At 45.7% G+C, this 143,723-nt stretch overlaps 1 protein-coding gene and 1 pseudogene across 9 annotated transcripts; one reads left to right on the forward strand and one right to left on the reverse strand.

Annotated features, from left to right (window-relative positions):
* The first annotated feature begins 14,535 nt into the window (after positions 1 to 14,535).
* Positions 14,536 to 115,575, forward strand: Nrf1 (nuclear respiratory factor 1). Of its 9 annotated transcripts, none has more exons than XM_075953852.1 (13): positions 14,536 to 14,647; positions 53,818 to 53,974; positions 56,351 to 56,585; positions 56,695 to 56,730; positions 64,865 to 64,979; positions 68,350 to 68,476; positions 73,437 to 73,577; positions 85,264 to 85,422; positions 85,898 to 86,095; positions 86,824 to 86,925; positions 88,782 to 88,939; positions 96,046 to 96,170; positions 113,929 to 115,575. In XM_075953852.1, exons 3-13 carry the CDS (start codon positions 56,363 to 56,365, stop codon positions 114,090 to 114,092), a joined length of 1,548 nt encoding a protein of 515 aa, XP_075809967.1. In that variant the 5' UTR covers positions 14,536 to 14,647; positions 53,818 to 53,974; positions 56,351 to 56,362; the 3' UTR covers positions 114,093 to 115,575. The 9 variants fall into 9 exon arrangements, with proteins under 9 accessions (XP_075809967.1, XP_075809971.1, XP_075809962.1 ...); XM_075953856.1 differs by lacking the exon at positions 56,695 to 56,730 and adding an exon at positions 102,737 to 102,796; XM_075953847.1 differs by lacking the exon at positions 113,929 to 115,575 and adding an exon at positions 107,088 to 107,381.
* Positions 50,979 to 51,385, reverse strand: LOC142838313 (small ribosomal subunit protein uS15-like; annotated as a pseudogene).
* Positions 115,576 to 143,723: the final 28,148 nt, after the last annotated feature.

A 143,723-nucleotide genomic window follows, 5' to 3' on the forward strand; every position in this document is an offset into this window, starting at 1 on the left:
AGGCCAGCCTGATCTACAGAGTGAGTTCCAGGACATACATCCAGGGCTACAGAGGGACCAAGTCTCAAAAAAAAAAAAAAAAAATGTGCCACTACACCTGAATTTAATGAAAAGCCACAGATTTTTTTGAAACTCAATTTTATGTTAATGGGTGTTTTACCTGCCTGTATATGCATACTATTGTGTGTCTGGCACCCTTGAAGGTCAGAAGGGACTGGATTCTCTAGATCTGGAGTTACAAATGGTTGTGTTATAACTAGAGGTTTCTCTCACGCCTGCCAGTTCCTGTATAACCATTCTGATGTTTAATATTAATTACAAACAGTTTGGTCGATGGCTTAGGCTTCTTACTGGCTAGCTCTACATATTTAAATTAGCCCATATCGAATAATCTGTGTATTTCCATATGCCCTGTGGCTTACCCATAATGCTCTGGCATCTCTCCTCCAGTGGCTGCTGCCATCTCTCTCAGCTCCATCTTCTTTCTCCCTGTGCTCAGTTTGTCTTTCCTACCTAGCTATATTCTGCCCTACCATAGGCCGAAGCAGCTTTATTCATCAGCCAATAAAAGCAACACATATTCTCAGCATACAGAAAGACGTTCCACATCAGTTGTGAGCTACCCTGTGGGTGCTGGAAATCCTGAGTCCACTTGAATAGCAGATAGTATTCTTTTTTTTCTACTTTTTTTTGGTTTTTCGAGACAGGGTTTCTCTGTGGTTTTGGAGCCTGTCCTGGAACTAGCTCTTGTAGACCAGGCTGGTCTCGAACTCACAGAGATCCACCTGCCTCTGCCTCCCGAGTGTTGGGATTAAAGGCGTGCACCACCACTGCCTGGCTGCAGGTAGCATTCTTAACAACTGAAAGTTCTCTCTAGCCTTATTTTAATTTTATTTATTTGTTCATTTGTTTGTTTTGAGGCAGGGTCTCACTACGCGCAGCCCTGACTAGACTGGAATGTATTATGTAAACCAGAGGTTGACCTTGAAACTCTTTGAGATCTGTTTGTGTCTGCCTCCCAAGTATTAGGATTAAAGATGTGTGTAACCACGTATGTTAGTCAGGGTTCTCTAGAATTACAGAACTTATGGAATGAATCTCTCTCTCTCATATATATGTAATATATATATAGGTTACATATACATTACACATATATATGACCTATTTTTATTAGAATGTCTTACAGACTGTAGTCCAGCTAATCCAACAATAGCTGTGAACAGAAAGCCCAAGAATCTAGTAGTTGCTCAGTCCCATGAGACTGGATGTCTCAGTCAGTCTTCAAGTGACGTGGGCTTCAATACCAGTAAAGGAATAAATGGAAGTGCTGGCAAGGTGAGTACAAGCTGGCAAAGAACAAAAGTTTTCTTCTTCTTTGTCCTTATATAGCCTTCCAACAGAGGTGTGGCCCATATTAAAGGTGTATCTTCCTGCCTCAAGATCCAAATTAAAGGCCTGTGTCTTCACAGCCTTAACCGGATCAAAGACATGTATGTATGTTTGTCTTCACACCTCAAGATCTGGATCGAAGGTGGGTGTCTTACTACCTCAAAGGTCTGGACAAGAAGTGGATTCACCCACTTCAAGCATAAACGGGACAGTGGAGGCGCACACCTTTAACCCCAGCACTCGGGAGGCAGAGGCAGGAGGATCTCTGTGTGTTTGAGGTCATCCTGGTCGACAGAGTTAGTTCCAGGGCTACAGAGAGAAACCCTGTCTTGAAAAAACAAAAGAAACAAACAAAAAATCCAATACTACCTTAGGTGTTTGACTGCCCCAAGTTGCTCCATCTCTGACCAGTGGGAGCTCTTTCAGTTGGATTTCACAGTTGAGTTATTATCGTGGGCCATAATCTTTTTAAGAAGAAATAATATAGAGGTGGAGGAGGAAATTCAGTTAGTAGGCTTGTCTAGTATGCTTGAAAACCTCAGCATAGAACCCGGTGTGTTGGAACAAGCCTGTAAACCCAGCACTCAGGAGGTGGAGCCAAGAGGACGAGAGTTCAAGGTCATTTCCTGCTAACTGTCAAGGGCTCCGCCGTGGCACACACCTTTAATCCTAGCACTAGGGGGTGGACAGAGGCAGGTGGATCTCTGTGAGTTTGAGGACAGTCAGGGCTGTTATACAGAGAAATAGTGTGGAAAGAGAAAAACTACGTGTTCACTCACACAAAGACCACGGAAGAACCCAAACCTGATAAAACCTTGTTTTCTACTTCCAACCTCTAGAGTCTAGAGAAACCACCATGGACAGTAGCACTAACTATAGTGTACCAATTTAGGCCTTTCACCACAATTTAAAGAAAATTTTAGACCGTGCTTGGGATGTATTGTATGAAAGAAGAATCTCTTTTCAATAAAAAAATAAAATAAAGTTTTAGAAGAAAGGCTTTTACTGGTGTGTGTGTGTGTGTGTGTGTGTGTGTGTGTGTGTGTGTGTGTGGTGGGGGGTGGTATTCATGGGCCATGACACGCATGTGGAGGTCAAAGAACAACATTGGGAATTTTGTTTTGGTTGTTTGTTTCAGATTTACTTATTTATTTCAGGTGCATTGGTGTTTTGCCTGTGTGTATGTCTGTGAGGATGTCAGATCCCCTGGAACTGGAGTTACAGACGGTTGTGAGCTGCCATGTGGGTGTTGGGAATTGAACCAGCTGGAAGAGCAGCCAGAGCTCTTAACTGCTGAGCCATTGCTCCAGCCCCCAATATTGGGGTTTTTATTGTTCACTTTTTGCAGCTGTGCCTGGTCTGGAGCGCACTATGTTGACCAGGCTGGTTTTGAACTTAGAGAGATCCATCTGCTTTTGCCTCCCGAATGCTGGAATAAGGCTTGTGCCACCACACTGACCTGAGGACAATATTATAAAGTCATTTCTTTACAAGGATTCCAGAGATTGGGGGTGCACTGGGGGGCTGGGTCAGCAGGTTCACACAGTAAGTTCTGATGCCTCATAAAATAACGAAACATTATTTTAAGATGTGTTACATTCTTTTATGCTGTGGAACATTTGTTTAATGATGCAAAAAATTAAACAAATGTGTTGCATTTTTTTATGTTGCATTTGTTTAACTCTGTGAAGCTGTGATTCTTTGCCTGCCTGAAACACCTTATGGGTCTAATAAAGAGCTGAATGGCCAAGAGCGAAGCAGGAGGAAGGATAGGCAGGACTGACAGGCTAAGGGAATGAGTAGAAGGAGAAATCTCGGAGGAGAAGGGGGATCAAGAGAGAACAAGGAGAGGAGTACAGGAGGGGCCAGCCACTCACACAGCCCCCAGCCAGCCAGTCAGCCACCCAGCCAGTCACGAAGTAAAAGTGAAAGTAAGATATACAGAAGTAAGAAAAGGAAAAAGTCCAGAGCCAAAAGGTAGATGGAATAATTTTAGATGAGAAAAGCTGGCTAGAATCAAGTCAAGCTAAGGTCGGACATTTAGAATTACAAATAAGCTTCCATGTATGGTTTATTTGGGAGCTGGGTGGCGGGCCCCTAAAAAGTAAAAAACAACCAACAACATGTGAGCCTTTTCAAAGGCCCTTCTCACTACAATTTAAAAGACAGACTGACAACCCAAACACCCCCAAATTGACTACTGGAAAACTACAGTCCCAGACAAGCAGAACCAGGCATGGTGACACAGGCCTGAAATCCCATCTACTCAGGAGGTCAAGGTGGTTAGGGTAGGGGTATCCCAGAGTTTGAGGCCAGTCTAAACTACAAAGGGAAAGTAAAACACATAAATAAATAAGCAAGCAAGCGAATAAATATTTTTTGTTGTTGTTGTTGCTTTTGCATGCCTTTAATCCCAGCACTCAAGAGGCAGAGGAAGGAAGATCTCTGTGAGTTCAAGGCCAGCCTGGGCTAGTGTATATAGTGAGTTCCAGGACAGCCAGGGCTAAATGAGAGACCCTTTCTCAAAAAAAAATAATAAAGTAAAATAAAAATAACCCAAAACAAATAACGTCCATAAAACCACTTACTGCCAGATTGAAAATGTAGCTCGTGTTAGAGCTAGCACCATGAGGCCCTGGGTTCGATCCCCAGTACCACCCAAGCGAAGCTCCGCTGCCTACACAGATGTGTGTGGGCTGTACGGCACATGGCCCTAATCACAGCTGAGCTCCCAGCATGGAAGGCCTGGGTGGTCTGGGTGGCCTGGTGGTCTCCCCTCTTCCCTTCCCTACACAAAGCCTGCTCTGACCTCCTCTGTGGCTCCTGAGAAATCTCTGGGCTACTGTCCCCACCCCCACCCCCAGTCAATAAAGTAAAGGCTCAATCAACACTTCCATAGCCTCCTCTCCTCTTCCTTTCAGCTTCTCCTCTCCCCAACTTTTCTCTTTCTACTGGCTCTCTCCCAGAAGCCTACAGACTTTAGTATGTGTTTGGTCTACTATGACCATAAGCTTTCTCCATCACAACTTCGTTAGTAATTTAATCTACCATTCCTAAAGAAATCTACTAGCCGGGCAGCCAAATATTCAATGACAAACTGAAAAAAACCCTCTCCCAATTAATGGCCTCTAGATACCAATTTTCTATCTTTTTTTTAAAAAGTGACTGATTTTTATTTTATGTGCATTGATGTTTCGTCTACAAATGTCTGTGTGAGAGTGTTGGATCCCTGGAACTAAAGTTACAGACAGTTGTGAGCTGCCATGTGGCTGCTGGGAATTAAACCAGGGTCCTCTGGAAGGGCAGCCAGTACTCTTAACCACCGAGCCATCTCTCCAACCCCTCAATATTCTATCTTAATAGGCCGTTATTGTCATCACTTCTGTGGACATGTCTTTGGGGACACATAGTCACTTTTGATAATGGACCTGTTTTAAGATAGGTGTGATTGGGCATGGCTGTAATCCCGGGGAGAAGCAAAGGCAGGAAGATCTCTGTGAGATCCAGGACACTTGTCTCACAAAACAAAACCCAACTAACCAACCAAAGACAAATATGAAGTCTAAGTGATCACACACAGTACACACAGACCTCTGACCCCCATCCTGACCTTTGTCAGTTCAGCGCCTTACACAGAGCACTGCATCCAGCAGACTGAAGCAATTAGAACTTTGCACTGAAAGTGCCTGCCCACTGGGCAGTGGTGGTGCACATTTGTAATCCCAGCTCTGACAAAACTCTGTGAGTTCAAGGCCACACTGGTCTACAGAGGAAGTTCTAGGACAGGCTCTGAAGCTACAGAGAAACCAAGTCTCAAAGAAAGAAAGAAAGAAAGAAAGAAAGAAAGAAAGAAAGAAAGAAAGAAAGAAAGAAAGAAAGAAAGAAAGAAAGAAACCATTAGAAAGCTTGTCCACTTAAAGAGCTTTTCCTAAGAAATCCTATACACCCCTTATAATTTTCATATATATATATATATACATGATTTATTTTCTTGGTTGTAGCTTATTGTACTTAACTGTACTTTTAATTATTTTCTACTTTCTTGTCCCTCCAATCAACTGCCAAATTATATTAATCGTATATTGTTTTTCTTACAATGTTTCTATTCTCAGTGCTAATTAGTTTAGACTTCCAGCCATCTGCCTGGATTGGCACAATGGCCTCCTGTATGCCCTGACCTTAGCAGCTTCTTAGATTTACGCTGCTCTGTTTGGTTCATTCCATGTTCTGTTCGGATTGCATCATTTCCTAGCTTAGTAATCACTGCTTTTGCCAGACGCCATGGCTCACGCCTTTAATCCTAGCAGCACTCGGGAGGCAGAGGCAGGAGAATTTCTGTGAGTCTGAGGCCAGTCTGGGCTACATAGTGAGTTCCAGGACAGCCAGAGCCATATAGCAAGACCCTGTCTCAAAACCTCCATTCCCAACCCAAGTCATCATCATCATCACATTTTTCTGATTGCCTCATGCATGACTGTCCTCCAAGCCATGCAACTACCATCTTGAGGTCAGCTGCGCCCTCCCTTGCAAACAGATTGTTCCAACTGAGCTTGTTGACTGTTTGCATCCCCTCAGGGAGGGTTGGGGAGAGTGCAAGACCCTCATCTTAGTGTCCATTTGCTCACTAACACCTGTGTAGGCAACTCTGCCTTAGTTTTACGTGGCCTTAGGGAAAGGCCCGGGCTGACTGGGAGGTGGGGCTCCATTTACAAGCTATGGGAAAGTCCTCATTCCGGCTGGCTAAAGACTTCCTGGCCAACCAGGTGGTGGTGGTGGTGGTGGTGGTGGTGGTGGTGGTGGTGGTGCAAGCCTTTAATCCCAGCACTCGGGAGGCAGAGGCAGGTGGATCTTTGTGAGTTCGAGGCCAGCCTGGTCTACAAGAGCTAGTTCCAGGACAGGCTCCAAAGCTACAAAGAAACCCTGTCTCGAAAAACTAGAAAAAAAAAAGACTTCCTGGCCTTTAGGGGAGGGATACTCACACCCCACACCCTTATAGGTTGCCTCTCACCTGTGCTCTGTAAGAAAGCCCAATGAACTCACCAAAGCTATGGTGGAATTGTGCTTGTGTTTGTTGCTAGGCTCTTGGGAGGAGGAGTAGACTCTGCTTCTATCTTTGCCCTGGGAAGGAATTTAGCAACATGCCTGCCTACAGAATCTCTGTTCTTTCTTCTCGCTCTTCCTTCCTGCCTTGGGTACTTAGAGAACACTGGAGTCTGATGATCTTGGGAGATCCTTGCCTGAGAGATGGAACTTCACTACTTTACTTTGAGGCACTCAACACTGCCCCAAGTCCAAGTGTTTTTCCTCCCAGGTTCATTTCAGATTGCTTTCTTTTGGGGGTGGGAGTGTGGACCGGTTTAGAGACAGAGTTTCTCTGTGTATAGGCCTGGCTGTCCTGGCACTCCCTTTGTAGACCAAGCTCAACTCCAACTCACTGAGATCGGCACGCCTCTGCCTCCTGAGTGCTGGGATTTGAGGTGTGTGTCGCCGCCGCCCAGTTGATTGCTGACTGATGTGGGATGTCCTTGTCCTTCTGTACATGCGTTGCTTTTATTGGTTGATGAATAAAGCTGTTTGGGCCAATGGCTTAGCAGAATAAAGCCAGGCAGGAAATCAGAACAGAGACAAAGAAGGGGGGCACGGGGGGGGGGGCAGAGTCAAGGGGATGCCAGGTAGCTGCTGAAGGAGGACACAGTGAAACCTTACCCGGTAGGCCACAGCCTCGTGGCAACACAGCATAACAGAAACGGGTTAATTTAAGATATAAGAGTTAGCCAGGGGCTGGAGAGATGGCTCAGTGGTTAAGAGCATTGTCTGCTCTTTCTAAAGGTCCTGAGTTCGATTCCCAGCAACCACATGGTGGCTCACAACCATCTGTAATGGGGTCTGGTGCCCTCTTCTGGTCTGCAGGCATACACACAGATGGAATATTGTATATATAATAAATAAATATTTAAAAAAAAAAGAGTTAGCCAGAAATATGTCCAAGCTATTGGTCAAATAGTGTTGTAATTAATATAGTTGCTATGTGTTTATTTGTGTCTTGGCTTCCGGGAATGAACAAGGAGTCTCCTCCTACAGCTAACTTTCTTAGGAAGTCTTCCCAAACACCACTGTGAGGAGCTCAGTGAGCCTCACAAGCCGCCCAGTGTACAAGACGGTGGAAGATGCTTCCCTAAGACTCGGCCCTGCGCTCACGACTCCTGAAAGCAGGTGGCTCCTTAAGTTTGTGCCAACTGGAAGGACGAGATGGCACGGTGCTGGTGCTTAGAGCGCTTACTGCTCTTCTAGACCACCCAAGTTTGGTTCCCAGCACCTACATCAGATGGTTCACAACCATCTAGAACTCCAGCTGCAGAGGAGCTGACACCTCTGGCCTCCTCACGTACTTGTGCTTACTTGCACAAACCCACGTACAAACACACATTTACACATGATTAAAGATAATACAAATAAATCTTTCAAATGATTTGGTGCCATCCATGCCTTGCTTGTGTCTCCCCAGTCCGAGCCTTGCCCCAGGCCTCCTCTAAACCCCGAGAGTTTAGTTGGCACTCCAATGTGTGTGCTGATCATATCTCGGCTGTGACTGTTGGAAGACAAAGTAGGTCTGTTGCCCTCTGCTAAGCTCCTCTATGGAGGCACCCCTGGTTCTTGCTGGCTCCTTGGCACCTCACCGGGTATATCAGCTAGCAGATATGAGTATAAACTGCACTGGAAGTGCCTGTCCATTAGAAACCCGGTGGGAACGCTTTCAGCAAAAGGGTAATTATGAGGGGTCACTCGGGAAGCCCATAGGCAGGGGTCCTGCAGCTGAGGAAGGGGACAGCGGGAGCCTTGAGTGCCTGTTGCTCTGCTGTTCATCGTGACCAATACTTAAGGTGCAAAGGTTGACTTTGGGGTGTGACCTGATAGGCCAGGCTCGTCACATCACACCCACAGTCAGGAAACACACAGCAAAATGCTGGTGTTCATCTGGTTTTCTCCATTTTATTTGCTCCAGGTACCTACCTAACCCATGGGATGGTGCTGTCAACCTCCAGGCTGGGTCAGTCTTCCCCAGTTAACCTCTCTGGAGACACCCCCACAAGCATGCCCAGAAAGGTATCTCCCACAGATTCTATTCAGGGCCAGAAGAGGGCACCAGACCCCATTACAGATGGTTGTGAGCCACCATGTGGTTGCTGGGAATTGAACTCAGGACCTTTGGAAGAGCAGGCAGTGCTATTAACCTCTGAGCCATCTCTCCAGCCCCGTCCTACACATTCTAAAGTCCAGTCAAGGGGACAACGAAGATGAACCAACGCACCAGGGAACCCCCTTTCCCCGTCCCTCCCCCCCCCGTATTTGTCTCCCTCTTGATACTGATAGACTTCCTGTTTCTCAGTTATTTTGGTAGAAAATGGCCTCTGGCTGCAGCTCCCAGGCCAGCTACGATGTAACTGAAGTATAGAAATAGAGAAAGGGACGGAGAAAGGAGGGAGAAGGGAGAGGGAAGAAGGGGGAAGTTGGAGAGAGACTGCTTGAACTTTTTCAATTCCGGTTTCAAAATCTCCATGGAAGGATCTGATTGGCTACTTTGAACAAGGAACCTATTTTTGGACCAGTCGTCTGTGATCAGACGGCAATGAAGGAAGGAAGAGGACAATCCTGGGTACCCTGGTAGTGTTTATGACTTTCTCTCCATAGCTTCATCATGAATGTGATCCAACTCTCAGTTCCTAGTCTCTGCGTCTTAGCCAATCACTCGAAAGTCCTGGGACAGAAAACACATTCTGACACAGTTCTGGTCAAGGGACCATGGGAATGGGAACCAGGGAGAGGGAGGCGTTATAGTATAGGAAAGATAATCGGGGTGTTCCCTGCATGAGGACAGTTTCCCAAGCCGGCAGACAGCTGGCGAGTCATGCCTAAAGGTGACTGTTACTGAGTAGTTGTTGGATAAATTGATGGAATGATCTATTTTTTTTTTCTAGACAAGGTTTCTTTTGTGTAGCCCTGGCTGTCCTGGAACTCACTATGTAGATCAGGCTGGCTTCAAATTCACAGAGATCCACCTGCCTCAGCCTCCCCAGTGCTGGGATTAAAGGCCTGCGCCACCACTGCCGACTATGATCTCCTTTTAAAGGGGGCAATTGTTCAACACTATTAGCTAAGTATTAGGGAGTGATTGGAAAACACACTCCACTATAGCGATATAGGAAACTTCTCAGCCTCTCTCAAATTCTTCCTTCTGCCCTTTGCTTGATTATCTTCCCGATTATCTTCCCAATTCTACTCCAAGCTGCCAGGGTAATTTCCCAAAGCAGCAGGCTTCCCTTTTTTATTGCCAGCCATCCTTCAATCTGTTTGAAACCTGACAGATCCTCTCCCTTCACAGGCTCCTGTCAGGCGAGGGTCAAGGACACTTTCAGGCCCAACTCTGACCTCCAGTCCTGAATATCTTGACTCACCTCTGCCCTCTGCCCTCATAGCCTTTCAGGAGTCTCATCCCTCACCGAGTGGCACTGGATTTTCTTTTGTTTACACTGGCCCTTTCCATTTTGTTTCAGTTAGCTGTCTCCACCCTAATCCCCACCAGTGAGGAATTTCAGGGCATCTTTCAGTGGCTGAGAGGAAGACAGGATGGAAAAGATATTCTTGGACACCTAGGAATACTGCTGTTCTGTGTTTACCAGGCGTCTCTACTCAGGGAAGTCCTGGGAACAATGATACACTCAAACAAAGAGAAACTTAATAATTAACTGAACATCCTCCCCCCCACACACACCCGATGCAGAATAGGCTAGACGCTGGTCATTTCTGTCTGTTCCCCACCCCCACCCCATCAATGCCCAACAGGAGTCTTTATGTTTTGTTTTTTTAAGTTTTATTTATTATGTATACAGTGTTCTGTTCGCGTGTATGCGTGTAGGCCAGAAGAGGGCACCAGATTTCATTACTGTGCGTCACCACGTGGTTGGTGGGAATTGAACTCAGGACCTTTGGAAAGGCAGTCAGTGCTCTTAACCTCAAAGCCATCTCTCTAGCCCTGACTTGGTTTTCTTTTTTTTTTTTTTTTTTTGGTTTTTCGAGGCAGGGCTTCTCTGTGGCTTTGGAGCCTGTCCTGGAACTAGCTCTGTAGACCAGGCTGGTCTCGAACTCACAGAGATCCGCCTGCCTCTGCCTCCAGAGTGCTGGGATTAAAGGCGTGCGCCACCACCGCCCGGCCCTGACTTGGTTTTCAATACAGCATTTCTCAGTGTAGCCCTCTATGTAGACCGTGCTGGCCTCAAACTCACTGATCCATGTTTCGGTGCTGCTGGGATTAAAGTGAGTGCTTTTTAAAAGATAACTTTTATTTATTTACCTTCTTGTGTGCATTGATGTTTTGCCTGCAGGTATGTCTGTGTGAGCGTATTGGGTCCCCTGGAACTGGAGCTACTGACCGTTGCAAGATGCCATATGGGTGCTGGGAATTGAAGCCAGGTCCTTTGGAAGAACAGTCAGTGTTTTTAATTGCTGAGCCGCCTCTCCAGATCCCTCAAACAGCAGTCTAAGAAGTTTACTTCTTAGCAAGACAGAGTCACCCCAAACCGAGAAACTGGTTTAGACAGGATTGTAATTGGTAGCCTCTGTCCAAGGCTGGAGTTGTCCAAGCCTGTGTTGCCCTAGGATTTGGTGACCATGTGTGTGCGCATGTGCCGCATGACCTGGCTGGACTGCCTCTTCCAAGGCCAGAGGTAGCCCTCGTCACCTCTCAGGCTGTGCGAAATAATAGGACGGCTAACTCTTAATCTTGAAAATGTTCTACCCAGGAAAATGGAACTTGCTTCATAGTCTCCCAATGAGCAAGATTTTCTTTCTGTTTGGGGGACAGGTTGGGGAGGGCGGATAACATTTGCTCACAGTCTTCCTGAGTCATGAGAAGTAGAGAGACTTGAGAGTCCTGCTGAACTATGTTTGATGCCCAGCGAAGCCGCACTGTTACCATCTTAGCCCTTGCTCAGCATTGACAAAAGCTGTCTCTGATGCTAAGTTAAGCATTAGTGCTCCAAGAGGCCATTAGGATCACCCGCCTTAACAGAAACGATTGTGTTTGTGTGAAGGTGTGCGCAGCATGGCAGGCACACAGAGGTCAGAGGACAACTTTCGGGTGGAGGTTCTCTCCTTCCACAGCGAGACTAGAAAAGAACGCAGAACGCAGAACGTAGTCATCGATGAGGTCAGTCAGACCTAACCAGGTGGGTAAGGTATCTGGGTGGAGGCTTCCAGAATTTCATTGATAACCCAATCAATAAGCTCAGGAGACAGGCGAGAGGAACCAGAACTGAATGTGTAGGGCGGTCTGAGAACCTGTTGACACAGGATTTGCATACAAAGGACTTGGTGTGTTCACTGCACTGACAGAATACTCTGACATATCTGAGCCAAATATCTGGCTAACAGGCAGCCTTGGCCTGCCAAGACACGAATCCCCATTCTCTTGCAAAGGTCAGCCAGGTTGGTTTGGGGGCAGTCATTTCAATTTGTTTGGGATGCTGAATGTCATTAAATCTTTTTATTTGTTTGTTTGTTTTTGTTTTTCCGAGACAGGGTTTCTCTGTAGCTTTGGAGCCTGTCCTGAAACTAGCTCTTGTAGACCAGGCATTAAATCTTAAGGATGTACAGAATTAATATAAGGATGATGAAGAAGTTAAAGCCATATATAACAGTCATCCCATTATACAAACCTTGGTAATAAATAGCGTCTAATTGCTATTTTAATATTTGTAAAATTAGAAAATTTATAGTAGAAAAATCTGTGAAAATTTCACAAAAGGCTAAGTTAATGCCCTCTGATATTATCTTTCTTTTATGGAAAGTTGGCCATGGCCCGCTAAATTTCTCTTGTGCCTTGTGAGAGGCTCTGAGTTGCCCTCTACAAGCTCTGGTCACGGTAAGAGTGCAGCTCTGAGGTCAGGCTCAGAACTGGTTCCATCTCTTACCGTCTGATTTGGGCAACTTACATCTACATATTCTGGTTTCTTTATCTGTCAAATGTACTTATGTGGGCTGCATCTGAGAAGGAAATGAGAAGGGGAATAAAGTGTGGGCTGGCGATGTTGCTCAGCTGTTAAGACTGCTATTCTCACATGCAAAAAGTCCTGGGTTTGGTCCCCAGCACACATTAACCAGGCATGGTAGCACAGGCCTGGAATCCCAGCAACCGCTGGGGGCAGAAGGCTTAGAGGTTGAACAGCATTCTCAGCTGTACAATGGAGGCTAGCCTGGGCTACGTGAGGCCCAGGATAAATAAACGGAGAAGGGGGGAAGTCCTGGGTCTAGTGAGGAAAGGACAAAGCACCCCATCTTGGGGAACGAGGGATGAAGGAAATGTTGAGACTAAAAGACTAACAGATATTTTGATGAATTTTTCTAGCAGGTTGAGAAGACGGAAGTTCTTTTTTTTTTTTTTTTTTTTTTTTGGTTTTTCGAGACAGGGTTTCTCTGTGGTTTTGGAGCCTGTCCTGGAACTAGCTCTTGTAGACCAGGCTGGTCTCGAACTCACAGAGATCCGCCTGCCTCTGCCTCCCAAGTGCTGGGATTAAAGGCGTGTGCCACCACCGCCCGGCGAGAAAAAAAAGTTCTGAGCAAGAGGAACAGTGTTTGCAAAAACTGCAAAATGTCAGAATTCCTAGGCTGATATGACCCAAGGCTTCCCAGGTCTTCTACAGTCTGAGAGAGACGTGGCAGATGAGGTCATCAAAGTCCTTAAACCCACCTTTAAAAATTTTAGACATTAGCCTAGGAGTAATGGGATCTAATTAAACATCTCAAGCAGGGAACTTGATTTGAATGATTTGCTTTAAAAAAAAAAAGGTCGTTCAAGTTGAAGTGTGCAGAATGGACTAGAGAGGGCCAGTCTAGTGACAGGGGGACCATGAGGTGTCTAAGTGCAGCCTGAACCGAAGTAAGAAATGACAGGCAGCAACAGTTTGAAGGATTTCACTGGAATGTCTGGGCACAGGGGCACGTTTTTAATTACAGTACCTGGATGGCAAGCACAGGCAAAATCTCCGAGCTGGAGACCAGCCTGGCCTTTATATCGAGTTTCAGGCCATCCAGGGCTACATAGTTGAGACCCTGTCTCAAAAATAAAGAAATAGAAAAGATTGCACAGAGTATGTAAAGTTGAGGTAAAGGAGTAGGAATTGTTCCCACAGCGATGGGTGGTATCTTCGACGCTGTTTTAGGAGGCATCAAGGGAAAAAAAAGACATTCAATTTTTGAAGAAAACGTTAGTAAAAACGGATGCTTCCTTATTTGTTAAGCTGTTTTCTGACACCCTCCGGGACATTTTAAAATTATCTAGGGTGCATAAAAATTTCCAGGAAGTGTTAAAAATGCAGGCTCTCGGGGTAACAGCTGAGATTCTAGGTGATTCTGATGGTGACTCCCGATGACACAAAAACCAACCCAAACCCTCATGGCTCCAACCTCATTTGTTAGGCATGCAACTGAAGTCCTTAAGGCTTCAAGTAAAGCTCAAAAAAAACAAAAAAACAAAAAACACACACACACAAGGGCAAGAACTGAATTTTTAATTTTTTCTTAAAATGGGCCTTGATTTGCTAACAGGTGCACTCCGGAGCCCCCCCCCCCCAACAGCATCCAGTACAGAAGGGGTTCCTTAGAAATGTTCATCTAATAACGAGAGATTAAATTACCATATTGCTTTGTACTAAACTTTTTCGCTGAAAGGTCTGGTTAGGGCTTTGAAAGAGAGAAGGAAGTCTCCTTTCAGAGAGGAGGTCGAGGCTGCGACCCAGGCCGCGCGGAGGAAAATGTGGGGGAGCCCCTTTGGAGCGGAGGTCCCAGTTCCCCGCGCCGGGGACTGAGCGGAGTCCCCTTCGGATTAGCAACCATTTTGGGCCGCATGAGACTCTCGGCTGCCGCGGCCCCGGTTCGTTCATCCAGACGCCTCCCGGCTCCAGCTAAGGCTGCACAGCGGCAAGAGAGGCCGACGAGGCGGCCGGGGGTTGCGAGAGCACCGCCGAGAGCCCCCTCCCCGGGGTCGCCAGAGCCGCGCCGGCCTCGCCATCATGGCGGTCTCCGGGCGGGGAAGCTGAGCCGTGCGTCGCGTGCGTGCCTCCTCCCTCCCCTCCCCCTCCTCGGCGGCGGCGGCGGCGGCAGAGGCGGCAGCGCTCGCCATTGCCGCTGGTGGCAGGAGGCTGCGAGGAGCCGGCGCGGTCGCAGTCTCCACGGCGCAGGCCCACGGTAGCGCAGCCGCTCTGAGGTGAGTGCCCTACCGCGCAATCTCCAGCTATTTCAGCCCCGGCGCAGCCGCAACACGCCGCCCGCCCGCCGGCCGGCCGGCCCGCCCCGCAGCCGGCACCCTGCCGCCCCCGGCTCGGGGCCTGGGCCCCTGCCGGATTCGGCCTGCCTGGGGCGGGGGACCCGGGCCCGGCCCAGCCAAACCGCCACCCCGAGGATGCGCAGGCCGCACTAGGCCCCAGGCGTCCTGGCGGGCTCGAGAGGGAGGCGGCTGCCCTCCCGAGAGCCCCAGGGTTCCGGCCTCCCCTGCCGCCTCGGGTTCTCCGGGCCGCGGCCTTCTCCGCGCCGTGGAACCCCGGGGCCTGGCCTTCCCCCACGGGCTCGGGAGCGGGCGGCCCGGGAGAGCGCGCCGGGCCCGGGAGCGGGAGGTGGGTGGGCTGCGCGGGACCGGAGCGGCGGCTCGGCTCTCGCCCCCTCGGCTCTTCCCGGGTCTCGTCCGCCGGCGGCGCGGCCGGCCGGGCGGGGCGCGGGAGTGGCTGTCTCTGGCGGGAGAAGGAGGCTGGTGACTCGGCCGGGCGACCTCCGAAGCTTCCCTCCCGCCGGGGTGGCGTGGGCTGCTTCCCCAGGTGGACTGGGGGGCGCTGAATATGGCGCGCTGCCCACCTTCCTGCAAGTTGGGATGAGGCGCCTAGGCGGCAGTTCGAGGAGGAGGGCGCAAAGTCCTTTTGTACGCAGAAATAAGGAGCGACATTGTGTTTTCCTCCACGGAGGAGATGCTCACCGAGGGGTCTGGGTTCTTCCCGGGCCTGGCGTGGTGGTTCCCGGGGTAGGAGAGCGGGGAGGCGGCGCACCCCTCGGAAAGAACGGACCTTTGCCTCGGTTAAAACTGGGTTTGAGATGGGGATTCCAGTCTTGTGCTTGATCCTGTCCCGTATCCCAGGTTTCGTGGATTCAGGGGTTTGCCATTGCATGTTTTGTAGTGATGATGTCCACTGCGGTTCTCACCTGTTGTGTCATTGCTGCTGGTCCCAAACTTGGTACGGTGCAGCTGACTGCCCACCAGAACTTGGGATTGTTAAATTATCTTAATGTTGTTAGGGCTTCAAAGGCTATCCGCTCTGACCAGTTGGAGGAGCTGTTAACAGTTCATCCCATCTTCCCAGCCATTAAAATATCGTGTACTAATTGTTTACGTTAGAGTTGGTATCGGTTGGGCTGAATTCTTTTCCCTAGGCAGAGCAAAAATTCACATTTTACTGAGTGTTTAAACGGTGTCTTTGGGTGAAAGTTAGTGGGAGTGAACCTGTCAGTTGGGACAGTGCTCTGGAGGAGAGTGGGAACGCTTTTGTCCTTCTGGGAGGAGTGGTCCTTTTCCTAGTCTTCAGCCATTCCTCTTACATTCTTTTCTCTTTGGTCTTGAACACTAAGTTATTGGATTGTTCCTCACTCAAGGGAAGAGAAGAGGGGAACATCGGAGAAACTTTTTTTTATAGGTGTGTTGGTTTTGCTTTTTTTTTTATTTATTCAGTTGTGTCCTAACTTCTTAACATTGTTTGAAAGTTCTTGACCAGTTACCCTTCCTATAAGGTAGTAAAAATATGGTTAGTTATGAGCACGAAAGGAAATATATAGTCATACTGTGTATTTACTTTTAATTTGGGTGCTGAATTGTGTGCAGATTTTTGGGGGGGGCCTTTTTTTTTTTTTTTTTCTCTTCCTCTATTTTTTGTTCTGTGCTTGGGAATCTAACCCAGGGCATTGGGCATGCAAAGAACCAGTTGCTGCTAACCTACACTGGCAGTCTTGTTTTGTTTTGTTTTTCTTTTTCCTGATAGGAGTTAGACTGTTTCTTTCAGTTGGGTACTTGATCCAAACAAAAATAAAACAATAATAAGATTATGAGTCTTTTAGCCCACCTTATTTAAAGTCTCTTGACTTCATTATAATCTCAAACTCAACATGCAGAAGGGAAAATGACTTTCTGCCTAGTAGTAAGTGGTTCATATTCTCTTTAGCCAAGACTAGCCAACTGAAGCTAGGTGTTTTCCCAAAAAATACTGTTAAAAGAACCTACAGAATTATAGAAGAAATTTTATATTTCCCTCGATATTCATATATATGTCAGTGGAATCCAAGGTTGTGTGGCTTTTTTTTTTAATTAAGGCATAATTACACACCCGTTGCTAATTTACTTAGGGAGGTGAAGGCCACTTAAGTAAATGCATGAATTGTTATTGCTGGTATACTGCAGGTTTAACCAGACCCCTGGGTTGTCTGTTCAAAGCATTTTATGTGAAACAACCACAAGCAGGTGACTTTTAAGGGAAAATTAAGGTTCTTGTGGCTTAGAATTACATTTTTATATCTTGGTTATATAGCATAGTCTTGGTCATCCTGGAACTTGTAGAGACCAGGCTGGCCTCTAAGGATCTGCCTGTCTCTACCTCAGGAGTGGATTAAAGGTGTGCACCACCATGCCCAGCTGACAGTTCTTTATTTTTGCAATAAGACATTTCAGTAAATGTTTGTTGGAATAATAGTGATGATGAACAACAATTATTGAAGTTGGATTTTGTTTCAGGACAAAAAAACCAGCATAAAAGGGCCTGTTGATTTATTTTTGTTTGGGTGGGGAAGATAATCTGTCAGTTTTAGGACACTCTCCAGGAAGTTAACCTGTCAGCCACTGTCAGGTTCTTGGACAAGTGCAGTGCACCATGCTGAAACACACTTGCTCATCCTCTCAAAGTTGGAGGCTGAGGGGGACTCTGTACTGCTGAGATGTCCTGTCTCTCCAGAAAATGAGATCTTTTACTCATTTACTCTGGGACTGTGTATAATGTTCTTCGACACACATACATACTTGCATACACGCACTTGTGTGTATACGTATATATTTTGAAAATCAGTCTCCCAAACACCAGGCTGTAGTCTTGTGAAAGGCATTTAAGGAAATGCTCTGTTACAGAATGTTAGTTATTTGTACTTTTTTGAGTTCATTAGAACATGGGAGCATTTTTTAAGCCCAAGCTTCCCAGACAATTTTCCACTATCCCTTAGTAAACTAGCAGCAGCTAAAAAGGCACGTTTTTAAGTTTCGTTCAGAGATACACTGGGGCCTGGTGGTATAGATCAATGATAGGAGTGCTTAACTTGAGCAGGGCATTGGGTTCAATCTCTAGCACAAGAAGAGTTGCTTAAACTAAGTCTAGTGGGTTGTGTGTGTGTATTATGTGTCATAGTTTCTTATTAAATTTATATATATATATATATATATGGACGTTGAGTGTGTATATGTCTGTGCATGCCTAGTGCTGGGGAAGCCAGAAGAGGGCATCACATCCCCTGGAGCTGGATTTGCGGCAGTTATGAGCCATCATGCTGATACTGGGAACCAAACTTGGGTCCTTGGGAATAGCAGTACATACTCTTTAACCCTTGAGTTACCTCTTCAGACCCCTGCTTTTATTTTTTGATTATGTGTCTGTGTGCTTAATGTATCTGTGTTTATATATGGGAATGTACATGTGAGTACAATTGCCTGTGGAGTCTAAAAGGGCGTCATCTCCTGGAGCTGTAGTTACAGGTGGTAGTGACCTACCCAGCAAGAGCGCTGTGGTCCTCTGGAAGAGCAGGCAGTGAGTGCTCTTAACCACTGAGCCATCTCCAGCCTGTTGTTTTGTTTTGTTTTAAAGATAAGAATTTGTGTATCCTTGGCTGGCCTAGAACTTGTTGTGTAGCTAAAATTGACATTGAATTTTTAATCCTTCTGCTACCACCTTCCAAATGCTGGGATTAAAGATGTGTGCTTTTCTGTGTGGTAGGCAAGCACTTTAAACATTTGAGGTACATCCTAGCCATTGGTTAATACTTGTCCATCATTATTCTAAGGTGAACAGGCTGAAGAGAAATAGGAATTGAAACAAATTACAGGCATTTTCAGATCACAGCTACACTAAACTGTTGGAAACTTAATCTTGGAACAACAGAAATGTTTTGAAGTTACTTTAATGTTATGTGGTGAAAATTTGGAAAGTGACTTTGTTTTTTGACTGCTCAAGGAAAGTAAGTTATTTGTGTGTGTGTATATATATCTTGGATTATTACCCTCCCCCGTACAGTTGAGAATTAGGTTAATGTGTTTCAACCTCTTCCTAATTTACTTGTTATCAAGACATCAAAGGCTTCATTATGTGGTCCTTGTGCCCAAGCTGTATGCATATATGTTAAGACCATTTTTTAAAGCGCCTGGTTTTACTGTTGGCAGTTGGAAGCTTTTTGGAACTTAAGAGAGTGCTGCTGCTGCTCTTGAATGTTAATGTCAGGCTGGCAGCTAAGCTACAAAGAACAAGAGGAAGTGAAGAAATGTCTCTGTGAAACATTGCTGAAAGCTGTTAAGCAGTGGACTAGAAATGGGGAGCAGGAAACACAGAGATGCATTCTTGTTTTATGTTTAAAAGAGAGTGAAGCATACCCCCCATTGAGAATTAAACTCAAGTGTGGCCTCACTTGAGAGTTTTGCTATTGTCAAACTAAATTAAAGACAGTCTGTATTTTAGACCCATTCGAGGTACAGAGTCACAAACCTTGGGCCTTATCCAGGACGGGAAAGATGAGTTCAAGTCTTCTACAACTTGTAGAAACTAAAATAGGGTAAAGAAAGTGGTGTGGGAATAGGAAGGAGTTTGTTTGGAGGAGGGACCATGACACAGGGACAACAGAAATTAGGTAAGATTTTATGTGTATTAAATAGAGTTTGAGAAGGAATGAGAGGCTAGAGGGAGGCTACAACATCAGTTGACCTGAGAAATAGCGAGTGGAATTTACTTGTACTTGAAGAATATAGAAAACGAAATTTCCACTTGGAAATTTGAGTGGGGAAGTTTGGGAAGTTGGTAATTGGCACTCATGAATAGAGATGGATTTCTGTAGGCACTCCGGGGTCATAAGGGGGTTTCAGCAGAGCGGACATTCTGGTTTTAACTTTGTGTTGCTGGTGCTGAGAGTGCCCTGCATCTCTTCAGACACAAATATATCTTGAGCTTTGAAGATTTATGATATTAGTATGCTAAATATATTCTATAAAGTTTTTAGTTCTGAAGTCCAGGGATGTATTGTAACTGTGTAACTCTGAGTCTTGAAATGACATGCAAAATTTTGTGTGTCTAATCCCTATTTCTGAGAAGGACCCAGTCTTACTTTTAGAAGATTCTTGGGGACTCTTGACACAAAAAAGTCAAGGGCCTTTTCAGTAATGTTAATGATGAAATCCAGTGATGGTTGTGTTGGCCAGTTGGCTGAAGTAAGTTCCAGGGAGGGACTTTGAGTGGGCCTCTTAAGTGAGGAGATCTGCTCTGAGGTACTTCTTAGAGATGGAGTGGGGACACTTGATGAGGGCGGGAGGAGAACCAGAGCAAAGCTAAGGGAGTTGCAGAGATTTGCCAGCTCCTTGCAGGTTTTGTTTGTTTTGTTTTGTTTTTTTTTCTAGACAGGGTTTCTCTATAGCTTTTAAACCTGTATTAGAACTGGCTTTGTGGACCAGGCTGGCCTCAAACTCAGAGATCTGCTTGCCTTTGCCTCCCAAGTGCTGGGGTTAAAGGTGTAAGCTACCACCACCTAGTTTAGCTGACATTGTTTATAGGCTGTCCTGCAGAAATATTGGTAAATATAGGAATGATGGATAGATAAATTTTGGGTAATCTTAAACAGAGAAAGCTTGTGTTGATTACTTTTGACACATAATTATACTTATTTGGGGCTGTAGTTGTATTGACTTAAATGTAAACAGTATACAATATTCTAGTCAGAGTAGTTAGCTCATTCAACATCGAAAACATTTCTTTTTTTTTAATATTTATTTATTTATTATGGATACAATATTCTGTTTGCATATATATGCCTGCTAGAAGAGGACACTAGACCTCATTACAGATGGTTGTGAGCCACCATGTGGTTGCTGGGAATCGAACTCGGGTCCTTTGGAAGAGCACACAGTGCTCTTAACCGCTGAGCCATCTCTCCAGCCCCGAAAACATTTCTTTATGTTGTAAATACTCAAAATCCTCTTTCCTATCTATTATGGTTGCTGTACTATGCAGTAGAACATAGGAACTTCAGCCTAGTTGTATTTTTGTGCCTGTTAGCCAACCTTTGTGTATCCTTTTTGCTATTGCCTTCCTTCCCTCTGGCAACCACTCTGCTTCTTACCTCTTCACATGTGGTATTTATCTTCCTGTGCCTGGCTTTTTTCACTTGTTATAACAGGTCATGCATGCTGCTCTAAAGTAGATTATTGTATGCGCTAATCTACGAGGATCCAAACTGAAGAAAGTATTTTGTAGGTTTCTTGGGGCCCCTTCCTTTTTTCTTTTGTTCTTTGTCTTTAAGTAGATGGGAAATAAAAGTCTTAGTGATCAACTTCCTATATAAAAAAGCCCACGTATCACAGAATCAACCAGGGTTTGCTAAGTAGGTGAACCATCACTGACCCAGCATCTCGGCCTACAGTGGACTTCAGTTACTAAATAGAAGGAAGAAGTGGTCCTAGTCTATCGCAAATTGTGTGACTGTTGAAAATTTACCTTTCTTTAATTCTTGGCTTTATAAAATTCTTGTAAATAAAAGTTACTTCTAAAATAAACTGAGTCTGGCATGTTAATAACTATACTTATTAGATATAAACATACATGTAATATGAATTCACTATAGAAAAGTAAAAGAAACATAACCCTACCATGTAAAGAACACTTTAATATATTTGATTTTAATTTTTTAAATTATATTTGTGTGTGGGGGGGTTAACTCAAGTCCTCAGACTTGGTGATAGGGCCTTTACCCACTGAGCCATTGCCAGCTCAGTAGATAGATTCCAGATCATTCCTAAGCATGCGTGTACACACAGTACTCGTATCACTGTATTTGACAGAGAATAATATTGTGTATACTGACCTAGATCATCTTCAGTGTATTTGACATCACCAATTTATTTTTGTTCTGAAACTTCTATTTTCTTTTTGAGACAGGATCTCTCTATGTAGTCCTGGATGTCTTAGAACTCGGAGATCCTTTGAGTTGCTGCCTCCCTCCAGTGTGCTGGGATTAAAGGCACCACTATACCAGACTTCCTGAAATATTCCTTCTCTCCCTCCCTCCCTTTCTACCTTCTATTTTTTTCCCTCTTTTTTAAGACAGGGTTTTCCTGTGTAATAGCCCTGAGTATCCTGGATCCCAATTTGAAAACTAGGCTGGCCTTGAACTCCCAGAGATCACCTGCCTTTGCCTTTCCCTCTGCTGGGTTAAAGATGTGCACCAGCACACCTAGTTCTCAGATACTCTTAATGGGACAGTAGCAAATGCTTTTGTTTAGTGGGAAATGTGTATTTGTTCTTTTCAGTACTGTTTGTCTGCTCTCTGGCCGAGGTAAGGGTGACTTGGAGTCAGGGTCAAGGTCTCTCCAGGAGGGCTCAGTAAAACTGTGCCTCCACTAACCTCAGTTTCTCTTCTGCATTGTCTTATATTGTCTACTGCCATCAAACCTGTTATCATACTAGCATACAAGACACAAGCAGTTCAGCAGCACGTCTAACAAGAGGTAAAATACAGCTTAAAGGGTTTTTGTCATGCATTGTAAAGACTTAAAGGTGGGACTGGAGAAGAGTTGCTCTTGCTTAGTAGGTGCTAAGTGCTGCACCTTAGTGGACACTGTTGAATAAATGATGTGCACTTAGACTAGGCTAAATTTATGAAAAGAATTTCTTCAATAAGTTATTTATTGCCACTTTCTAAACTTTTTTACTCTTGGAACACTAAGCATAAAACATGCATAAGCTGGATGTAGTGTGCATGCTTAAATCCCAGCACTCAGGCAGACACTGTCCACAGCACTGCCCATACATTGAACATATAGTATTGTAGATCTTTTTTGAGGGGGTGGTGGTTCAAGACAGGGTTTCACTGTGTAGTCCTGGATGCCCTGGAACTCAGTTTGTAGTCTGTGGTGGCCTTGAACTCAGATCTGCCTGCCTTCCTCTGCCTCCCAACTGCTGGAATTTAAGGTGTAAGCCACCACTGCTTGGCTAGTGCGTTATATCTGCTCTATATCTTTATTCCATTCATCTATTTTCAAATTTTAAAAATGTTTTAAGAGTTTTTGTTTAAAACCCACGTAAGCTGGGCATGGTGGCATAATCTTGTCTATATTCTGTAGTAACTTTAGTAGGATTGGAAGTTCAAGGTTAACCTGAGCTACACAGGGAGTCCAAGACCAATGTGGGCTATATGAGATTCTGCCTAAATAAATTTCATTCGGCGTATTTTAGTCTAGACCTACACAGTGTTGGGGTAATATCACTATCATCTACCTCTGCCTTCTGTCCCACTTAAAGTCCAGGGATTGTTATCTTGTAATGACAGTGCTACAGAGCTGCCTTCTGGATCTTTCCTGAAGGACCTCACAGGCACTGAGATCTATTCCCTCAGAAAACGTACATAGTGGCTTATTTACCTTTTTATTTTATTCATTCATTCATTCATTCATTCATTCATTCATTCATTTATTTTTTGCTGTTGGTAAGCAGAAAATACACCATGAACATTTACTCAAGTATTAAAAATCTTTTGACTTTAGGATTACAAGACATATAATCGTAAAATTACATACATGGATACACGTGGTTAAGAAAAGTCTGGAAAATGAAGGCGTTTGGGTAAAACCCCTGGGGAAATGAGAGAGCCTAGAGCTGAGGGTAGAAGAAACAGTAGTCAGGTTCAAGGAAACATGACTGCTACAGCGTGAGTTTTGTCTTCATCCTCAGTTTGTTGGGAATATGATTAGGTCTGTGAAGTTAGAGAAGATCCAGAGCTAGACTTGGAGGCACATGCCTGTAATTCCAGCATACATGGAGGCAAGATCGAGTGAGTGTCTTCTCAAAGTGAGAGTGTGAGATGGTCACACTTTCTATACCAGCACTTGGGAGGCACAGGCTGACAGATCTCTTCAGAGTTCAAGGCCAGCCTGGTCTGCAAAGCAAGTTCCAGGATAACATGGGCTACACAGAGAAACCCTGCCTTGAAAAACAAAACAAAAAGTTTTCCATTTCTTTTTGAGCATATTCAGTGACAGTCTAACTATTGCCTGCCAGAAGTTCAGCTACTCTTTGAGACCTTGAGGTGGCTAGAAATTTAAATTCAGGCTTGGGATGGTAAAACCACTTGACAGGCAAGCCCAATGATCCATGTTTAATTCCCAGGGCCCACATAAGAAAGTTGTATGCTACGGTGTGCATCTGTAATCTTGGTACTTCTACCAAGCATATTCCTGCCCAGACGCTCACACAAAAATACTTCTTAAAAAAGATGTATTTATGGGTGCTTTACTTGAATGTATGTTTGCGTTCCAGAAGAGGACATCAATCCCATTATAGACAGTTATGAGCCACTGTGTGGTTGTTGGGTATTGAATTTGGGACCTCTGGAAGAACAGCCAGTGCCTTTAGCTGCTGAGCCATCTCTCCACCCCCATATACAAATATATTAATGTACACATGCATGTGTGTATGTGTATGTTTTTCAAGATGGTACAAAGGTATTTTTTAATCTTTTTTTAAAATGATATATTTTTTGCTTTATGTGTATTGCTATTTTGCCTTCATGTATATCTGTGTGAGGGCATTGGATCCCCTGGAGGTAGAGTTACAGGCAGTTGTAAGATGCCATGTGGGTGCTGGAAATTGAACCCAAGTCCTCTGGAAGAATAGCCAGTGCTCTTAACTGCTGAGGCATCTCTCCAGCTCCAAAAATATTTTTAAAGAAAATATAATTCCAACTGAAATTGTACCTTGGAACTTTTTTCTGTGGATCTTTTGTTCTCTAGGGTTTCCAAAAACAACTCTAACTTACATTTTTTGGGGGGGGGTGTTTCGAGACAGGGTTTCTCTGTAGCTACGGAGCCTGTCCTGGAACTAGCTCTTGTAGACCAGGCTGGTCTTGAACTCACAAAGATCCGCCTCTCTCTGCCTCCCGAGTGCTGGGATTAAAGGCGTGCGCCACCACCGCCAGGCTTCTAACTTACATTTTGTTACAATAGTGTCTCCATTCTAGTTCAGATATCCTATGTCTTGTAACCTTCCTGGGAAGAAAAGCAGTTAGTTAGAAAGTAAAGTTGTTAAGGAAGGGCTGTAGTACTCCGTGAGGACTGTCATCAAATTGATAAAAGCTTAGTGCTTTCAAAGAAATGTATCTCTTAGCTCCAGAGAGATGAGTGAGTGGGTAAACTGACCGTGGCATTAGCTTAGGAGCAAAAGTTGGGGTACTCTGCTCATATAGCAGCTGGGCAGGGGGCAGAAGTGGATTCCTAGGGTAAACTGGCTGGTGAGACTAGTTGGAACTGACCAGCTCTGGGTGTGGCAAGAGACCCTGTGTCAGTGAAGTGGAGCTCCATTGAGGAAGACACCTGGCATCGGCTGGACTGTCATGCATGTACCCATCATGCATGCATATCTGGACACTTGCAACTACATACATACCACACACAGACAAATCATTGAGCATTGTAAAAAGCTTTTGTTTAATGTGGGTTGTATTTTTGATATTCGCCAATGTTAAATACTAAAATGGGTATTTTAAAAATGTTAATTTAAAACTACAAATAGCATACAGCATGTTGAAATATTTTTTTATTTCTTTGGTTTAAAGTATAAGGATATATCTCCATCAGATCACACATACACACACACCACAAATTGGGTATTTAAGAGCCTTTTTAGGTGCTTGTGGATATTATTTTCTTAGATATTAAACCCAAACTGCGTAACATTAGCTTCTTGAACATGAGGTATAAAGTAGAATACAAACTCATTTAAAATCTATGGATTGTCAGACACTTTGGATGCATGTTTGCTGTGACAGCCTGACTTGTCTCGCTGCCTACATTTCCTAGGCTCATGTGATGCCTCTGTGTCCCTCTGGCTGGACCTGTCACCACGCCTAGCCAGAATGAGTCTTTCAACTCAAGAATGATCTTGTGGTATCTGACAAGAGAAATTTGGAAAATAGTTTGCTGAGTTATGCAGATCTTGTGAGTATTGACACAAGCATTTATTAATAACTCCATTATTTAATTAGAAAAGACTTTTAAGTAATGAAAAGTTATCAGGCTTACTGGAGCAGATAGAAAATTTTCCAAAATTCTGACTATCACTTGTATATCTGATACTTCAAGTGATACAGATATCTCAACAACTTTAAGTTGTTGAGAAAAATCCTGTGCAGGACTTAATGTCATATAGTTTGTTGGCCATTTTATCAATGAAAAGTGATAATTGGGAGAAAAATGTTACTAATTTAGTTTGCAACTCAAACCATGCCTCACCATGCTTTGGTGACCTGTGACTGCTGTCAAAAGGTCAGAAATACTTGGTGCATACTTTCCATTTGTGGAGCGGAAGCTTGGAACTTAGAGTATTTGGAACCGAGTAGAGTGGTTCACCCCTGTTGTGTGTGTTAACCCAGTACTCAGGAGGCTAAGACAGTAGGATTATCATGAGTTCAAGGCCTACATAGTGGGGACTACATACATCAGGGACTGTCTCAAAAACCCAAAGAAAGATGGTGTGTTGACATTTAATCCCAGCACTCAGGAGGCAATGGCAGATTATCTGTGAGTTCAAGGCCAGCCTTGTTTGCATTTGAAGTTCCAGATCTGCCAGGGCTACATAGTGGAACCCTATCCCTCCAAAGCAAAAAAATTTTGCTCTTTCATCAAGTGCATGCTTAAGTTAAATAAACCTCTTCTTACTGTGAGCAGATGAAAATGAAGATTATAATGGCTACTGTGGCACTGTTGCATTGAATTGTTCTGTTGGTACTTTTACCCCACCATTGCTCCTACATCTTGAATGTTAATTCAAACAGTGGTGGGGGGGGGGGTGTTGAGCATCTTAGTTGCCATGCAAGGTTTTTTTTTTTAATTATTTATTTACTATGTATAGTGTTCTGCCTGCATGCCAGAAGAGGGCACCAGATTTCATTTAGATAGTTGTGGGTGCTGAGAAGTGATCTCAGATCCTCTGGAAGAGCAGCCAGTGCTCTTAACCCCTGAGCCATCTCTCCAGCCCCATGGAAGTAGTTTTAACACCATTGATTCCTTGAAAGAGTCTCCGGTTCCATGGTCACTTACAGACTGATCCTGAACTTTATGCACAGAAAATATGGTATGGACATTAATGAACTCGATATGCTAGCATTTAAACAGGACAAAGCTCACTGAGTACAGTTTTGTGGGCAGCCTTATATCCATCCAGGCAGCCTGATTGGAGAGCGGAGTTTCTGCTGCTGCTATGACAGCAGAGTGAGCAAACAGAGTGTAGATTGTATGTCTCCATGCCTCCGACCATGACAGATACAGTTTGAAAATTTTTCACTGCCAACATTTCAAGCCTTGTTAAGGTTCTATTAATGGTTCTATTTTTTGTCTAGTTTGGTAAGGTGGGGTGCCCCTTGTAAATGGAGGCTACTCTTTTGTTTTCCAGTGCCAGATGTAGCTATAAATATTCTCCATCCTGCTGGTCCCCCCTGGATTCTGCAGCCGTTTATGAAATAAACATTTTGAGGATTAACATTAATTACATATTCTTTGGCCTACTTATAGGCTCAGGTACATTCCTAGCTAGCTCTTACATCTAAAATTAACCCATTTCTGTTATTTTATATTTTACCACAAGGCTTGTGGTTTGTTGCCTCTTGCTTCTTAGACGGCTACATGGCTTCTGCCTGACTTTGCCTTCTTCTTCCTGCATTCAATTTAGTTTTCCCACCTACATATATTCTGCCCTGCCATAGGCCAAACCTGTTTCTTTATTAACCAATGGTAATCAAGCATTCATAGCATACAGAGGGGAATCCCATGACAGCTCATCAAGTAGGATGGAGCTGATCAAAAAAGCAAACACCAGTTTGAAGTTCACAATAAAGGTCATTATTGTGTTGATTTGTTAAAGTCTGTTGATAAGGGACCACAGAAGGTGAAATGTGAGCGTTAGTACACAGTGCTGCTGCTTTCTGGTTTTCTAAACAATCCCTCCTTTCATTGTTGTTGGGGGAGTTAGTTTTAGGGAACATTGTTTACTATAAATCTTTATGTTCTTTGGATTTAAGCTATTTCTGAAGAGGGGCTATAATTTAGTGATGGAGTGCTTACCTAGTGTTTGCAGGCCCTGGCAGTCCTCACTCAGAAAAAAGCACTTGGAAGGAGGGAATTAGAACAAAGTATAGTATGTGTCAAGATGCCTCCATGGAGCTCATTACTCTGTGTTTACCTACAAAATTAATTATAAGGTGCCGGGCGGTAGTGGTGCATGTCTTTAATCCCAGCACTCAGGAGGCAGAGGCAGGCTGATCAGGCCAGCCTGGTCAACAAGAGATAGTTCTAGGACAGCTAGGACTGTTACATAGAGAAAAACTTGTCTCATAAAAAAAAATTATTTTAAGAAAGAATCTGGGAGGGGGCTGGAGAGATGGCTCAGAGGTTAAGAGCATTGCCTGCTCTTCCAAAGGTCCTGAGTTCAATTCCCAGCAACCACATGGTGGCTCACAACCATCTGTAATGGGGTCTGGTGCCCTCTTCTGGCCAGCAGGCATACACACAGACAGAATATTGTATACAAAAACACCTAAAAAAAGGGGAGGGGGGGCGGGCGGTGGTGGCGCATGCCTTTAATCTCAGCACTCCGGAGGCAGAGGCAGGTGGATCTCTGGGAGTTTGAGGCCAGCCTGGTCTACAACAGCTAGTTCCAGGACAGGCACCGAAGCTACAGAGAAACCCTGTCTCGAAAAACCAACCCCCCCCCCCCAAAAAAAAGAAAGAAAGAAAGAATGAATCTGGGAGACTGGAGAGATGACTCAGCATTTAAGAACATTGGCTGTTCTTCTAGAGTACCTGGTTCAATTCCCAGCACCCACATGGTAGCTCACAATTGTCTGTGACTCCAGTTCCAGGGGATCTGACATGCTCACATAGACATACATGTAAGTAAAATATCAGTGAACAAAAAGGAAGAAAGATTACATAGGATAAATTTTATTTCATCCTCATAAAAATTGAGTAAAGACATTGCTTCAAAACAGGGACTGTTGATTTATTCTCTTAATAGAAATTAATGAAGGGATTGGCTATTGCAAATATTTCTTAAAGTAAGATTTACTTATTTTATATATAGGGAGGCCTTATCTTCATATACATCTGTCTGCACATCAGAAGAGGTCATCTGTTCCCATAAGACTACAGTTACACATGGTTGTGCTGCTGGGAATTGAACTCAGGACCTCTGAAAGAGCAGCCAGTGCTGTGCTCTTACTGCTGAGCCATCTCTTCAGCCCCCTGAGTAAGAGTTTTATATTACAAAATAGTAGTGCCAATAAGATGACTCAGCGGGTGAAAGCACGTGGAAGGAGAGAACTGACTTCTAAAGTTGTCCTCTGACCTCCACGTGTGTGCTGAGGCACATTCTGAACTTAGAACACATCACACACATATACACTGTAATAAAAATAAAATTGTGCACACTTGTGTGTGTGCATGTGTGCGGTAAGAGACAGAGCGACTGAGCGCTGGGCATGGTGGCTTACCTGTAATCTCTGCACTTGGGAGGTGGAGGCAATAGGACCAGGAATTCAAGATCATCCTTAGCTTAAGTCCAAACCTCTCCTGGGGTACATGAGGCCCTGTCTTACCCAAGGGGAGGAAAATCAGTTTAAAAGTATATATCATAACTTGATGAAACTGATACAGTATTTGAGCTGGTTTATGAGAGGCATTTTTATGTGCTATTGTAATTTTGCTTAATCCTTATTCAGAAAGTTAAGGGAGATTATAGCAGGAAACCTGGAAAGATCTTTGAATATTTCTGAGTTTTCCTCAGAACTTGAGTTTTAGAGGAAAACCTATTTATTATTTTCTTGGTTTCTACCTGGTTTCTGTAGAATATATAAGATAAACTAAAACCACCTAGTAACCAGGAACACAATACTGATTCTACTTTAATAGAATTAGCTTAACTACAAAAGTAAAATGAATAATCCCAAGAAATCCCTGATGTCATTTGTGTGAGCACTTCTTATTAGATAGTGAATAAAAATCTTACATCCATATAAACTACCAGATCTGTATAGTATTAAATAATTTACCCGTTCACTGTGGGATACCTTTGTGCTCAAGAGACTATTCCTTTTTTCTTATCGTTGGTGTTTTCCGCAAAGGACAGAGTGATAAGAAGACATCCTGTCCACTTTTAGTATGAGAGCCTTCATCCACCTGCCTGCATTTTTATCATCTCCGTCACTTAAATAACGCATTCCTCTGTTTTGGTTTTAGGTGGCTGTTGTGGTCTTTATTTCTGTAGGGATGAGTGTTAAAATCAAAGGTGGAAATAATGGTAAATCTAAAACATCCTGTTTTCCCTCCCCCACCCTTACCTTTAGTACTGTTTATGTGTGTCTGAGCATATGCACACTTGGCCAGTGCTTTTACTGCTGGCCTATCTTTAGCCTCCATCCCCCATTTTATTATTACTACTATTACCAAGGGGGAGTCATGTGTGCTACAGTGTCTGTGTGAAGGTCAGAGGACAACTTCGTGGGTTCTGGGATTGACTCTGGTTGCATGGCTTGCTGGACAACTGCCTTTACCCACTGTGCCATATTGCTTGCCATCTGTTCCCCACTTTTACCCCGTCTCAAGACAAAGGAAAATCATAAAGGATAGTAAGTTGATTTTCTTCCTTGCTGCACTCTCCCCCTCCACCCACCCCCAAGGTCTGACTAACATGGAATTCACTATATTGATCCTCCTCCTTCAGCCTGCAAGAGCAAAGATTACAGGCAGAAACCAAGACGCCCAGCTAAAAATCCTAAGGGTGTGTATAGTTTTTTTTGTTTGTTTGTTTTAAAGCATGCTGGGACCTTAAACACTAGTTCAAAAGATAAAGATTTGTAAATCTACCGTCCTAATGTATTGGTATTTTCCTTTGTTTACCCACTTTGTGTGTGTGTTCTTTTGTGCCTTTTAATGCCAAAGGGGTCTGATTTTTTGGGATTACATAAAATTGGAAAGTAGTCACATAAAGTTGTAATCTAATTTTAGTTGAAAAGAGACAGAAAATGAAGGAGTATTCCATATGAGACATGCCTAGGAAATTTATTGTACCAAATATTTACAGTGTATTACTATAGAGAGACATCATTTAATAACATCTACGGAATCTTATATTGTGTAGCATATTTTAAAAATCCTGTTGGGGTGCTGGGAGGTGACTAAATGGGTAAAGCTATTCGCCACACCAGCCTGACCTGAGTTCAGTTCCCAGAACCCACATAAAAACCAGATATGGTGATACATACACATCCATCGTCCCAGCACTTGTCTGGGAGGTAGAGATAGGAGAAACCCCTGGAATCTTGCTGGCCAACCAGCCTAAAACATATATCAGTATGGGCTCAAACAATGAGATCCCTTGACCCAGGGAAAAGGAGAGAACCAGCTCCCTTAAAGTTGTTTTCTGTGGGGGGGCTGGAGAAATGGCTCAGCGGTTAAGAGCACTGACTGCTCTTCTAGAGGACCCGGGTTCAATTCCCAGCACCCACATGGCAGCTCACAACTGTCTGAAAATCCAGTTCCAGGGGATCTGACACCTTCACACCAATGCACATAAAATAAAGATAAATAAATCATAAAAAATTTAAAAAAAAAGTTGTTTTCTGTGCTAGGGTGTGCATGCCTACATTTATACACACACTTCAAATAAGCCACACATTTCTAAAACTTTACAAGATTTTTCTAGTAAACATATTTACCAGATTGATGATACTTAACCTTTTAAATATTAAGTGCTATTTTAGTTTTATATTGATTGATTCATTTTTTGAGACAGGGTTTTCTGTATAACAGTTCTAGCTGTACTGGAACTAGCTCTTGTAGCCCAGGCAGGTCTCAAAGTCACAGAAGTCTGCCTGCCTCTGTCTCCTGAGTGCTGAACTCAGAGGTGTGGCCCATATGTCTGGCTGTCTTAAGGGTTTTTGTTTTATTTTTTTGCTTGTTTTTTGGGAAACCCCAAAAATGAAACATTAGAGAATTTTCTTAACCAGAGGACTATAAATTGCTTATAATTTTGGCCGCTTGAGGTCACTGTGGAAAGCAAAATACTGCTCTGTATTGGGATTTTCTTCAGCTGGGTGCCTTTGTGCTATTTGTCTTGTGCACCTTTAGTTAGATTTGTATCAGAGAGGAGGAGGAACACAGTGCAGAGCCTGCAGAGCCTCTCCCTGACGGCTGTGGTGGGAAAGCTGCCAGCAGCCATGCATATTTATTTATTTATTTATTTTGGTTTTTCAAGACAGGGTTTCTCTAGCTTTGGAGCCTGTCCTGGCACTCGCTCTGTAGACCAGACTGGCCTCGAACTCACAGAGATCCGCCTGCCCCTGCCTCCCAAGTGCTGGGATTTTTTTAGGCGTGCGCCACCACCGCCTGGCCCCCTTGCCTCTTTAATGGAGAAATGGGATCCACTATCTCCTGTCAGTCAGTCTATACATTCACATAGATTCAGCACTAGGAATACATTTATAGTGTTTTGTTGTAACATACTGTGGACATTATTTATGAATAAAGCTACTTTTCCTTCAGGACTTGTGTGGTATTCCTGTGTGCCGGCAGAGCTGTATCCTGCCTCACACGAGGCATGGCGATGACTGTACACTGCCGTACCCACTGTTTCTGCACTATTCCTCTCTTGTAGAGTGGTAGCTTGGCAGCCAGGCTTGTGCTCAACACTTTTATTCTGGATATTTCTTGTTTTTTGTTTTTTTTTTTTTTCGAGACAGGGTTTCTCTGTAGCTTTGGAGCCTGTCCTGGAACTAGCCCTGTAGACCAGGCTGGTCTCGAACTCACAGAGATCCGCCTGCCTCTGCCTCCCGAGTGCTGGGATTAAAGGCGTGCGCCACCACCGCCCGGCAATTCTGGATATTTCTACAGTGAGAAAGGGAGCTGCCTTGTTTTGACCCAGATGAGCTTGGTTCTAAGAGACGAGGAAAGTTGGACGAGCAGCTTTGGTGGGTTGATAGCCAGCTGCCTGGCCCTCTGTGACCGGGACCAAGAGATTAATGACACCTGGTGCCTCTCCCTCCTGTGGTAAAGTGTATCAGAGATCACATCAGGAAATAGCAGTGAGGGCTGGAGAGACGGCTCTGTGGTTAGAAGCACTGTCTGCTCTTCCAAAGGTCCTGAGTTCAATTCCCAGCAACCACATGGTGGCTCACAACCATCTATAATGAGATCTGGTGCCCTCTTCTGGCCTGCAGACATACACACAGACAGAATACTGTATACATAATAAATAAATAAATATTTAAAAAAAAGAAATAGCAGTGAGAAGAGTATTTCATTCTTCTAATTTTCACCTTCTCTTGTCTAAGGCAGATTAAAATGCTTAATCTGAATGGCTGCATACTTTTACTTATGAGGATTTTTTTTAATTGATTCTGTGTAAACAGTGTGTAGGCAGTTTAGGTTTCTTTAAAATCTGGGGTAACATTTTAGAAATTTATACCCTTTTAGATTTACGGATCTCTCTTACAGGTTAAACCAAGCCCACAATGGCGATGTTAATTTTAATTTTAGGTGGAGTTGTTTTAGTTTTTTCTTTCTTTTTTTTCTTTCTTTTTTTGTTGTTGTTTTGAGACAGGCTTTCTCTGTGTAGCTCTGGGCTGTCCTAGAACTTGTAGACCAGACTGGCCTTAAACTCACAGAGATCTGCCTGTCTCTGCCTCCCAAGTGCTGAGATTAAAGGCGTGCGCCACCACCGCCCGTGTTTTAGTTTTATAATCAGCCACTTTCTAAATTTCATTGCCCTTACTCTTGAAGCCTGCTGTTTTATTTTCTTTATCTTTCAGAAATCTAATGTGAGTTTTTCTTTATACTGCTGTTTTTTGTCTTGATTTTTATGGTATACTAAATTTATTTTTTAAGTAATTCTAGATAGATTAGTGAATTACAAAGTAAAGATGAAAACTCAATATGTTGACCTGCTGGTCCTTGAAATCAAATAGTTCTACCTGCTTCTATTCTCCTGGTGCTGGGATTAAAGGGGTTGTCTACAAGACCCTGCAGAAATTTCTCTCTTTTTTTTTTTAAAATGAATTCTCTGTCTGCACATACACACATATGCCAGTAGAGGGCATCTGTTCCCATTATAGACTGTGAGCCACCATGTAGTTGCTGGGAATTGAACTCAGGACCTTTGGAAGAGCAGACAGTGCTCCTAACCACAGAGCCATCTCTCCAGCTGAAATTTTAACTTTTGATCAACCAGAAAAGTTCATATTTACATTTCTGATACTGTTTGGAGTTCTTGAAAACATTTTTGTTTTATGTCATTCGGAAAGGTTTGTTTTATTATTAAGTAACAAAATCGGTACTGTTTATCTGCCTTAACTTCTATGTGTTTTCTTCAAGTAATTTAGGTAGTTCTATTTCATATCCATGTAACAAATGAGTTTGAGGGATTGACGGTTTTCTATACTTAATTGTGTGTTTTCTTTCATACTTTTCACAATTGCGTTTTTCATTTATTACTGCATAAATTGATACCTTCCTCTGGACATGGTGGCTCACATCTGTAATTCCAGCAATCATGGTGCAGAGATGGAGAATCTACACACGCTTGAGGCCAACCTGGTATACACTGGCAAGTTCCAGCCCAACCCAGGGCTACACAGTGAGACTGCATAAGGAGAGCAGCAGAGAAGTAATGTTTCCAGTGTGATTTACAGCGAACCTTCTCGGGCGTCTTTCTTTCCCTAAAGTGTAGCATGGCAGCAATGCTCCCTGTGCTGTCCTGGGTGTGAGGCAGCTGTGCTGGGGTACACCAGTAGTGCCTGTACTTGGAAGGTGGACATGAGAAGACCCTGAGCTTGAGGTCAGCCCATAGTATAATAGCAAGATTTCATCTCAAAAAATCAAAAAGATCACTTAAGAAAGAAATTATTGATATTTAGACATCCGAACTCAATTTCATATTGTTTAGTGTAATTAAAATATGAAACTGTCTTATAAACCTCAAAGAGTTTTACACATATTGCCAAGATACAGATTGTTTCTGGCATTTTCTGTTTGCCCCAGAGCAGTTAGTTTGCCTCATTTGTCTTTTGGGGGTGTGTAGTTTTTGAGACAGGGTCTCATGATACCCAAGTTGGCCTTGTCTCCCTATGTATCTGAGGATAACTTTAAATTTATGATTCTCCTGCCTCCACCTGCTGAGCACTGGGATCGCAAGTGTATGCTACTATGATAGATTTGTGCGGTTTTAGGGAATGTTGAGCCCAGGACTTTTTGCTGCTAGGCAAGTATGGCCAACTGAGCCCCACCTCCAGCCTGGACTGTCCTATTAGCATTCATCAAGAAGAATATTTAAGTCAGGAATCCCAGCATTCCAGAAATGGAGGCAGGAGGGCTACATAGCAAAACCTTCTTTGAAAAAGAAAATTTGACAAAAATCATAAACAGATCCAAAACGTTTATAAACTATCATTGTGATGCTGCTGCCTTTGAAAAAGTTAACAAGTGGTTTTTCTGTAATCAATTTGCCAAGAAATTAATGGTCTTGGGTAATAAATGTTGGTAATACTTTGAAAAATATACGTGCAATTCTCTCTCTCATCTAAAAATTTTCTTAATTTTTTATGTACGAAGATAATGATTTCTTTCACTGGTAGATAGTCTTGAATAAGCCATACAAGGAAGGTCACTCAGTCCCATGTAATGAATGACACCAACGTCTTTCCGGCATATGTTCAACCCTCTCCCACATCAGAGCATGTCAAGTGAAACTTCCACCTGGTGACTCAGTACAGCTGTGGGTGACCCTCTTGCCTTCAGCTGGCCAATGAGGGAAAAAGACAACTCTTAATTATAGTGTTCAAAATGGGAACAGAAGTAAATTTTTTCTCAGTGTTGTTTATAAAAGGGCCAACAACTGACATTCTGCTCAATGTTTCCCTTTAGAAGTTGGCATCTCAGCTGATAAAAAAATGACTATTGAGTTCTTCCAATTACCAAACCAAACCTTGGGATTTTGGGGACTGCAGGTGTGCTTGACTCTGTGGTAGAAAACTTACTTAGCATGGACAGGACTCCTGGTTTCAATTCCCATCACTGAAGAAACAAAAAGTATTTCAAAAATAGAAACAGCATGGAAATAAATTTAAAAAAAAAAAACCACTTTTGATTGCTCTTCCACTCTTTCATCAGATCATCAGGAAATCTTGGCGGCTCTGCCCTCAAAGCGTGTGACATCTGATACTTCTCCCCACCCGCTGCTGCTCCCTTACACGTCACCACAGCGCTCATCTAGAAACACAAATTTCAAAATTAGATCTTGCTACCTAGTTTTATGTCAACATAATAAAACTAAAGTTATCTGAGAGGAGGGACCCTCAATTGAGAAAGCGCCTCCATAAGGTTGGGCTGTAGGCAAGCCCGTAGCACATTTTCTTAATTAGTGATCAATGTGGGGAGGGTCCAGCCCATTGTGGGAGGATCCAACCCTGGGCTGGCAGGCCTGGGTTCTATAAGAAAGTGTGCTGAACAAGCCATTCACATCAAGCCAGTAGGCAGTTTCCCTCTATGACCTCTGCATCAGGTTCCTGCCCTGATGTCCTTCACTAATGAAGAGCCATGTGAAGTGTAGGCAGAATAAGCACTTTCCTCTCCAGCTTGCTTTTTGGTCATCGTGTTTTGTTGCAGCAATAGAAACCCTAGCTAAGACATAGATCATAACCCACCTGATCAAAATTTTCCAAAGACTTTCCTTCTTGCTCTGAGTAAAAGCTAAGGATCTTACCTAGCCCACAAGGCCATGCATTTGTTGTTGTTGTCTTGTTTTGTTTTGTTTTTCAAGACAGGGTTTCTCAATAGCAATAGGACAGAATTTGGGTCCTCTGCAAGAGCAGTATGCACTCTTGACTGTTGAGCCATGTGTCCAGCCCCTCTTCTCATCTTATTTTATATTCATAAAATTCATATTTTATATTCTTATTTTATAGTCATAATAAGTGCTATTATATTATAAATTGAAAATAGTCTTGAAACCTCGTAATAGAAATTTCTCTTTACTTTCTTTAGAACAGAAAGAAATTTTTTTTTAAAGTACCACTGAGTAGTCAGAATACCTACGGGTTAGTTTGCACAGTGAAATAGACTCCCAGTCTTCAGCCCCCCCCAGCTGAATCCATTGATTGTACTCCAAAGGGTATGCATACCATTTCTTCCGCTCAGAGGCTACCATTCTGGGTCCCACTGCTTCCCCCAAAACATCTCTTCCATATCCATTTCAGAGCGCTTTCCTGCCAGTGTGAAATCTAAACTCCTTTGCAAGGCCTATGATTCTGTCTATCTTTCTTTTCTTCTCCCCCCGCCCAAATTTTCACTGTGCTGCAGTCACGTAGATCTCCTTTTGCTAAGCCCATGTGAGAAGACAAGTTTTTCAAGTATTCAGTATGCATATTTTTTCCTTTTCGTTTGTTTGTTTGTTTATTTATTATGTATACAATATTCTGTCTGTGTTTATGCCTTCAGGCCAGAAGAGGGCACCAGACCCCATTACAGATGGTTGTGAGCCACCATGTGGTTGCTGGGAATTGAACTCAGGACCTTTGGAAGAGCAGGCAATGCTCTTAACCTCTGAGCCATCTCTCCACCCTCAGTATACATATTTTAAGTCGGTGGTTTGTAACTGTTTTTATGTTAGTTTTTGTTCATTGTTCTTAAATTTATAAAAAATAATAACTTCAGTGGCATTTATACTTTCAGAATACCATTTAAGATCTAGGCAAAGTGGTACAACACTGTAATCCCATCCTACCGCCCCGAAGACTGAGAAAGTAGAGTTAGGAATTTGAAATCAGCCTGGGCTATTTAGCAAGACATGTCTCAAAAAAAAAAAATCAGTTTAGGTGACTGGAGAGATGACTCAGTGGTTAGAGGTAACTGAGTGACTGCTCTTCCAAGTGCTGGGGTTAAAAGTGTGTGCCACAACCGCCTGGCTCAGTTTAAATATTTTACTTATTGGTGTGACTACAAATGTAAAAATTGTGAGCCACATTTTCCATTAGAAAAAGTTAGCCTCATGTCTTTTGTCAGTAGTCGTCCCCCCATGCCTCCCCCTCGCCCCCTACAGGGTTTCTCTGTGTAGTCCTGGCTGTCCTGGAACTCACTCTGTAGACCAGGCTGGCCTCACAGAGATCCATTTGCCTCTCCCTTCCGAGTCCTGGGATTAAAAGTGTTTGCTACCACCTTTGTTCTCTCTTTTTTAAAAGGTGTTATTTTTATTTTATTTTTAAAGATTTATCAGCTGGGTGGTGGTGGTGCACACCTTTAACCACAGCACTTGGGAGGCAGTGGCAGGCAGATCTTTGAGTTCGAGGCCACCTGGTCATCAGAGCAAGTTCCAGGACAAGCTACAGAGAAACCCGGTCTTTAAAAAAGAAGAATAGAGTTTGGGGTTTTTATTTTTCTTTTATGTGCCTGGGTGTTTTGCCTGAGACATGTCTGTGAACTACACAGACCCGTCCAAGGAGACCAAAAGAGAGCATCAGATCCCCTGAAACTGGATTTACAGATGGTGGTGAGCCACCATTGGGGACCTGGGAGCCAAAGAGCAGCAAATGCTCGTAACTCGTGAGATGTTTCTAGCCGTGCATTCTCTACAGGAGAATCTGCTCAACAGTGACCTTGACCTGCCTTTATCTCTCAGAAGCTTGGTGTACCACAGAGCTAGACTTCATTAAAAGTTTTAGAATGATATGAAACATTTTAATAGAGTGATTAATTTTTTCTCTTTTTAATTTGTATCAAATGCAAAAAGCACTTATAAGTACATAGGGATGGAGTTTGGTTCCTATCATACACTTCAGTAGCTTATAGCTGCCCATAACTAGCTGCAGGGGACTGAGTCTTTTTCTTCCGGCCTTCCAGGGAACCATGAGCGCTGCACACACACACACACACACACACACACACACACACACACACACAGCACACATTCACATAAAAATAGACACACACATAAATAGAAAATAAGAAAAATGTAAAAAAGACAGTCTATAGTATAGGCTAGTTTTTGTTCAAAACAACACATAGAAGACGCTAGTAGGGGTTAGGGGTTACAGAGATGGCTTAGCAGTTAAGAGCACTACAGAGGACCCAGGTTCATTTCCTAGCACCACATGGCAGCTCACAACCATTGGTTTGTAACCCCAGTTCCAGGGGGTCTGATGCTCTCTTCTGCCCTTTGCAGGCATCACATAGTCACATGGTAGAATACATAGCTGCAGGCCAAACCAGACACATCGAAAAAGAAAAAAATTTAAATGTTAGAGAAGAGACGATAGAGATCAGGATACACAATGGACCTGGCAAAGGTGTTCTGGGGTAGTGATTTAAAGATGCCTCTAGGTTTTTGTTTTGTTTCCTTTTGGGATGTATGTAGGGGTCTGAGGATTGGACCAGGATCAGGCTTTTTGGTCTGTCATCCCTTCCTCCCGCACTCTCTGCCCACAAGACAGGATTCTCTGTAGCTTTGGAGCCTGTCCTGGAACTTGCTCCGTAGACCAGGGTGGCCTCGAACTCATAGAGATCTGTCTGTTTCTGTCTCTGGAGTGCTGGGATTAAGGAAGGGTGTGTGCCACCACTGCTCTGCTTTTTGGTTTTCAATGCCTCTATTTTCTCAGTTACCCCCAAAGGATATGTGTCGTTACTTTACTATGAGAATACATTAAAATGGTTAAATGTGAGAGTTGAGGGCCACAGTTTTTCTCAGAATTGTATGCTAAAATGATATAATGCCTGACAAGAATTCAGCACATATTTGTTAAATGAATACGTGATTGAATTGTAGATATTCCTAGATGAATGCCGTTGACATTATAATACTCCCATGGCTTTTGTGTGGTTTACCTACTTGCATATTTGCACATGCTTGTAGGTACATAGGTATTTACATATGCATGTATGTGTGTGCTCATGGGTATGTGAATGTGAGTGTGTGGGTACCCAAGGTTCACTTTGGGTGTCTTCCTCCATTGCTCTCCACCTTGTTTTTAGACAGAGCCTCTCACTGAACCTGAGCTCATCCTTTTGCTGGGCTGACTGGCCAGTGAGCCATCTTCAGAACCCACTCCTCTAAGCCCCTACCTTCCTCTTCCTTGGTGCTGGGGTTAAAGACACAGGTGCCACCGTGCCCTGCTTGCATGTGGGTCCTGCGATTCTGAACTCTGATCTTCAGATCCTACAGCAGGCACTGCTACACCAATTAGCCATCTCTCCTAATTGTATGCAAGAAAAAAATCCTTGGCTCAGTTATCTCAAAATTTAAAGCCCTGCCAGTATCGTTGAGCCTCTCCCTATAATCCCAGCGCTGGGTGCTGAGTCTGCAAGGTCTGGAGCTCAAGGCTAGCCTGGTGAGTTCAAGGCTAGCTTGTTTTGTTTTATGTTGTGAGACTCTGCTTTAAAAAAGAGCCTGGTGTAGTAGCTCACCTCCTTAATCCTAGCACTCAGGAGGCAGAAACAGGTGGATCTCTGTGTGGTATAGGGCAATCTGGTCTACAGAGTGAGTTCCAGGACAGCCAAGACAACATATATAGTGAGACCTCGTTAGTAAAAACCCAAAACAAAGAGGAAAAGGAAAATTCATGCATTGAACTGTTCTTCAGAAATTAGGAAACAGCTTTCACTGAGTGTCGATTGTGTGGTGACAGATCCAGCAGAATTGAGGCCTGCCACAGAAGCAGCTAGGCCCAGTGCTATTTCACAGTATGCAGAGTTTGAATAAAGTGCTCTTTGTGCTGGTCTCAGACTGAGGGGCGGTGCTTGTGGCCATTTATGCTATTTCTGCTTAATGGAAATTGAGGCAGCCTCTAATCTGCTATCACATGACAGCTACTTATTTGATTTTTGGTAATTTGGGAGCAGCTGCAGACAAACAATTATTCTACAGAAAGAGCCAAGCAGCTGTATTCAGACCCAGTCACCAAGTGGTGGCTTGAAACAGCAAACTTCCTTCCACAGCCTTCCCAAGCAGGTATCGTTTCAGCAGCTCACCTGCTTTCTAAGCGCCCATGGGTTTGAAAATACATTTTCTTTTCCTCTTCTCTGCCCCCCTCTCCCACTCTCCCCGCACCCTCCTTGGAGACAGGGTTTTACTATGTTTCCCTGGTTGGCCTGGATCTCAGTGTGTGTGCAGACCAGGGTGGAAGAGCCAAGCAGCCACATTCAGACCCAGTCACCAAGTGGTTGGTTATACCAAACTTTCCTTCTATTGCTTTTTTAAAACTAGGATCTTATAAATAACTTTGGCAACTTTCCTGCTTAAGCACCTACGGGTTTCTTTTCCTCACCTGCCTCTTTTCTTTCTTTTGAGACAGTCTTTCTGTGTAGCTTTAGCTGGCTGGAACTCATAGAGATAAACCTGTTTTTGCCTCCCAAGTGCCAGGATTAAAGGCCTGTGCTACCATACTTGGCAAGGAGGCATTTTTCTAGTTCTCTTTATCACCGTCACCGACATTTATTAGGCACCTGTTTCATTGAAGGTGCTGTGTCTGACCCTGGCTGTAATTGTAATGTGGTGTTGAGTGTGGACGCTCACTTTCCTCTCTGACAGGTGGGTCGGCGTTAGGTTTATTTTTACACAGTAAGTTGCTAAAGAGTCTGGCATGAAAGGCGTCAGAGGGCTGTTTTCCTTTGGTCACAGACTTCCCCCATGTCTGCTGTCGGGTATTCATTGACCTCTGTACCATGCTGTGTACTTTCCCAAGCTGTTGCCTCTGCCTGCAGCACCCTTTCATTCTGGAGCCCAAAGACTGTCTCCTTCAAGATGCTGCTCATGTCCCCGCAACCCTGTCCTCACAGTGTTCCTTAGCCCTTGGCAGCTCTTGCTAGCATGGGATTTGTTCCTTTTTTTAAAAATGGCAATGCCTACTTTCTTGTTGGTTTAGTCTTTTAATATACACTTTAATAAAAGTTGTTCTAGGGGCTGGAGAAATGGTTTTGAGAGTGCTCTTCCAGAAGACTGGAATTGAGTTCTCACTAGCCACAACAGACAACTCACAGCAGCCTCTGTCTAATTGTAGCTTCAGGGGTTCTAACAAACCCTCTGATCTGTCTGTGGACACCAGCACACACATGCATATACAGATGCACATACACATAATTTAAAAGCTATTATGACCTAGGAGTTTAAGCATTTGTGTAATAAAGTAGCAAAAGGAACTGGGTAGGTAAAGTCTTCTATAGGAAGTAAAAGAAAGCGTTGCTTTTGAATTTGTGTCCGCAGATTGCAAGAGGCTTTGGCAATCTTCAGATCTCTAAAATGTTAAATCACCACATCAGATTGGCCTGAGTTATTGTATGAATTTCTCTATTACAAATTTCTTTAACAATGATGCAACGTGGCCTATAATTAGAAGCAAGTCTTTTTCAACATAAAAATACAATGTAGAACTGTCCCATTTGTTATGGAAGCTAGAACCACATTAACCTGAAGATTAATGAAAATTAAATTGAATTGACAACTTTAATTGCTAAGTAACAGTCACATTTTCAATATGGTCAGTTGCCACAGGAGTGTAGTGGCTGTTTCCTTGTACATGGCAGATCAAAAATGTCATGCTAACAGTTCTGTTAAATGGCATAATCTAGAGCCTATAGAAGAGTAGGCATGTCTTTTTTTTTATTTTATTTTTTAGCCTGTATGTATTATCTATGTGAGGTTGCTGTATCCTGGAGTTACAGACAGTTATAAGCTGTCAATGTGGGTGCTGGGAATTAAACCCGGGTCCTCTAGAAGAGCAGTCAGTGCTCTTAACCACTGAGCTATCTCTCCAGCCCCGAGTAGGTATGTCTTTAAAGCATTTGGTAAAGTGAATTAGCTTAACTGTGCTTTAAAAAGAAAAAAAAAAGATTTGGCTGGGCAGTGGTGGCACACACTTTTAATCCTAGCACTCGGGAGACTGTGAGTTCAAGGCCAGCCTGGTCTACAGAGTGAGTTCCAGGACAGACTCCAAAGCTACAGAGAAACCTGTCTCGAAAAACAAAGAAAGAAGATTTGTGTTTACTTTGTGTGTGTGTGTGTGTGTGTGTGTGTGTGTGTGTGTGTGTGTGTGTGTTTAGCCTGCGTGTATGTACATGCACCACGGGTTTTCCCCCTGGATCTCTTGAAACAGGGCTTACTCATGTGAGCCACTATGAGGCTGTTAGGAATCTAACCTGAGTTCTCTGCAAGAACAGTTAAGTATTCTTACCCAGTGAGCCTTCTCTCCAGCCCTAGCTCTTTAAAGCTTGTTCTAGTGGAAACATTTAAGGACTTGGAAGTTCCTTTTGCAGGCTTTACATTCCTTTTCCCTTTGGCTGTGGCGCCCTCTAGTGCTTCAACTTTGTAGCAATACCATCTTGAAATGTTCTGTTTGATTGCAGTCAAAGAAACTTAAAACATTTTGGAAATCTCTTTCCTTTCTCCCCAACATCTCCTTCCCTCTCTTGTCTCTTCCCTTCCTTGGGGAAGTGTCTGTACCTTTTACCCATCCTCCAAAGGACCTGAGATTCTGAGATTTAAAAAAAAAAAAAAAAGACTAAGACTTGCTCTTTGATACAAGTCCTTGTGTGGTCAGAACTCTTGTAGTGTCTTTTAAAAAGGAGAGTGTAATGTAACCTGAAGGTTTATACCTGCCCTTATATGTGAACTTCTGGGTCACACTCAACGCGTGCCGCATCCCATACTGGGTATTTACAAAGAGCAATTCATTTTGTCCTCACAGTGAGCCCATCTGTTCTTCTGCACTTAGATGATGAAACTACAGCATACACACCAAATGAAACTCGTCTAAGGTGTCAGGAAGTGGTAGAGCCACTATTGTGGCACCAGTGAGGTTATGCCCTGAAGTGGGTCTGGTGGCTGGAGAGGAGACTGCAGCCCCTGGGGCCAGTGTTGTAGCAGTAACAAAAACACTAATAATAATAATGGAACTCTTAAGTTACTGCTGACCATGCATGAAATTGTAGTCACTATCCACTACTGATTTTTAGTAGATAAGTGTGTAGCAGCCCCGCCCCCATCTTGTTTCCTTTGGTTTTAATTGCCCCTAGTCTAAAAGTATGAAATGGAAAATTCCAGAAGTGAGTGATTCACAACTTTTAACTTGAATAATGTTCTGAGCAGAGAGAATACTACACCATCCCTTTCTGTCTCACCAGGTATGTTAGCATCCTTTGTCCAGCTTGGCCGTGCCATGTAATCTGTCTTCCCATTTGTTGCTTACTAACTGCCTTAAATTCCAGCTCAGCTGTAGAGGCACCACGCTGCTTTCTTTCAAGTAATTGTCATTTACTTAATAAAAGCCCCACATTATAAGAGTAGCGATATGGGCAGATGGGTCAGAGAAAATCTTCAAGAGCTTCCTACTAGTGGGAGTAAAGTTCACCAGTGTTATACAGAATAGACGGATTATATAGGGTTTGGCACTGCCTACAGTTTCGGGGATCCTCTGTGGCCTTGGAATGCGACACTCACAGACATGTGCAGGCTATTGTAGTCCACCAAGAACTAGAATTGCAGATGCCAGTGAGCCGCTATATGGGTGAAGGGAATTGAACCTGGGTCCTCTGCAAAAGCAGCAAGTGCTCTTAAACTGCTGATCCCTTAAACTCTGCAACCCTATACCACTTTTCTTGATTTATCAGTCTTGAGCACTATGGACTTCTTCCTCAGAGGTGTGAGGGTTAATCACACCATCCCCTTTTTTGATAATGATATTGTAATATTCTTTTTCATTTGCAGTCTTCATCTTGAAAAATAGGCTATTAATGCTCCTATCTTTTTTTACCTCTCCACCCCTCTCTGCCCTTTTGTATCAGCTTTATTTCACTTGTACAGTGTCCTAACTTTTATGTTATGTTTGGTATCATTAGTTTTTTTAATTAAAATATACATGCACATGCCATAATGCAATGTGGAGGTCAAAGGACAGCTTGCAGGAGATGGTTCTCTCCACCACGTGGGTTCTGGGGATTGAATTCAGGTTGTCAGATTTGGGGCCAAGTGCCTTGCTGAGCCATCTTAATTTTTTTTGCATTTTGTTCATTCTATAATTGAAGTCTGGAAACAGAAAGCAAATCCAGACTACATGAACATGACTTTTTTTTTTTTAAACCAGAGCCCAGGTTAGTTTTGTGGGAGGCTAATTGCTTTTCTCTGTAACTTTGATGTCAGTCTTGACAGACACGTTCTTCTGTTCTTAGATTCTACTTGCACCAAGTTTTAAGACACATTTTGCCTTGCTTCTAGTTACACTCTGGCTTTGGGGAGGGGGTGATGGGTAATTTTTCTGCTGTGGTACAAACTTGATCTATTACTTTGTTTCCCATGAAGCAAATCCTGTTGTTAACATTAGTGTTTATTGACTTTTGAGTATTATTTCTATTCTAGTGATAAATTTTGGGTTCCAGATGTGTCCAGGGATGTAACTTGAGCCTCTTTTCCCATGGACACAGTCTTGGATTGAGATTTTTAGACTGATCTTACTGATTTCTTTTTCTTTTGAAATGATAATGCTATTGATTAGACTAATGCTCTCTCTTATACTTTGTTATGCTTTGATTAGATTTCCTGGCTTGATCTTTCCTTTTGATTTTTAAATGCTCTTTGCTTAATCTCATCCATTATGTGTGGATTAGACTGAATTTAAGCCCCTTGATTGGCTCCTCCAAATTCCAGTATCATCCCCCCCCCCCCCCGTACTGTATAGAGATCACGTCACCAGGGCCTGTGTACCAGCAGTCCCGCTGTGTTCTCTGCTACTATCCTTTGGCTTTACCTTAGATGGTCTGTCTGCGAGAAGAAAACAGAAACCACACCTCTTACAGTTTGAACTTTTTTTTCCTTTTTTTTCTTTTCTTTTTAAAGACAGTCTCATTATATAGCTCAATGGTTAATACCATTCCTTATGTTGTGACCCCCAGCCATAAAGTTGTTTTGTCGCTACTTCATAACTGTAATTTTTGCTGCTGTTATGCATTATAATGTAAATATCTGATAGTCTTAGGCAACCCCTGTAGTAAGGTTGTTCAACCCTGGGGTCGTGACCCAAAGGCTGAGAACCACTGATGTAGATCACACTGGCCTTAAACTTACTATGTAGCCTAGGCCTTAGCCTGCCCAGTGTAGGGTTATAGTCGTGGCTACCGTGTCTAGCAAAGATCCCCCTCTAAAAATAATAACGTATGTATGGGTATATGTGTGTGAATATGGGTACCCAAAGAAGCCAGAAGCATCGGATACCCGTGAGCTGGATTTACAGATGCCACCTGATGTGAGTCCTGGAAGCCAAACTCTGTCCTCTGCTGGAGTAGGATATAACTCTTAACCCAGGAATACTTTTAAATTCTTTTGAGAAGTTTGCTGAATACCACTGTCTGTAGTGGGATAGACAGATGCACCATTTTTCTTTTCTGGTTCAGAAGGTTCTAGCCCCCCCCCCTTGCTTCCCCTCTCTTCTCCATTTTGTGCACTGTCTTAAGTTTTATTGGGTGTGTTGACGTTCTCACTTTATGTCTAAACCAGTGTTAACTGCTCAGATTGATACAATATGTGCATCATAACACAAACCTCAGGAACAGGAATCTAGTTTCGAAGAAATTGAGGCACAGTGCATGGTGCACGTGAGACTGTTTGGGAAATGAGCTAAGAAAGATAGACTCTAAAGCCTGAGAGTTTTGGCATTGTCATAATTAATATTAAACACTTAGGTGCTGGGTTCTGTCTTCTAGACTTTGCTGGGATCTCTTTATTTGATTCTCACATCATCCTTTGGAGAATATCTACTATGTACTTCTTACCTTAGAAACAGTGACAGGATTGTGGCTTAGTGGTCATTAAGTAACTTGTCCAGGGTATCTTGGTAAGAGTCCGTTCTCTCTTCAAATGCACATTATTTCATATCTTTCCCCCATTAGCAAGTTCCATTACTTTTGTTAGCCAGAGACCCTGCCCTTGAAGATAAAAGCTGAAGTGCTTTACTAAGATTGACAAGGGGATTGGAGAGATGGCTCAGTGGTTAAGAGCACTTGCTGCTCTTGCAGATGACCTGGGCTCAATTCCCAGCAACCGTATGGTGGCCCACACTGCCCATAATTCCATTTTTTAAGGGATCCGACACCCTCTTCTGGCTTTCATGGGCACCAGACAGACATATGATACACACACATGCAAGCAAAATATTCATACACATGATATAAAATAAATAAATCTTTTTTTTAGTGTTTTGTTTGTTTTGTTTTGTTTGAGGCAGGAGTACATTATGTAGTCTTGATTGAGTTGGACCTCACTATTAGATCAGGCTGTCTTCAGAGATCTGTCTGCCTCTTCTTGCCTCTGCCACCAGAGTGCTGAGATTAAAGGTGTGTACCATGCCTGGACCAGAACAAATCTTAGAATAAAATTGACTTAGGGGAGTGGTGGGATCTTTTCTTCTTCATTTTTTTTCTCTGTTAACTATGGAAGTGGAAATCTAATAATCTCCAGCGTCATGTGTATGTTACTCATAACTGACTTAGACAACCTTTACTTATTTATGGTTTGTGAAAGCAGTATTTACAAGTACTTCATTCTGGTTCAGAAAAGCCTCCACCTTTGCTTTTTTAGAGTGTCCAGAATATAAGCGGCTAGAGAAGCTGGCGGATGAGGGGGAGGGTGGAAAGAGAAGAGGCAGGCACCAGGCAGAAGTGACAAGCCTGTGAAGCAGACAGCCCTATTGATTTATGCTGCAAGCTGCATTCTGGAGCAAAGAATTGAAATCCATTATGCCAAGCACATAGCTTTCAAATCCCTTTGAAAAGCAGTTTAGATGCCATCTAATCCCAAATCATTTAAAAATAGTTTTGAAGTACCCAGAATTCTAAAACGCCCCAAGCAATTTGTCTCCGACTAGAACCGTGAAATAATGGGAAATTAACTCTTTATTGGTATCTTCCTCTTATATGCTGTTCGTGTGACCTGGTGTATTAATTTGTGCTTTAGAGAAGTCCCAACAAGGGGGCTAAGATATATCCTTGTATACTTTTGAAAAACAACAAAGATAATATAGGAAAGAAACCCTGCCAGGCACTTCAATTTTTTTCTTTGAAAATATATTGCACGTTCAAACCCTGTCACAGCAAATAAGTATAAACGCATGGTGCACGTAATTTCAGACTTTTTGAAAAGTTACAAAGATCTTCAAATACTCTTTACTCAGAGTTCCCGAGTGTTAATACTTTGTTTTCTTCTTCATTTTCTCTTTGTTTAGTGCTTTACCAGGTGCCCTGCACACGGCGGCACACGCCTTTAATCTCAACAGAGGCAGGCTACTCCACATAGCAAATTCTAGGCCAGCCAAGGTTCCATAGTGAGATCCTGTTTCAGAAAACAAACGAGGTGGGGGTGGGGGGAGCAGCTAATTAGAGGAACAAAAGTTTTTAGACATTCTCAGAGACTTGTACAGTAGAGCAGTGAAGGCGTAAGTTGCAAACAATGCCACACCAGTTTGGAATTATGATTAATAGGGTGATATTTATTTAAAGGGGAAAAAACTTACAGATAACCGTCCCAGACAACAGCCCTCTGCGCAATCAGAGGAGTCTAATCCCCGGAAACGGAGCAGGAAGCAAAGAGAGCGAGAAGGGAAGTAGCTGCTTTTTTAAAGGGAGAGAGACCACGCCCCAATGGGCTGGTATCTCAGCGGCTATAGGCTGGAGGAGCGGAAGGACCTCTCACAACAGAGCAGTATAAAAGAAGACTTATATATGAATAATCATATTCTTTCCACATATGGCAATAAAGGTCATATTTCTGTACATATGGTTGCCATTTCTTTTGGTACATTCTAGAATGCTGTGCTATATTATTACTCTAACAGTCACGATTGACAGTACACTTGCATCGGTCTGTATGAGGAGAGGTGATGTTAGCACACAAGCGAACAACTATGGGTCATAACTTCAAATACATGTCAGATCTCTGTGCATGTTCATATGTTCAGTCCAACAAGTTCACCTTTAGTTTTCTTCTTTTTTTCTGTCAAGAATCCTTTTTTGATGTTGTTGTGGTGGTTTTCTTGTTTGTTTGTTTGTTTGTCTGGTTTTTCAATTTGTTTGATTGATTGGTTCTCTGTGTATGTAGCTCTGGCTGTTCAGGAACTTGCTCGGTAGACCAGGCTAAACTTGAACTCAGAGACCCACCTACTTCTGCCTCTGCTAGGATAAAAGGCATGTGCCGCCACACCTAGCTAAGAACCTTTTTTCTTTAACTACTAAATTTGAGTTAAACCAAAACAGAGATCATAAACACTTGGATCACAACATCTGACTCACAGAGCATGGCCACAGCGTCAGACTTGTGTGAAACACCCTTCTTATGCCTAGCTCACGCAGCTGAAAGGCTCCGGAGCCAGCTTGTGATAGATCCAGCGCTATGCCCACCACCATCCTCCCCACTTCAGAGCCAGCCCTCTTCCTTCTACACTGCCACAGCTGCCAGAAATGTCAAGAATTTATTTTTAATAGTTATCAAATAATGTACAAATTTTTATAAAGATAAGAACTTATTTTGCTGGGAGATTGCTCATATATTCTTTATGCAGAAGTTACTGAGGGATGATGAGTGAAGGATGATTGTGTTTTAATTTTCACATGTGGCAAAGTATATATAACAATAAATTTTAGGTGCACAGTTCAGTAACGTTAAGCATGTTTCTGTTAATTGTGTATCCAGTCTGCAGAGTTTGTGCATCTAAGACAACTCCTACCTGCTTGCACTTGGCCCCTGCCAGCCACTTCTCTATAGACTGTTCTAATTACTTTGCAAAGATAGACTAGAGGGCCAGGGCTCAGCAGGTGAAAGCCCTTGCCATGTAAATTCATCTAAATTCAATCTCCAGAACTCAGGGGCTGGAGAGATGGCTCAGTGGTTAAGAGCATTGCCTGCTCTTCCAAAGGTCCTGAGTTCAATTCTCAGCAACTACATGGTGGCTCTGTAATGAGGTCTGGTGCCCTCTTCTGGCTAGCTGTATACATACTAAATAAATAAATAAATATTTTTAAAAAAATTTCCAGAACTCAGGGTAGTAGGACAGACGTGACCTCTACAGCAGGCTGTATCACCCTTCCCCACCATGCGCATATAAGCATAAATAAAGCCCAATGGAGACATACAGTATTTGTCTTTGTGGGGAGCTTGTTTGACTGAGTAAAGAATCTTCATGTTTCACATAGTGTAGTGTGTGTTCATGTTTCAATAAACCAAAACAATATAGTTTCAAATAGAGTACAACAAAATACAGTAGATGGTTCAGAGGTTTCCTACATGTCTCCTATGCTTAATACATTGCCTACCCCCTCTGTCAGCATCCTATAGGATGGCAGTACTCATGAATATGTGTTGACATGTCGTTATCACCCAGAGTCTATATTATCTTATGGTTCGTTCTATGAATTTGAACAGATGCATAGTGACATGCATCAGTTTAGTGAAAATCAACTCTGCTCTGCCTGTTTATCCCCCCCCCCCCCGCTACCCCTACCCCCAGTACTCCTTTTACTGACTACATAATCTTGCCTTTTCTAGAAGGTCCTATAGTTGTACTCATACAGTGTATAACCTTTTAGACTGACTTTCGCCTAGTGATATCTGTGTAAGGGTTTTTTTTTCATATCTTGGGAACTCACCCCCACCACTGCCTCTTGACAGGTTTCTTCTGTATAGCTCTGGCTCATCTGGAATTTGATATGTAGACCAGGTTGGCCTGTCTTGTGACACTTCTATCTCTGTCTCCTGAGTGCCAAGATTATAGATGTGTGCCACCATGCCTAGCTCAATGGCCCATTTCTTTCTAGTGCTGAACAATATTTCATTGTCCAGATGAACTAAACTTTTGTATCCAGTCACTTACTGAAGGACATCTGGTGGTATTCAAATTCTAGCTGCTGCAGACAAAGCTGGGGTAAACATTGTGTGTGAATTGCTGTGTAGATGTAGGTTGTCAGCTCCTTTGACTAAATACCAAGGAGTTAATTATGGGGTCATATGGGAGGAGTGTGTTTGCTCAGTTTTGGGATAAACTGCTAGACTGTCTTTAAAAGTGCCTACCAGCAATGAGTGAGAGTCCCTGTAGCATTGGCAGTTCACTGTTGCTTTGTGGAGGGTTTTTTTCCTTTTTCTTTTTTTAAAAGTGATTTTATTGCTCGTGCACACAGAGAATTTGTGCCTCTAGAGCAGACTGTGGACAACTCATTTCCAATTGGGTGGGAGGACCCGCTTAGTCTTAGAGTAATGAGGCAACTAGCAAATTCTTCTCTCTATTTCAGTCTGGCTGAATTTAACATCTTTATCCTTCCTGTTCCTCTCAGGATGCTTTCAGACAGTGACCACTTTCTTAATCAAATGCTAGCGATCCTTAGGGAGATCAGGGGCAAGGCCTTTGGACTTTTAAGTTTCTCAAGATCTTATTATCAGTCACAAAACGGACCTATGCCACTCCATGTGAGTCCCTCAGGATCATGTCTATTTAGGAGGAAGTCAGGCCTTTCTTGGCCAGTTTGTCAATCTGTTCCTTCAGATGTCAGCTTCAGCCGGGTGGGGACGCTAAGGCTGTAGGGCAGAGCCGACTGGGACAATCTCTTCCTGGCAGCATGCATGCAACCATGATTGCAGAGGTCTGGCAGTGAAGAGAACGAGGGAGCTGTTGCGGAGTTTTACCCATGCAATAGGTATATAGTAGTGTATTAGTCAACACTTTTATATATGCTTGTTCACCGTACCCTCCTGGTGAGGCAGCGTTTTGTCCATTTTAAAAATGAGTTAGTTATATTCTTAATGTTGAGTTTTAGTTATTTTTAAAATTTTGAATAACAACCCTTTATCTTTTGGTAAATGCTTTTCCCTGTTTGGGACTTAGTTTCTTGACAGTGTGTTACTATTATGTGACCTTTTGTGGGGAGATGTAAACAAATGTCTATTGACTTCAGGTAGGGCAACAGCAACAAACCAGAGACATGATTCTACCCAAGCAAGTCTAGCTTGGTGAACCAGTGAGTTTCTTGGGGTCACTGCAGGAGTCTGGGTGAGGATTTGCACACAACAGGCACCTAGAAGGTCACTGCAGCACTGAAGCCCACGCGGTGTGGATGATGGGTCATGGAAGCTGCACCTCTGGAAGCCCTAGCTCACCTTGCAGTGGTTCCATTGAAGAAATCCCTCTTCCTCAGCAATTGTGACTACTCAGTTGACCTCAGAGGGGGGGCTTGTGGGTCCTATAACTTTCTGAGCCTCCTTGACTCTTGTAAGTTTCCTGAACTTAAGCTGCTGCATTTTGGTTAGCCTAGGAGTATCCCTGCTCCTTCAGGAGGGAAAGTTTTGATCCAGAAGAAATAGCTACTCAATACTTAATATGTTCAAAGAGCAAAAGATTTGTTGTTTGTTTGTTTTGTTTTGTTTTTTTAAGACAGGGTTTCTCTGAAGCTTTTGGAGCTTGTCCTGGAACTAGCTCTTGTAGAGTAGGCTAGCCTCGAATTCACAGAGATCCGCCTGCCTCTGCCTCCCAAGTGCTGGGATTAAAGGCGCCACCACCACCCAGTTTTATTTGTTTTTTAATTGTGTGTGTGTGTGTTGGGGGGTTGTCTGCCTGTGTGTTGTGTAGTATCTTCAGAGGCCACAAGAGGGATTCAGATCCCCTGTAACTAATAACTACAGACAATTAGCCTGTAACTAGTTGTGGGTACCTGAAGCTGAAACTGAATCCTCTGGAAGAGTCTCTAGTGCCCTTAACCACTGAGCCATTTTTTCAACCCTGAATAAAAGTTTTTATCTGGATAAAGTATGAATTGGAGGCCAGCCTGGTCTACATAGTAAATCAGGGCTCCAGAGTGAGACCATGTCTCAAAAAAAAAAAAAATGTTGAATTTAGAGACCAGGTTTTTTTGTTTTTGTTTTTTTTGTTTTTGTTTGTTTTTGAGATAGAATCTCTCACTGTAGTCCTTACTGTTCTAGAAATAGCTATGTAGACCAGGCTGACCTCGAACTCACAGAGAGAGGCCTGCCTCTGCCTCCCAAGCACTGGGATTAAAGGCGTGCACCACCAAGCCTAGCTGTATTATATCTTTCTATCAATGGGCATGCAGTAGCTCTTTATGTATTCAGTCCTTTGGTTTCTTCACGAGAGTTGTGTAATTTTCCTCATACAGATTTTTTAAAGGATGGAAGTAAGTTCAGGAGATTTATTGTATAACATGGTGACTAGAGTTTATGACTGAAGTTAAATGCTTTCATTTCCAAAATGATACTGTATGAGGTAATGCATATTTTAGTTGACTAGATTTTACCATTCTGCAATGTGTATGTACTTTCAAATATCATGCTGTGCATGATAAATATATACAGTTTTATATGTCTATTTGAAATAAAAATAAAAATTTGAAAAGAATTTGCAATGTCTCCTGTTTATTGCAGGGGATATGTTCCCTGACCCCCAGCAGGCAGCTGAAACTGGATAGTGCTAAACCTGAAACTAAGTAGTAACATTTTTAGTTCCCTCCCTCTGCCTTTGTGTAGCTCCTATACATATTTTGTTGTATTTATACCTTGATATTTCACTTTTAGGGGGCATTTGTAGAAATGAAATTATGTGTACTTCCGAGTTCTTCTTGTTCATTGTCGATGTGTAAAAAAACATTGGTTTCTGTGTCCACCCTTATCTCAGAACCCACTCACTGTTAGTCCAGGAGTCTGTGGTTGATGACCTCACATAGATAGATGGTCCTGCCATGCAGAGATAGTAGTTTTTCCTTCCCAGAGATCCCGTCCTGCCTTTTCTTCCTCTTTGCTCCTTCCTCTCTCTCCCCTTCCCTTCCCTCTTTTATTTTTTTCCTTATTTCTTTTATCTTTTCTGTCTTTCTTGTCATAATGTTGAAAAGATGTAGTGAGAGGAGACATCCTTGTCTTCTGATTTTTATGGGAAAGCTTCCGGTTTTTCCTCTCTTTAAGTATAATGGGCATAGACATTCTTAGATGTTTTTTATCAAGTCCAGAAATTCCCTTTATTCCTAATTTGCATTTTTTTTTCCTTTTTAAGGTGGAATGCTATGTGATTTGAGTGTACCACGCTTTGTTTCCCATCCACCCACTGATGGATACTTGGGTAGCTCCCATCTTTCGGCTGTTGTGAATGATGCTCCTATGAACATGGGTGTGCACATAGCTCTGTGAGACCCTGCTTTCAGTTTTTCTGGGTAAGTACCAAAAATTGGGTTACCCAATTACATAATAGTTCTAATTAAAAAACATTTTAGAAACCAGTACATAGAATTTCATATATAAGCATGTTCACTGCACTAATGTTTATATCAGCAAAACTTTGAAAGCAATCTTGCTTCATCAGCATAGCTATAGAATAAAGTATTCTGTAGCTATTTTAAACGAGCAGGATAGGTTTGTGTGTTTCAATATGTCAAAATGGCTAGGCATATTAAAATGAGAAAAACGTTATGTCATTGTAAACCTGTTTTAAATCTGTACACGTTTGCTTCATTTTTTTTGAACGAATTATGTGCTTGTGGAGAAAGGGAGGAGAGAGACTGATAGGAGAGTCAGCTTTTACCATAAGGCACTGTACCATTTCAGGGCTTACAAGGAACACAGTTTTGTAATTATACAACAAAATTGAATTATTGTATGGGGGAGGCTGTTCCCATTTGTCTTTGAAATACAAAGATAATTCTGTTTTGCTTATTAAGTATTTTTATATCACAATAGCAAATGCTGGTTACTGGCTATTAAATGTTTTTATTGTTAGACACATATCAAAGACTTTTAATGTTTTGTGACTTGACTCATGTATGTATGTTTCTATATAATAGTGAATTTCTGTCAAAATGATTTCATATAGTATGTAGTTTCTGTCCTTACTCAGTGAGACATTCTCATCTTGCTTCTTCTGTGTCTGGCTGGAGACTGCAGACTGAGCCTTTCCTCTTCCCAGAATTCTCTGAGTCTGGTCACTCTGTTTATACTTACTGCCTGGCCAATCAGCATTTTATTAAACCAATACAAGTGTCAAATTTTTACAGGGTACAAGGACATTATCCCACAGTACCCTCCCCCTTTTTTCTTTTCACAAGAACTCTGAATCTAATCTCCTTTGTTTAGCTTTTTTCCTGACCATTGTCCATAATAACTTGTAACCAACACTCTAAACTAAGACAAACGTCCATAATCCATTTTTTGGGAATGTGGACGTAGTTTTCTAGACTGTTTCCTGCTGATTGGGGATGCTGATAATCTTATGGCGAACCAAAGAAAATTTAGGATTGTGGTCAAATCCTGACTGGAATATTCTTTGAGGCTGGATCCATCTCAGCTAAGACAAATAATAACACAGTATCCAGACTCTGTGTGTATTTTCCATCATTATGTGGCTTTTTAATATTTTTTTACTATTTCTTTTATTTTTAATTTTTGTTTTTGTTTTTTGAGACAGGGTTTCTCTGTAGTTTTTTAGCCTGTACTAGAACTCACTCTGTAGACCAGGCTGACCTCAAACTTACAAAGACCCACCTGCCTCTCTCTGACTCCCCCAGTGCTGGGATTAAAGGTGTGTGCTACCAAACAAACACCTGGTTTATATTTCTTCCCTTTTTTTAAAAGGACGTTCTTTATCCTTTTCTTTTCTCTCCCAAGCCTACGTATATTTTTTAAGCACACTGTAACTGTTTAGAGGTTTTCTTCTCTTTTTTTCCCTCTGAATCTGTCTTTACTGTGTATCTCTATCTTTTCTGACCGCATGAGTCTTTAGTCTGCTAAGCAACATTACTAGGATTAAAGCTGCTTTCAGGGCTGGATCTGCTCCACCTTGGCTTCCTGGGAAGCTCATGGCGGAGGTGCTGGTGGGGAGCCATTTTTATTTTTATTTTTTTTAAACCACAGCTCTGTGCAGTTTCTAGGCCCATGCTACCACCAAGAAGCATGCCACCAGCTCTCATGGATGGCATTTAAGTGTTTGGTGGCAGGGCCTCTTAAAAGAGCTACATGGTTTTTGCTGCTAACGCTGAGTCAGGAAACCTGTCTTAAAGGAACTGTGCCTCTGCTCACCTCTAGCAAGCAGCCCACCTGAGGCAGTGCTGCTACCGAGAAGCGGCTTGACTTTGTTCTTTTGTCTGTCTCAAATCCTTTCTCAGGCTCTATGTGGAAATTCTTGCCAAATGTTTGGGTGCCATTTGTAGACGGAAGTTTCTGTCCTTATTCAATGAGACATTCTCATCTTGCTTCTTCTGTGTCTGGCTGGAGACTGCAGACTTTCCTCTTCCCAGAATTCTCTTAGTCTGGTCGCTCTACCTATACTTCCTATCTGGCTATTGGCCATTCAGCATTTTATTAAACCACTATGAGTGACAAATCTTCACAGGGTCTAGAGCATTGTCACACAGCAATAGTATTCTGCTATTTTATGCCATTTGAATTTCCCACACCTTGCTGTGGTCAAGGAAGGAATAAAATTAGAGGTTTGTAAAAGAGTTTCTGCTCCTAAAAAGACTTAGTTTAAGCATTCTGTTACATTGTACACTGAATCGCCTCCTCTTCTTCCTCCTCCTCCTCCTCTTCTTTTCTAGCAGTAGATCTTCATGGAGGACCACGGAGTGACCCAAACTGAACACATGGCTACCATAGAAGCCCATGCAGTGGCTCAGCAAGTCCAGCAGGTCCATGTAGCCACATACACCGAGCACAGCATGCTCAGTGCTGATGAAGACTCTCCGTCCTCCCCTGAGGACACTTCTTATGATGACTCGGATATCCTCAACTCCACGGCAGCGGATGAGGTAACTGCACACCTGGCCGCCGCAGGTAATGTTTGCCCTGGAAGCTCCTCTTTCCCGACTTGTGGCCATGCCTGTCTGAAGGGCCTGGGATTCAAGCACGCTCACATTTCTTTTCATCATTTTTTTTTTTTCAGTGCTGGGGATCAAACCCAGGGCCTCGCATATACTAGGCAAGTACTCTACCACTGAGCTACATCCCAAGCCCTTCACCATACATTTTAAACCTGCATCTCCAACTTTAGCCTGTTCCGGGAGAGTTGAGTTCTGGGGTCACTTCTTACTAGTGTGGTAGCGTTGGTTGTCTATTCTCATCCATCTGACAGTCTTCTGGGTTTTTAGCTGAAGTATTTATTCACATTAAATGCAAGGACTGGCATATTTAGATTTTAATATTCTTAAGGTTAAGAAAAAAATTTTCTAGTATTGCCTTTCTAGTATTGTCCCTTTGGGCTGGGGATAAACCCCAAGCTTTTGCGTACTAGACAAAAGTCCTATCTTGAGCAGTGTATCTCAGTCCTAGACTTTCTAATGAAACTCAGACATGTACTTGAGTTTCCAGTTTGTGTGAAAATTTATTACTATTGTGTTTAGGTTTCCACAATAATCTGATTTTACAGTTCATGTGGGAATTCTTTCTAAGGGATCTGTTGCTGGCTGTTCTTAGTGATAGGTCTTGTTTATGCTGGCTCCTTGCTTCATATGCTACTTATATGTGAATGAATGTTATGTGATGTGTTTTGAAATGGTGGGGGGGGGGGTTGAGACAGGATTTCTCTGTAGCTATGGCACCTGTTCTGGAACTCTCACTGTAGACTATGCTGGGCTTGAACTCACAGGGATTCGCCTGCCTCTGTCTCCCGATAGCTGGGATTAAAGGTGTATGCCTCCACCACGCGACATTTTGAAATCATTTTAAAAAATAATTTGAGGTCTAAAATACTGTGCTGGACATGGTTTCTGTTTGATTCTGCTAGATAGGACCAAGACCACTAGTGACCTTGTCACCGTCCAGCTTGTGGATTGAAGTTTTCCAGAATACCAAGTGATTTAAAACTAGCTGTGTCTTGTATAGTTCTGTGTACAGTGTGTGTATTACGGTGAAGACACTCATATCAATCATACGTGGGTTTTCTTTAGGAAAAGCAGGACAGGGAACCAATTACCAGGAATGGCCAATATAGCTGTATTTAATTAAAGTGAGGAAGAAAAGTATAATAATCTCATACTATAATTTATTATGCACTGTGTTATTTCTGGAAAGGTGAATTTTTTTCCCCTGAGGCGGGGCTTCTCTGTAGCTTTAGAACCTGTCCTGTAGACCAGGCTGGTCTCACACTCACAGAGATCCACCTGCCTTTGCCTCCTGAGTGCTGGGATTAAAGGTATGTGCCACCCCCACCCAGCAAAAGGTGAACTTAAAAAGGGGCTAGGGTACAGCTCAGTGGTAGAACACTTGCCTAGCTAGCATGTGCAAGGCACTGGGTTTAAGTGTTTATAACATATATTTTGTGAAATGTTTAGACTTCCCAGAAGAGGGCATCCTAATACAATGAACCGAGCCCAACTTGGTTCCTGTGAGGGCAGATGCTTTTGATAAAAGGCTTTGCTGTGCCATCCTGCACTGTCATAGTGTGGGAATGATGCAAGGGTGGCAGAGACTGGTTCAGGGCTTGAGCACTCGCCTAGCGTGTGTGACACCCTGCGTTCAGCTTCCAGCATGACTAAAGAAAAGATTAGAAGTGACTAGGTATAATTGCCTGTGTCTGGAGTCCTTACTACTCAGGAGGTTGAGGCAGGAGGAACACTTGAGCTCAGGTGTTCAAGACCAACCTAGATAATCACAATGAGACCTTGTTTTAAAAACAAACAACACACAAAACAAAAGAACAGGAAAGGACTAAAGTTTTTCATCTGTCTAGTGTGTAAGCAGAGGCCCTTCAAATTTCTAATGAGTAGCTACTAAGGAATTGTGATTATATAGACTACAAGGTATAGATTCTTTGACTGAGACCTTACTTCTGAAGATACTGTCAGACCACTAGCGGCAGGTTATTGGTGTAGGGAAGTGCCAAGAAGAGGGCACTTCAGACCGAGGAAGTTTCAGATGAAAAATGGGAAGGAGGCCATTGTGGGCAGGAAGAGAAACTAATCAAGAGGGCTGGCATGAGTCAAACCATGCGGGGCTTCTGCAGTGTGGAGTTTGCACAAGCAGCGGGGTGTAGAGGCACACACACCTGTAATCACAGTAAGCAAAGGAGAATTTGCAGAGGTGACAGAGTGCCTTATTAACTGCCCAGGTTTATGATCGATCCTAACTTGTCGCACACTAGAGAATTCTTTGAGGGCTGGACTGTAGCATCATCATATCTAAAAGGCAACTCAGAAAAGTCGAATGGCCATTTGTGTCATGTTGCCTGTCAGAAACTGTTTCTGATTCTCTTCAACCCAGAACAAGAGCTCTTGATCATGTTGCTTTTCAGGAAATAAAAAAAAAGTTAAGAAGGGTCTAGGGAGATGGCTCCGTCAGCAAAGTGCTTGCCATGCAAGCACGAGAAGCTGAGTTTGACCTCCAGGACCCAGTTAAGAAGCTGGTGTGGTGGCCTGCATTTATAATCCCAGTACAGAAAGGCCCCTGGGGCCTGCTGGCCAGGTAGCCTAGTCCAGTTGCTACTCTTCCACATATGAGGAACACACATGTGTACACTGTGATTGGACATATACATGCACAGTTTCCAGTATCAGTTTCAGAGGACTTCATATTCTGTTTTTTTAGATTTATGCATGTTTTGCCGCATGTATGTATGTGTACCATATGTGCCTGGAGCCTACAAAAGTTAGAAGATGCTGTTGGAGCCTCTGGACCTAGGGTTAGAGATGGTTGTGAGCCGCCATGAGGTACTGGAGACAATGGTAGACCCTCTGGAAGAGTAATAAGTGCTCTTAACTGCTGAGCCATCTCTCTCACCCACCCCCAGGGAACTTCATTTTAATCAAAATTGAATTATTGCCGGGCAGTGGTAGCGCAAGCCTTTAATCCCAGCACTCGGAGGCAGAGGCAGGCGGATCTCTGTGAGTTCGAGACCAGCCTGATCTACAAGAGCTAGTTCCAGGACAGGCTCCAAAACCACAGAGAAACAAACCCTGTCTCGAAAAAACAAAACAAAACAAAACAAAAAAAATTGGTTTTCTCTAAGGCAGTTGGTATGGATAGAAGCAGAAAGAGTCACATGATCTGTAGATATAATTGCTACCTTAAGAATAGAGTTTGAGGGGGCTGGAGAGATGGCTCAGCGGTTAAGAGCATTGCCTGCTCTTCCAAAGGTCCTGAGTTCAATTCCCAGCAACCACATGGTGGCTCACAACCATCTGAAATGAGGTCTGGTGCCCTCTTCTGGCCTTCAGGCATACACACAGACAGAATATTGTATACATAATAAATAAATAAATAAATATTTAAAAAAAAAGAATAGAGTTTGATAATTGTCTGTAGAATATAAAATCTCAAATCTTGGACAATAACCCGACACTGGAATATAGGAAAGAATCATGGTAAAAGCAAACATGCTGTTGCCCACCTTTGTCAGGCATTGCTACAGTTTTAACGTGTTCACTTCGGGCTTTTTTGGCTTTTTGAGATAGGGTTTCTCTGTGTGGCAGTCCTAGCTGTACTCTCTGTATACCAGGCTGGCCTCAAACACACAGAGATCTGCCCATCTCTGCCTTCCAAGTGCTGGGATTAAAGGCATACACCACCACCACCCAGCTCACTTCTGGCTTTTAAAAGACTATGTCGGTGTGTGTTATGCATGCCACAGTGCATGTGTAGAGAACTGTTGGAATCAAATCTCCTTCTATCTGAGTCCTAAAGATGGAATTCTGTTTGTTGAACTTGGCAGTAATCATCTTTACCCACTCAGCCCTCTTACTGGGTCCTCAGATTGGTGTTTTGTTTTGTTTTGTTGTTGATGTTGTTTGGTTTTGTTTTTTCCAGACAGAGTTTCTTTGTAGCCCTGGTGTCCTGGAATTCAGAGAGCTGCCTCTCTGTTTCCCCCAGATACTAGGATTAAAGGCGTGCGCCACCATGCCCGGATAGCTTATTTAGGAGTAAGCATTATGGATGCAGTTGAAACTTCTGGCGCCCTCCCAACCCATTTGTTTGAGACAGTGTTTTGCCATAACCCGGGATGGTCCCCTTGCCTCAGCTTCTAAATATTGGGGTTAGAGGTGTGCAGAATCCTGTCCTGCTAGTGTGCCTCCTCTCAACCTTGTTCTCCTTCCTTCTGCCAAGGTCACAGCTGTCCTGCATTTCATCTTTATTCTCTTGACTTTACACTTTTGCTATATGTGCATGTATCATTAAATAATAGTTGGCATTGTTTTGCCTGCTTTAAATTTTATATTCATAAAAAAATAAAATAAATTTTATATTCATGATACTACTTTGAACTTTTGTTTCTGTTTAGCATTTTATGTTTAACATTAATTTTCTATAAAATTTTTTTAAAAACTTTTTAAAGCTAGGAATGGTGAAAGGCAGAGGCAGGCAGATCTCTGAGTTCCAGGTCAGCCTGATCTACATAGTGAGTTCCAAGCCATCCAGGACTACATGATGAGATCCTTTCTCAAAATTGTATAAACACACAAAAAGTTCATTGTTGCATATGTGTAGTGGCTTCTACATGGGCTCCAGGGAGCCAAACCCACATCATGCTTGTAGGGCACGTGACTTCACTTGCTGAGCCAAATCCCTAGCACTCCTTTTAAGAGAGAGAGATACTGTGTATGTGTGTGTAGGCCAGAGGTGCAGGAGTTGGTGAAAACGTGACCGCCATGACATACACGGAGTTCAGAGAACAAACCGGAACTGGTGCTTTCCTTCTACCTTTACATGGGCTCCAGAGATGAGCACCTCTACCCACCCTACCCACTGAGCCTTCTGGCTGTCCTAGACCAGACTGGCCTCGACCTGCCTGTTTCTGCCTCCCAAATGCTGGGATTAAAGATCTGCACTACTACTGCCCGCTGGGCTCTTTCTTTTTTTAAGTATTAACATATATATCCATTGTACAAGTTGATGAGTTTCATAATGACATTTAGTATTTTTATGAGATTTGGTTATATTGATAATGTGTCTGTTGGATTTATTATCAGATGTTTCACCATTTGTAGATATTTGTCTCAGACCTGGAATTACATAGTTAAAATTTAATTCTCCTTGTCTTTGATAGCCTACCCTTTTCACCCTTGTCTTCTGACATAGAGTCTTTGCCGTTCAGTTATGTGCGCTTGTCTATCCAGGAGTTGTCCCTCACTTTAATAACTCAAGCTTTATAGTAATATGTGATAGAATCAGTACCTGTTTAGTATCTTCTAAATTGTTTTGTCTACTCTTAGCAGAGTGCACACCCACACTGCTCGTTCTCGCACACCTCAGAATAAGAGCAGACCGTGGGGGCACACATCTTTAATTTCAGCATTCAGGAAGCAGAGGCAGCTGGATCTCTGAGTTCAAGTCCAGCCTGGTCAGCAGAGCTAGTTCTGGGACTGCTAGGGCTACACAGAGAAGCCCTTTTTCAAAACAAACAAACAAACAAACAATAATTAATTAATTTTAAAAAAAAGAGTTCCAAACAGATGTTGGTGAATCTAGCTAATGACAAACCTGCTGAAGTATTTATGGTGTGTGTGTGTGTGTGTGTGTGTGTGTGTGTGTGTGTGTGTGTGTAATTTTGCTTGTTGTTTATTTGGTTTAGCTTGATGTAATTTTGTTTTTTTTTGAGATAGGGGTTCTCTGTGTAGCCCTGGCTGTCCTGGAACTCACAAAGATCTGCCTACTTCTGCCTCCTAAATGGTGGGATTAAAGATATGTGTCACCACTGCCTGACTTTAAGGATATTAATATTGACATTTGCAATTTACTTTGAAATGCAAAAAAAACATGGATTTACATAGAGAATAGATATGTATGGTAAAATGTTAAAAATTCTTTAAGCTTTCTTAATACATTAACATTTTTTATAATAGCCGGGCGATGGTGGCGCACGCCTTTAATCCCAGCACTCGAGAGGCAGAGGCAGGTGGATCTCTGTGAGTTCGAGACCAGCCTGGTCTACAGAGCTAGTTCCAGGACAAGCTCCAAAGCCACAGAGAAACCCTGTCTTGAAAAACCAAAAAAAAAAAAAAATTTTTTTTATGATAAAATAGCAATACAGTGAGAAAACCAACCTAATATTTTAAAGTGGTCAAAGGATTTGAAGAGAAATTTCTCATGAAAAGGTGTTCAGTGTCATAGAAAACACAATGAGATGATACCACATGCCTAAGAGGGTAGCTGTTAACCAAAGTTACAAGAGATAACTATAATATATTGGCAAGACTGTGGAACAGTTGGGTCCTTTGTACATCACATGATAATAAAAATAAAGCCCCTATAGAAGAAATTTGGAGTTTCCTCCACGAAGTTAAAAGATAGAAGTAGGCCTCTGGCTCATATGGCAGTTGTAAGTAAGCAAATGAACTGGATCCCAAAGAGATATTGATCGCTATACACAGTGGCCAGTATGGGAAGACGACCTAGATGTCTTTCTGTGGATGAAAGGCCCGAGGAGATAAACACATCTAGTCATACCCTCAGCCTTCACAATGGGAAATCTCGCCATACGTGACAACATAGGTCAACCTTAAAGAAGTACTAGCTAACAGAAGTAGGTAACTCACAGAAGGACAGAATTGTATAATTCCACTTATGTGAGGGATTGAAATAGGCAAATTCATAAAAACAATACAATAGAATGGTTGCCAGGGCTGAGAGAAAGGAGGTGTGAGAAGTTGCTCTTTGGGAGATGTTTCTGGGCTGGAGATGGAGCTCAGTGTTAAAGCCACAAGTAGTAGAGCCAGAACGCTTGACTAGCCTGCACCAGAGCAGGAGTCAGGGGAAAGGAAGTGAGGAAGGAGGGAGAGAAGGCGGGCCTGAAGGCAGACTAGGTGGGAAGAGAGCGGGAACCAGGCCAGGAGAGCAGGAGTTCAAGGTCATCCTCAGTCTGCAAGGACTCTAAGGTCACCTGTCCTACAGGAAATTGTCTCTAAAATCTGAAAGGATGAGAGGGAGGGATGATTTCAGTATGTAAGATGACAAACTCTAGAAATCTATACATTGTGAGTGTAGTTAATAATACTGTTTTGCACACAGTTTTATTCAATGATAGATCTATTAAAGTATTGCCATGGTTTTACAATAAAATGGGGGGTGGGCACAATTTCCCCCTTACAGTTAGCTGGGTACAGTGGTAATGGAATGCCTGCAATTCCAGCACTTAGGGAGCTGAGGAGGGTCACTTGGGGTTCCAGACTAGTCTGGGTTACATAGTAAGACCCGGAAAAAGAAAGAAAATTCCCTACCATATGTTTATAATAGAAAGTGAGCGGTCATTTGGCTTGCTCTGGGGTTGTTTAGAGAGTGCCATTTCATCAAGACTATGCTAGTACTGAGTAGCCTGCAGACAGAAGCCTGTCTAGATTTACAGAAAGGCTTACTGCAGTTCGCCCATTTAGAATACACATGCAAATTTAATTGTTAGCAGTTGAATTTTCATCTTTTATAGGGCGGACAAGAAAGGATAAAGGTGAAATTTTGTCTTTGATATGTTGAAACTCCTAGGTGTCTAGACTGCAATAGTGGTTCCTTAGAATTGCCCTTGGTTTATCCCGCACCCTCACCCTCACCCCAAGGCCTTTGTGCAGCAGGTGCAGGGCAGCTAGCCCAGCCTTTATTAACATTCTCTTGTTGGAGTAAAGAAGTGTTGTCTCCTTGGCCAGGATCCTTTGATCATCTGGACCTTATGGCTGCTGTCTTCATTCCCTGGCCCATTTTCCAGCTTAGTTAGTATTCTTTCAGATGGCCTGTGTAGGTGGGAGTGTGCCTGTTCACTCGCAACTCTCCCAGTTCCATAACTTGACAGAGTCTTGGAGCAGTCGGAGGGAGCTAGAGATGCAGTTTCAGTGTAGATAGGCCTTTCTCTCAATGCTGCAGTATTTCCTGGTGCCTTTGAGAACACTGTCCTAATAGTGTGGGCATGCTGGCAAAATAAAGCAACAGCATTGTATAAAATTCAAGATGGTGTGTGGCAGGAAGGTATAAACCATTTTGCTTCTTAAAAGACTTATTGTAAATTTAAATGGTTCGTGAGACAATATATTGAAGAACATTGATAATACAGAAACATTCTGTTTTCACCGAGTGTGTTGTTTTCTGTCTTGTGCCCTTGCAGGCTGCTGTCTAATCTCAGCACATACTTATTATTTCAGGTCCTGTGGGAATGGCTGCTGCTGCTGCTGTGGCAACCGGGAAGAAACGGAAACGTCCTCATGTGTTTGAGTCTAATCCGTCTATCCGGAAGAGACAGCAGACACGTTTGCTTCGGTGAGGGTTGTGCTACCTCATCTTGCTGTTCCTCACAGTCTTCCTGTGTGGATGGCAGGACAAGAACATTTTTTACTAGGTTCCTCGTTAGACTTAGAATCATTCCCATTAAATTAAATGGATGAAAATCTAGAAAATATGACATAATGGATGTATAACATTGGCTAGCTATGGTGGCATATGCCTTTAATCCCAGCGTTTGGGAGATAAAGGCAGTTGGATTTCTGTGAGTTCGAGGCCAGCCTGGTCTACATAGTAAGTTTCAGGTCAGGCAGAGCTACATAGTGAGACCTGTCTCAAAATAAGGAAGGAAAGAAGATGTCTAATGTCACATTAATCCATCCAGAGGAAGTTTGTGTGTCTGCTGCGTGCCAGGTAGAGAGTAACACTGAGCAACAAAGCCCCTTAAAGAATTTATATGAGGGAGAAAGAAAACAAACATACACTGTATTAAATCAGAGAGAGTGCTGTGGGGAGAAAAGAGCAAGTGTATCAGGAAGTCAAAGAACATAGTTGTTTCTCTATTCTGAGAATGCTCTGGGAAATCCTTTGGATGAGGCAACCTTTGCACAGAGCTGGGAGGAACTAACAGAGTGACTATGTTTAAGTCCTAGGAAGAGCATTGCAGGCAGAGGGAGTATTAAGAGCCAATGTAATTATTTTATTGTTTGTTTTTGGAGACAGGGTCTCACTAAGTAGCTCTGGCTATCCTGAAACTCACTCTGTAGACCAAGGCTGTCCTTAAACTCAGAGATCCACCTGCCTCTGCCTTCGGGTATTAAATCCCTGCACTACCACACCCTGTCAAGGCAGTTATTTTTTAAAAGCTGCCAGGGAAAGTATGGGAGGAGTGATTAGAAGAATAAAGGAAAGCCCAGCCCATCAAGAGGCTGGCCAGCCTCTGTGGCTGTTCAAGCTTACAGGTCCGAGGGCTGAGGTTGGAGGATTGCCACGGATTCAAGGCATGGTTAGCACACACCTATAATCCTTGCACTCAAGAGACTGAGGTAGGCAGGTCATGATCTTTGAGCTAGCTACACTCCAAGTTCTTACCTCAAGAGAAAGTAGAGAAAGAACTGGAGGCAGTGACTATCAATCATTCATTTAAGTAGAAATGATGCCTGAGTTTCTGTTTGGTATTGTGAAATGTAGGATCCTGAGTCACTGGATAATCCCTGTAAGAGATAGTGGAGAAGTGTGGTATTCTGTTCATTTTTTGCTCCTACCCTGAATTCTCACTGTGTCAGGGATTGTTTCTGTGACTGTAGTTATCTCAGATGGTCAACTGTAGTCCAGAAATATTAAATGGAAGGTTCTAAAATAAATAATAAGTTTTAAATAATTTTACTAAACATTGTTATAATTTGAATATTTTTTAAGATTTTAGTTTAGTTATTTTATGTGTAAGAGTGTTTGCCTGTGTGTATGTTTGCCCAGTATAAGTGGCTGGTACCCACAGAGATCAGAAGAGGGGTCTGTGTGCCTGCATCGGTTTATGTGTGCTTTAGGAGGCCAGAGGCATTGAGTTCCCTGAAGCTGAAGTTACACATAGTTGTGAGGTACCTAACAGGTGTACTAGGATTCAAACTCAGGTCCTCTGAAAAAGCAGTAAGTACTGTTAACCACTGAGCCATCTCTTTAGCTTCTGTTACAGCTGTTTCTATGATTAGTTATTATTCATCTTTTACTGTTCTTAGCTTATAAATTAAACTTTATCATTGGTCTGTATGTACAGGATAAAAACACAATATGCAAAGGGTTTGATTCTATCTCAACTTACAGGTAGGTATCCAGTGGTATCTGCTTTGGAGCAGACCCCACAAATAGTGGGTAACTGCAGGGATTTTCATTTCATCCTCATGTGGAAAGCACTGTGGGTTTGTGTTCTAGTTTCTTTTCTGTAGCGGTGGTAAGTACTCTGATGACAAACAATGGAGGGTCACAGTTCATCAGTGAGGGAAGTCAGAGCAGGAACTTGTAGTAGAAACCAGAAATACTGCCAGCTTGCTCCCTTACAGGCTTTATAGGCTTTGTTTTGTATTGTTGGTATTTGTTTTTATTTTTATTATTCTTTGCTATGTGGGAAGCCACCATGTAGACCAGTTTGGCCTTGAATTCACGAGGATGCCTGCCTTGGTTTCCCTTGTGCTGGGATTAAAAGTGTGCACCACCACACCACTTGTACTTTAAGTGCTTTCTTTTTTTCTTTTTCTTTCTTTCTTTTTTTCTTTTTTTTTTTTTTTTTTTGTTGTTTTTTCGAGACAGGGTTTCTCTGTAGCTTTGGAGCCTGTCCTGGAACTAGCTCTTGTAGACCAGGCTGGCCTCGAACTCACAAAGATCCTCCTGCCTCTGCCTCTGCCTCTGCCTCTGCCTCTGCCTGGAGTGCTGGGATTAAAGGCGTGGACCACCACTGCCCGGCTTTAAGTGCTTTTTAACGCAGTCCAGGACCACCTGTCCAGGGAATAGTGCTGCCATAAGAACTGGGTCCTCAGTTAACAGACTTGCCCATAAGCCAGTCTGAACTCAATGAGACTCCCTTCTAGGTGACTCTAGGCTGTGTCACGTTGACAGTAAAGCTAACTAGGACAGTGTGTCTATGTCATAATAAAATATAAAGCTGTGGCTAGGCATTGTGGTGCCCACCTACAAACCTGACCTGGAGGATGGAGGCAGAGGATCAGGAGTTTCTTTGGATAAAATATATCAGTGTGAAATAGATAATGACTGTATCAATAAAAAATTGTCATTTGGACCACCTTTATTAATTATAGAGATAACAAAATAAGTCTGTGAGTGACATCTCAGCAGTCATACTTAAAATGGTAAATAAATTGGTGTTGAAGCTTAGCTGGGTGTATTGGTTATACCTTTGATTGGGGTACTTGGTAGGCAGAGGCAGGCCAGCCTGGTCTGCATATTGAGTTCTAGGATAACCAGAGCTATGTGGAGACCTTGCCTCAAGAAAAAAAGATGGGCCAGGTGGTGGTGGTGCAGGCCTTTAATCCCAGCAGAGGCAGGCAGATCTCTGTGAGTTTGAGACCAACCTGTTCTGCAGAGGGAGTTCCAAGATAGGCACCAAAGCTATAGAGAAATCCTGTCTTAAAAAAAGAAAAGAAAAGAAAAAAGATGTAACTTACTGCAATAAAAGTTGTTATGTCTGTGTCCTGAGGCATAAACCCAGTACATCCGTATGTGGTAGGTTAAGAGAGTATGTACAGTTTCTCTGACAGAATTCTGTACTTCACTATCCTTGCCTTTCTCAAATTTCATAACATATTTGATCAGAATTGTCTCAAATCATAGCAAGTTTAGTCTGTTCCATCACGGTATTCTCTATCATCCTGTAACCTTTTATTTGTATTCTCTTCAGGAAGCTGAGAGCCACGTTAGATGAATATACTACTCGCGTGGGACAGCAAGCTATCGTTCTCTGTATCTCACCCTCCAAACCCAACCCCGTCTTTAAGGTGTTTGGAGCAGCACCTCTGGAGAACGTGGTAAGTCAGATCTCAGCTGTGTTCCCAGAAGCCCTTTGCTTGGTGTAGATTTTTCTCTTTTTATTCCTCTTTCCAGTTCAGTGCTCAATATTTTCTTCCACCTCTCTAGGGATGGAAAGTGGCGACTGGTTTTCAAACTACTTTATGTAGTAATATGATATTGTGCTCTTTGGACTGATTTGGGAGCCCACCATCCAGCGCCCAAATGAATCACACCCGGAATCTTATTCTTATTTATAAACATCCGGCCTTAGCTTGCCTTGTTTCTTGTCTCTTTGCTTTTTTCTTTCTTTGTTGGTTTTTCGAGACAGGGTTTCTCTGTAGCTTTGGAGCCTGTCCTGGAACTAGCTCTTGTAGACCAGACTGGTCTCGAACTCACAAAGATTCGCCTATCTCTGCCTCCGGAGTGCTGGGATTAAAGGCGTTCGTCACCACTGCCCGGCCTCCCGTTTTCTTACTACCGTAACTCTTACTCTGTGGATTGCTGGGTAGCTGGCCCCTGATATCCTCCTTGGGCCACTACTCAGAGTCCCTTTCCAGTTTTCTTCTATATATTCTTTCTGCCTGCCAACCCCGTCTGTCCTTTCTCCTGCCTCACTATTGGCCACTCAGACCGTCAGTTGTTCAAGACAGGCAAAGTACCACAGCTTCCCAGAGTTAAACAAATATAAATAAAATAATATTTCCCACAACTTTGTGCAGGTTGAAACCAAAAAGATCAGCACCTTGGCGATAGTTGGAAAGATACCTTGCATTCATTTGTCAATCAAGAACAGAGCAGATGGTAGAACCTTGAACCTAGTGTGATGCTTGACTTGACCAGAGCTGTTTTATGCCTTGTGCACATAGAATGATGATTTTTTTAAAAAAATGTTCATTGCTGTTTCTCATTGCTAACTCAAGGTATTGTACCTCACCAGGAGCAGTGAACAAAAGGACAGTATTTGATTTGTTATGAAACCAGTACAGGACTGAGGAGGTAGCCCAGTTGGGAGAGCCCTTGCCTAATAAGCGTGAGGTCTTGGATTCCATCCTAAGCACTTTACCCGCTGCCCTGGTACAAGTAGTCTCACATCCAGGAGGTGTGGAAACAAGAGGGTCAGGTATTCAAGGTCATTCGTTCTTGGCTACAAATTGAGTTCAAGGCCATCTTGAGCTAAATTAGATACCACTTTTTTAAAAAAATGTGAAAGTTTTTATTCATATCTGAAACAAAACACTAGATGATTCCAGGATAATGATTTTATGAGTTAAACTGGAATCGTATTATTAATCACATATTTGGGTATATCTTTTAAAAATATCTTTTGCTTTTTTCAAAAACGTTGGTTTAGTTGGGCATGGTGACGCATGCCTTTATTCCCAACAGGAGAGGCAGATAGATCTTTGTGGGTTCAAGGCCAGCTTGGTCTACATAATTTTACTCTTGCGTTTTGTTGTTTTTGTTTTGTGTGTGTGTGGCTTGTAAGTGCATGCCTCGTGCATGTGTGCTCTTGGAGGCCCAATGAAGGCATGAGGTCCCCTGGCACTAGAGTTACAGATAGTTGTAAGCCATGTGATGTGGGTGCTGGAGGTTGAACACAGGTCATCTGGAAGAACAGCCAGCATTCTTAACCACTGAGCCATCTTTCCACACCCCCTAATTTAAGCAAGGAAGGAAGGAAATATTTTCCACTTGCATTTTCCCTCGATGTCCTGTGTGTACAATGAGGACAAGAGTTCCTTCTTGCCTAGGAACAGACGTGAATCTGTCTGCCGACATAAACTCCTAAAGGGGAGTGGTGTGAGAGCGCTGGGCTAGGCGGTGGTGATGCGGCTGAATTGCTGGGACTGTGCTCTGAGGGCAGCTGGCTCTGTGTGGACCATGGACTTTCTTGAGCTTTTTAGAAATAGCCTAAAATATTTTCTTGAATAACATAGTAAAAACTTCCCAAGAACTCCAGGGCTTCTGAAGGTAGAACTCTTTAGTCAGAGCCAGGCGCCTAGAGCATTTAGCTGAGCCCACTGAGGACAAGCCACTCAATCAGAAAGGGCCGAGGTAGCTCTGGAATGATCACCAGTTGCCTACCTTTATTTCCTTCCTCTTCCTGATAGATAAGTGGACTGTGTCCTTCATTTGGTTATGTAGGTTTTAGAAAGTGGTTTCACTTATAAAATGTAGAAAAATGTTTTAAAAGTATAGCTGGGGAGATTGCTCCTTTGGTGAATCACTTTAGCATGCAAGCCTGGGGGCCTTATTTGAATCCTCAGAATTCAAGCTGGGTGTGGTAGCCTGCATCTGTGATCCCACTGCTCCTGCAGGGAGATTAGAGACTGAGACTGCTGAGTCCTGACCTGTGTGTGGACTCACACTCACATATAAGTGCTTTAATTTTCAAGTCTTGACACCAGATATCTGTGCTACTGATACAGCTCTGTGGATAAAGGCTCTTGCTGACAAGCCCAATGACTTGAGTTCAGTACCTGGAATCCACATGGTGGAGGGGGAAATCCGTTTCTACGCTGTCCTCTGACCTTCACACACAGTGCCAGAGCCCGTGCATATAGAGAGGCAGGAGAAAATGAATACAAAATCTTGCTGTAAAACAAACGAGTCGGTGGGGGAGCTGGAGCAGGCTCCTGGTCATCCAGAGTCCAGTGTGAGGCCTGCTCCGTGCGTGTGCAGCTCTCAGTCACACCCCAGGTACTTGCAGTTTTAAAAAGATCTTTATAGAACTTTCCAAAGACTACTCCTGTCCAGAGTTCTTCAGAAATACAGAAGAATCACGGTGTATTCTTCAAGGTTGTTTATTTGCAACCTGACTAACGGCCAGTTTCTAAATTTTCAACAGTAAATCTGTACAAAATTGTAATGATTTGTGTAAACACCCTAAACCTAACCTTCCACCCCTGGTATTCATGAGAATATGTGATAATGTACCTTCCTGTGTATCTGAATACATGAAATATTTCATGATACGTGTTAAAAAAGACTGCTCAGCAGATCATGTAGTCATTGTGCACACTGTATTCTGGGAACAATACTATAAATGACACATAATTATTTGAGACCAGAAATTTAAAGCAGGAAGGTAAAGACAGGAACACTTGAGAAGTTCTTTCAGAACATACGTGGAAATTGAGTTGGATTTTGAAAAATAGGCAATATTTGGATAAGAAGCAGAAAAGAACTTGCTAGAAGCAAAAACTAGTGAGGAGGCTGGACCGCAGTTTTAGGTGCACTAAGATTTTAGAGGACTGGAAGATGAGGTTTGTAAGTAGGGGTGGGGATACATATCAGAATTGAGCGATCAGATGGAATTGAAATACCGACTTTATGATTCTCAGAAATCTACTTTACCAAGCAAGCTTAGATGGGAGTGCTGTGTTCACCTGGAATTGTTTTGTTGCAAATTACTCTAAAACATACTCCATTGGCATTTTTAAATGAGCATTGTCAAGGAATTATACAGCATTGTTAAGTTTAGCAAAATACCAGAATATGGCTTTTCCTGATCCATAAAATTGGCTGAAATTAGCAGGCAGTGATGGTGCATGTCTTTAATCCTAGCACTTGGGAGGCAAAGGCAAGTGGATCCCTGTGAGTTCAAGGCCAGCCTGGACTACAGAGGGAGTTCGAGGATAGCCAGGGCTACACAGAGAAATCCTATCTCAACCTCTCCCACCCAAAAGACTGAAACTATTTGATACTGACTAATGTAATAATAATAATAACCCAGTATTTTCTCATCTTCGAATGCCAGGTATTGCCAGCACAATCAAAGGTGTTTTTATACCATTTTCATTCCTCCTATGGGCCTGCACGCATAAATTCAACTTGATACACTAAATTTAAAAAGTCCAGACTTGGAAGAGTCAGACTTTATTCCATGCCCCAATCCCCTTTTGGATTAGAAGCCTATATATTGCCAGTGCATATGCCATAATAAACATACTGATGATGCATTTGAAACTTTTTTGTTTTACTATAAAGCTGAATTAGTTGGGTTATAATTTTTTTGGTGTGTATGTGTGTGTGTTTTGGTTTTTGTTTTGTTTTTTGAGGCAGGGTTTCTTGGTTTCTCTGTGTAGCCCTAGCTGTCTGGAACTCGTTCTGTAGACCAGGCTGGCCTCAAACTCACCTGCCTCTGCCTCCCAAGTGCTGGGATTAAAGGTGTGCACCACCGTTAGCCAGCATGCCTCCTCTTCTTGCTCTCTGCACTGTCTCTGCAGGAGGATCTGCTGTCTTGAGATAACTGTTCACTACACTGGTGAAGAATAGAGTCAGGGAACAACACTGATTCAGAACTGCACTGACACGCAGTGAGGCACATGGCTTTGGAGTTCACCACTGTCTCTGGGGAGTACCTGAAGGGAGGAGAGGTTGACCAGTGGGGCTCCTTAGCCTCAGGCCTTACTAGTAATGGTACTTTTGGCACTGAGATGTATTATCCATCTCTTGCTTTGTCTGATTCTTTTCAGTCCAGCCTCTTAAGCACTTAGATCTCCTGTCCATGTGGTACCTGGCATTCTCAAACAATAGCAGCAGTTTCAAATGCATTAGAGTTTAGAGACGTAAGTTCTCAGATCTGGAAAACGATTTTGACAGTGAACTGTCATATTTGATGTGACCTGTACAACTGGCCTGGGAAATGCAGAGTAATGAATATTATTTACATTGTACCTGGAACAAGTGATGGATCTCTGTGGATTGAGAAAACATGACTTTTAAGTTCTATAGAACTTTTTTACTGGCTCCTTCCTATTTTGTTAACCTAAAATTTCATCATCTTTTTATTTGATTCTGTTCAGTGGTGTCTTTGGGGCCAATGGGTATTTTCACCTTCTACTTGGAGGAGTGTTTGTTCTTGGGGCTCTGTGGTGGCTAAGGGACACCAGCCCAACCACTTTCTTGTTGCTTAGCACCAGCCCTCCCTGGCTGTTGAGCATCTTGTTTATTTCTGCTCCTAATTCCCTGCAGGTGCGAAAGTACAAGAGCATGATCCTGGAAGACTTGGAGTCTGCTCTGGCAGAGCACGCCCCTGCGCCACAGGAGGTTAATTCAGAGCTGCCACCTCTCACCATAGACGGGATTCCTGTCTCTGTGGACAAAATGACCCAGGTACAGGGCGGGAAGTGAGGAGGAGATGCAAAGACAAGAGATGCAGTCGTGGGCGGGCCTCTTTCACTTTTCTAGCTTTGTCTTGGGTAGTGTGGTCACACACAGACATACACTAGAATGTGTGGCAGCCTTGGAGAAGACAGAGTCCCAGGGGGTGCCTCCTGACCGAGCACATACCTGCCCCCTCCTTTCTGCTGACCACCCTCTCTGGGGTCTCTGTGCTAGGGAAGGAAGCTTTCTGCTTGGGAATGGTTTGACCTAGAAACTCTTAGACAGTTCAGGTGTCAAGGGAGATGAGTGTAAGAGGCTGGGCTGCACCTTCACCCTCCAAACAGGCTTTTGAGTCAGGGTCCCTCTATGTAGCCCTGACTGAACTGGAACTTGCTATGGAGACCTTGCTGACCTCAAATTCAAAGCAGCTGTCTCAAGTGCTGGGACTAATGGCATGTGCCACCACACTTGACTTTTCACTAACTTTTGCTTTTGGTCTGTTTCTCCATGTACAATTTTAGAGCAATAACTTTAATTTTTTACTGCTGTTCAGTTCAGATGTCCAGCACCTAAAATCTCAGGCCATCTGAACATGACCTAAGACTATTGGAACAAAACTGAGTTCAATAATGTCTTGGTCAGCTGGTTCCGTGAATAGGTCTGAACTTGGGTAACATTGCATTTTATAAATAGAAAGCTGAGACCCTGTCTAAAGAAAATAATATTAAACCTGAACTGTGACCTTTCTGTGGACATAAAGAGTATTTCAGTAATGGCTTAGAAAGAAAGGCATATTCCTAGGTTTTCATAGTTGGTGTTACATTCTTTTGCTGGTTCCATTGTGCATGGTTACCTTTAAGAATCTGCTCTCTCAACCATGAAATACATGTAAAACCAGCTTTTCCTCTGGTGTAGGATACTAATGTAGAACCGTTTTCTGCGTGGGTTTTTCTCCCTTACTGCCATGTTTGATGTGTTAGTTGAAATAGTCCAAGGTTTTGATGGTAATGAACATGCCTAAATGCTGATTTTCATAAAGAACATTCAATATCACAGAAGTTAGAGCAAACAGCTACTGTTTGAAAGGAAAACATTGGAACCTCAGTGTGCTCCATTCCATGCCACACACTCGGTAGATAGATCATGGCACAGTGACAGAGCCAGGGAAAGATGGTGCTTTGTCATAAGCCTGCATGTTCACTGCCATGCACTCCCTGCTGTGCCTCTCGCTACAGACGACGACAGGAAACGAACATAACAGATAGCTGGGTGCCTCGACATTCTAAAGGAGCTGGGGAGTCCACATGGTGAACAGAGAGAACTGACCTCCAGAGTTGTCTTCTGCCCCCACAGTAAATAAACAGTAATTACAGTGTGAGGAGGAACAAGTAGGGTGATAAAAGACCGGTCCTAATTGGATGGAAATCTCTAAGTATTCAGAAACTGGCATTTTCTTCCTTTACCTTTTATTGCTTCCTTTCCTCATAAACGTTCATCTGAAGCTGAGCCAAATATCTCTCAGTTTTAAATGATCTAAAAGCCTTTCCCGTTTAATAGTAGTAATGAAAGAGTGTTTAATTTCAAACCAAGCCTGAATAGATAGACAAGAGCCATGTTTGGGAAAAGTACTTCTACGTACTGCCCCTGAGAATGTAAGCTGGCAGGAACAGAGTAGTGCAGAGTGAAGTTTAATGTGTGTGTCCAGGATTGGACAGATGGCTCAGCATTTAATCGGAATTTGCTTCTCAGCTCCTGTGTTGGGTAGCTTGCAACTAACTACCTATAACTGCAGTTCCAGCAGACCTGACAGCTCGTGCATGTAATTGAAAATAAAAATATAAATAATCTTTAAAAGGTATGTGGTTTGCTCTCTAGTAAAGCTGGGGTGATTGTTTACTGTTTGTGGCAGCATTGTTTACATTAGGAAAGTTTGAGAATATATAACTTAACTAGTGGGTTAAATTATAATAGGAATGCCCACTGCTTACACGGGAGGAGGCATGCCATGACGCAAAGATGACGGTTCTATACCGTTCAGTGACCTAGTAGGTACGAAAAAGAGTGCTCTGTATTTGGAGTAGAGTAGTACCTGGGATGTATAACAAGCAACTTGTAAAACTGCATTTCTCATGTACTTAATTATAAGAGGTTAGGTTATTGTTCACTTCTTTTCAAAGGATAGACTTTTGTTTTTTTAATTCAGAGAACACAAAGTTAGAGTTGGTTGACCTTATTTTCTAAAACATGTATACAAAACATGCCCAGGTGTGTGCACTAAAGTTTATAAGAATGTACCTCAAACTATAGTGATTACTATTGCATGATGACATCATGAATGATTTTCATTATCTTTGTAGATAGATAAACACCAATTATTAATTTTGTGATTTTTTTTCCTTATGGGTTGTTTTTATAATCACAAATCAATTTTTTTTTTGTTTTCATCATAAGCTTGAATTTTTTTTAGGGTGCAAGTTTGATAATGTTTCTGCTCTGTTTTGACCAAAGAACACTTTTCTTCTTTATATTGGAACAAAAAATGGCAAGAACTCTTTTTACCAGCTTGGATTTCTTTGGAACTACCAAGTGTTGGAAGGCACACTATTAAATTATTCATTTAGTGTGTGTGTGTGTGTGTGTGTGTGTGTGTGTGTGTGTGTGAGAGAGAGAGAGAGAGAGAGAGAGAGAGAGAGAGAGAGAGAGAGAGAGAGAGAGAGAGAACTATAGGCAAGAAAGCAGAATTCATATATGACTATAGCCAAAAAAAAAAAAATACAAGTATGGCCTGGATTTCAGACTCTGTGGGTAATTTATGACTTCCTTAAATTGGTTTGTGTTTTGTTTTGAGATACGGCCTCCTTATATAGCTCTGGGCCTGCCTCTGCCTCCCAAGTGTTGGAATTAAAGGTATGTGCCACCATAACCAGAATGTCTTGAACTTTTTGAGTTCAAGCAGTTCTGCCTCCATCTGCCAGGTAACAGAGACTCTGTTGTGTGCTGCTGCGTATGCCTTGTTTTTGAGGAACTTGGAGTGTTGTGTTAATAAATTGTTGTAGGTATGTCAGTCAGACCAGGGTCTAGAGAGTGGGCTTCATCTATGCTCAGACATTGCCCTGCATCTTGTCAGATGCCTGCTGAGGTTGGAACGAGGCCTGGGGCCTAGCTCCAGCTGATGCTAGCCAGTGCTGCTAGTTCTCAGCTGCACTCCGAGCCTGAGAATTACATTGTTCCTGAAGGGTTTTTATCACTTAAAACAGTCTTCTTGGTGGCTGTGGGGAGGGGAATGACACAGCCTTTGACCCCAGCACTTGGGAGACGGGGAAGTGGGGCTCTTAATTTGAGGATAGCCTGGTCTACACAGTGAGTTCCAAGCTAACCAGAGCTCTGTAGTGCGTCAGGGGAGAGAAGAGAAAGAGACAGTTCCCTGTGCCCAGGAGAGTATGAAAAGGCTCTTAGTCTGTAGAGGTTGGACATTTTTGAGAGAGCTGTTTGAAAAGATAGAGGTAAAGAGTGTATTATAGGTGGAATTATAGAAAACTCCTCATCCCTGGAAAGCCTGCAGTATCACTGGTTCATTCTCCTCCTCTTTCCCTTGGCTCTCCTGCCCCTTGAACTCGCTGTCTTCCTCTATCCTCACTGGGCCATCTCCCTTGCATTAGTAAGTAGTCCCTGGGAGTGGTGATGCAACCGGGCAGTAATTCACGAGTTTCAGGAAAGCCTTCGAAATAGTCCACTCTGCAGCTGCTTCATTAGGAAGACACTCACAAACTCTGTTCATTTTCCTTAGAGAACTGTCAGTCTATTGTCAGTCTGGGTTTTTTTTGAAGGTTTTTTGTTTGTTTCCATGAAACGCAGGTCAGGTCTTTCCTATACAAAGAGCAGAAAACATTATGTTACATGAAGTAAAGGAAATGAGCCTAAGACCTCACAAAAGTGAGTGTTCTCCAATAGGTAAAGCCGTGGAGATAAAAAGTAAAGGTTACCTTGGACTGGGGGAATCCAAATGCAGTTAAAGTTTTAACATAGTTTCTATTTGGGATGATGATGAAAATAATTCTGGAAATAGTGATGAGATTACACATGGTGAGTGCTCAAATGTCCGTGAATTGTGCATGTCAGCGCAGTAGATTTTGTGTTGTAAAGAAAGCGATTTAAAGGAGAGGAAGGGGCAGCTGGACTAAAGTGTGTTCTAGTTTGGTCTTCAAGGATGGCTTCGCACTCACCTGGGGGATTTAAAACCTCAGTGTGCGGTTCACACTCCAGGCCAGCTAAGTCTGAATCTTTGTGGATGGATTTATTTTTTTATTTATCTTTCCTAAACAGGGTTTCCCTGTAGCTTTGGAGCCTGTCCTGGAACTCACTCTGTAGACCAGGCTGGCCTCAAACTCACACTCACATAGATCCGCCTGCCTCAACCTCCCAAGTGCTGGGATTAAAGGTGCACACCGACACCCTGCTAGCTGTAGTTTTAAACCCTCAGATTTTGTATTATCCACTGTTATAAACAGTAGTTCCAAACTGCCTCTCCATTAAAAGCAGACTTCCTTTTTTGTGGGTAGGGTGTCATATAACTCAGGCAGGTTGACTTTGAACTCCTGGTCCTCCTGTCTCTGACTCCCAAACACTTGGTTTACAGACATATGCTACCACACTCAGTGAGGTTTTCCTACTGTCTGAAGTTTTCAGAGTATGAATGTGTAATATGCCATGCTTTGTAAAATAATTAGGTAGAAGGGATATAGCTTGATGATAGATACATGCCTAACATGCACCATACCCTAGCTCATGCTTCAGTGCCACTGGAAGGAAGGAAGGGAGGAGGGAAAGGAAAGGAAGGAAAGAAAGAAGGAAGGAAAGGAAGAAGGCCATCTTCCTTTATGGCCTTCACCTGGCTAGGGAGATTGTATAAGGGCTTGTCACACAAGTATGAGGTCCTAAATTCAAATAGCCAGAATGCGTGTGTGTGTGTGTGTGTGTATGATAGACAGATTAGAATTAGAAGATAATGCCAGGCAGTGGTGGTACACGCCTTTAATCCCAGCACTCCAGAGGCAGAGCCAGGGGAATCCCTGTGAGTTCGAGTACAGCCTGGTCTATAAGAGCTAGTTCCAGGACAACTAGGACTGTTACACGGGGAAACCCTGTCTCGAAGGGGAAAAAAAGGAGATAAAAAAAATATATGGTGTAGGCCAGCAAGTTAGTTCAGCAGTTAAAGGAACTTGCCTCAAACCTGACAGTGGTAGTCACACCTTTAATCCCAGCACTTGGAAGGCTGAGGCAGGTGGATCTCTGTGAGTGTGAGTTCGTGTGAGTTCAAGACCAGCCTGGTCTACAGAGTGAGTTCCAGGATAGTCAGAGCTGTTATACAGAGAAACCCTGTCTCAAAAAAACAGAAAAGGGCGGGGGGGGGGGGGGAGGCACTTGTCTCTAAGCCTAAGAACCAAAATTCGATACTGGAGACCCACATGGTAGAAAGTGAAACTGACTCTTAAAAGTTGTCCTCATGCCATGGCATGCATGGCAGACCAATAAAAAAATCAACAATAACCTTTTAGACGTTAAGCAGAGAAGCATAAGGTATATCAAGAATATTAATAAGAAAAGGGATAATGACCATGTAAATTATACATTTAGGACACTGTAAGACCAAGGAAATACTTGCAGCTTATATGGTAAAGAATTAATATGCAGAACAGATTAACGCTTCAGATTAATAAGAAAAAATTCGGAAAATACGCTAATTATTATAAATAGCTTATGAAAAGTATGGGAAAGTTTGACAAAAGAGATGACTCAGTTGTTAAGTGTTGATCTTGCAGGAGACCTGGGATGAATTCCCAGCACCTACATGACAGCTCACAACCTTCTGTAACTCCTGTTCTGGGGATACAGTATCTTTTCTGGCCAATATGGGCATCAGGCATGCATGTGGTACACAGTCAGACTTGCAGGGAAAACATTTAGACATATCAAATAAAATAACAAGCACATGTGAACGAGAGGGTGCTATGACAGTGTGGGTGGGAGCAGGACAGATGGCGTCTGTCAGTGTCGCTTCCCAGAGTTTCTTCTTAAGAACACACATACACAATAGACTTAGTGGTGCATGCCTTTAACCCGTTACTCTAGAGGCAGAGGCTGAAAGATTTCCAAGTTTGAGGAGGAAGAAGAATTGGGTGGGAGGGTGGGGGAAGGAGCAGGAGGCAGTGGTGGCCCAAAACTCCCTAGATAACTTAAATGGCTATCAATAGAAGAGTGGTTCAATAACAGGAGAAACAGATATTAGCAACTGTTAGAGAAAAAGGAATGAGCTGTTCATACGAAGAAGATTCATACAGCAAAATGTTAAGTGAAAAAGCGCATCCTAAGTTTTGGACGAGACAACACTTTCTCTAATAACAAAGCTGCCTTCTAACCTTAATTAATGTAAGGGGTAGAATTTGGTCTGACTGAGAAAGCTATTCCTCAGTCAAGGCTTCCAGGCGGGGCACTGAATTGGCAGGTTAAGCTGGCCTGTTATTTTAGTGTGTGGTTTACAAAATGAACACAACTACCCCAAGCCAGCAGAGACTGACCAATCTGAGAGGAAGAAAGGTGGCATTTGAAGGCAGCACTTAAGAGTTTCCTGGGCTGTGAGAATGGGAAGCAGAAGTTTCACTTTCTGACCAAGTCTTTGAATGAATGTCTCTATTTGCCCGGCCATGACTTCACTCATTATGAGTCAACACTTTCACACTGGCTCTTCCCATGCTTCCTCTGGTGATGTGTTTTGAGTGAGGAGAGAATGAGATAGAGAAAAGCTAGTGTTCCAAAGATGCCAGTGTTTGTGTTGGCAACTGTATTTCTCTTTAGGATTAGCCACTTTATCATCTCTGATCAGAAGTTGGTAGTGTAGATAATCCAGATAGTGAGCAAGAAAATCATTGGGCTTTAGTTCTCTAATGCCCTTGAAATACACATTTCGTTATAAACTGGTCTGTCAACTTTGAATTCCTCATTTCAAATTAAAATAACAACATCTGGTTGGGAAGATGTGTCTCTGGATAAAAGGCTTGTCTCCCAAGTGTGGGGACCTGATCAAATCCCCAGAATGACATAAAGTCAGGCATGGGTAATACATGTCTGCAATCCCACCTCTTACAGAAAGATTGGAGGCAGAGACTGGAGAATCCCAGGAGCTCACAGGCCAACTTGGCTGGTGGGCACAGTGGTGAGCAAGAATGAGAGAGACCTTTTTTCAAGTAGTAGAAAGTGGGGACCTTCATCCAAGGTTATACTTTGTCCTCTACACAAATGCCATAGCATGAATCATACACACACAGAAGACAAAAGTCTCCAGTTGAACTGGGTGGTGGCACATGCTTTTAATCCCAGCACTTGGGAGGCAGAGGCAGGTGAATCTCTGTGAGTTGAGGCTAGCCTGGTCTACAAGAGCTAGTTTCAGGACAACTAGGACTATACAGAGAAACCCTTAAAAAAAAAAAAAAAACCCTCCAGTCTCCAGTTTACCTTTTCTACCACATCACGATTTTCTTGACGACTATAGAAATCTTCCTTTTCTTTGTAGTTTAATATGTGCTATTCTCTCTTTAAATTTGTTGCACAGTTATCCTCAGTGTCCACAGAGGACTCATTATACATACCCTTACAGAAAATGGTACATAGTGTTTGTATGAAATCTATCTGAATCTTTCCATGTACTTTAAGTCATCTCTACATTATCTATGATATCATCTAATAGAATATAAATGCCATATAAGTAATTGTTAAGACTGTATTGTTGACTGTGGTTTCTGTCCTGCCTGGTCCTGCAGCCATTCAGTCCCAAAGAAAACACACAGAGGCCTACATTAATTATAAACTGGTTGGCCTGTTAGCTCAGACTTCTTATTAACTCTTTTTTTTTTTTTCGAGACAGGGTTTCTCTGTAGCTTTGGAGCCTGTCCTGGAACTCCCTTTGTAGACCAGGCTGGCCTCGAACTCACAGAGATCCTCCTGCCTCTGCCTCCCGAGTACTGGGATTACAGGCGTGCGCCACCACCGCCCAGCTTCTTATTAACTCTTATAACTTTTATTAGCCCATAACTCTTGTCTGTGTTAGCCATGTGCCTTGGTACCTTTATCAATGAGGCATTCTCATCTTGCTTCCTCTGTGGCAGACTTACCCTTTCTCTTCCCAGGAGTCTCCTGTTCTCGTTGCCTGCCTCTACTTCCTGCCTGACTGCCCTGCCTATACTTCCTGCCTGGCTACTGGCCAATCCATGTTTTATTAAAATACAAGTAACAAAACTTTACAAGGTACAGACCATTATCTAGGTATAGACATTATCTAGGAAATAATGACAGAAAAGACCAGTTGGTACATATTCAGTATAGGTGACTTTTTTTTTTAACCCCAAGTGTTTGTTTCATAATTGGTTGAATCTTTAGATACCTAACTCACAGATATGGAACCCTGAATTTATATTGTCAGACCAGTACAGTAGAGATGGAGTTGGGAGGCATACTAACTTCAGAGTTCTTACCTTGCAATTGAGCCTAAATACCAATGAAGATCCTCAAAAATCTCTGGAGTTTAAAGATACAGGGAATGAGCGGCGAATGGCATTTTGGAATGTGTTGAGGATACTACATTTGCTGAACAGTAGATAAGTAATCGAGTTTACAATGACAGATTTCTGACATAGTAAGAGCTGTTGATTCATTTTAGCTAGTTTAGGCTTTTGTTATATATCCAATGCTAAATCAAAACTCATGTCTTGAGTATGCGAATGAAGTGTTCTACCATTTAGTGACAGCCCTTCAAATAGACTATTTAGCATTTTATAAAATCTTATTTTAAAACCACCTATGATGGGGGCTGGAGAGATGGCTCAGTGGTTAAGAGCATTGCCTGCTCTTCCAAAGGTCCTGAGTTCAATTCCCAGCAACCACATGGTGGCTCACAACCATCTGTAAAGAGGTCTGGCGCCTTCTTCTGGCCTTCACGCATACAGACAGAATATTGTATACATAATAAATAAATATTTTTTAAAAAAAAACCACCTATGATATGTGTTTGGCTCTTTTGTGGCTGGATGTCATGTAACCTAGGCCGTCTTTGAATTTACTATGTAGCTAAGGATGACCTTGAACTGATTTCATGCCTTCCTGTCACAAGTTCTGGGATTAGACATAGGTCACCATACATAGTTTAGCTTCCACATAATCTCTATGTTTATATGTGTGAGTGTTTTGTCTTCATATGTGTATCTGCGTCACATGCATACAGTGCCTGTAATACCAGAAGAGGGCATCGGATCCCCTGGGACTGCACTTAGCAGACTTATGAGCTACCATGTGGATTCTAGGAATCAAACTTGGGTCCTCTGGAAGAGCAGCCAGTGTTCTTCAGTGAGCCCTTTCTCTAGCTCCTATAATCTTTACTTTTAATTGCTGCTTACATGAATTTGATACCCTTTTCTCTCCAGTTGTGCCCTGGAAGGAGTAGTATTTTCTACTTGGAGTAAGTTTACTGGCCAACCTAGTGTCCTATAGGCTCACAAAGAGACCTACGTCAGAATGAGACACCAAGCTAGCGTGTTCTAGCCCAATTAAAGCCCAGCCTGAGAAGTAAGGCCTTGCCTTTACTGACCCTGTTGATTGGCTCCCTGTGGATTATAAACGAACCTTCCTTAACAAGCACATTGAGAAGCTTTGCTTTCCCAAACTCTCTAGGACCAGTAATTAATCCAGCTGGTAATGAAGACACAAAGTTAAAGTCTGGAAAGGCATTATTTAACTCTTTCCATGCTAAACAGTTGATAGCTGATTTTCCTTTGTAATCCTTTCAGGTCAGGCATGATGATCCACACCTTTAGTCCCAACACTGAGGAGGCTGAGGCAGGAGAATCTCAAGTTCAAAACCAGGCTGATATATAAAGAATGTTGTTGTTGTTGTTACTGCCTATTTTTGGGGGGGGGGGGGTTCTAAGTCTTTTAAAAAGTCTTAGCATTTATTTGGGACAGTTTAAAAGTAGCCTCAGCTGGGGGGTGGTGGCACACACTTTTAATCTCAGTACTTAGGAGGCAGAGGCAGGTGATCTCTTGAGCTTGGGCTACACAGAAACCCTGCCTTGAAAACCAAAAACCAAACAAACAGCAACAACAATATAAAAAGATAGTCTTTCCTTTGTGTATCTGTGGAGGGGCTACTAATGGGACTAAAAGGGGAACTTTTAAGTTTATAGTGTGTTTATTTCATTTGTGCATTTTAGATAGCTATTGTTTTGTATGTGAAGAAATATAAAATGTATATAATCCCTTTTCTGCTGCATGTATCTGAGGTTAGAGAAGGACACCAAGAAACCAGGATAAAGGGGAAAATGACTTTGAGATGTACTTTCTTAAAATAACTGGAGGAGTGACCTCATGAGCCAGCTGATAGCATGGGTTTGCAAGTGGATACATTTCTATTAGTCTGCTACTTGATGCTTCGGAGTCAAATATACCTGGAGTGTATTAAATCAGAGCTTGTAGGCAGAAGACTGTCTGAGTAGGAAGAAATTAGGAAGAGATGAAGTGGCATTATCTGCACAGGAATTAACCAGACCTGTCTTGGTTACATAAGCACAGATGATTTGGATTCATGGTTCCCTACTATATAGCAATTTGTATTGTCTTCTGGTAGAATGGGATTCCATATTATATGAAGAATTATAGATACACCTAGAAGATACATTCTTCCATATGACAGTATTGACGTACTCATTCTGACTCTTTGCTCAAAATGGCTTCTCCTTCTGGTTTTATGGTACAAAGGCAGCACAGATGTGTCCTTGGCATATGCAGGATACTGCTCTCTGCAGTGTCTAAAATCTTAACTGCTTTTCTAGCCCCAAATCTTCACCCTTGCTGAAGAATATTCATAGCACAAACCTTCCTGAGCATGTGCACTAGTTACTATGCCAGGAAGTGTATGTCAGCTGACTGTGGTTTAAACCTGATTTGATCTCAGTTAGCTCTGCAGATTCAAGCTGAATGAATTCCATGTATTTAAAGTACACAAGTGTCAATACATCTAACTTTGAGACTTGTGCACACTGGCCTGGCTTCCAAGGAACTTGATAGAAGAATTCTTGGGTTATTTTCACCTTATTAACTGAAAAGCAATTTATTTTCATTTATTTTATAGGCATCCACCTCTTCGTGGATGTAACCCACCTTATAGTGTTCGTACTGTTTTTCATTTTCCTCTGAGGCGTTCCTGCTCCAGAGTCCTCTCATGTACAGATACTGATGGATAACCTGTTGCTCATTTTCTTCTTCTGCTATGACTTGACTGCCACCTCCAGAGCAGTGCTGCACTCCTTGCTATGAACTGTTAGTTAGCTCATAAGAAAAATAGGCCCTAGTGCTAGTAGTGTCTCCAGCAGCAGAAGTCAAGTTTGGAGAGAGACATTGTTGCCCTTTGAAGAACAAGTCTACAAATGGCAGCTTTTAAGGTCTCCTTAATCAACAGATGTATCCTCCCCAGACATCCGTGAAGCAGAAGTAACCTGGAGGAAGCAATGGGCTGTCAGCAGTCACACTTGGGATTTTCTGGCACTCTCAGGAAAACTACCTGTTTCATGATCTTAGATTTTGGTGGGGGCCACAAGCACGTCCCAGGTGTCTGTCATGACTTCATTGTGATAATCATGCTCTTCTCTTTCAGGCTCAGCTCCGGGCATTTATCCCAGAGATGCTCAAGTATTCCACAGGTCGGGGAAAACCAGGCTGGGGGAAAGAAAGCTGCAAACCTATCTGGTGGCCAGAAGACATCCCATGGGCCAATGTCCGCAGTGATGTCCGCACAGAAGAGCAAAAGCAGAGGGTAAGTTCCTCTGAGCTGCCCGTTGCTTTGCCATTCTGAATCAGTTGCCTCAACTTCTATCACTTCTGAAATCAGTGTAGGGAAGTCTGCCAAGTGTGTACTAGTTACCCAGCACTTGGAGAAGAAAGGCTGATCTAGATAACCTTCTTCCTTTTTCTATACATTTGGTTTTTTACTTTATCTGGAAGTTTATTAAGAGACTTAATATATAATTCTTGATCAGAGTGAGATCTCTTATGAGAAATTTGAGAGTTTGGACTAGGACTTAAAACATAAAACCAATACTAAACCAGACCTTGGTTAGGAATGAAAGCCCAAAAAAAAAAATCAGTTTTTTGTTCCAGAATAATTCTGTGAGAAATTCTGTGATGAACTCTACAAAAGGTTCAATAAATACACAGATTATTATTTCATAGTGGCCTAAATACCAGAATTCTTTGTGACTTATTGTGCTTTCCTGGTCTTTTGGTGACAGGTTTCATGGACCCAGGCATTACGGACCATAGTTAAAAATTGTTATAAGCAACATGGACGGGAAGATCTTTTATATGCTTTTGAAGATCAGCAAACACAAACACAGGCCACTACCACACATAGTATAGCTCACCTCGTACCATCACAGACCGTAGTACAAACCTTCAGTAACCCTGATGGCACCGTGTCGCTCATCCAGGTAAGCCCAGGCTTGGGGGAGGTGGGCAAATGGCATCTCGCCTCAGACTGGAGAAGTTTCTTATGCAGACACTCTTCTCTAGGTATCATACAGCTGCTCTAGTCTTCTTACCTAGAGATAACTTCTAAACGGTGCTCTGTTTATTTTTTATTTCATTTTCTTGTGATGCTTGGAACACGACCGAGGCATCACCCACACTAGGAAAGTACTCTACCACATGGCTACATCTTATCTCCAGTCTTGAAATAGTATTTTACATTACTTGCATTTTGTTTAATTCAGAGCTATCAATAGCTTCTGGGACATTTCCAAACAAAGCATTTGAAAATGGTTTCTTGGGTTAGGGTCCACTTTAGTGGTAGAATGCCTGCTTATCGCCTGTAGCGAGAATTAAAGAGGAGGATTTAGGGAGGGAGAAAGGGAAGGAAAAACAGATAAGGGTACTTGAGAACACGCACATCAGGAAAACACCTTTTCTGAGGTGAAACGCCATTTATTGACAGATGAATCTCTGAAGATCACGTTGGGTTAGAGGAGAATGTTGGTTGGCACCGAGTGCTGGAATAAGATGCACTCACTCTTCTAATACTAAACTCATGCTAGTCCCTGAGAGATGATTTTAGTAATCTCTTCATATCCCAGGCATGTTGTGCTGAATTCAGGGAGCTTCTTTGTAGGGGCCAGGCAGAGGGCCCATCTACAGACACTTAACTTTCCATGTTTCTTAGGTGGGTACGGGGGCAACAGTAGCTACATTGGCCGATGCTTCAGAACTGCCGACCACAGTCACTGTTGCCCAAGTGAATTATTCTGCTGTGGCTGATGGAGAGGTAAGAAAAAGGTTTCGGTATGCCCCTATTGAAGTAGTGCATGAATAAGTAAGGAGAAGTAAGGGCCCAGAAGACAAAGGAGCAGCATGTAATAGCAGACTATGAAAGTTTGGAGAAGTATTTTATACTATGTTAATTGTAACAATTAAAATTCGTGGATCACTACAACCTAAATTGACCTGATACAAACTTAGAATTTGACATTAGTAATGTATTTTATATATTGTATACACAATAAAAGGGATTATCCTTTCAGTATTTTTACAAGAAAAGCCATTTCAGGGTTCCCTTGCTGACCACAGCTAAGTAAGTAGTTGCAAAGAAAAAAATCTCTAACCTTAAGCAGTTTAAAGTTATTTAGGGACACTGTACAAATTACATGGACATTTAGAATTCCACATTAAATTGTAAAGTGAACTATGTTGCTTTTAAAAATACGTAGTTTATTTGAAGATGCAATTAAGAAACAGTTATCTTGCACAATGGGACCACCAGTTGCTATTGGTCGTGTTGACTACATTAGACATTAGAAAAATCAAATAATTTCTGATGATGATGGCATATGTAATTCTGCTGCAAAGGAAAAAGCCATCCAAGTACAAAGACATTAAAGATCTGAATTTCAAAGTGGGACACTAGCACATGTGATGAGTTTGAAATTATATGACATATTTTGGTAGGTTCTTAGAGACTGTCAGTTCAGCTGAAATATGGGTAGGCTCAATAACAAGTAGGAAAATAAAGGAGTGTGTTCTCCACCCTCACCCTCAGTAAATGCCAGGCTTTGCAGTCTAGAGACAGGACAGTAAGAGGTGGGGAAACCATGGTCAGCCATTCAGTGAACAGCAGCAGGGGGGAGAGATGGCGCCCCACGTGTAGTGCCGTGGATTTGCTTGAGTGCTCTCCAGGGGAATAATAGACCTGAGCTCAGACTAGGGGAAGCAAGCAAAAGCAAAGGCTACAGGGATAGGGGTATGTCCTAGCCAAGGCAGCAAGCATGGAAATGCCCTGAGTTTTGAAAGTGTGAAATGGCTACAGTGGCTTGCTCTAGCTAGATGTAAGAGGAGCTACCTTTTTTTTTTATTTTTTTATAAATATTTATTTATTTATTATGTATACAACATTCTGTCTGTGTGTATGTCTGCTGGCCAGAAGAAGGCACCAGACCTCATTATAGATGGTTGTGAGCCACCATGTGGTTGCTGGGAATTGAACTCAGGACCTTTGGAAGAGCAGGCAATGCTCTTAACCACTGAGCCATCTCTCCAGCTCCGAGGAGCTACCATTTGAAAGGCTTCAGCACAGTGCGTTTCTCTCAGCAATAGGACATCTTCTAGATAGCTTTACCTCTTGGGCTTAGAGCTCTCTTTGGAACATGGTAGCCTGCAGGCACATACAGTTACATGCAGGAGGGAAGAGTAACCTATATAGCAGGCACTCAAGCAAACATGGCCAAGGGAAGCACTGCTTATAAGTACGTAGTGCCAAGTCTACCTTCTGCTTCCCATCCAAACCCAACAGTTTTCTCTGTTTCTTTCCCCTGGCCTCCTTCTTTTCCTTTCTTGATAAGGTCTTGCTATGTAGCCCAGGCTGACCTGGGACTCCCGAATGCTGGGATTTAGGTGGGTGTGGCCATACTTGACTCAAAGTATTTTCGGTGATTTCTCTTGTGTGTTTCCAGAACTTCTTGATACAGACACAAATTCAAATGTAAATTCTAACGGTCCCCTTTTTTACACAAACTATAGCATACTGAAACACTCCCCATATATTATAGGTCATGTGTGCATTCATTTGGCTGATAATATAGTGTTCCATGTTTTGACTTTTAACTGTCCTTGTCCTTTCTGCTTCAGGTGGAACAAAATTGGGCCACGTTACAGGGAGGTGAAATGACCATCCAGACAACACAAGCATCAGAGGCCACTCAGGCGGTGGCATCACTGGCAGAGGCCGCAGTGGCAGCTTCTCAGGAAATGCAACAGGGAGCTACTGTCACCATGGCACTCAACAGGTGGAGGCAGGGGTGGGGAATGAATGGGATTGCAGACTCATTCTTTCTCTGTCAGAGGTGACAGTTAGGGATATCTTCAAGGTCATAAAACACTGGAGGCTGGGTTGTTTTGTTTTCTACAGTCCTGGGAGTAGAGCTCCCAGGCTCCTGTGCAAGCTAGACTAACATTCTAATACTGAGTTACTGCACTTTGGTTCCTAATCAGCCCTCGCCAAGGAAAATTGAACCCTTTCTCTTTAGGGCTAGTTAGGAAGAGCAGTGTAGGAAGAGAGGCCTTTTCCAAAACAGAATTACAAGTTTCCTTCTGGCCACTTCCTGCTGGTTATTGACAGGAAAGATCATGCCCATATTATTCTTCATTGTTGACACAATTTTATTTTCAGAGACCCAGACTTTAATTAATCATTAAGAACAGGGACTGCCCTGTCACTTGCTAGCCAGCTGACCCTGGACAGTTTTTTAAACTCTCATTGCCCAAGGTGTCTTTTTCTGTAGACTGGGAGTAATACCAATACCTGCCTTTAGGGAAGTGTTAAGACAACTAAAGTCACTTTGGGTGAGATCTTTGGATCAGTGCCTGGCATATGATAAAGAGCTGCTGCTAGTCATCTGTGTGGCTCTTGGTCTCACATAGTCCTTGACCTCCGTACAAGCCAGCACTCTTCCTGGGGGAGGCCATGAGGAGAGGCTCTAATTTCAGCAAACCACCTATCAGGTGATACTAGAATGTTCTTCACTTTTTTTTGTTTGTTTGTTTTGTTTTTGGGGGGTTTTTTTGGTTTGTTTTTTCGAGACAGGGTTTCTCTGTGGTTTTGGAGCCTGTCCTGGAACTAGTTCTTGTAGACCAGGCTCGTCTCGAACTCACAGAGATCCGCCTGCCTCTGCCTCCCAAGTGCTGGGATTAAAGGCGTGCGCCACCACCCCCGGCCTTCACTATTAAATTGTGGAACTCTGACTGGACATTGTAGAGATCCAGAGAGAGGGGTCACCTTCCCTGACATACAAAAATCAACTGAAGTGTAGATTTGGAGAGACCTATTTTTGTTGTTAAATTAGCTTGGTAGATACAGATGACTGGAGAGCAATGATGTGTCTGTGTGCAGTGTGTATAGCGCTGTACAGTGTGTTGTTTGAGAAGAAGATTCCAAAGTCCCATAGATTTCTGGATTGAATCGCAGCTAAACCATTTGTTATCTTTTTGACCCTGAGAAACTTAGTTTCTACCCTTAATTCCTTCTTTGTTTTTTATTTGTTTTAGTTGTTTTGATTTTGATTTTTAGAGATACGGTTTCTTTGTGTAACAGTCGTAGCTGTCCTGGAACTCACTGTGTAGACCAGGCTGGCCTGGAACTTAGAGAGATCCGCCTGCCTCTGCCTCCCAAATGCTGGGATTAAAGGCGTGCGCCACGACCGCCTGGCCCCTTCTCTCTTTCTTTCCAGAGGGTCTCACTATAGGCCAGGCTGGTCTCAAACACAGGTGATCCCTTAGCCTTAGCCTCCTGAGATTATAGGTATGAGCCACCTTGCTCATCTTATTAAATTACACTTCAAGGGCTTAGATCAATGGAGCATCTGGTGTGTGCGAGGCCTGGGTTCAAGCTGTGCTTTAAGACTTTTCTAGTCAGAATTGTGATCATGGAGTGTGATTATAAAAGCAGTCAGGATGAGGCAACCTAGAATCCACGGGTGCTTTGTTAAAGGCCCGGAAACCACGCATTTGAAGGAAGCTATGACTTGGGTGTAGTTGTCAGACTCCTAATACTGAGACACAGGCTTGCGCTCACTCTCTGCCTCTCACACTTACCAAATGAATTTCCATGTGACCTGGAGCTGAAACTTCCCAGCCCAGTGATTCGTGTACTGTTCAGAATCATGGAACTATAGCTTCTGTACACTTTGGCCCTCTTCCACCCTTTCCTTTCAGGTACTCAGATAAATTTCCCAAAGGGCTCCTCAGAGGGAGAGCCCCTCCTTCAATCTGGTGTCCCCTTACTGTTACTTTGTTTCTAACAAACCATCACTAAAGAGCAGCAAGACCCTAGCCTTCTAGTCAACACCTTGACTTGCAGTGACTTGTGGTGTCCTGGGAAGCCTGCACACAGTGGAAAATCTGAAGCACATTCTGGCTCCCTTTGTGTGAGGACACGCTTATTTCTAAAGGCCATGAGTATAATGGTGTCCCCTGAGGGCTTGTTAGCTGCACCTCAGGTGCAGCCGAGGTGGCTACAGTGTTAACTCCAGAAAGGAGAGTGTGGTTCCTTGTGGCTTGAAGGAGGAGCAGAGGGATGTTGAAATCTGTCTGCAATCAGACAGTCCAGTGCTCAGTGAGTCTTGGGGTGATATGTTCAGCCTCTGGCAGAAGCCGAGCCTGGCAGCAAAGCAAGTTGTACCCCACGAGTGAATGGCTTTGTCAGGTTAGGTGGGTCCAAGACAACCCCTTACTCATTGCATGAGATGCAATGAAATCCTTTATCCCCACAAAATTTATTGTTGGAAGTCCTCTTGAAAAAAAATACACAGAGAACACTGGTCTTTGTTCCTATGGTAACAAAGTGATTTCATAATCTGTCACCAGTCTCTGTTTCAGGTGCAGATGGAAGAAGCATGATTCTCTAATAAGCACCTGCACCTCTGCTGCACTGTAAACAGCAGATGTGAGTGCGGGGCGAGAAAGGAGAAGCCAGCTGTGGGGAAAGGCAGTAGGGGCCTAAGAAGGCACAAGGTTCCTTCATTCACTAGAGGGGACGGGGTCAGGACAACTGTAGACAGACCTGTTTTTCAACTATGCTGCTAAAAGAATTTTTACTGCAAGTCAGAACAGGACCCAGGGATGCATAGCCTTAGCCCACCCTAGCATCATAACAACCCAAAGGGCTGTGGAAAAGTTACCAGTATTAAAAATGGGAAGTGGTGTTCATTTTAATAATTCAAATAAAGAATAAACCAGCACTTTTAGGAAGGAGACGGGAAGGGAATCATGGTTAACAAATACAGAACACAGCATCACACATGCACGTGCACACATACACCAAACAAAAAAGTAGCTTTTCAGCTTAGACAAGCAGGGAAAGGAAGTGATGTCATGACACCTGATGAGGTTGACGCTTTGCGTAATTGGTCGGCTCTTCTGTACTTACAGTCCCTCTTAACCAGGCCCCCGCAAAGATACTTCTCAAGTCTCCAGCGCAGCCCTGCATAGAGATACATGGTGGGGATTAGTAGGCTGGGCCTGTGTTTACCCTGTGTTGTCAATGTGGTTTTTGTGTTCTGCTGAGCACGGTGCTTCCACTCAGCATTGTGAGGAAGCTGCTGCTTGGGTCGTTTCTTTTCGGGAAACTTAGAATGTGCCTTTCTTTAGCTGTGGAAACTGCTTTTAAAAAGAAGTAAAATAGCATGGTATTTTATAAATAAGCACATGCCAGGGTTACTTAGCAAAGCCCTATCTCAAACAAACAGCTGCAAACAAAACAAGGGGCAGGAAGGAGGAAGGAAAAGAAGCAAACCATTTTGAAATAAAGTTCATTCTCTTTTTATTTTTAACTGATACACAAATATATATACTTAGGGGAGTATTGTGACATTTCAGTATATTGTTATACTCTCCAAACTGAAAATATTATTAGAGATATTATTAAAGTATAATGTTGCTCTAGTATATAGATTGACATTGGTCCAATAAGATGGGATGGAGAATGTGAATTAGATGGTCCTTAGCTTTCCTTTAGATTAAAATTGGACGTCTACAAATAAAAGGTTGGGGGCCAAGCAATGGTGGTGCATGCCTTTAATCCAGGAGGACAGACACCAACCAAAGCTACACAGAGAGAACCCTTCTCAGGTGGGATGGGAGGGGGGACTAATGAGGGGTCTTGGCGATAACTTAGTAAAGTGTTTGGAGGTGTGTAGCAGACCCACAGACCTGAGTTTGACCCTCATCCCCCGGCTACAGAGTATGGTGTCTTGCTTTTGTGATTCAGCACTGAGGAAGTAGAGACAGCAGATTCCTGGGACTTGGTAACCAGCCAGCCTAGCCTCATGGGTGAACACCAGGCCAATGAGAGACCCTGCCTCAGAAAACAAGGTGGGCCTCTGGCCAACACACACACACACTGATTGGAATCAGTCTTTTAGAGTTCTGCTTTGAAAATGGGTTTTGACTAAAATTTACAAAGTGGTAGCTCAGGGACATTATTTAATCCCGATTTATATTTTTAAGTAGTCAAAAAAATTAGGTTTATTTATTTTCTGTGTATAAGTATTCTGCCTGCATATATGTATGTATGCCACATGCATGCTAGTTCTATTAGAAGTCAGAAGAGAGCTTCCGATCCCCTGGAACTGGATTTACAGGTGGTTGTGAGCCACTGTGTGGGTGCTGGGGATCAAACCTGAGTCCTGCAAGAGCAGCAGTAGTCTTAACCACCAGGCCTTCTCCCCAGCCCAGGTTAAAGATTTCTCCTCAATAGAGAACTGAACCTAGGACTTCACACATGCTGGGCACATGTTCTCCCACTGAGCGCTTAACCTGTATTTATTTGTTTGTTTTTGGTTTTTCGAAACAGGGTTTCTCTTTGTGACAGCCCTAGCTGTCCTGGAACTAGTTCTTACAGACCAGGCTGGCCTCGAACTCACAGAGATCTGCCTGTCTCTGCCTTTGCTGGTATTAAAGGTGTGTGCCATCACCTCCTGGTTATATCTATAGTATATCTATCTATTTCATAGAGATAGATAGATAGATAGATAGATAGATAGATAGATAGATAGATAGATAGATAGATAGATAGATAGATAGATGGATGGATGGATGGATGGATAGATGGGTAGGTAGATGGATACATACATACATACATACATACATACATACATACATAATCTCCTCAGTACTTTAAGTTTTAATGATTTTTTGGTACGCGTCACAAAGGTTCCAGGGCTGGCCTTGAATTTACTCTATAGTCTACAGTTTGACTATTCCTGCTCAGCCTGTTGAATAACTAGGATTAGAGGTCCCAGACAGGGCTTCCCCTACTCCAACTACCCCAGAACAAGATCTTGCAAGATAGCCCTGGCTAGCTTCAAACTTGTGGCATTCCTCCTTCCTCATCCTCCCAAATGAGAAATTAAAAGCAGGATCTGCTTACAGCTGTCTGGATGTAATGTTTCTACCAGTGTCTGTGTTGTACAGGCCCTTTATGTGGATTTATAAGATTTGTAATTTTTCTATATAAAACATAGACTTTACCTTTGTTCTCAAGAATAAACAACTCTTTTTCTCATCTTCTAAAAGGCACCTGCTACAGCTATCACTTCTGAGGTTTTCTGTCTTTTGGGTCTGTCTCTCTTCCCTGAGGAGTTACTGTGCCCATTGCCTTACCTGTTGAGCTTCTTCAATAAAAGAACTGTATTTAATAGGGTGTGCATTGCTTTGCCCCAGTCAGTGACACGTCTATACCAGCCAGTCCTCTTCCCTCACCAGTCCCCACTAGAGCCTGGGATTGCAAGAAAATGGCTTTATTGGTGCAAAGCCTGCAGTTTCAGAGCAGAACTGCATCTATTACCTTATGTGAAGATGGAACCAGGCCTTAGCCCACCTCTGCTAAAGTAAATGGCACTAGCTTCTCTACTATGTGCTCACTCAGGCATTTTTGAATATTTGCTTATTCCGTATGTATGTGCACATTGGCATATGCCACAGTACACATATGGAGGTGAGAGGATGGTTTGTAGGAGTTGATTCTCTGCTTTCACCTATTGAGCCGTCTTGCTGGCCAGTGTTCGCTTACTTAAAAAAATGTTTTTAGTTTGTGTGTGGTGTTTCTTCGGGGCCGCAGTTACTTGTACCTGTGTGCACATGGAGGCTAGAGGAGAGTGGTGGGTGTCCTGGTCTGTCACTGAGTTAGAGCCAAGCTGGCAGGCAGCAAACCCCTCTGATCCTGCTGTCGGCCCCAACAGCACTGGGTGACGGGACACACACAGTCATGCCAGCTTTTTCCTTATGGGTGGTCAGTTCAAATCAGATCCTTGAGCTTGCAGAGCAAACTGCCTCATCTCCTCATGCTCCCTCAGGGACCCCAGTTGTCAGCTGATGACCTCCATCTTCATAGGCAAGATTCTGAGATTTCTAAGCTCTTTTATTTTGTTTTTAAAATCATTGAAATTCGGATGACAAATTTTAGTCTTAAAATTCCATCTTCAGGAAATTTCTTCCTTACTGGCATAGTAAAAAAAAAAAAAATAGTCTAGGCCTGGCGGTGGTGGTGCACACCTTTAATCCCAGCACTCAGGAGGCAAAGACAGGAGGATCTCTGTAAATTTGAGGTCAGCCTGGTCTACGAGAGCTAGTTCCTGGACAGGCTCCAAAGCTACAGAGAAACCCTGTCCCAAAAAAAAACAAACAAACAAAAAATAGTGTATGGCGTTACAGAGTCATAAAAAATGAATGCTTATATATAATAAAAGCAGATAGCAAAGATGGGGGGAAAAACGGGACCCAAACTGCTAGAACCGTGTGTTCCCTTTAAACAGATTTCTCTGCTCTATGCAGTGTTGGCTTTGTAGGAAAGGGAATTGTTGATTTCCTTGAACTTGAGAGGCCAGAACTTTGGTTTACAGTAATGTTTTAAACTAAGACTTCATTTTTAATGAAACAAAAGGAAGAGCTGGATTATTCACATTAGTGGTCAGCCATGGCTTCGTATTTGAAAAGGGAGTGTGTAAACTACGTTGATCGGAGAGCACGTCCAGCTTGCGGACTCCTCGGATTATCATCCATCTTTGAGTTAGAGGAACAGTTTCTGATTGTCTCTTATGGTACCTTGTGACTGACAACTGAGATGGTTTTGTGTGACTGTGAACGGGGCTTCCACTTTGGGTTCAGTTGATGATGATAGGGAAAGACTGACAATGAACACCTCTGTCCTCAAACACTCGTGACCTCGTTTTAAAGAAAATTTAACATTAGCTTCAGAAAGATGTAAGACTTGAGACTTCTCTAGCCATCTCTTACCCATTTAGCCCTGGTGCCTGGTACCCAGAGAGCCTAGGAAGGACAGTGTTGTGCCTTCACTCATCTTGCATCTGTCCCCTCTGTCCTGTCCCTGTGCCCACAGTGAAGCTGCCGCCCATGCTGTCGCCACCCTGGCTGAAGCCACCTTACAAGGCGGGGGACAGATAGTCCTGTCTGGGGAAACCGCAGCAGCCGTTGGAGCACTTACTGGAGTCCAAGATGCTAATGGTAAGAGATCATAAATATTTTATTGAATTTATTCCCTCTTTCCACTTAAACCTTCCTGATATAGCTGTCAACAAACCCTTTAGGAAGAGGTTGAGCTTGGTTTTAGATTTTCTTCATAGCTCGGCAGTTGATGCCTGGGAAAACAGAGTCCTCCGATTCCTCTCACTAATAGGATCCTTGAGTTCCCTGAAGGAAAATGCCTCTGTAATGGCCACCTGATTGGACTGCTTTTCAAAAATTAGCTGTTTTGATAAATGAGACTTGCTGAGGACTACTTTAGAATTTGCTGTGGGGCATTTCCTGTCTTTACTGTCTTGCGGGCAGAGATTTGCATGTGGATGGAATGCACTGGCACCCATAAAGGCTCCACCACGTCACTGTCTGTCCCAGGCTGTACAGCAGGCTGTGATGAAGGCACTTTTCTGGTTGGTCCTGTGGGTCCTGTTTCTTGTTATGTGTGTGGCCTTAGCAAGAACATCTGGATTTAGCCAGTAACCTGCCACCACCCCGCCCTCTTTCCCAGCTCTTTGACCTCCTGGATATTGGTGACTATCCCAGATAAACAAAAGGGATAAAGTTCATAGAATTATGGTGACAAAGGCTTACAGCCCCAGCCCAGCTCTTTGGATCCACTTCAGCAGCCTTTGGGAGAGAGTGGCCAAGATCTGGGCTTCCCAGGTCTGTGCCTCAGAAGTCTGGGTCAAAGGACAACCAGCCCTATTTAGACAGAAAGTTCCTTTTTGGCATTAAGTGCCTGAAAGAAAACTTTCAGCTGGGCATAGTGGCACTCTTCTTTAATCTCAGCACTGGGGAAGCAGAGGCAGGCAGACCGCTGAGTTCAAGGACAGCCAGAGCTATGCAATGAGACTCTGTCTGGGGGGAGAGGGGGGTATAGCACTGTTTGTTTTCATGGTCAGCCCGTAAGAGCTGGATACCCTGCTAGTCGGGGAATCTAAGGAAGACACAGTGCCGTTTCCTTTTTGCAATAGGAGAGTATTCTGTTCTCCTGGGGACAGAGATGTAGGAAGTCCAGAGCTATTAGCACTTCTGAGAAGCAGTTTCCCAAATTACATATTATAACCACAGGCTCTTTTCTCTGAGGCTGGGGGGCTTTCCTTTACTAACCTGAGTGGACGTAGGGTTGGCTTTAGCCAGAATACTGCAGGATAAAGGATATCTTACACCTATGTATTCAGGATGCAGTGGACCATGCAGAGAATTAAAGAAAAGCTCCCTTTGTGGCTAGGACCCTGCCTCTGTTTCTTTACCTTTTCCCTTCCTCATCTACTCAGAGAGGAAGGTAAACTCTCTAGCCATGACATTCTCCTCAAGTACAGGTGCTGTCACCCTCCGTCTGGGTCCCATCTCCTCCCCAGCCTCCCCTTTTCAGGATGACAAACTTAGAATTCTAAGTATGCTCTGGGTATGCAGCCAGATAGATGGGCAATATAATAATATCAAATCACATTCTCTGCTATTTATTAGCAGTGCTGGAAGTCGCCTCTTGTCTAGTAGTCTTCATGTTGTTGGCTATATTCTTTTTTTTTTTTTTTTGATTTTTCGAGACAGGGTTTCTCTGTGGCTTTGGAGCCTGTCCTGGAACTAGCTCTGTAGACCTGGCTGGTCTTGAACTCACAGAGATCCGCCTGCCTCTGCCTCCAGAGTGTTGGGATTAAAGGCGTGCGCCACCACCGCCCGGCTGGCTATATTCTTAATAAGAGCACATTTGTGATCTACGCCCTAAGAGCCCATAGTTCCAGCCAAGCATAGTGACCGTGCCTGTAGTCCTACTTCTCAGAAGGCTGAGAATGGAGGGCCACTCACACCCATGAGTTAGAGAACATCCTAGGCAATACGATAAGAATAGTATAAAAATAAAGTTTTAAAAATTAAAAGATACGAGTTCAAAGCCAACCTGGGCTACAGAGTGAGTTCCAGGATGGTCCAGTGATACATAGAGAAACCCTATCTCAAAAAAAAAAAATTATTAGCTGGGCGGTGGTGGTACACGCCTTTAATCCCAGCACTCGGGAGGCAGAGGCGGGTGAATCTTTGAGTTTGAGGCCAGTATGATCTACAGAGGAAGTTACAGGACTTGCTCCAAAGCTACAGAGAAACCCTGTCTTGAACCCCCTCCAAATAATAATAAGTAGATTAATTAACTCAAACTGAGGACCTTTGACCTGGGCTTGTCCCTTTCTCAATCAAACTAAACTAGTGCCTTGTGCCTCATCTCATTGATTTCAGGCAAAAACCAGTCATCTTTATCTGCTCTTAGGAACTCAAACAACGGGTGTGATGTGGGAATGATCCCGATTGTTCTGACTTTCTTCTGTGCTGACACTTTTCACCTAGAGTGCTGTACGGTTTACTCCGGATTAGGGTTGGGTGTCCTCCTCATCCAGCTAATGGTGGCTGGCCAGACCATTTTTCATTCTTTCTGTGTGTGTTCTTGTGGTCCTTGTCACTTGTGTATTGATAAACTCAAAGTATCTGCCAGTAAGCCAATAAGATTTTTTTTGCTTGTTTTTAAATCAGAAAGTTTATTATCAGGAAGACTAATGATGGTAGAATAAAGTCCTGACTTGAAAATGGACACTCCCTAGGGGAACTGCATCACAGACTCCAGAGAAGTCTAAAGAACAACCCAAATAAAAATGATTCTTCTTAGAGCCATTCAGAATTCACTCTCCTGGAACTCACTCCATAGACCAGCCCAGTCTTGAACTCCCAGAGATCCGCCTGCCTCTTCCTCCCAAGTGCTGGGATTAAAGGCACGCACCGTCACCACCTGGCTATCACGGCTTTGCTTTGTTTGTTTGTTTGTTTGTTTGTTTGTTTAAGAGAAAGAGAGAGAGAGAGAGAGAAACAGAGAAAAGAAAAAGCCACCCATATGACGACAGTAATCCACAGACTGCAGACAGCAGAGGAGGAAAACCTGAGGCGGGAGGCAGTGGCAACACCTGGTCCCACTTCCTAGTCCGCTCCACTCTTCATGGCGCAGCCACTTGCTTATTTCTGCTTAGAATCCTCACGTTAGTGCGAGTTCTTCCTTGTAGTTATAGGTCCTTAGAGCCAGGTGCCCTAATGCATTTGTAATGGTACCCACAACCAAATATAGAAAGCCTGGAGGGTCCTGAGTCTGAAAGTAGCCATTACTACTGAATGAATTCCAGAGTGCACCACAAACACAGATGCTGCTGAGAAATGGGAGCATGAAACTGTACTGTGGACCTTGTTCTGTAGCATAAAAGAGCCCTCCAATTCTTTATCTCTGCTCAAGGGTGTTACTGAGTCTGCCTTTTGGTAGCCCAGGAGAAGAAAGGGGCTGTGCAATAGTGAGTCTTCATCCCAGAAGCCTCTTCTCCCTCCCTCTGACTCTGAAATCCAAAGTGCCTTCCAGAATAGCTCTCTGCAGTTTTTCCCATCCAGGGAGGTGTAATATTTACACTAATTAAGGGACAGCAGAAACTGTTTTGTCGCACTTTTTAGTGCCTGGGATGTCTATGTGCATAATATCTGCCTTCAGTTACCACTGTGGAAGTAACTACCATTGTCACTAGAGAAGTACTTGAACGGGGAAGGGAGGCGAGAGCCTACTTCAGGAAGCCTCTGATGGAATTATATCCCTCAGGCATGCCGAGTTTGTGTTCTTCTGAGGTCTCAGGCCTTCCTGTCCCTGGGACCTAGCCTCTAGCTATTCACTCTGCCCCTGCAAACAGAGTGTTGTGGACACCTTCAAAAGAAGTAACAGTGCCTTTTGCAAGATCTCCTGTCCCTTCCTATGGGCTAGCACATCGTTTAGTATGGCATGTTGTTCTACCTGTAATTCCTGCACTGAGGAGGCTGAGGCAGGGGGCTTACAAGTTTGAGTATAGACCACATAGTAAGTTCTGACCTTTCTGGGATGCACAGCAGTACCCTGCTAGAGAGAGTTCGGGAATAGGGAATGGAGGAAGGAAAGAGGGAGAAAAAGAAAATGGGAAATTGATTCTCATCTCTACCTTAAGATGGTAGACTGCTAGTGTGCATTGGAATCCTTTGTGTGAAATGTTAGACTGTTGTGCCTTCATCTCTACTCTAAGTGCTCATTTGATCTGTGCTATGGCCTTCAAATGTAGTGCCTAGCTGTTCTCATGTTTAAAGCTAGATGCCTTCCATTTGGTTCCTTAGCACTCCAAAGGGTATTAGCAGATGCCAGCAAGCCAGCTTGACACACTTAAAAGTCAATACTCTACAAAGAGATTTTTTTTCTTTTTTAATATCAAATTAAGATACATAATTGAACAAATTTAATTGTAGTCATTTCTGTTCGATTCATGATTAGAAAGTAGTTATTTGGTTTTTCTCCATATTCTTGCAGGTTTAGTAAATTGTGTACAAGGGGCCTTAGCTACTGTTCACACAGAGACCCACATCATAACAGGACAAGCTTTTGGAGAATAAAGTTCTCAAAGCTCTTGGGTAAAAGAGAAGACCTTCCTCTAGTTTATGCTTCTGTTAGAACTTTGAAGGAATGTCAGCACGCCTGTTATTAACTCTAATAACTTGCACAGCACAGTGTGGTTGCTTTGGGGCCTTCTGAGTCTCGGGTTACCTGTATAAATACAGGATTCACTTCCCTGCATCCAGCTATTCCATTTGCTTAATAAAGAGCAAATGTGCAGAGCCCAGCAGCAGCAGTCTGGCAGGAGAAGTAGTCTGAGCAGGATAAGCATGCTTCCTTTTTGTGTGGCGCTCTCTCCGTCTCCTGCAGAAGTAGGGTATCAAATGAAGGGAAGGCTGTGGCTGGAGTCGGGACTATGAATGTCTAAGTGGCACCTGCTCCATTCAATAGATCTGCGTTCCTGGGCCTCCACAGCACATCTGCTCCTGACAAAGCCCCTTTCTCCTCCTGTTGGTCAGACTGAGAGCGAGGGCCCAGCAAGAAGACATGCTGGTTCTGCTTTGTCAGCACAATTGCCTGTGACATTATAATTACACCAAATCTTCATTGTCAGAAGGGCTCCAATTTAGAGATTTTCAAAACCTAAATGGGGTTTTCAAAGTGAAATTGATTTTTAAAAAAATCTTTGCTGTTGTAAAGCCAGCAATTGGATCTGAGAATCACTGAAGGGATCTAAGTATGGGAACGGAGACATCGACTCTGAGAAGGGCAACAAAGGCAGTGCTATCAGATTGGCTCTTCTGACTCTGCCCGCTCCGGCCTCTCTGTGGTGCTCGGTCCTAACATAAGGTGCACCTAAGTACTAGGTACTTGTAATGATGGTGTAGTTTCTCCTGGACAGGCCTAAGGAGCAAGAAAATGTTAACCTAAATTGATAAGGTAGGGAAGAAAAGGAAAGAAAGAATTGTGATATAAAACAAGGAAATGACCAGGAAATATATTTCTGGGTAATACAAAGTGTCCATTTTCAGATTGAGTTTCCATCTAAACAAAGGCAGCTCTTCCACGGTGTATGTCTCTGTGTGTGAGTGTGTGTGTCTGTGACTGATACACATCTATGATGTGGAATCGGCATACTAGAAACTCTAGAAAGGTTTTTAATATTGTAACTATTTAGGTTAATTAAAATGAAATAAGACTTAAAATGTGATTCCTTAGTCACCCTCCATATGGTAGCGAGCACACAGACTGAATGTCTCTTGTCATGAGGAATTCTCTGAGACACTGGTCTGAACTGGAAATGTGTTGGTTGCTTTAGAGTCCTTGGAGTATCTAGTGCAGTCTTGGTGAAAGAGGAAAAAGGAAGCCAGGCTGTGGTGGTGCATGCCTTTAATCCCAGATCTTATTTCAGATGGTTGTGAGCCACTATGTGGTTGCTGGGAATTGAACTCGGGACCTTTGGAAGAGCCCGCAATGCTCTTAACCACTGAGCCATCTCTCCAGCTCTCCGTAGCTTTGATGCCTCTCCTGGAACTAGCTCCTGTAGACTAGGCTGACTTTGAACTCACAGATATCTGCCTTCCTCTGACTCCCCAGTGCTGGGATTAAAGGTGTGTGCCACCACTGCCCAGCAGTATTTTATTTTTCTAATGTATTCCTAATGCATGTAATGTTACTTAGCACAGGTCAACTCTGACAGTTGGAAGTCTTAGCTGTCACATACAGATTATCTCTCATGTAGATTGCTTGTGACACATTCTAAATCCTTGGGCAATTTCGAGCTAAGCAGGCCAGTGTAAGCCTAGGCCATCCCCACCATTCTTGGCCCAGCTGCTAGGAGCTTAGGAAACACAAATTAGTTTTCATATTAGCTTAAGGAAGGTGTAATTAGGAAGGTAGGTCTGCTACAAGAAAACCATGTCACAAAGGCTACTTTAGGAAGGAGGTGAGCGGGAGTCATCTACTCCCCTTTGGCCCAGGTAGGAGCTGGCTGTAAGATACACTTTTGTAAACACGTACACCATTCACGCTCAGTGAGCTGGTGTGTTCAGATGAGCAGGGTCTGGTCACTGTTTCACAGAACGCTGTGCACTGGGGTGTATGGGAAGCTGCAGAACTCTGGCAGGTTCTGGTGGACCATCTTGGCTAGTGCCTTTTAACAGTTCTATGTTCTTGTCAGGCCTCTTTATGGCAGACTGTGGAGGTTCCAAGTGGATCCTGGCAAGAAGGCTGCAGGTGGGTTCATCTGTGGGGAGAGAAGGAAGCAGCTGAGGGCACAGTAACTGCAGCAGGCCTTCCCAGGCTCTGTCTTCCGTGGATGCCCTTCTTCCCTACGATACAGCCTCCCTCACCTAGTCACCTACTAGCTTTAGTAACTGTTGCTAACTGCTACCTTTAGTGTTGTTGCTCTTTTGGTTGTTGATTGGCTGGAGTCCTTGCTATATAAAGCCTTGTCTCTGGGACAAGTTGGCTATGCAAGCACAGTTCAGAAAGAATGACTCTCCGATCAAGATGAAGTTTACTAGGCTTGGCGAATACGTGGACTCCAAGATGGCGCCAGTCCTACCAGTGAAGAAGAAAAAACCTTTAGATGTCAAAGTGAAGCAGCTGCCGTGCTAGCCATGGATATGGGATTTCACTCCTAAAGGCATTGTGGAGCATTGCAAAGAGGTCACTACAACACATGCAGGAGTCAGAAGAAAGGAAGTGCTGCTAGGGTGGCTTGGTGCTGGCAGCCTACATCCTTTTCAACTACGAAGAACGCAAACCTGAACGGCAACCATATAACCACTGAAGAGGGGACCGTGCCCAGGGTGCACTCTGAACCATGATCGCCTCGCCCCAGCGCCTGTGTGAGGAACTCCGTCTTTGCTGACTCATTTCCTACCCTCAGAATTGACACCCAATAAAAAGTGACTATTTTTACGGAAAAGATGAGGCTTTACTGAGGTAGCTGTCTTTCTGGCTGACTGTCGAGCTGTGAAACTGTCCAGTTACCACTCCTTTCCGCACTCCGGGGAACTCCTCATCTCTGAGCAGATGCGAGCCACTGCTGTGTGGTTTGTAGCCCTGCTCTTACTCCCCTGCCTTCTCTAGTTTGATCACACATGCTGAGCTGTGTTCTGCACACTCTTTTTTTTTTTTTTTTTTTTTTTTTTGAGACAGGGTTTCTCTGTAGCTTTGGAGCATGTCCTGGAACTAGCTCTTGTAGACCAGGCTGGCCTCAAACTCACAGAAATCCTCCTGCCACTGCCTCCCGAGTGCTGGGATTAAAGGCGTGCACCACCACCGCCCAGCAGTTCTGCACATTCCAATTGAAGACTGGTCCCTGCTTATATTTTCAGGAGAGCCTTTATGGTCAGCAAGCCTAGAGTTCAATCTACAGGATAAGAACCACAGGGGATCCAATACCAAAGCCCAGACCTCATTTCATAGTGTTCCCGAGCATCCCCACAGTGGTCAAGAGGAAATAATGAATGTATATTTCCAAGCTCTCTTCTGAGATATATGTACTAAAAATTAAAGATAAATTCAGTTTTAATATTTGATTTACGTCGGGGGCAAGAGGAGTTTCTACCAAGACAGCACACAAATGAAGGCTAAATGGCCCCTTGCTCCCTGCCTTGCGAGCATAGGGCTGCCTGGGCCTCTCTTCAGTTTGAGGTTGGCATTCTTTTCATGACTTTCCATTCTTGTCCTCTGTCCGTCTTCTTTCTGTTTGGTCTTCATTTAGACCTCCGCCTCTGCCTCCCACCTGCTGGACTACCTTCCCTGCCAGGTAACCAGTCTTAATTTGATTTGTGTGATTGTGCCTTTCTTTAGACATCAGCCACTGGTGTATTTTTTCGAGAAAGATTTTTCTCCCCTTGCTTGTCCTAAGAACATGACAAGTTTTTTTGGTTTTGATTTTTCAAGACAGGGTCTCTCTACAGTGTTGGCTGTCCTTTGTAGACCAGGCTGACCTTGAACTCACAGAGATTCACCTGCCTCTGTCTCCCAAATGCTGGGAGTAACGGCCTGCGCCACCACCACCTGGCAAGAACTTGAGAAGTTTTATGACGGGAGAGTGGTTGGTTTAATTCTTTGTTCTCCCCCACTTTTTCAGATATATTTAATTTTGTATGAATGAGTGTTTTCCCTACATATATGTATGCACATGTGCCAATGGCGCCTGCAGGTCAGAAGGCATCAGATTCGCTGGAACTGGAGTTGAGGTTAGTTGTGAGCCATCATGTGGGTGCTGAGAATTAAGCCATCTCTCCAGCTCTTTCATTATCTGTCCTGGTCATAGACTTGATTCTCCACCAGTGTTCTTCTACATATATTAGCCTTCTAGTTAACGAGCCACAGAAGGAAGCCAGGTGTGGTGGCACAAGCCTTTAATCCCAGCACTTGGGAGGCAGGGCCAGGTGGATCTCTTGAGTTTGAGGCCAGCCTGGTCTACAGAGCTAGTTCCAGGACAACCAGGGCTGTTACACAGAGAAACCCTGTCTAAAAAGACAAAAAAATAAAGAAGAAAATAAATACAGAAGGCATTACAACATCATTTCCTTTTATTTTTAAGAATCATTTCTCAGTCAAGTGTGGTGGCTCACACCTGTAATTGCAGCACTCAGGAGACTGAGGCAGGAGGATAGCTGAGTGTAAGGCCAGCCTAAACCATATAGTGATTTCCAGACCAGCCAAGTCTACAGTAGGAAACCTGTCTCCAAAAGAAAAAAATAAATTTTTCCACCAACTGTTGTGTTTATTTTGTGTAGATTTTTTTTTCTCTCATGACCATCCATGTTCTCCCAACTAAAGATATTTCCACAGCCAACTCCCAAGACTTTTGGCCTGAAAGGTTGAATTACAGCAAACAACAATTCCCAAAGGTTTCCCAGCTTGGAGGGCAAATGAAAGGCCCATTCTTCTGAAAGATGTCTGCCCTGCCCTATCTTGTCATAGGGTGGGGGGAGGGCAAGCTGTGGTGCCGAGTGGCCAGCTAGTCCTGATGCCCTGGGTTCTGTTTGGTTCATGACTATCCTGTTTACTGCTGAAGAGTTGTTGATAATATATTATACCTGATCACGCGTATATATAACACACTTAGGTCAGCGCCAGGGATTGTGCCCAGAGGCCTGCATATGTTAGACAAGTATTTTACTGCAGAGCTACACCCCCAGCTCCTGCCCCCGTCCTGTGTTTAACTTTGGTTTGCCCAGGATTGCTCACTCACCTGTGCACTAGGTTGGGGTTCCCGTGCTGTTGAGACCGCTGCTGTGCTGCAGATGGAGACTGCCTGCCGCTTCTCTCTGCATGATTCCATGGCCTTTAGCTCAGATCTCTGTGTTTGGAGGCCTTTGGCAAATGATATGTTGCAAAGTGTGTGCTGTTTCCACTCGTGTGCTGCTCCCTGGGAGCGCTAGACTTCTCACAGTCGTCTTGAAAAGGAACGGACAAGTACTGTAGACCTCTGTGTGCCGGACATTGTTCCAAGGGTTCAGCATCCCCGTGAGATTAGTGATTAGCATTTTACATATGAGGAAGCTAATGCCCACAGACTTGGAAGGACAGAAATCAAACAGGTCTTTGTGACTAAGAACCCTTTAATAAGATAGCCTATAGGGTAAAGTGACTTTCCCATGCAAAGTCCCAGATTTCCACAAATTTGACCACAGCACCTTAAGGGTGCTGTGAAGAAAGCCGGTCATTCTAGAGCAGAGCAAAGCAGTCTGCAGAGGGCAGGGCTGTAAGGGGTGGAACCCAGTTTCTAAAGAGTCACGAAGAATGTGATCGATTCTGTCACAATGTGTCCCATTAGTGAGCCGCTACTGTGCTTAGGCTGCTCAGTATTTAGTGACAGGCCTGTCAGCAACTGAAGTGAGCAGACTTCTAAAGAGAGACCTAGCAGCTACTCGGAAGCAGGGCAGGTCCATACGAGCTTGAGTGCATGGTGCAGCCCACGACATCACAGGAGGCAGAGAACAGAGTGAACTGTGTGTCTGCTCGAACCCCCTGGATTGTCAAAAGAGTCTGACTTCAATCTGCAGGAATAATCTAGGCAGGGAGGGGCTGGGCAGTGGTGGCGCACACCTTTAATCCCAGCATTTAGGAGGCAGAGGCAGGTGATCTCAGTGAGTTCGAGGCCAGCCTGGTCTACAAAGCGAGTTCCAGGACAGCCAGAACGGTTACACAGAGAAACCCTGTCTCAAAAAGAAAAAGAGCCCTAGGCAGGGAAATGTGCCTGAACAAGTGTGTGTGGCATTTAGGGTGTTGCCGGAATAAACATGCTTGTGATGGAGGGACAGTGCCAGGAATTTGGGGCCAGTTAGTGTGCACTTGCTCCAAATTCAGCTAACCTGGCATGGTGGTTGTGTGGTCTCAGCATCTGGGAAGCGGAGGCAGTAGCATTGAGAGTTTGAGACTGCCCTGGGTTACTGAAAGTGCTGAGGAGAAGCAGAAGTACCCGGACATGAGCTTGAGTGCTTTACCGGAGACCACTAAGGCTGGGTTGACTGCACGCCAACTAGAATACTTTCTCACTGCAGGCCCAGGTGACGTTCATGCATGGACCATCAGGAAAGCCGTGAAGGCTCCTCGGGCTGCAGGAAAGATTCACACAGATTTTGGAAAGGGATTCATTATGGCGGAAGTAATGAAAGATGAAGATCTTAAAGAGGAAAGTTCTGACAATGCAGCTATGGCTGCTGGGAAGTACAGACAACAAGGCAGAACTTACGTTGTTGAAGATGGAGATATTATCTTCTTCAAATTTAATTCGCCTCAGCACCTGAAAAAGAAATAAAGTTTAGCTCTTAACTTTAGCATATGTATGGTTTTGGTTTTGACTTCGGGGTAGTTTTGTTTTTAGCTCAAGTGTCTGACACCTGAAGGCACACAGTTGGCGTGGGACGCTTGTAAAAATCGTTACATTAAAATAGAAGTTGAGTTCTGGTTTCCTTTTAGAAGGAGAGTTTGGTTGGAGTGGACACAACAGTCAGGAGTGCTCACTGTCCTAAAGAAGAACCCACGAGCATCAGTGGGTCCGGTCCAAGGGACCTAGCGCCCTCTTCTGGCTTCTGGGGGTACCTCACACTTGCCATTTGCTTACACGGATGCATATAGACACACAGTTAATAAAAACATTTTTTTAAAAGTGGGGAAGGAAGGAGAGCTGGCAGGAGTTTGTGTATAGGATGTGAAGTCAAGGGTGGTGAGGGAGGCTTCAGAAACTTGAACCTGAGCAACGGGAAGGATGTAATTGCCATGTACTGAGGTAAGGAGGAGAGGGAAGGCGGGGCTCCGTGTCTCTGCTTATCAAGACAGAGCAGGCTCAGGTCTCATTTCAGAGGAAACATTTCCTAGGGCTAACCATTCCTTCAGGGTGTTAGAGTGTTAATTAGATCCTAGTGATGAGACCTGGCTCCCTGAATTCCCCTTTCACCTCTGTTCTCATTTGGACAATGCTGCCATGGGTTTACCATGGAGCCTGAAGAGGCAGCAGTGAGCCCTGGAAGGATTGCTAGTTGTCGAGGGTGTTCTGGTGCATGAAAAGGCTTTGGGGTGTGGGGGTTGGTTTTGACTTTGAGACATGATTTCACCCTGTAGCCTGGGCTGGCTTCAAATCCTCCTGCCTCTGCTTCTTGAGTGCTTATCTTTTTTTGTTTTGTTTTTTGTTTGTTTGGGTTTTTGTTTTGTTTTTTGGTTGGGTTTTGGTTGTTGTTTGAGAAGGGTTTCTTTCTCTGTGGCTTTGGAGCCTGTCCTAGAATTAGCTCTTGTAGATCAGGGTGGTCTCGAACTCACAGAGATCCGCCTGCCTCTGCCTCCCGAGTTCTGGGATTAAAGGCGTGCGCCACCACCCGGCTCTAGTGCTTATCTTGGACGTCTAACTCCACAGTCTGTAGCTGCTGGGTGTTGTTGTTATCACATTTACTTGTTCAGTGTGTGTGTGTGTGTGCGCGCGCGCGCGTGCGTGTGTGCTTGTGTGCGCGCACACACACACACCCCAGGGCACACAGGTGGAGATCAGAAAACAACTTACTGAAGTCCATTCTCTCCGTCACGTGAGTCCTGGGGATTGAACTTGGGTTGTTAGGTTTGGTGGTAAGCACCTTCACCTGCTGAGCCATGTTGCCTGTCCTTGCATTTTGTTTTTTGGTAGATTTTTTTTGTGGGGGAGTCTCATTTTGTGGCTCTAATGGACCTAGAACTGGCTGTGTAGACCAGACTGGCCTCATACAGAAATTCACCTGCTTACTGCCTCCCAGGTGAGGATGAATGATTTACAGTTGGGCATCATAGCTGTAATCAGAACACCTGGGAGGCTGAGTCAGGAAGAGTGCCATGAATTTGAGACCAGCCCAGGTCAAATTATAATAAACTTTAAATTTAAAGAAACAGTTTAGATTTGCTAAACCCTGGTATTTGTGTGACTTTGACGTTTTGGAATGCGAGTCTTGAGAACATTGTGAATCTGCCTTCTTGATAGTCCAAGGTTCTGCTGATCGAGTGCTCCTTTATGAAAGATTTCATCCTGCATCCCTCTCTGGGGTCATAGCACAAATCCAGGAGCATGCAGCCACACACAGCAAGGAGTCTGGTTACTAAGCCGGCACTGGGTCTCCCTGAAAAGGAAAAAGAACTTCAGGCCCTTAAAGTAGAACATGAAGGGCTTCCTGTTGCTTAATCAATTGAAATGACCCAGAACGCAAGTATGGATTAGCATGTGCCCCTAGATTAGGGCTAATAGGGGCAGGCTGAGCAGATGCAGGGACACTCCCAGCCTGATTACTGTACCTCAGCATTTAATCATCTCTTCCAAGGGCAGCCGCCTGACTTAGTGTGTACTGGGTTTCAAAGCTTTCGGCCCCTCCCCCATGCCACGGACATAAAGGCTGCTAGGTCAGAGACTGGGGAGATTTAATCTAATCCCATGTCCAAATGCCTGCGTGGGTGTTTGTGTGGGAGAGAGATCTTAAAATCAGCACATGAAGATGGCGATACATTTATGTTATTTAAGGTGGACATAGACCAAAAGTACATGTAAAAAAAAAGGCAAGAGTTGAGTTTTCAAGGCCTTTGAGGTTATGCAATGACCCTGATTATGGAATTTCTGTCTTTGAGACACCTTTAAGCTTTGTAGTGCCTGTCACAGTTACTCACCTCGAGACGGCTTTTTGCGAAGTCATTTCAGAACTCAGCTGTTGGGGCTGAACTGACTTCTTCCCTGAGTTATGTGAAATACACAAAATGCAGTCTGTAAAAATGATTTTATTTGGATAGGTCTTGGGTATGGTATTTTTACTTTGTTTTTGTTTTTAGGAGAAAATGTCTCACTATTTATTCCAGGCTGGTCTTGAACTTGAGGCAGCCCTACTGACTGCTGAGATCACCCTGGAGCAACCACTCTTAGCTGTGATTGACATTTGAGTTTTCATTTGTGAGTGTGGGAAAATGCGTGGAGCAGGTGCTCACTGTTAGGGACTCGGGGATAGTCTTGGCCACTTCTTAAGGAATTTGCAATCGAATTGAAACCAAAATATGCAAACGATGACGATATGTAAGATTGTTCCTCTGTAGAAGACTGGGTACAGTGCCGTGGAGCTACCAGGGAAAGAAGAACCAGCCAACAGGTCAAGGACAGGTGCTGCAGAAGTCATGGTATGCACTAACATGGAGGTGCTTGTGTGAAGATCAAGTGCATCGAAGCCTTTGCAGGCCGAAGCATAGCGGGTGCAGCCTCTCTTCCTAGCACTTGGCAGAAGGATCGAAGGTTCAAGGCCAGCTTGTGCTCCATATTGAGATCCTGCCTCAAAACAAGAAGATAGACTAGAGCAATCTTGAGTGCCTTGAGCACCCCGCCAAAGCGGCAGACTGCTGTGGGCTTTGGGCTCATGAGACTAGACGGCTAAGCAACGTTGTATATATAAAAGTAACTTCTGTGGCAAGGAAGGGTGAAGGGACAGAATTGATTCAGCACTTAAAAGCCATTTGGAGCCTGGCGGCGTGGTGGCACACACCTTTAATCTTAGCACTCAGCACGCAGAGGCAGGCGGATCTCTGTGATCTCTTGTGGTCTACAAGAGCTAGTGCCAGGATAGGCTCCAAAGCTACAGAGAAACCCTGTCTCAAAAATACCAAAACAAAACCCATTTGGACTGGTTCAGAAGAAACCCAAAGTCACAGCTCTCGTTCCTTCCTCTGCTGGCTTTTCCCTGGACTCTCACTGACTCCGCCTTTGTTTTGTTAACACACCCGTATAAGCGGGGTTTCAAAAATGACTGTCATCAAAACCAACCTGTCAAGCCCTGCTTCCTGTTGTGCCATCAAGTGCTTATCCCTAAACTGGCAAGGCTGACTCCTAGAAAATGCTCACACACAGTTAATACTACGAAATCAGATTTTCTTTTGCATTGATTTCTTTTGGTTTGGATCCCCCCCTCCCTCCACCACCTGGGCAGGCACACACACGTGGATGCATGCCACCAAATGTAGGTTATGGTCAGAAGACAGCTTGTAGGAGTGAGTGCTCGCCACCACATGGGTTCCAGGAATTGAACTCAGGTCATCAGGCTTGGTGACAAGGACTCTCACTCACTGGGCCTACTAACTGGCCCAAAGCCTCCGCCTCCCCCACCCCACCCCACCCTTCTCTCTCTCTTTTGAGTTAAGGTCTCATTATTTGCCTTGGCTGACTCAGAACTCACTGTGTATATCAGATTTACCTCCAGCTCCCAGAGGTCTACCCCCCTCTACTTCCCAGGTGCCATGACTCTAGCCAGGATTGCCGCCTCTGGCAGCGTCACAGAGCTTGATAAAACCAGCCCAAGTATGGTACTGCATAAAGTCACACACAGCTGGAGAGCATGAGAGGGGACCCAAATTCATGGCTGCTTTTATGGGGGTCTTAAAGTCGAGCTGCTAGATAGATAGCCAGTCTTGGTACTTGAATATGGACTGGACACAGAAGCTAATGCCATGGCCTGCTATAACTGCAGTACCTGGCCTTGCTCCTTCCAGTGGCTCCTGGCGCTGAGGCCCAGCTCTGTTCCTTGCCTCTCTACCATTTCTCTCTTCAGGGTCTCCAAAGTCTGTGTGGCTGCCATCTGAAGTTTCTGTGAACATTCTTCCAAGCTTCCTGAGAAAGTGTGCGTGGGCAGCCAGAGTGTTGAGCCCTATCTAAAGCTGTGTGGTCTGTAGTTCATACAGATCACTGTAGCTGGGTATGGAATTCTAGGCTGTGGGCTATTCTGGAATGCTTGAACCAGGGTGCTTGAGGGCATGACTCCATCATCTTAGCTTCTAGGTTTACCATGGAGTCCAGTATTATTCTCATGCCCAGTTTTTTCATATGCTCCCCTTCCGTACTTCATTCTTTCTGGAATCTTTTGGGCTTCTCACTGTTTGCCTCATGTTCTGAGATGTGTCTGGGTCTCTCGTCATCCATTGTACCAGGTGTACCAAGTGGCCTTTTCCGTGACAAGTTCATTTTCTCAGTAACAGAAGTTTCCTTGTGTGTTTTCTAATTTCCCTACTTTCTAATCTTTTCTCAATTTGGAAGATTTCTTTGTTATCTTACAACTTTTGGAATGTGTTTAATTTATTATACTTTTTATTTTTAAAATACCTCACATTTTCCTAGTTAGTTGTAGGATTTTGGAGGAGTTGTTTAGGGGTTTGTTGTTGCTGCTGTTATTCTTATGTGACAGGGTCTATGTGTAGCCCAGATTGGTTTCAAACTCACAATTCTCCTGTCTCAGTCTCCCGGATGCTAGGATTATAGACATACCCCATCACAAGTCTTGGGGTTTGAGGTTGATTGGTTGATTGCCTGGTTTCTTGGATGGATGGATGGATGGATGGATGGATGGATGGATGGATGGATGGTTGACTGACTGACTGACTGACGGACGGACTGGTTAGTTGGCTGGTTGGTTGACTGATTACCTGGTTAGTTTGAGTAGCTGTTGTTTTTGTGGTTATAGGGATCTAACTTAGAGTTGGATAAGATTTCTTCCACTGAGCTATACTCCCAGCTCTATATTTTGTATTTCTAAAATGGAGTTCCCTATGTTGTGTCTTAGGCTAGCCTTAAACTCTTGGCCTCAAGTGATGCTCCTGTCTCAGACTCCCACAGCAGGTGTGGGTTTGTTTTTTGTTTTGCTTTGTTTTGTTTTTAACAGCATCCCATTTTAAGACAATCTCTGAGGATATTAGGCTGTGCCAGCATTTATTTTGTTTTCTTCCTAAATTGTCTTTGTATAGTTCTGTGCCCCTTAAGAGGGATACATCAGAATGCTGCTTCCCAGGTTGTCCAGGGCCAGAGCTAGGCAGCTTGTGGACGTTAGGGCTAGCTACGTCTTACCACAGCCACTCCACTCCCCTTATCTCACTAGAAGTATTTTCTTTGAGCTAAATCTCAAATGTCCTGTCTGAGTGGTCTAGGTGTTACCAACCCACTCAGCTAAGCACTCATTTCACACTAACTCCTGCTATCAGCCTCCTCCGCCTTCCTGGAAGACCCCGCGGGGGTTGGGGCAGGGGTTATAGCTTCTACTTCACAGACAGAACTACTCCTGTGCTGTGCAGCTTCCCAAGCATAGCCCTTCCCTGTCCATTGGAAGACAAGACCAAAGCGCATAATTATTTGGGCCAAGTTAACTGGAACTGGGCCACCCTTCTCGAAGGTTCCATGCTGGTTGTTTGTGCAGTGGTGGTGCTGGGAGATGATAGATTTGGGGGGGGGGGTATTGATTTTTTTTTTTAGTTAACCCTAAAATGGTTTTAAAATTATACCAGCCTATGAAATTCTAAAATTAGTAGATAAATAGGGTAGTTTAGTTTGGTTTTGTTTCTTCTATACGCTTGACTCTGGAGGAAGAGACATATATGGACCAGTGGCCAAACAACAAGGTAGAAGACAGAAATGTGTGTTTCCGTTGTTTCTTTTCAAGATGATGGAAGCTCGAGCTTGGGCACTAGAGAGCTGAAAGAGGCAGCAGCTTAGCAGAGGATCAGAGCCGGCGGGCGACCTATGGCTGGCTTGCTAAAGATGGAGGCAGGCAGGTCTGTGTGGAAGTGTCTCCACACTTCTCTTTCCTAGAAGTTTCTTAAAGAACTAAAACCAACTGCCATGGCCCACAAACACACAGCATATAGGAGGCTGAGATAGTAGGATCCAGAGTTCAAGGCCAACGTGAGCTCCACAACCAGCCCCTCTCTAACTTAAAGGAAAGAAAAGAGTTGAAACTTATGTGTGCCTGGAAGGCAGGTGAGTCACTAGCTGGGGCTGGCAGACACTGGTAGCCTGAAGGAGCAGGGCCAGTTGCCCCCGCCAGCACCTGGGTCCTGAGCACCAGCCCTACCAACGGTCTTGCTTTGTCTCTCCAGGCCTGGTCCAGATCCCTGTGAGCATGTACCAGACTGTGGTAACGAGCCTCGCCCAAGGCAACGGGCCAGTGCAGGTGGCCATGGCCCCAGTAACCACCAGGATATCGGACAGCGCAGTCACCATGGACGGCCAGGCTGTGGAAGTGGTGACATTGGAACAGTGACACGCAGCCCTATCATGGCATCGTTTTCTAGTCTACTTCAATTTTTTTACATGTTTGCAGAGGTGCAATCAAATGGAATTAAGTCTCTCGACTTGGAAAGAAAAGTTTTGGTAACCTTTTTTTTTAAAAAGGAAGAAAGGCAGCAGATTTTGGAATCACATTTTTTTAAAGCACCACTCTGGGATTTGGTGGAGCGAGAAACCACACCGATTTCACTGTCCCAAAAAAGCCAAATTGTGGCCGGACATATTGTGCGGAAACGTGTGTATACTTATGTGTGTGTATGTGTGAGTGTGAATATATGTATATGTGTACATATGGACATACACATTTGCATATGTGTATAAAGTATATATGTACATACATATATATGTATGAAACCCGCATGGAGTTAACTGTATGAAATCAAGGTGAACTGTGGAAAATTAGCCCACCCAGTTTAGTGGGTGGTAGGGTACATGGCCAGACACAGTCACCTGGTTTTCGTTCATACCAGGGTCATGCATTGAGCTACTGACAAACTCAGGCAGAGGTGACCACGTCCTTCACCAAAGCTGCCTCCCAGTGGCCGCCTAGAACTCTGCTAGATTCAAGCGAGGGGAGGAAGATCCAGGACGCAATGCGGTCCAGAAAGTGCTTACGGGAGTCCAGTCACCACGCATTTTGCCAGCAGAGACTTTTCAGGCTGGCCCAGGTGCTGACCTTGCCTCAGGCAGGTAAATGCCCTACAGGCTCCTGGCAGGGGCAAGAAATCTGTCCTCCGGTTCCCACCTCCTCCCTTCCCGGGAATCCTTGGTCTCGTGACTAATAAAGAGTTGCTCTGGTTGCCAGGGCAGTCCGGAACCAGTTCCCTGTGAACTGAAGGCAACAGGAGTGTTGGGGGCTGAGGAAATGCTTGTGGAGCAGGCGGGTGTAAATGCAGGGGTGTGTGTGCGTGTGTGTGTCTGTGTGTGTGCTGGGGAGAGATTGAGGAGAGTATGGGAGAGCAGGAAGGGAAGGAGGGAGAAAACTTAATAAACCAGGGTGCACCCATGGGAGCCGTGCTCTCCCGCTATCTAGTACGTTAGCAGAGGAGACTGCCACGCAAAGGACCTCTGCCTGAAGGCTGGCCTGGCCGTCACAGGGCGTCAGGAGAGAAGGGACCATGTTCCTGGTGTGGCCCTGCTCCAGGAGGACTCTGCAAGGACCGTTTTCCCAGGCACATCGCGGCAGCCCAGGCCTGGCACAGCTTTCCTGCTCACAGTGTGGATTGGACTGAGCGTTCTCTGCCGGTGTGGTCTGTGCTTCTTCAGCCACCAGCCCTGAGTCTCCAGGGGCTAATTCATCTGACTTCTTGACAAGCCAAATCTCCGCTCCTCACGTACAGGGACAACTCTTCCTCCCTCCTCCCGGGTCCTCCCATGTGTGTGATAGTGTATTTAATGTGCTGTTCTGGTTTTTTGTTTTTTAATGAGATATTAAAAGATTCTTCATGTCTTGCTCAGCCTTTGAGAAAAGTTTCCAATTCTTATATTTGCTTGTTTTATATAAAACTATCCAATGTTTTTTGTATGTTCTTTTCTGTACGTAATTGGGGGAGGAGCGGGAGATTTGCATATAAACAGTCCTGGTTCTACAATTTGTTATTTTTTTAATTATTATTTTTTATCATATATTGTGAAGCCGTTCAGGGGCTTTAAGGTCCGTGTTCCTTTGTGGTAAAATAACCTCCCGATAGTTTGAGAAATTGCCAAGAAGAAACAAGCAAGACCCCAGTAGCAGAGCATGGATTCTGTGTTGTTCTCCATTCTGTCTAAACTGCCTCATTCAATAAATAGTTTAAATGTGGCAATAAGACGTGCCCCTCTCTGCAGCAGCCTCGGCCTCTTGGGGGTGGGGGAGGGTGGCTCGTTGTCCTTTTCAAAAGACGTGCACTAGGTCTTTACCTGGAACGTTCCTGGGGCTCTGGGAAGCTCCAGGCGTGTGCTGGGTGAACTCTTGTTTTCTCTATTATGGTGTTGTGGAACAGTCATACTTCAGCAAACCTCATAAGCCAGGCAGCGGTGGTGCAGGCCTTTAATCCCAGCACGTGGGAGGCAGAGGCCATTCTGGTCTACCAAGTAAGTTCTAGGACAGGCTCCAAAGCTACAGAGAAACCCTGTCTCAAAAAAAAAAAAAAAAGAAAAGAAAAGAAAGCCTCAAGGTCACAGTGTGAGGGCTCCACTCGAGGGGTGTGGAGGGTCCCCCCAGTGAGTGTTTGATCCAGGAATGTCCTCAGCACGAGGCCCTGTGGCCCTGCGTTGCTCCTATGTCCTCATGTCTTGGTTTCTCACACAGCCACAGGCCTCCCTCCCTCACTGTTTTAAGGTGGCAACTGCCACTCTCTCCGCTGTCTCCTGCCACACCCCAGCTTGGACACTTCCCGAAAGTCTCTGGTCTTATTACTCACCCCGAATGCCCGTTCTCTGCCCATTTTTGTTGGTAGATGGCTCTGCGTTTCCTTCTGGTAGGATTAAAGAGTAACAGAACGAGGACACGTTTTCCTTTGGTTTTTAGCCTTGGCTCAGTAATGTCAGGCGCCTGCTTCTCTCCGCGTCCATACGTGGTACACCGCCATCCATGTTCTCCAGAGAGGGTGGGCCAGAGTGGGTGCAGCTGCCCAGAACACAGGTTATCTGGGCATCAGCCTTTCCAACACACTTCTTACTAGCTTACTGTTCGCCAGCCGGACCCAGACAGTGCCTTCCTCCAAGCTTGTGTCGACACTGTCTTCCACAGGTGACGCCAAGCTTCTCCTTCCACTCCTGCCTAAGCCACTAGCCGGGGGCCACTAAACTGATCTGTTCCCAGCGGCCAGCTAAGTCTAGTCAATGAGGAAGAGCAGCAGTAGAGATGGGCACGAGACAGGCGAAGTGGCAACCAACGGATAGCGTCTCCAAAGTTGGTTCTAGCTGAATGTCACCTCGAAGGCAGTAGGCCTTGCTACTTCCAAAATTTCCAGAGGATCTGGGGAATCGGGTTTTGATATGAAATGTGATTTCATTAGCAAGATAAAATTCAGAATGTGCTCTGCAGGCACAACACAATCTGTTCTGTCATCTAGAGCTGACCTGAGGGTCTGTTAGGCTAAATTCACAAATACTGGCATGTCCCAGGTAAAGAAAGCCTGGCGTGGGCCTGGGAAGTAGCTTGGCCGGTTAGAAGTGTTTGCTGCCAAGCCTCGTGATCTGAGTTTGGTCCCTGAAGCTCACATAGGAGAGAACTGATTCCCTAGGGTGGTCCCCTGACCTCCACTTGTGTAGCATGGCGCGTGTGAGCACACACACACACATACACACACACACACACACACACACACACACACACACACACACAGCTGTTGTCCATGAGAAGAGGAGGGAATGGGTTGTAGCTGAGTCGTAGAACATTTGCCCAGTGTGCACAAAGCCCTTGGTCCAGCACTCACAGGAATAAAGAGAAGATGGTCCTGTTACCAGACTGTCACAGCCCGACATGGTGGGGCCTGTAGTGTGCTGAATGGAACCTGCACCAGCCAGTGTGTTGTATCCTGAACATTCACCATGTTAAAAAGCCCGTCATTGTGCTGCAGACAGGAATCCGGAGCTCACAGAAGCCAAGAGACCTGTGATCTAGGAATTCTTGGTGGTCTTGCAGCTAGAGCTTCGCCCTGGCGTGCTTGATGCTGGAGTCCTCTACGCTCCAGTGACCAAGCTGAGATTGCTGGAAGAGCAGCTCAGGCTGCAGGGCACAACCAGGGTGGTGAGCGCCAGACATATCTGGGGAAAAAACCAACTTGATTGTGGAACAGGGTCCACATCCCCATTACCCCCACCCCACACTGCAGCTGTGGGTCACACAGGTCACTGGCCCAGGCCTCAGCTGCTTGTCGCTGAGATCACCGTCCACACCCACAGCCCTTGGAGTAAGGAAGCTGGGCAGTGGTGCGCCCCTTTAGTCCCATCCCTTGGGAGGCAGAAACAGGCAGATCTCTGTGCGTTCTGAGGCCAGCCTGGTCTGCAGAGCGAGTTCCAGGACCACCAAGCCTGTTTACACATGGAAACCCTGTCTCAAAACACACACACACACACAAAGAGGAAGGTGGGGTGATAGAAGGGAGCCCGAATTTTGAGCTGCGGCTGCACTGGAGCAGCTACAGAGTGGAGGCTCTCCACCTGCCATCCGTTCTTGGGGCTGTACTTCCTCAGGAGCTTCTCCCTCCTGAAGACCATTGAGTGGTTTGCTAGGTTTTTTTTCTTGTTTTTTTTTTTTTTTAATTTTTAGTGCTAGGGCCTGAAATGCATTTCTCCAGAGTAGGGAAGGGAAAGAAAGAGTAAGGTAGTATCATCTGCAGGGTGAGTGGGGGTAGGCCAGTCCACAGAGAACCTGGGGTCTCTCTGGAGCTGCCTTAAGGAGACAGGTGAGGTCAGGCTGGGCCCTAACCCTGCCACAGGCGCTCCTAGTCCTTACTATAAACACAGGCTTGCCCGCAATTAGAGGACTTCTAGAGCAATAAGAACAGTTTTCAGTCCTTACGCTACTAACCAACTAAACCTGGATGAAGTACTATCATCCTGCGCAACAAGCTCCAAAGAGGGCAAGTTAAATTACCACACCAAGTTCACTCAGCCAGAGAGAGCCAGGACGGGCTAGCCTAGAATCCGTGCCCAGAAATATTACTTCATATGCTTGAGCTGGGGAAATGTGGTGCGTGCAAGAGCACAGTTGTATTTTTAAGTGGCTGAGCTATTATTTGTGGGGAGAGCTAGGTGCGTTCCCCCAAATTTAATGCCCTTGTAGATGAAGTCGTGAGGCTGAGGGTGCAGCTTCTTGCAGGTTACCTGCCTAGCATTTGCAAGGCCCCAGGTTCAAAACCCAACACAGCTGGTGGAGGGAGGACTGGGAGCAAAACTCAATGAACTGGGTCCCGCTAGGTGTGATGGCCCATGTGCAAAATCCCAGTGTTTGGAAGGCTGACAGAATTGCCATTAGAGGCCAGTTTGGATACAGATTTCCAGGGCAGGCTGGGCTGCAGAGTAAGACACAGCCTCAAAAACTAATCAGTTAATTAATTCACTGGGTTCCACTTAAATTTCTTCTGGATTTACGTACCTTTTAAGAAACTAGCAGTGGGGCCAGGAGGTAGTGGCTCACGCCTTTAATCCCAGCTCTTGGAAGGCAGAGGCAGGTGGATCTTTTGAGTTCAAGGCCAGCCTGGTCTATACAGTGAGTTCCAGGACAGACCGGGCTATGCAGAAAGAGACCCTGCCTCAAGAAAAGACAAAAACAAGAAAAAGGCTACTAAGTATAGTCTGGGCTACATGAGACCATGTCTCAGAAAGGAAAGATGCTAACCGTTAAACAGTACTACGGTACTGCGTTCTAAACAGCTCTGCACGGTGCCATCAGACACCTTATACCCTCAGCTCTGTCCGCTCCAGCTGTGAGGAGGCCCAGCATCTTCCCCAACTAAGTGTGAACTCACAAATGGAGGGCTGAAGTACACGTGTGTGACTGTCCCCAGCAGCCTTACTGTGTATGCCGGCACTCAGAGAGGCCACCCAGAACAAACTGCACAGTAGATTCTATATAGAGTCAGGGTCTCACTATACATAGCTTTAGCTGGCCTAGAACTTGCTTTGCTCCTCCCACGGACGGTCAGCTTGTTCTGAGTCAGGCCTGTAATTGCGCCATGGGCCTCGTCCAGGGCTGGCCACAGCTGTGGCTCGGCGTCTTCATCACTAGCGCAGGCAGGCAGGCATTAGCAGGGGCTGAGGACATCACCCTAGTTTTCCAGTGGTTTTTTAAACCGGAAATACAAAGAGCCCCCAAAATGCATTTCCCTTTAACACTTCCACAAAAGAATTAGCACTGTTGAACAATTTGGTGTAAAAATGTCGATTTAATTCAGTCCCGCAAGGGCCGAAGGGCCTTGCTGCCAGCAGATATTGTTGTCTTTAAAAGCTCCAGGACCCACTTGAGCAACAAAACTCAAGAGGTATCAAACAAGGAGGCCAGGCCAAACCTGGAAGTCACTGGATTGTGAAGTCAGTTGGGGCTAAGCCACAGGCTTGCCCGTGGGTGCAAGGCAGCGTTAGATTTGAGGATAGCCTTAGCTGGCACCCAATCCCTTTTACCTGTAAAGGTGAAGGCCTAGCCAGAGAGGCTAGAGAGATGGCTGAGCAGTTAGCAGAGGTTTGGTCAGCAGCTTTCAATGGCCTGTAACTCCAGCTCCAGGATGGGCACACGGTAAACATGCAGACACAGACATACAAATAAAATGAACTGTTTCAAATGCCTGTCCAGAGGGAGGAAGAAGCCCGGGGTCACGTGGCACCTCCAAATGCTCTTCCTCAACTGAGCTGGCTCCCGTCCTGGCATTCCAGACCGTGAGCAATCTATGCAGTGGACTCGGGTGGGGCCTCTGATGACCATGGTGCCTGGCTTCTGTTTCCACCCATCTGATCCAGCTGAGACTGACCGGAAGGATGCCAGGACGACCTCATCTGTGAAGGACCGTGCAGGTGGCCAGGCTCCCATCCACCTGCTGGAGTTGGAGGCTTCCCCTGAGGTTGGCAGCCCCTGGGAAGCCCGCCTCTCTGCTACAGTGTTGGAGAGTGTAGTCTGTTGACCAGCTGGGGATACATGCCCGCTGTGACCCACTCAGTGGTGGCCAGGGGTTCAGCCACAAAGTCCAAACCCAGGGGGCATCAGGGCTGTGACGCAAAGGCAGCACCAAGGAGCATGGGGCCTAATGGCCCAAATGGAGCCTGAGGTCTGTACCAGTCTGAGTCGGTACATTAGGAGCCCTTACGACAACAGTGTGCCCCAGCCTCCTGTGCCCACCATCCCCGTAACCTTGGTGCTTTATAAAACTATACACCCATCACAATCTAATTTTAGGACATTTTTATTTTTACAATTAGAGGCCATTTTAAGTACTTTTTAAAAAAAAAATGTCTTGGAGCAGGTTACATAAAAGATATTTATGTTTAAAGAGGAAATCAACATGAATAAGAAGCCAGAGACCAGAAACCGCACACATACCGACTCGGGTCAACCTTGGTAGAATAAAGGGTTCCATTAGATCTGGTCTCAAGAGGCTAATGGTGTCACTGGTTCAAACAAGACAGGAAGTCTAAGCAGTGGTGGCACACACCTTTATTAATCCTAGCACTTAGGAGGCAGAAACAGGAGGATCTCTGGGAGTTTGAGGCCAGCCTGGTCTACATTGCAAATTCCAAGCCAGCCAGAGCCACAAAGCCTCAGAAACAAACAAACAAAAATAACCAAAACAAAAACAGGCACGGTAGCACAAACTCTAGCACTTGATTTATGAAGTCAAAAGGATTCAGACTTCAAGGCCAGCCTTAGCTACATAATGAAGCCAGCTAGCCTGGGCTATATGAAACTTTGTCTTGAAAAGCAAGATTGGGCCAGGAGGTGGTGGCACACATCTTTAATCCCAGCACTCGGATCTCTGTGAGTTCGAGGCCAGACTGGTCTCAAACAGAAGTGAGTTCCAGGACAGGCTCTAGAACTACAGAGAAACCCTGCCTTGAAAAAACAAAAACAAACAAACAAAAAACAAAAGCGTTAGTTTGAAACAGGATCTCAGTAATCCTCTATGCAAACCAGGCTGGCCTCCACTTGAAGCGATCCCCCTGCCTCTGCCTCCTGAGTGCTGGGATTGAAGGCGTGCGCCACCACCGCCCGGCCTGAGTTATGGTATATTCGGAATCCTCCACATTTCATAGCTAAGGGATAGCTTTATTTCCTTAGGATTTGAAAACCTTCAAAATACCTCCTTTGCAAGGATATTCTGAGGGGCTCATCCCGCGAGGAGCCTGAAAGCACCTGTTCTGGGTTGTGACTAGTACAGGTAGGAGGGACCGGTTAGCTGGGTCTTTCTGAAATGGTGGCAACAAGAAATGATTTCTCCTCTGTGGGACGCTGCTCAGAGATACAAGTGAGGACAAAGACTTCTTCCCCACACCAGAACCCGGGTTCAGGAGAAACACCGACCTAGAAGCAGGCAGCAAAACCACCCTGCGGCCAAGGTGCCTGCCGGATGCCTCCAAGACCTTCCGGAAGTGGCAGCTGCTCTTCTCCTTAGTCATGAGGGAAGTGCTTAAAGATTTCTCCACCCCTTTCCTGTGTCGTCCCCCCCCCCATCCCCAGTCCTGGAGGTTCTGGGCCAGGAAGACATGTGTAAGAGACAGGTACCCTTGGGGCCAGCACTCCCGCTAAGGGACAATCAGTGACTTGAGAATGAAGCTCGTTTACAGTTGTGAACTTCACTCCAAATGTCCAAGAAGATAGTCAGTCAAGCACAGTAAAGGAGTTTCTGCGTTCAGATTGACCAGATAAGGCGCCTTTTTTGTCCATAAACAAACGGCACCTCAGGGTTGTAGGTTAGTCTGCAACAAGGCTCCATATTTCCACAAAATTAAGACACAAGTCTGGTTCCCTCAAAGGACAAGCCCCACCCGCCCCCTCCTGTCGATGCAGGGGGATTCCTCCGCCTGCAGCCTCCTCTACTGACAGTGGCCTTCCTCTTCTGGTCCCGAAGATGTCTGCTCCCACTCCGCACCTTGCTCCCACACCACCTTCCCAGAAGAGCTAGGGAGTTAGAAGACTAGCTTCCAAAAATGGCAGGGACCCCCAGGAGATGATGTCACTGGGTCTGGGGGAGCACACGCAGGAGACTTCCAGAACTATCCATTGGTAGAGATGGGTATGAGCTCCGGCTGGGAAGAGGAAGCCGTAATGGCTGCCCCTACCACCACTCATAGGCCTGCGTTCTGCCTTTCCAGCCAGACTTCACTCCAGGAAACTCTGCAGAACCACTGCAGGGGGATGCCTTCATTCTGGGAAGATCCGATCATACCATTGCCCGTAATGGCTTCCAGAACCCACATCCAGGACGAACCCACTTTCAGACAGAGGATCAGCTCCCAGCATCTGCAGCGTGAGAAAAGACACATCTGTTTTGAAATCAGTGCTCTGTGTGAGCTCTCCCGCCACGTCACTCAGAGAATGAGGCGATCTAGCTGAGTGATGCCCCGGGCACAGGGACTGAGACCCCACCAGATGAGAAACTGACTTAAACACAGCTCTGCTGTCAACTGTCTCCGTTGATACAGCTCTCCAAGGCCAGCAGCCCACCGCAACACCCCAGCCCCTTGCAAAGTCATCCTTCTAAGGCCACCAAGGCTCCACCTACCAGTAAGGATGTCCTGGGGGTACAGAGATGCCCCCCCATTCCTCTGCCCAGAGCACCTCCTCTTGTGCTCTTGAGGCCTCAACTTTCCATCTCTTCTGGGTAAGTTTTTCCTGGCGAGGGCTGATGTGTCTCTAAATGTAGTGGAAAGGCCTCCATCAAACACAGAACACATCCCATTTCCAGGACAGCACTCCTCACAAAACCCAAAAGCTAAGATTTCTTTCCTGTGCTGGGGCTTGAACCCATGACCTCACCCAAATTAAGCAAATTCTATCACAGAGTCACAACTTCGAGGCTAGAAGATTAAATATCTCTCTAAGTGTACAAGAGCAAAGTAAGTAACCCACAAGAGTCCCGTAGGTACACACGCTGCCACTGGTCTGCTTCAGATCAAAGGCACTCAGAAGCTGCTGGAACAGCTGGGCGATGGTGGCGCACGCCTTTAATCCCAGCACTCCGGAGGCAGAAGCAGGCGGATCTCTGTGAGTTCGAGACCAGCCTGGTCTACAGAGCTAGTTCCAGGACCGGCTCCAAAACCACAGAGAAACCCTGTCTCGAAAAAACTCGCTTCCAGAGATGTGCTGTCCTGTACCAGCCTGACATTTGGCCCCAGGCTCTATCATAGCACCAAATGACTGAAGAGGTTCAACAGGGCACACTTTCCTCAGCTCCTCTAGACTGAGCCCACTCCCCAAAGGCAACATCCTATGGGTGCCCTGCCACGTGGCCACCAGATGCTCCTCCTGCCACCCACTCCTATTCTGTCTCCTCTAACGCCCAATCTAGCTGCTGTCTATACCCAAACCATAGGACCCAGTGTCAAGGTGCTGAGCCTGTCTGTACTGGGTTTGGTTGCCCCATATCCTCCCCGCCCTGCACGGGTATCCCCTCACCTGGTCCACCTCCCCAGCCCAACTAAATGTAGAAGGCCTCCATTCAAACACACCCTCTAATGTGAGCAGAGACAAGCCCAGTGTCCAGCTGCAGCCTCTCCCTGGGGGGTCGAAAGGCCATTAGCCTGGGAACACTTACCTGTGCTCTGAAAGCCAGGCCCCAGCTCCCTGCTCTGGACAGCTACTTTAGGGAGGCTTCTGTCTTTAGCCCTCATGCTACAAACACCAGCCAGCCCTGGCCTGGGACACAGAGCCAGGGAGGCCTTGCTGTGACCTCCTGGGGCCCAAGGGAGTCCCAGCACTGGAGGTAGAGGCAGGAGGGTCATAAATCCAAGGTCATCATCGTTGGCTTCTGTGAGTTTAGCACCAGGCTGGACCATCAAAAAAAAATCCTGAGATGGGGAGGATACACTAGGGCGTGGCTGTTAGTTAGATGCTGGCCTTGCAACCGTGAGGACCTGAGTTTGGACTCCTAGAACCCATGTTAAGAAAAAGCCAGGCTTAGCTGCATTGCCCCTGTTAACCCCAGTGCATATCCACCATAGTGGCTGGAGGTAAGATTTCCAGAGCTTGCTGTTTAGCCAGCCAGTCCAGCCGGTGAGATCCTGTCTCAAAAGGAAGGCCTTCCTAAAAGATGGCTCACGGTAAAAGCACTTCCCACCAGGCCTAACAACCTGAGTTTGATCCCCAGAACCTACGGGTAAGAAAGAACCGACCCTAGCAAGTTGTACTGGCCTCCACAGGTGTACAATAGCACCCTCCCCCAAATAAATAAATACAATAAAAACATAGAAAAGGAGCCAGGCAGTAGTGGTGCATGCCTTTAATCCCAGCACTCCAGAGGCAGAGGGAGGTGGATCTCGGAGTTCGAGGCCAGCCTGGTCTACAGAGCAAGTTCCAGGACAGCTAAGGTTACACAGAGAACCTATCTGGGGTGGGGACAAAGTGTCTTTATTAAAAAAAACAAAACAAAGCAAAAAACAACAGGACTGAGACTACCTGGCCCACTCCTGGCCTTTGGGGGTGAAATCATCAGGCTCAGAAGTGGGGAGCCCCTGACAGCTGCAGAGAGCCCCAAAGCACAAGGACCTCAGGAAGAGGAGCAGGTCTGAGAAACTCACTTGCCTCCTCCTGACCAGCAGAGGGAAGAGGGCACAGGACATCAGAGCCCAGAGCAGGCCAGTCCTACCAGGTCATAACCCAGGGAAGGCGATTGGGCTTAGCCCTGGGGGTGACAGTTAGCGGCCTGGGGCAGGGCAGAAGCCAGAGGGGAGGTAGTGCCTGTCCCTGGGTCACTACCCTGTTTCTGTTCCGTCCCCAACAACCATAGCTTTCAGGATAGGGTAGGGCTACCTGCAGGGGCAAAAGGGCCACCGGGAAGGCCACCACCCAGCCCCTTCTGGTAGAACTCAAGACCCCTGTTCCTCGCTGCCCTTGGCCCAGGGCACTTCCCCACCTCCCCTTCTCTGCTCACCTAGGCCCTGCACAGCACACAGCAAGAGGTCCCATTCAGTAGTACTTGTTTTTTGAGACAGGGTTTCTCTGTGTAGCCCTGACTGTCCTGGAACTCACTCATAAACTAGGCTGGCTTTGAACTCCCAGAGATTCATCTGCCTCTGCTTCCCCAGAGCTGGGATCAAAGGCATGGGCCACCCTACCCAGGTACAGTAGTACTTTTTTGTTTGTTTGTTTTTCGAGACAGGATTTCTCTATGTAGTTTTGGAGTGTGTTCTGGAACTTGCTCTGTAGACCAGGCTGGTCTCAGACTCACAGAGATCCGCCTGCCTCTGCCTCCCGATAGCTGAGATTAAAGGCATGCACCACCACCTGGCATGGCTTTGGCCTTTTAATTAAAAAAAAAAAAAGTACAGGTTCCAAAGCGCCAAAGCCCCCTGATTTCTTCATCGCTGCTAACCCAGCAAGATTCCAGAAGGGTTTCCTCCATGCCTCCTCTGACTGTGGTTATAAACCGCATACTGATTTAATTGTAGCCACTGACCTGTCCACCTGCACGCTAACGGCTAGAAGTACTGGCACTGAGACTATGTGCCATTAACCACTCTTCAATCAAGTCAGAGGTCACTAACCCACATGACCCACACACCCTGTTTTCTTGTTCACGAGTCTAAAGACCGCTCACTACCTTCCCGAGGACCGTTTGGGAGTTCTCCCAGCCCAGCTCAGCTTGCCATCCCTGTTCCCTCTGTGGGTCCATCCTCCACTTCCCCTCTGGATTAACCCTGTGCCCTCCACTGACCCTGGACTTGGTCTGTTGTTTTCTGCAGCAGGGTCTTGCTTTGTAGCCTCGGATGCCTTGGAACAACGTAGACCTTGAGCCCACGGCAATCAGCCTTCCCTGCTCCAGGACGCTGGAACCGCGGCTCCATTTGCTCCTCTGATTTCCCACAAAAACCCCTCTCATAAAGCAAGCATCTTCCCCACTGCTTGCTGTGGCTCCCATGGCCTTCAGTTCCAAGAACAAATATGACCTACAAAACAGTTGCCTTGTTAGGCATGGTGGCACACATCTTAAATCCCGGCTCCAGGTGGATCTCTGTGCGATGAAGGCCAGCCTGGTCTACAGAGTGAGTTCCAGGACAGCCAGGGCTACATAGTGTGACCCTGTCTCAAAAAAAACAAAGCAAAACAAAAAAACAAAAAAACCTACTTGCCTAATGATAGATTCTGCAATACCAGAACTCAGGAGGTGGAGACAGAAGGATCTTAAGTTTGAAGCCAGTCTGGGCTACATGGCAAGACCCTGTCACAAAAGAACAAAAAATTCAGTGAGCCTTGATTTAACAAACACTGTACAAATAAATGGAGTCCCCAACAAAGGAGAGGAGAGAAACCGGGTACAAATGCAGCAGAATAATGGTGAAAGTCTTCTAAAGTTGATCAAAATGGCCTGCCTTCCGCACAGTGCAGTGCTAAGGCCATCTCTGATGGGTGAGGCCTGTGTGTTTACCAAACAGCCCGGCCTCTTCCCACTTACACCGTGTGTGTGTGCGTGGGAGAAAGGTACCTTTCTCTTCTGGGGTGTTCCCTAGCCTATCTCTTCCTAGGGAGTTGTACAGCCCAGGGGCAGGGAGCCACTAATGACCTGAGAGCAGAGGAGGAAGGAGTTCAGCTGCAATGACGAGTAGAGGTTTGGGCTGTCCTCAGAGAAAGGGAAGGCCTTAACTGAGGGTCACACACCCAGACGTGCATTTGCACAATCGCATGCACACCTATAGTCCCAAGTCAGATGTCTTGGCCATCTTAAAGGACAGGAAATCACCCGGGGGGCCCAGGCTTCCCCAAGGGGCCCACCCACCAAGCTCTGCCCTCTGAGAACTGTCACTCACCCCAGCTCCCAGGCAGAGTTGTGTGAACCTCCAGCCTAGGCTGTCGGGATAGTCTGACTGACTCCCTCTGGGAACACAGGCTCAGAGGAATGAGCAGTCTGTCCGCAAAGTAGAGCTGGCAGGGCTGGCGGAGGCTGTAGTTCCAGAACCCAGTCCTGTCTTCCTATGCAGGTGACCTCAGGACGCTCCCTCCATGTGGAGCCTTCGTTCCTTCTGCCCCTCTGGGTTCTGGATGTCTGACAGCACACAACCTGCCACCTCCACCCTTATCCCCATAGCTGGAAGCCCAGAGATACCCACACCACACTCTAGGCATGGATCAGAAGCCTACCTGAGAAAACAGCCTTTGGGAGCTGAGGGTGGGGAGATAAATCACCTAGGAGAACCAGATATGCGCTCTTGAACACCAATGTCCCTTCCTCACCAAGCTTAGGGTTCCCCACCTTCCCCAAGAAGGCCAGCCTGGAGCAAGGCTGGATCCCAAGCCCTTGCCAGTTCCTGAGGGCTCGGAGGCAGGCTTCCCAGCTGACTTGAAGACTTGTGACCTCAGGGGGGCGCAGGGAAACACTAAGGGTCACTTCCAGCTGCACCCACCCTCTGCCACTGCCTGCTGGTCTGGGGCCAGCGGTCTCCTCCTTCCTGGTGACGAGCAGGTTCCAGCATGGTGCAGACCCTCCTTTGGCAGCTCAGCACTTACACCATAGTTGGCAAGTCTAGAACCACCGGGTCCTATTACCTCACCGGTGTGAGTTCTACCATTGCCAAAAATGGTGGGAGGCCAGACCAGGGAGCCTGTGCTGAAGAAGAAGATATTAGGGCGGTCGAGGAGGGCACTCTATCCCCACAGTTAAGACCAAAGGTCCAGGATATATGGTCCTGCCCAGCTGCTCCAGCATGGAAACCCCCTCTGAGACCCGCGGTCCCTTTGTAGGTTCCCTAGGCAGTGATGGAGCCACAGCCATTGCTCTCAAAGGGACTGGCTCTAGAGGGTGACTCCTCCCCAGGCACCTGACAGCAGGGGCTAGGGACTGGGTGTGCTCTAGGCCAGGGAGTCTCCTGCTTGGTAACCAAGGGAGAGAGTTGTAGGCAGCCAGCTCTGCCATTTACCAAGGGCCCCAGGTGACATCCTGTTTAATCCAGTCCTATCTCTCCCCAGAGCCTAAAGATCCCCAGCTGCTCCACTCCACAGGGAGGGAAATAAGAGTTAATTCACACATCCCACCTCCTTGTCAAGTCACAGGCAACCAGTGCTCGGCCCCTGGCCTCCTCCCTGAGGCTGGGAAAGAGGAGCACCAAGGCTAAGACCCTCTTTGGAGAGCATAGGCAGCCACCACTGCAGGCCAGCAGGGCCAGCCATCCAAACACAGCAGCATAACCTGTACACACAGCATTGTCCCGAGAGAAGAATCTCCTTACCCATCCTTCCGTAGGACCCACGCACTCCTCCAGGCTTCGAGGAACTTACCCAGTGACAGCACATGTCTTTGCCCACACATCATGCATGTTCCTTTCCAAACAGGTGCAGCCCGGGGGAGCTGCTGGCTCACAGGGCCCGTGACAGCAAGGCCACGACCCCTCCTGTCCTCCCTGCTCTGCAAGGTAGACCGAGGATTCCAGATGACATCTTGGAAGGACAGAGCTGCAGATAAAGCCAGGACACTCTGAGGCTGGGTGCTGCCAGTGTACTAGGCTTGAGGACTGAGATGCCACTGTCCAGCAAGAAATTTGTGTTATAGCTGGGCCAGGGCTGTGGGCCACGCACGTGATCCCAGTCCTGAGTTCAAGGTCTGGGTGATCTACTTGGCAAGGAAGGTCCTTGAAACCTTGACCTAGAGTAGGTGAAACCTTTGGGGACGGGAGCAGGACCCGCGTTTCTTGGTCCCATACTTCCCACAGGCCAGCCATTTTTATCAGAAAAGACTCAGCAAAGCCACAGTGTGAATGAGAGGGTCCTGTCCTGTCCCCACTCCCCCACCCTCCCCCCGACTGCTCAATCTCAGGCCAGGCTACCTAGGCTGGGAGCAGACAGTCCCTGCTGCCTGCCTGCGATCAATGGAGCCAGATCACATTTCCAGAGCCTGAGGACCGCAGAGCTGGGGCAGGGACCCGGATAATGGCCTGGATTGAATAAGCGAATGGAGCGATGGGGGAGGGCTAGTCTGGAAAATCCACTGCTCAGGGGCTCTGGGGAGCCACAGGCCCAGGCAGCCCCAACACTAGGCAACAGGGCGCCTGCTGCCCCGAAAGCAGTAACCCAGGCACACAGGGGCCACCGTGCCTGGAACACACAAAAAAATTCAGGGCAGAGTCAGTGCCAGAGGAGTTAAACCTCACTAGCTGACTTGGTGCCCTCTGAGAGGGTAAATCCTTGGTTGTATCACAGACAGCCAGGAAGAAGCCGATCCTGCCTGGCAGGGTGAGCCCTCTCCCACCTGCCCTTACCAAATGGTCCTCAGGAAGCTGATTCCCTGGGGAGTCCAGCCAGCCCGGTGGCCTCCACACACCTGCAGGCACTACTGTGGGTGAATCAGAGAGCTATGGCCTGAGGTCGTCCTCTGGGACTGCAGGCCCTAGAGGTTCCCGCCTGGCAGAAACTACAGAACTGGCCATGCTAGCACCGGCTGGAGAGGGCTCAGCAAAGCCTCTCCCCAGTGGGACCACCCAGGGTCTGAGGCTGCTTTGGTTGTGGGGGGTCAGGGAACCAGCCGGGAGTGCTCTCAGAGTGGTGGGCGGAGTGGAGATATGGAAGGGACTCAGCCTTAGGTGTGGACTCAAACAGCCAAAGCCAAGTCTCCCAGAGACCCAGGGCCTACAGAGCAAGACCTGGAAGAGCCCGCACCGGGGCAGTAGTCTCTTCCTATTGTGAAATAAGCAAGCGGTCCTCTTTCCACAGGTTCTCAGAAGGCCTTCTGCACGGGACACACTAGCAGAGATTCAGGGGAGCCTGGCTAACCCACACCCTCCTCTGGGCACCAGCAGGCAGCCCTGAAAGCTTGACCCTTCCTGATGGGCAGCTAGCTGGATTGGCTGATTTCTAACTTCTAGTCTCAACCACACCAGCCCTCTTTAGCTCAGCAACCTAAAATGACTCTGTAAGGGGAGTGAGTGACCAGCCCTTGCCTGAGGTTCCCCGGGGAGAAGCAGCCTCATCAGACGCCGGCCCAGTCACTTCAGGTATGATGGCTACCAGATGGTCAGTGGACCAGGTCAGCCAGCTGACCCCACTGCCTGCCGGTCACCCAGCTGGTGGGCTCCTCCTCCCAGCCTTGCATCAGGTCCAGCTCTCACCTCACCTCGGAGACCAGGGATATATTCAGGGCCAGAGGCAAGATTCACCCAGCCCTGGGGTGTGGAAGCAATCCCCACAGAGCAAAGCCACTGGGGTCAGTACCCTGTGGTGGCTGAAGAACCACATTAACCCTGCTCCACTCACTCCCCACGGACCTCTAGCCTGGTGCTCCTCCCCAGGCCTCTATTCTCCATCTGCAAGCTGGCTCTAAACTGCTTGTCCCATGTGGTTGTGGGAGACTATATAGCAATGTTATCCGACAGAGGCATGGGCGGCTCAGGGCCAGAAAGTTTTGGGGAATCTAAGGATGGGGGAGACCACTAGTGTGGCCATGAAGGCCACAACTGAGCCTGCCCCAGAACCTCCCCAGGGCTCCACGGTCAAACCGTACTAGTTTCCCCTCCTCTCAGCACAGCCAGAGGTGAGCTCCAGGTAGACTCCAGGAACAGTGTCCCTCATAAAATAAAAATCCAGCTTGGGAATGGGACATCCTCATTGCTTGGCATTGCCTCCTTGGAAGCCCGGAGCAGAAGGCCAGGCCCCATTCTGCCAGAAGAGGTCTCACCCCGAGGGTGTGCTAGGAGCCAAGCAGGGCATTTCTTCCTCGTGGCATCACAGAAGCAAGCCCTACAGATGGTGACCCCCACCCCCACCCCAAGCAACTCCATCTGTTGGCCCGGCTCAGATTGCCCAGCTCTGACACCGCTCTGGCCCCAGGCAGTGTAAGGCGATCTGGCTGCCCACCAGGATAGGGTTGCACCCTCACCCAACACTAAGCCAGCTGGGGAAGCGTAGACCCGGGGAGCCGGGGGAGGCGAACGTGACCGCGGCAGCCCGCTTTTCCCATATTGGCACCGCACATGATTGCTCAGAGCGGAGAGACACAAGCAAAAATGTGCTAGTGCCAAAATCGGCCAAGCAGATGGTACCGGAACGAGCCCTCTGGGGACAGGGTGGACGAGGAGGTCTTCGGACCCCTGCAAACAGCGACGTCCAGGCAGAAGGGGTGGGGCGCTCCGAGGCACTCGCGGTTCTGTCTCTGCTCTGTTTATGGCCCTTCGGTAATTCACTGACCGAGACTGTTCACAGTGAATTCTACCAGTGCCATACACAGAACAGGAGTCGCGCTCTCCAGCCTGCAGCCCCTTGCAGAGGCCAGCTGCCCTCTCCCCTGACCTCAGCACCTACCGCCCCACTCCCATCTCCATTGCTGTCACCCATAGCTCAGCAACCCTCCTCACACCCTCCTCACACCAGCTTGGCGCTGTTTATGAGCCCAAAGTGACCTTCAAGGAGAGAAGGACACAGAAGAAAGACTGACTGCTTGGATCTGCAGAGAGCAGCGGAGTTTTCCTGCAGCAGCCCAGAAGCTCACATCCTTCTACCATCACCCAAACAACCCATCTTTTTGCCAAAGTCAGCAAGCAATTGCCAGGTCCTCCTTAGGACTGTTATACCAGACCTCACCTAGTGCCGAACAGGCAATGACAAGAGCATCCAAGACGCGTCTCCCGGCCTCTGAGCCCAGAGGCCAACAGCTCCAACTTGCCCTGTGACGCAAACAGAAGCCCAGAAGGCAGGGCTGTGAAATGCCCTGCCTGGAAGGACACCTTTGTTGCTTGGCCTGGGCCAAGATCAAGACAGGAGCCTCGCTCAGATAAGGAGGCAGCTTGGAAGGAACCCGAGTGGCTTGTGTCCGGCCGGAGCCTGTGGAAGCAGTGTCTGAGAGCGCTCAGAAGGAAGGTGGCGGCTGGAGAGCCAAGGGAGAGCAGGGGCAGTTGCATCAGTGGTTGCCACAGCCGCTGCCACGAGAGGAGGCACAATGGAGGCCCTTGCCTCTGGTGCCAGGTGCCCTGGGGACAGAGGAAAGAGGGAGGGTAGATCTCTCCGGAGCCGGTGCCCAGAGAGCAGCCAACACAGGCTCAGCCTACCCTGGGCTAGCCTGGGGTTAGAGGGGGAGGAGAAAATACAACGGAAGGGTCACAGAGTAAGAGTTCTCCAGCTCAGAAACCTTGTACGCTTTTAGTCCAGGCGAACCCCATGCCCTCAGTCCTGGGTGTGGGGCTCTGACAGAAAACTATTAGTTCAGGCTGCTCCTCTGGCTCAGGGCCCCAAAGGTTATTTCAGCTTGATAAGACAGGAGTCTGGAGAAGTTACTCCCTTGCTTTTGGCCTCAGTTTCTCCCACTATAAATCTCTGAACTTGGGGCTTGTGCGCAGGGCTATTGGTCAAGTAGGGGTAAATAACTGTAGTTACCAGTGTGTCTGTCGAATCAGAATCACCAAGGAGCCCCTTGAAATGTAGATTCAGGGCCCACTTGGAAATCTGCATTTTAATCTGGAGAATGTGGAGCTGGGAAGGAGAAGCCCATTAGAATTCTGTTTAGGAAACAACCTTAAATTCTTTTTTTTTCCGGGTTTCTATGGAGCAGGGGCAAGACTGATGGGAGGGAAAATTGGAGACATTCGAGGTACCAGTCTCCTAACAATTGAGGCTGGAGCTAAGGGCCCCGCTGTCCTCTGCCCAGGAAGGCTTTAGCACATAAGAAAATAGCCCTGTAACATCAAGTGCCTGGCACACCCACCCTTCTGATAACGTTTTCCTCTTCAGTAAGTGGGGGGGGGGGGGTAGATGGAGAAGAGCAGGAACAGCTTATGGAGCCAAATACCCCTCCTCCACCATCCAGGCTCCTCCTAGCTCTGCCTTGCCCCTCCTAATTCAAATGCGGCAGGAGATAATGCCGCAGTGCCCAGGCAGGGCCACACCCATGTCCACGGCTAGAGTCCACCCAACCAACAAACAACCCAGCTGAACCTGGCCTGGGCCAGAGGTCCTAGGATCTTCGAGGTCTCCACAATCTTCGGGTTGTGGAGTTCTGCAGAAGCATCACTGGTCCTCCCCAAAGGGGACCAACAGTGTGCTTTGTGCAGGCACTCAGAAGGGACTCTTGCTATTCCTGTAGGTCAGAGCCCTGACCTTGAAATTAAAAGCTAAGAAAACCCCTTTTGACCGGGGGAAGAGGTAATCTCCCACCCTTGTAGACGGAAACAATTTAAAGAGCATCAGAACTGGTGGGGGAGGGCACGGCAGGGGAGCGGCCGTGTCTGTCCTACCAGGTGAGTGTGTGCTCTACACCCCCTGCAAAGTCTCCCTCCCCCAGCCCCAATCCCCTTAGGCTGGTCTGGGCCCCCACACTCCGGAACTCTTCTTGGATCCTAAAAAACACTTAGCAGAATGATCCTTCCCTTTGTGGGGGGTCAGGAGCGGGGCTGGAGTGAATCTTTCCCTAGGCACTTGCCAGAACAGTCAGTCTAGCGTCTCTTCCCTCCCATCTCTCGCAGTACCAGCAGCTACCCAGAGGTGAGTGGTACAGGTAGGGTCTTAGGAATCTTTTGCTATCATCCAGCCCTGTAACTTAGCTGTTCCCCATCAGCCTCTACACAACGAATCTAGAGTCCCTGTTGCGAGTCTTCCCACCAGCACTCAGCCCAGCACCGGTCTCCATCGACGCCCCAAGAGCTGGGGCAGTCAACCTCTCCAAACGCTCAGGGTGTGGCCCAACCTCCCGGCTGGCCAGTGAGAGCGCAGGCGGCCCCTCAAGCTGCTTTCGACGCAGTCAAAGCCACCAGGGAATGCACCAGTAACTTGAATGGGTAAATGTGCATCGCACAAATACGTTCCCGGAGCCACTGGACCCCGTTAATACTCCTAGTGGGAAATAAAAATAAACGAAATTCTCACAAATGAGACGATTACAGTGAAATTGTTTCTTCTACGCATAATGTCCCTCCCCATGAAACCCCATCATTGCTTGAAAGGGTTTCTAGAATCCCTGAAAAAGAAAAAAAGTGGAGGCTGGAAGGTGGGCTCGGTTTCCGACGAGACCACCAGGACCGGTTTCACGGACGGCTTGATTGACCTCGGAACAGAGACCTGGATACGCGATGCCCAAATGGTTTGTGTGTGGCAGGCAGAGGGTGGTGCGGGCTAGGCTGAGTGCCCGGGTCTCAGGACCGAGATGTAACGTGGGCACCTGGTCCAAGGTGTGGAAATTGGACTTTTTTAGTCCTCAGGAAGTTAGCGAAGCCAACAGGAAACCTGGAAGGCCCGGTCCTAGCTAACTCTAACAGTGAAGGGGCCAATTAGGGCAGAACCCCCCACCCCGTCCCTAATCCCCTAACCAGAATTTATTACTTCCCCTAGCACTGGTAGGTATTTCCAAGGAGAGCAGGAACGCTAGGGACGAAGGAAGGAAGGTGAAGGGCTCAGCCTGTATGTAGGGCTCCGCAGAATCGAATGATCCCTGACGCCCAGACCGCATCCTCACTGCCCGCAACCATAGGATACACCGATCAGCAAAACGTCTAAAACGCGTTCGTTCTGGGGACCTTGGGACCAGCCCTTGCTAACCGAAGGGCTTCTGACTCAGGATTGGTCTCCCCGTGCTCCGAGGCCGGAGGCTACGGATGGAAGGCGAGCTGGAGGTCTGGGACCAAGCTTTCCCCAGGGGACTGGGCGGGGCAGGCCCCGGGTCACGGAAGCCGTAACCGACCTGAGCGCAGCCCAGAGAAGAGGGGCTGGAGAAACCTGCTCTGCGCCGGAACGCTCCCCGAGCCCGCGTCGCCGCCGGCCTCCCGGCCTTGCACTTCCTCCCGGGCCCACAAGGGCGGCGAAACGCCCGCGACCCCAGCCGAATTCCTCCGGGAGGCGACGGTAGGGAGGGCGGCCCGACGCACCACCGCACCAAGCCAAATCCAATCTGCGCCTGTCCCCGCCCTCCTCGCCCCCCGCCCGGGGAGCCGCACTGGATGCGGTGCACAAGTTACTAAGGGCCCCGGCACCCTGTGGGCACCCTCGCCAGAAGGCCCGGGAGTCAGGAATTCAGTGCAGCGTCATCCCCGAAGGCCACAGCCACGACGTGGCCATTACTTGCCCCTCCAGCGGCCCACAAAACTGCCTTCTAGCCTCGCTGGCCCTCGGGCGCCCACTCCACCTTCTCCTGGCCCCGCACTGGCTCTGCCCGGCCCCGCCCCGCACTCACCTGCGCCGGCTCCGAGCTGGACCCACCGCCGCCTCCCAGCTCGGCTCCGAGTCCGCACCCGAGGAACTAGGCAAAACGGGCCCTCGTTTGGTGCGGGCTCAATGGACGGAACTTGAGGCGCGCCTGGGCTGAGCCGAGGGCGGCGCCCCGAATCTCCGCGGTCCGGCGGGAGGAGGCGGCGCCGGAGCGCGGAGCCCAGCGGGGGAACAAAGAGGAGCCGGGATGGGGCCGCGCGCTTCCTGGGTGTCGGGTGACAGGTCTGCAGGGGAAGGCCCCGGCGAGCCACCTGAGGAGGAGCCTCTTCCACGCAGCAGGCGGGGTAGGGCTGGAGGGGCGCCCGGGCCCCAGAGCCGGACGAACGGGGTGCACCAGGTGCGGCGACCGCGTTCGAGGGAGGAAGCTGGCGGGCTCCGGCGCCGAGACCCGGGGGCTCGACGGAGTGCAGAGATAATGACTCGGGGAGGGTTTTACCGCCCCCAGCGCCCCGCCCGCCCCCCGCGCCGCGCCATTGGCTCAGGTGCTGTGAGGAGGGGGAGGGACAGTAGGCGGACCGAAGATGATTCACCTTGACTGTGGCTCCGGTTGGTGCGCGGCGCAGGGCACGCCCGACCGGGACTGCGGAGACGACCGGAGCCCCGCCTGTTCGTCCAACCCAGTAGGGTTTGGCCCCCACGGGTCCCATCGCCCACCTTCTGCCCCAGCCTCCTACCTTTGGGCTGGGGTACCTCAGGCCGAGGTGTGCCCCGAATCCCTGCCATCACACCTCCTTTTGAGTCCGTTGCTAGCCGAGGTGTGTGTAGCACAGCAAACTTGAAAATCCGACTCTGGGCAGGGGGAGGGGAAGTGCTTCTGGAGGCCCGGGAGTACTGTGGGACCACACTGGACGGTCCTCTGCAGTCTCCTCGGAGAATTGGGCACAAGTCTGCTCTCCCTCGGTGGGAGCACCCAAACCCGAGGGCACAGAGTTGGGGTGAGCACCAGAGGCTCTCCACTTGTCCTCATCCACCTTTGCCTAGCTCTGAGGCCTTACAGGTGTCTGGCCACCGCCGCCGCAGGGAACAAAGACCGCCTGTCCCGGAAGGGGGAGGGGAAGGGGAGCCGCCCCCAGACCCGCTCCCATCTTCCTTCCTTCCCCTCCACTGCCGCAGTGGCTCCCCCGGGACGGGGCGGGGCCATCTGTGGCGAGGACCGGGATTAGATCCCTATGAACCTCCTTAGCTCGGATGCCACCCCGGAGCCTTCGGGGAGGGGCAGGGTTAAGGTACACCCCAGCTGTCCCCGTTGAAGTGGCCTCTTCCTTCTTCCCCAGCATCCTGAGCACCAGAGCGCACCCTCATCCCCTCCCCTGCTTTGGGCGCCCTCCCATTCCCTGCCGCGCCCGGCTGCCCCAGACGGCAACCACAGTTCAAAACCAGATTAAAATAAAACGTTAATCCGCCTTCCTCCCTTTTAGCTCCCAGTTCTCCCAACAGATCCGGGCAGGTCTGACCGCCTAGAAGCTTCTAAAACCGGGGATGGGGGTGGGGTGGGGCTTAGCTGATGCTCCCCCCCCAAACCAAAGGGCCCTTGCGCTTAGGGTTTAGGTTGAAAACCGTTAGCGCTCCGTCTTGAGCTCTAGCGAAGGAAGTGGATTAGAGGAACCGGGCCCTTAGGTTCGTCCCTCCCCTGCTGTGTCCTCCAGGGTTCGAGAGTGACGCTGCAGATACGAACCCTTCTATACACTCAGCTCCTGGGCAAGACCTGCTTCAGCCACGGTTGGTGCAAACAAATGGCTCCGGAGGCAAGACCCACCCCAAGGCAAGAAGGCCAGGACCTGCTTGTCCCTCTCCCAACACAGCTGGGGAGATGCGCCGGAACCCAACGAGGAGCAACTTGCCACAGGGGGGTGTGGTGATTCCACATTAACCCCTCCCTGTCCCGCTTCCTTCCCTCCCACCTCTGTGGCCCTGAACCTCGCTGCCGGCCAGCACCTCCACTCACGCCCTACCTGGTCCCTAGGCCTGTCCGGCACCAGGCGGCCACAGCGCTGTGTGCCCGGAAGCGCAGGCCACGCCGGCCGCGAGTGGCCCCCTTTAGTCCTGCCGCGCTCCTTTATAGCGTACGCCCCGCCCCCCGTGCCCCGCCCGGGCCCATTCACCTGCTGTCGAGAACCAGACACCGCAGAGCGGAAAGCTAGCCGCTCGGCTGCGGGGTCCCGCCGTCGGGACTCGAAGGGCGGGGGCGCGGGTGAGATGGATCCGATTTCTACCTTTCTTAAATGCTCTGTTGAAAGTCGAGACAGCCCCGGCCCCAGAGCCAGCGTCACTTGCTGCCCCCGCAGCTCCCTTCGCACCCTGAGACCCCCCAGCCTTACTCTAAGAGGGGCCGTGAAATTGCACCCTCAAGGTCCTCATACATATTTTAGGGAGCAGGCTCGGCCAGTAACTGGAGCTGGGCCCGAGTGGTGAGGGGGCGGTCCCCGGGGACCCGATATCCCAGATCGCTTACAGCTCCCGGCTCAAGCCAGAGAAGGGCTCGGACGAACTCGGTCCTCACTTGGCTGGCTGGCTAAGTGTACTCATGACTGAATGCAAGAATCCCTACTCTTCCTCCTTCAGCAGGTCCAATGTCTGCCTACCAGCTGCGACAGTCCGCACCTAGAGAGATCCTTCCTTTCTAGAAGCCAACGACGCACTCGGCCCCGAGTCATGCTGCCAGAGATATGTAGTTTTGTTTCCTGACCCTGGATCGAGGTTTAGGAAGGACTTTCCTAACTCCCACCTGCAAGATCTTGTGCTTGGGCTCTTGAACATCAGAGCCTTACCTGGTCCCTAGGCTTGTGGGGTTCTGGGTGGTCAGCACGCTGTGTACCACGGCACTGCAGACTTAGCGCTCCTGGTGTCTCTCAGCATGTCCTGACGATTTATTCTTTCCCAGCCGCTGCAATTTACCTAATTCCAACACCTCACTCCTCCTTGATGGCCTCAGTGGTACCGAAAATGATAAGTGAATCAATCCTTCGCCCACCTCCCTTTGAACTCAATATGCATCAGGGTCAGGGAGGGGGCTGCTGTGTGGCTTGCAACACCTCAATCAAGCCACGGAAGGTAGTTCCGCCATCCACCTCTTGGCCTTTTAGTGGGTTTCGAGTGCTAACTTCCAATGGAGTCTGTTGCTCCAGCCCTGTATTTTTGTTTTATATCTTTCTGGACTGTTCAAAGTCGCTTTTCTGTTTATCATATATATGCACAATTGCCAGATTATCTTCACCTTATGAGCTTCGGTTTTTCCATTTGCAAAAATAGCTATCATGACCCCTACCTCTTGGAAGACCCCAGAACCCTGGCTCTGCCGTGGTATCCCAAACCCCATGGGCCCTTGGAGACTCCTTCCTCTTTTTCGTGGGAATGTGGCCTTACTGCCTTGGGCCCAACCCCAGCCCCAGCTCTCTCGGGGTGGGGCTTTGAGGTAAAATCTAGAAGCTCATGAATGGGCTCTCAAAGGGCTGTTCAAAACCCAGCTAACGCCGGGCGATGGTGGCGCACGCCTTTAATCCCAGCACTCAGGAGGCAGAGGCAGAGGCAGGCGGATCTTTGTGAGTTCGAGACCAGCCTGGTCTACAGAGCTAGTTCCAGGACAGGCTCCAAAGCCACAGAGAAACCCTGTCTCGAAAAAAAAAAAAAAAACAGCTAACTAGCTGGCCCCAGGGGCTGTGTTTGTGCCGCTGAACATTCTCTCCAAGAGGCTGCAGAATCCTGGACGAATTTCTGCTGGAGCTCAGGAGAACCACTCCAGCTGCGGGAGGCGGAGGTGCCGAGCCAGCTGGGAAAGAATGAAGCACGCCCACAAAAGGAAGGAGATCCTCCAAGGAATCCACGCGGCTTTCAAAAGAGCTAGAAGCCGGTCTGGAGCCGTGCACCTGTAATCGGCCTCGGGGAGGTTACAGCAAGAGGATCCCGGGTTAAGGCCAGCCTGGAATGCATATCGAGTTCCTGCCGCCCGATAAATTAACTAATTAAATCATTAATTTAAATCTACTAAATAGTGTGTGTGTGTGTGTGTGTGTGTGTGTGTGTGTGTGTGTGTGTGTGTGTGATCATATCTTGAAAATTATCTGGGCATTCAATGAAAAAGCAAAGGGCGCATGGGTTCCTGTTTGTGAAAAAATATAAACGGGAGAGGACTTTTAACATTACCTTTTTATGTACTGAAGAAAATCGAAGAATTTTAAGATTTCCGTGTGTGTGTGTTTTCTGGGTTATTACAAGCGAGTTGTGCTGCCTATATGTTTTATTGACCTTTTAATTTAAAAGGACACTCAAAAGTTGAGGTGGGGTTTTTTGTTGTTGTTGTTTTTGTTTTTAAAACCAGCCTGCTTTGCTTTGCGATCTTGAAGGAGTAGCACTCGGGAGGCCAGCTGCAGACCACCGGACTTCGGCTGCTGTAGCTCTCCGCTCTGAACTGTTACGGTTCCCGAACCCTTGCTCTGAACAAGGGCTGGGGGAAGGGAGAGAAAGAGAGGACCTCATGGCTTCGCAGCTCGGGTCTGGCGTCTGCTGGCTTTACGGGAGTCTCGAGTCCCATTTCCAAAAAGTCTCTAACCCGAGTCAGCACAGACCAAGGCCAGCGCGGAGAGGACCGCATTTAGCCAGTTGCCTTGTCTATAAAACGGAAAAACATCTTCGTGCCTTCTTCCGGAATGGGAAGGATGCGAAACAGAAGGAGCTTGGCCCTACAGAAGACATCTCACTGCGTTGCTCAGCTGGGGTTGGGACTCCCTTTCCCCACCAGGGAAGGATCACCTTGGCTGTCTCCCCCTCCCCCCACGACCCTTCGGCATCCACTGCACCTAGAGGAGAGAACGCACCAGCCACACACCAAGCCCAGACTTCCCGGATACAAGCTCAGAAACCTTGAGGATCTAGTCAGTTTATGTTTGCAGTTCTTAGGGGATTGGCCCCCCTACAGCCTTCAATAGATTATCCAAAGGTCGGTGACCCAAATACTGTTTGGCCCTGAGCCAGGTCTCACTCCCTATGTCCAAAGCAGAATTTAACAGTGCTGAATAATTTGTCCCCAAACCATACAAACGCCTCCCTCGCTCCCTTTTCTTTCCAGGCTGTCCTCGAACTCAGAATTCAGATCCTTTTTCCTCCGCTGACCCGCACCACCGCCGCCTGGCTTAAATGCGGTTTTGTTTGTTTTGTTTTTCATTTTGGGACCTTTGGAAGAGTTATCTCTTAAATGTCCCAAATTAAAACAATAGTCTACATTATTTATGAAATTACCTAACATATGTTTGGGTGCGATGTGCTATCATACACCTATAATCATAGCATTTGGGAAGCAGAGTCAGGAAGATCACCACAAATTCCAGGCCAGCCGGGTCACAGAGAGTTCCAGGCCTTCCAGGAACTCTTTTGAGATCCTACCCCCATTTGGGGGGGAGGGGGTCGCATAACTTGGTGAGCTATTTTGAGATTCAGTTTCTCTTTGAATTGGGGGCTTGCCCAAATCAGACGACTGCTGTGAACATCGAATTAGGAAATGTTTTTGTGAACATTTTTTTCTTTTTAGGCAAGGTGCTTTTTCAGCGGACCGTTTTGTTGTCGTTTTGTTTTGTTTTTGGCACCAGTCACGAACGTTCTAGGAGACGGGGTTGTCTGAGCATGCAAATGCGCTCCTTGGCGCACCGCGCCCGCGAATGAAGCCCTGCACTTTCCCGTCGCCAACCAGCCAACACTTGTTTCAGCGCCGTGTCTTAGCGGTGTCTTTTTTTTCTGAGGTAGGTGACTCGGAGTCTCTCCGGGTTGCCCGCAGCCCCTCAGACTCCCAGGGCTCCGTGCAGGTGAAAGAGCAGAATCCTCCCCATTCGCGTTGTAGCTAGCCCCCCCTCCCCCAGTTGTGTCTTCCAGTCTCGCTGCTGTTGCTCTTTGTTTTTGCAGATGAAAGATTCCCAAGCCCGGCTAGGCCGGTAACTGTGGGCCAGTGTCCAATTCTTGGAATCTTTCCTCTGGGCGGGGTCGCAAGGTCCGTACAGAGCTCGGGAGTGGGAGATTAAAGGACGCCAAGGGACCCCTGGGGAAGCCCCGCGGCCTTCCTTGAGAGAGCTTCCCCGGGAACTGCAGAGATTTTCCCTGGGAACACCCCTGGAGGGTGGGCCGCACGGAAAGATTATCCTAGCGTCCCGCCAGCAGGAGGATAGCCTCGTTAGCCCCAGAGACAAAGCAGGATTTTCCAGGGAGAATTGGGGGTCGGAAATCAAGGGAGAGAGCAATCAGTCCGAGTGTATTGGAGCAGGCGCCGATCCACAGTATCAGGAACTTCTGAAGCGCTGTGATCACCGCTCGGTCCACCAGCCTCCACCAAGAAAGGGAACCCCTCAGTGGTGGGTGCTACAGTTGCCGGCCCTCGGGAGACCCCTGAGACAGGCAGGTACTGGCTTTCTCTGCAGCTGCCAGCTCTGCCCTGAGGGAGGCAGCCTTTGGTCTGCAGCAAAGATGCCGAAGTGCTAGGAGCTCCATGTGAATCATAGCCTAGTTTCAACTTCCAGGGTGGGCTGGTGGGGGCGGGGAGGGGGGAATACCCTACTCAACCCTTTAGCCTGAACCCTCCGGGATAAAACCTCCAGCCAGAGGGAAGGGCCACACCCACCGGCCGCGCTTGGCTCCAGAAAGGGGGTCCCTAAGTCTGTATTTGAGTGACTGGATGGGCATAACACTATGGAGACGCCAGGAGAGTATGGGATTCCATAACACAGGGAGAGGCTCCGAGCGGAGTAGGACAGGGCACACATCCCCTAATCTATCTCTGTGGTGGCCTCTGCTCTGCGTGACAATGTCAGTCAGCAGGACCTCAGCCTGTCATTCCAAGGGGATGCTAAGGGGACTTCCCAGGCTTGTCTTCTCCCCATTCTTCGTTGTCCTAGGCACAGACCGTGGACAGGCTCCACACCTGCGAACTGGGGGCTAGAAGAAAGCCCCGGAACTACATCTGCTTTTCCATTGTTGAACTTTCTTCATCCCTCCAGCTTCCTTTTCCAAGACACATTGAAGAAGCTGTGGTAGCGATGGTGCAAATAGTCTGGCCTGCAGGGACTGTGCTGTGCTAGGTGTCTGAAGGCTTCTGGTGCAGGGCCTGATCTTGGTGGGATCCTTGGACGTATTTATCACAAGTGCATCCTCTTTATCCCCTCTGAGAAGAGGGAGGCATTTTGCCTATTTTTCAAATGGGGAAACCGAGGCTCGGAGGAGTAAATCAAATTGCTCAAAATCACGCATATATTGAGCCTCCTGCTATGTGCTACACGGTGTGGAGAAATAGATGTCTAGTAATTAAATTAGCACAGTCCCCCAGGAGCCCAATCGTCCGGTTCTAGATTCTGTGCGGGCCTTTAAGCTCACCTTGTCCGACAGATAATGTGGAAGGTGCTCTACCTACCAATTCAGAAATTTGCGGAACTATGGAACCTTCCGGCTGGCCCTTGTGTGGCCCAGGTTGGTCAACAGACTAAAGGAACCAGTCCTTAATCACCTGTGGAGCCTTTGTGGCCACACAGGGAGGCAGGGCTGGAAACGCTCCTCCTTGCTCCCTCTCACAGAGGAGCTGCCTTCCTTGGGCCCCATGTCCTGGGCTCACTCAGGGTCCGTTCTCTGGAGCTGGGAAACTGCCACCTCTCTTCTTTGTGTCTCTGTCACACACCCGAGTCTCCACCCTAGACTGCCTGCCGCTGATGGGGTCTCTTGAAGGAATTGATTTCTGCAAGTCCCTAAAGTGTTTCTTCAGCAGCCATCCCTACCCAGCCTCTGCCCCATGAATGATTTAGCACCTCGGAGGGGTTGGACTACTTCCTCTGCCTT

The sequence above is a fragment of the Microtus pennsylvanicus genome, chromosome 19 (assembly GCF_037038515.1).
Source record: "Microtus pennsylvanicus isolate mMicPen1 chromosome 19, mMicPen1.hap1, whole genome shotgun sequence".
In the NCBI taxonomy this organism is placed as follows: domain Eukaryota; kingdom Metazoa; phylum Chordata; class Mammalia; order Rodentia; family Cricetidae; genus Microtus; species Microtus pennsylvanicus.

What these genes read in the sequence shown, in the direction of transcription:
- Nrf1 (XM_075953847.1), top strand. Translation starts at nt 56,363, where the DNA reads ATGGAGGACCACGGAGTGACCCAAACTGAACACATGGCTACCATAGAA. An exon ending in TGCACACCTGGCCGCCGCAG is followed by an intron (nt 56,586 to 56,694) that starts GTAATGTTTGCC and finishes TTTTTTTTTCAG; the next exon opens with TGCTGGGGATCAAACCCAGG. An exon ending in CAGAAGAGCAAAAGCAGAGG is followed by an intron (nt 85,423 to 85,897) that starts GTAAGTTCCTCT and finishes TTTTGGTGACAG; the next exon opens with GTTTCATGGACCCAGGCATT.